This window comes from Peromyscus leucopus, chromosome 4 (genome assembly GCF_004664715.2).
Source record: "Peromyscus leucopus breed LL Stock chromosome 4, UCI_PerLeu_2.1, whole genome shotgun sequence".
Classification (NCBI taxonomy): Eukaryota; Metazoa; Chordata; class Mammalia; order Rodentia; family Cricetidae; genus Peromyscus; species Peromyscus leucopus.
In genome coordinates this window covers 109,019,729-109,130,092 of record NC_051066.1, presented here as the reverse complement: position 1 = coordinate 109,130,092, position 110,364 = coordinate 109,019,729, and the positions used below count along the sequence as shown (strand labels likewise).

Below are 110,364 nucleotides of genomic sequence, written 5' to 3'. Positions count from 1 at the left end.
ACCCTGTTTCCCAACCTCTCATCTTCCTTGGCCGATAAGGCTGGGTGTTCCTATGACCTAGTTCTGACCAGCGAGGCCTGAGTATGCTGTGGAGATCCCGGTGACCTTGATGAAAAGACTGTTTGTACTTCACCTTTCTAGTTCATCCTGTCCAGAATGTGGAAGCAACACTTGGAAGCCCTGCGGCCATCCTGCCGCCGGAGGGCAATAGCACAAAAATGAGCCGAACACACTGAGATAACACACACCTCTCACACAGAAAGCTTCTGTGGCAGCATGGAGCAGCTGAAGGGAAAATGGTAGCTTGCACCTGCTACATCTGTGACACTATTCGTTTCTGTCAGTTTTGACTGACAAGGGACAGAGGATGTTTCTAAGTGCTTCATTATACAGTGATGAATTTCCCCCATTATTAAGCAGTTTCTTGAACCTACACCTGAACACATTCCTGATCGTTCTAACACTGAACTAGTGAATCTGTACAATGAGGGGAACAGAGTCAAGCTTGAACCCACATTTCTAGCTCGGTGAGCTGAGTAGATGGAAATGCAGTGTCCAGCCGTGAAGTATACCATATACAGTCAGTGGGGCCCCAATGTGTTGCTGGTGTGGAGATAAGAGACCAGTCGTGCCAAATGTGATGCAATTCTATGAACCCTGTGAACTTTCACACTGGTCCTGCCCAAAACATTCCTGGAATTCTCCCTCGGAAATCCTCAGCAAGGTCTTATCTACATTAGAATGTCCTCACCACCAACAAAACCCCATTATTCTCATGATGACCTTGTCTTTGGAAATATCCAAGACAAAAGTGAGTAATAAGATTATGATAAAGTAATTTTAATGAGTGATTAAAAAAAAAAAACTCTGATGATTGGTGTGTGTGTGTGTGTGTGTGTGTGTGTGTGTGTAATTCCAGTTCCAAGAGATCTGACACCCACTCTGTACCTAACCTTCCGATACACAACCAAGCCACCCAAAAAATACATGTATGGCTGTGGTACGCATACCTACATACAGGCAAAATTCCCGTACATATAAAATAAATATAAACAATGTTTAATGATTTTTAATTTTTTAAAATTTTATGCATAGGTGTGTGTGTTTTTGTGTGTGTATGCCACAGGCCAGCCAGTCTGTGGTATATCATGTTCCTTTTTATTTTTTTTTTTTTTTTTTTTTTTTTTTTTTTTTTTGTGTATGCCAGCCAGCAGTCTGATGGAGTCAGTTCCTTGGGTCCCTCTTCCCAGGTGACTCTGTGTCGCGCTGACAAGCACTAACCAGCACAGCCAGCAGCTCCAGTGATATGGACTCTCTCTCACAGGTTCCGTAAAGATTTTAGAAAACTAATAATTAGCAATAAAGTTACAAGATTACTAATACGTTATTGGGGATAAGTAACCACATATTTCTAATTGATGTTATTTTCAGTAGTGACAGAATGCCAGCCCTATTAAAATCTGCAAAACAACAACAACAACAACAAAACCCACCTGCTGCCCCAGCTCTGAAGCTTCCCTGCTGTGCCGCCTTTTCCTCTCAGTTCTCATCAGTCGACCTCACCAGCGTGTTCATCCGGACACTGGTGAGCAGTGTTGTATCATCCTGGCGCTGTGTCTGCCCTCTCTGTGACTTTCTTTCTTCCTGTCTCAGTGAGAAGAGTATCCATCCCATCTCCAGCCTTTTGAGCATTCCCTTAAGGTCTGTGAAGGGTTTCACTCCTGCAATCTCCTCTCCCTTGAGTATGACTGATTTTTCCCAGCTTCCTGGCACATGTTCGGTCCAGCCTGTAAATGTACTCTGCCTTGATAGCGGTGTGAATCATCACTATAAATTATTGAACAGTGTTCTGATGACCTGAGTCTGATTCCTTAAAAGTTGTCCTCTTTTTGAAGAGGTGGGAGCTATATCGTCTCCTACTAGATCTGGGTGGGTCTGTGGTGGGACTGACCGACCATAGAACACAGCAGAAGTCACACTGTGCAACTTCCAGGCATAGGTGACCACAGACCATGTGCCGTGTCCAATTGGCTGAACGTTCTGCTAAGCAGCCCTAGCCAGGTGAACTGGCCCAATAGAACAGACCTTCTAGCCGTCCTCAGAACAGCACCAGCCATTGAGTGAAATCACATGAGTTCCGAGCCCATCCCAGTCAAAGCTGATTCTTACCTACGACTTCAGCCAACGCCACCTGAAGCAAATGGGCCACATAGCCAAGCTCTGACCAAATTCTTAACCAGAAAATTGTGGAACAGACTACAAGGACTTGTTTACAGCTACTAAGGCCTGGGGTCTTGTTAGCCAGAACTATCCATAGTAACTTCTATCTCAAATGGTTTCAAAACTGTATGTTGTCCCATCTTCTTTTGTATCTCACAGAAGAACTTGCCCCAGTGGGGTTGGGGAATTGACTCAGTGGTTAAGAGGACTGGCTGTTCTTTTAAAGGACCTGGGTTCAATTCCAAGCACCCACACTGCAGCTCACAACCATCTATAACTCGAGTCCCAGGGGATCCAACACCCTCTTCTGGCCTTCGGTTTGCTCAAAACCTGACTAGCCATGCTCTTCTAGGTAAAGCGGTTATCAGTTTCCTAAGTCAAGTTTCCCTGAGTTTTCTGCCACTTCTCTTCTGGCCTCTTCCTTGCTGCTCTGCTTGCTTACTCTATCTCACCTTTCGATGCGGGCTTGACTTTTCCTCTTCTCTTTGTACACACATTCCTTGGGTGAGCACAACCCATTAATTTTCCTTATGAGTCTTCTATCTGCTGATGCCTCCCAAATGCAACTCCCCAGCACTAGGGAGAATTCCAGAGTTACACAGCCAATTGCCTCCTCAGCATGTCCTTTGAAGGCAGATCAGCCATTTCAAATTTAACATGGCCCAGAATGGAGCCTGCCCCTAATCTGCTGTGTTTATAAATTCCTGTCTAGGTCCATCTAACTCTCAGCCAAACACCAAGGAGTCACCTTGGCATCTTCTTTTCCCTCATCACATCAATTAGTTTCCCATGGCAACTGTAACAAATTATACAAATTCGGTTGCTTAAAATAACAGTGCTATTCACTCACAAAAGGGAATGAAATTTTCATGCACACTATAATGTGGGTGGGCCTTGAAAATGTGTGTTTAATGAAATAATTCAGGAACAAAGGACAAGTGTATATGATTCCATTTACATGAGGGACTTTAAATAAGCAAATGAAGGAAAAGACAATACAGTGGATGTAACCAGGAGCTGGGGAGAAGGGGAAAGGGGACTATCATTTAATGGATACAGAGTTTGTTGGAATTGATGAAAGTGCTTTAGGTGTTGTGTGGTTAGTTTTATGTCAATTAACAAATGATTAGATGGAATCAACAAATCTTGTAAAAAAAAAAAAAAAAAAAAAGCAAAATGTATGTAGAAATAATAAATAAGACACAAATTATATCGACGTGGCTTATCGTCTTCAATGCTGCTGTCATGGTGGCTGCAGTGTATGGTCATGGCGGCTGTGCAGTCTTCTTTGTTTTTATTTTTCTGTTATTGTATTTTTGTAGGATATTTTATTTATTGACAATCAGAGCAAATACATAAGAAAACAGAAGTGAACATTTCAGAATGATAGGATGGTTAATCATTCTATGAACTGTTAACAAAAAAAAAACTAAACAACAAATACAATGGAGTCATTTGGGAAGAGGGACTCAGCTAAGAAAATGCCTCTGTAAGATTTGCCAGTAGGTAAGTCTACAGAGCACTTTCTTGATTAGTGATTGACAGGGTGGGCCCAGCTAACTGGGGGTGGTGCCATTCCTGGGCTGGTTGTGCCGTGTTCTCTTTGCTAAATAAGGTAACATTTACCCCTTCTGGAAACTAAGCAATGAACATCTCTCAGACTATTTATTATTCAGGCCACTACACTCACTACCAACCTATTAGCAAATCTTGTTAATTCTAATTGCCAAACACTTCAAGATTGTGTTTACCTTTGCTATCATCCCTCTTGGACCAGCAGCATGTTTACCTAGGACATTCACAGCATGTTTTCAACATAACTTAATTCTACTTTTGCTCTTTCCTTCAATCACCATGGCAACCCTGGCCTTTGAACACCTGATATGTGTCTTGTCCATCTTACTCACACGTTAGCATCCCTGCCTACTCCTCTCCTTGCTCATTATCTGCCGCCACAAAGACCTGCTCCTATGACTCAGACGCAGAAGGATCTTTCTTATCATCCCATAGAACACAATGCTTGTGACCCTGTACATGACGCAGCTCTGTCTTCCCAGGGCCTCGTTCCAAAGAAGCAATGCCTCCTGATGGCATCTGCACTCTCTTTCCCAATGCCTTTACATCAAATCTCCCTAGTTATTCCCTTCATAATGCTCACAGCAATCGGTAACCACCTTGTTCATTCACTTACTGTCAGTAGAGAAGGGACTGTGCTGGCTCCAGCATTCAGAACAGCTACTGAGTATAGAACAGATGTTCAATGTCTTGAATGACTGAGCCCAACACCATGCCTAAGGCCTGCAACTGTCTAAATAATCAGGTTTGTGGTAATTCACTCATTTCTCACACTACATACAGGTGTTCAGTCCATAGGGAGTTCCTAAACATCTGGACAGATGGAGCAGCCAGCATCACAGATAAGGCAGAAGATAGATAGATAGATAGATAGATAGATAGATAGATAGATAGATAGACAGACAGACAGACAGACAGATGACAGATCCACAGTTATACCAAAGGGGAGAAAAACAACCCCTTCCACCACCAAGGGTCGCACAGCAACAATTGAATATAATATCTGGAAGTGCCACGTGCCATGTTCTACAATTATTGATGAAGCAAAGTTTGGAAACATGTCCTTACCCAATTATGAGGGTTTGGAGATACCATCCTACCACACAGCCAGAAAAAGGAGAATGTGAGATGTGAAAGTGCACCAAAGACTAATACAAAGCCTTTCATAGAATGACTGCATATAGCCTTTCCAGACTCTTCTCCCTACACTCCTCCTCCAGCCTCTGCTGTCTTCCGGCCACATTGAATTCTCTTCACACACCATGCCTATCATACATTCAGTCCTCTGCACATACTGGATCCTCTACCACAGAAGCTTTTCAGAGCTAACTATCACTCTAATCATCAATAACTTTTTTTTTTTGATACAGATCCTCACTATGTAACCCTAGCTTACCTGGAGCTCACTTTATAGGCCAGGCTGGCATTGAACTTGGAGACCCACCTGTCTTTGCCTCTAAGTGCTGGGATTAAAGATGTAAACCACTACACACAGCCATCATTATTTTAAACTTCATATATATGGGAACATATGTGTACTCTGTGTGCCTAACTTCTGTCAATCAAAGCAATGCCATGGAGGTTTATCTGTGGTTTTGAGTGCAGCATTTTTTTTCTCTTTTGTGGCTCTGCACTAGCTCATTGTATATCTACACTATATTTTACTAATCCATTTTTTTTTATTTAAAAGCCTTCTGGGTTGTTTCCAGTTGTGGGCATTTATAAATGAAGTTGTTATAAACATCCTTCTCTTGAATATAAAACTAGGGGTATAATTTCTGAACGATAGGGTACATGTATGATATCATATGACATTCCCATGAGCAGTTCATAAGGATTCTTTTTGCTCTATATCCTTGTCAATACTTAGTATTAAATTTTATGGGTTTTGCTTCCTTGTTTTCATTTTTGGCCATTGTGGTGGTACATAGTTGTGTCTCATTATGGCATAAATGTGCATTTCCATGGTGAGTAATGATTTTAAGCACATATTTACCTGCTTACTAGGTAACATGCATTTCCTTATTGTTGGGGGGTAGATGAAGTCCTGAGTGAATGTATATTATTGACATGGGCACAGCCATGTCAAGGACCCCAATGCCCAAGACCCATGGTCATGGCAAAGCTTTCCCCCTTCCCAGTACAAATGTTGATGAACAATCTTTAGCCCAAACCAATGTGTGCAGAGAGTATCAACTGCAGCGTCCTCATCCTTCTGGAATGTTGACACTGTGTACAGAATCTACCAACCACAGCAGCTTCCTCCTCCCAGATGACTCCAACCTACTGCTCTCCTACAGAGACCTCCTAAGGAGGCCTTCTACCAGGATTAGTTACCCCCACACACACACACACACAACGTTGGTGCTAAACTTGCTGAGTTTCTGAACTGCTGCTGGTGCACCTCCATCAGAGCACACAACCCACCCCATCGCAGCTTTTCTGTATGTCTGTCCTTTCATTTCCTGTCACCCCGGTTAGGTCAATCCTTAAATGGTGCGTGTCACTGAACCTTATTCAACAAAACCCTGCTTAACATGTACACTGCACACGTAAGTTGCTGTTGACAATGGTGACAGACCATATCCACAATCCTTAGGATTACAAATCATCGTCTGGTTTGTGTAACTTGAGCGCTTTTATTTTGAAAGGATTTTCCTAAATATATTAGAAATCTAAATATACTCAAACCTGATTGCTCTTCTCTAAAACATTCCAAATAAAGAAATGTGACTAATAAGAAGTAGAAGAGCATGGAATAAAAAACAAACATATTCAGCAAATATCATTTAAGCAAGTGTGCTGTTGAGCTTTCTGTTATTGTAACAAAGCCTGAGATAATCAACCATCTCACAAGGAGGAAAAACTTGCTTTAGCACACAGTTTCAGAGGTTTCAGTCCATGGTAGATTGCCCATTATTTGAGGGGGGCTCTATATGAGGCAGCACATTATGAGGTAGCAGGTAGTGGGACAAACCTTCTCACTTCCAGGTGGCTAGGAAGCAAAGGAAGAGGAAAAGCAAGGTTCCAATATCTCCTTCAAGAGTACATTTATGATAAGACAACTTCCTACCAGTAATCCCTACCCATTAAAGTTTCCAAACGCCTCCCAGAAGTGCCAGAGACAAGGGACCAAGCCTTTCGGGTCTTTGGGACCTTTCATGTCCAACCCACAGCACATGTATAATGCATGAGTCCTGCCAGATACAGGGATGAGCAGTAAACAAGCTGTAAACAACGCACGGCTGTAAACAGCACACGGCTCAGCTCCTTGTGATCTGGTAGCGTGCTCACACTGTGTGCGGTGGCTTCTGTCTTCTGCTGGAGGGAAGGTCCAAGTCTTACTCACCTCTGGGACCTCGTTTTACATGTGAGCACCCAGTACAGATGTTGGCGTGTGCCTTGAGTTGCTAAGCCAGCTGATCTCTTTGACAACCCCATATGGAATAGGCAGAGTAGAATTTGCATTGTCCTTAGTGGGAGGGAGCAGCTCGAAGACGGCAACCCACATCCTCCATCCCACTTCAAGGTTCTTTGCTTTCTAGTGCATCCCTAGCTGTGGAGAACTCCAGAATCAGTTTATAAGATAGCCTATGCCTTTTTCATCTCACTTCCTACATCTACACACAAAGGAAAGTGATAAATTTGTGCCTGGCTCCTCCGTTCAGTCTGAATCTTTTCAATGATGGATTTTTTTTTTTTAAGTGGTATGTTTTTACATCCCAAGCAACCCACATATCCCTATGGTGAAGTCTTACTGACACTGAGAGGTAAAAGGCTTTACATCTCAACAGTCACCATCTTATTCCTAAAGACCACTTCCTCTTTGGCAGGTTGTCTGTGAGTCCACACAGATGCCGTGAGCTCTGGAAGCCCCTGTGGTACGTACCGTTCTGTGGGAGCAGGCCCTTTCCGGAGACTCTACAACCTGGTACCACGTCCTCCCACAGACACCCTCCCATCCCAGCAGCTCGTTTATCTCAGGTGTCAGAGAAGAATGAAGCTGTGCTCGTGCACATTCCAACTCCGGCACCTGGAGGGGAATTCTGCAACAGAGTCCGCTGGCATCTGGGAAACCAGGCTGACTCATTGGCTGGCCAGTCACCTAGCCAGGCCCTATCAACCCCCAGGCTGCTAGAGCTGTGAACACAGCCAGACGAGAGGCCCTTGGAAGATCTCTGGGGCAACCTGTATCTGAAGTATATATTTGACACTCCTGGGAATGGGACAGAACAGCACAGGTCAAAAGTCCTAGAGTTCTCCTCAACGCTTGGCATTCAGGAGGTGAGAGCAGGTCAGCCCCCACTCCTCCACCAGAGCAGGAGAGACCTAGTGAACTGTGAAGAAATGGCCTGGAAGGATTTATGAGAGTGGGGTCACCCTTTTCCTCACTAACCAGAAACCCACAACTCTGTGACCTCAGCCAAACCTTTGCCCTCTCTGGAACTCAGTTTTCTACCTTCAGAATGGACAGGGTCAGGGTAGGGCCAGACAAAATGGTCAAGACCTTTCTAAAAGCGACGATCTTTGGCCCTGATTTTTACACACAACCAGAGAAGAAGTATAATTACTGGTTGTTTGTTTCCCTGGGGCCATGTGTTTCTAACACTCCAACCATGTGATCTTTCAAGAGAAATTCCCTACCAAGCCCTAAAATATGTTGGAAACCTGGGATTGCCAAAGCCTTGATGATTTAAATTTCATTAAAAACATTAAATCGGGGGCTGGAGAGATGGCTCAGAGGTTAAGAGCACTGATTGCTCTTCCAGATGAGTTCAATTATGGTGCTCACAACCATCTGTAATGAGATCTGGCACCTCTCCTGCTATGTTGAGTGTATGTATGTGCATCCTGTGCATGTAGAAACCCAAAAAGCTCAGAAGGTGGCACTGGCTCCCTTGGAAGTGGAGTTAGAGTTTTGAATCATCATGTGGGTACTAGCAGCCAAATCCAGGTCCTCTGCAGGAGCAGTAAGTGCTCTTAACCACTGAGCAAGCTAAGCTATCCAGCCCCAATGTGACTCAGTTTCCTATTTCTGCTTCAACTCCCTCCCCAGGCTCTACCCTCTCCTTAACAACCTCAGCCCTGGGGCCCACCATGATCCTGCCATGCCTTTCCCCTTCATTTGTCAAGCATTTCCCCCGAGTGCCAGATTCTGCTCTGTGCTCTGGAGCTAGCAAGACTGTCAATGTGGCTAGTTCTCAGGACATTCAGTCTTACAGGTGGAGGGACTCTATCAGTCATCTGTGGCACACAGCCCGCACCCCCTGTGGAAGAGCACCCAGGAAGGATATCTAACACAGCTTAGAACAAGGAGCTAGGGCAGGTGCTCTCAGCACTAACCCACAGCAAGCGGGCCTCCTTGGAGAGGCTCCATCCATGCTCAGGGAAAGTCAGGTATGTCTGGGAGCTGTAGCAGCAGTGAGAAGACTCCTGGGACCAGCAGGATACAGAAGCTGGGGGTAAATGCTGCACTTCCTCAACACTTGACAGACACATCTCTCGGAGAGTCTCGCAGCTCGTTACTGTAACTCAAACTCTCTGAGCTTCCTCAGATCATCTCTCCAATAAATTCCTTGCCCCTGAGTCCTGAGTTAAAGGTCTCCTTCTTTAAGAGATAGAGGAGGTTGTTAAGAGACTGAGTTCATCAAAGGGGAGATACCCCAGGCGGGACATAGTTCAGGAGGTACCACATGGAGGGAAGGACGTGGCAGGGGTTTGAAAAACATATACTTCTTGGTTCCAGGAATTTGTCACGGGACTCTAGCATCCTTCTCCGGTAGAGGAAAACATTTATGCCATCTTTTCCTAGGCTCCCAAAAGTGCTAGAAGAGAAAGGACCGCAAAAGAGGTCTTCAGTGTCCCTGAGAGATGCCCACAGGTGCCATACAGTAGTCGTCTTTGAGCCCACTATATACCCAAGAAGTCCACTCGTTAACAAAAGGACATTTTCAACATGGTTTAGCATCTTAAGTGATATGGATTTATCTAAATATCAAAGAAAGGTTGTCTTAAAAAGGAAGATAACAACAGCATCAAATACTAAAATTGGCTGAAGGAATCTAAACACGGTGATACACAGACAGCATGCCCATAATCTGCTCCAGAGCCCAGTCAACCTTGGGAACCACAGTTTCCTTACCACGGAATAGTAGTCAGTGCCTTGGGAAGATTCAATGAGAGCATGCTTGCGGACCTGGGGTCTCGCCATAGAAAGTACTTAACTGTAAAGCAGGGGTTTGGGGGTGGGGTGAGGGTGATGATGGAAAGCAGACAGCACCATACAAGGGCAAGGCTAACCCAATCTATAAAAAATCCTAAACAAACCCATACAGGGACTGACGTCAGTTTCCCCAGCATGGGGGCCCAGTTGGATAGCACCAGGAACCTATCTGCTGAAGCAATAGAGCAACCCAGAGGACCGAGAGTAAACAGCACACCAGCCTAGGCAGGCCAGCACAGCACTGACACAGGGGCAGCAAGCAACACAGCAGGCTAGGTTAGGGTGGTTAAGAGGATCTGAGCTCCAGGAGAGTGCCAGGTGACGACTTCAGGGCCAGGGGCCCTCCCTATCCCTCCCCACTATGGCCCAGAGGAGTGTCCCCAACAGGGTTTCTTAACATAGTTTACAGCCCTTGCAGGTATACAAGGTCCTTCCTTCTTGCGGTCTGTTTGTACTCACATCTCAGTGGGCTCTGCTCCTTCCCATCTGGTGTCTCCAGCAGAACTCCCCTGCTGGCTTCAAGGGAGCTAACGACTTGACCAGGGTGGACAGAGCATGTTTAATTTTGAGAGAAATCGGAGGCTTTGATTCTTGGGTATACAGCTCTGTGCCAAGCAGGGGTTAAGGAGCTCATGGCTGGGCCGCAGGAGTCGACCTCCAGCCACTTCTCTTTCCCATCTCTCTCTGCTTCCACTTCTTCCCACGGTGCAGCGGTCCCATCACCAGACTCCTGGACAGTTCCCCAGAGGCGAGCACAGAGCAGACCTCCCCTGACCTCACTTAGGCGCAGGAGGAATGTTCTGAACAGCAAGGCCTCAGCCGGCCCCGCAACACACATCTTTGAAGACGACCTCAAAGGAAACCGCCAGGGACTAGTAATCCCATCAGACCAGTTTGCAAGGTTCCTGGGACTGCTCAGAGCTGCCCAGATAAGCAGTGACAGGAGGAAAAACAGGAAGCTCTGGTCCCAGCATCTGTATACAAAGAATTGGGGATGATGGCCCAGCCTGTTCTCAAGCTTCCCGACCCGCCTGGGAGAAGAGGGGAAGGGGTAGGAACTCTATGGGAGAACAGCACTGTCTGCTCCAAGCAGGTGCTGCAAAAAAAAAAAAAAAAAAAAAAAAAAAAAAAAAAAAAAAAAAACCTGTGTCACCGTGTCCTCTGGGGGACCTGCAGGTTTTTATAACTGGGATCCATCATGGGGCAGGAGTGTCCTTTCTGCATTTCTGGTCTCTATATTTGTTCTCACTGCTCAGAATTAAACACAGGTTGTCACTGAACCGGGTCTCAGAGCAATCACTTGTCTTGGGGGCTTTTGCACATGGCTTGAGCTAGATCCAGGGTGAAGACTCCTTTGCGCAGGTCTGCGGTCACTTCCCTGTGAATCTCTGCAAGCCACTCTGGGAAAGCACCCCTCCCTCAGGAAAAGGCAGCTTCTTTCTCTCCCGGCTCACCATTCGGTCTCCAATTATCCCAGGAGATTAGGAATCACCTAGAAGAGAGATTAAGATTCCTGGGAGGTGACAGGGCCGCCTCACTGGGCACCAGCCCTTGCTGCTGGCTCCTTTTCTCAAGCTTGGGAAAGTGAAGTAAGGAAAGACAAGGACGGGAAGGATCGGAGGAGGCCTGCGGGTGAGGGTGGGGCGCCAGGTCTGTGCAGGGAAAGGCCTGAGGGTCGGAGGAGGATTGCAGGTGGGAAAGGCCCCCGGGGGGGGGGGGAAGAAGTGAGATGAAAACAAGCAAAGTCTTGGTGGAGAAGGCGGGACTTCAGGGCCGGAGTGTCTCAGGCTCCTCCTGGACGGGGCTGGAGGAGGGGCTGCGGGGAACCAGCCGTCGGTCTCCCCTCTGACATTCAGAGTCACATTCAGAAGTCACTGGTTCCTGCAATAGTCAAAAGTTTGAGGGCCGTGAAGGGGTGCCACACACCACAGGGGCAGCTTCCAGGTAAGTATGACATACTGCAGATACCTTCACCCCTGGCCTTAAAAGTCCCAGCAACTTTCTCATCACTTTACCTTCCTACCAAGAGGGAGGCCTTTCTCTTGGAGCCTTGATGATGACTCAGAGATGGGTGTTCAGTGGGGAGCCATGGCAGGAAATCTGCAGTAACATGGGCTATCAGGCAGTGACCTTCATGCCCAGGGCCGGCTTAGAAGCCACTTTGCCATTCCCAAGTCAGCCTGCAGCCGCCAGAGCGGGTGGAAGCGCAGCTAATGAGGCTGGGCCATCCCTCCTCCAGTGCTGGCTTTTGTTAGAACCCATATGGGACCAGGGAATGCTTGATCCAAGGGTCCCGAGTCTTGGAGCTGTCTAGGGCTCCTGTCTTCTTCTGAAGGCAACCCTGAGCTCCCTTCCAAGAGAAGGACCCCAGAACTTATTTTACTCAAACTAAGAAGTGGCTGGGCACTTCCAATGAGAAAAAAAATTGGCCCAGTCTAGGTATGACTAAATTTCTCTTGACTCCCATTTAATCTCAGCTGAAGTTTAACCTGGGAGCATTCACAATCAGGACGCCGCTGCTTAAACGGGGTGGGGGGAGGGGGGGCAGGGGTGGGGAGGGTTACAGACAAAAAGAGATCAAACAGCCTTCTCTCAAAAACTCATAGAAGAGGAAGTATGGGGGACCCTGGAAGAGTCAGGTCAGGCATGGAAAGATGAGGGAAGCCTCCGGGAGGCTGGAAAAGCGAAGGCATTGCTAGGACAAGCAAGTGTGCATGGGTCCTGCACCAGAGAGGAGGGAAAAGCTGGTCTCCACCTGCTCACGGGCAAGTATGAGGTGGAGATGGGGGTGGGGTGGGCCTCTCTCTCTCTCTCTCTCTCTCTCTCTCTCTCTCTCTCTCTCTCTCTCTCTCTCACACACACACACACACACACACACACACACACACACACACACTCACACACTACAGGAACATCCAGGGGGACACACTTTTGCCTTCCGGTCAGGGGCTTCTTCTGAAGTCATGGGCGGTCTTTCCCTAGAGACTCGACATGCGTTGGACGCTGCTTCTGCCGCAGCTGCTACTGCTGATGGTGCGGAGCCAGGGTCTGGTGGGACTTTCCCAGGAGACGATCCCCTCTTCCGACTCACTCGTCAGGGACCCCGGGACATGCACGACAGCCAAGCCACCGACTCGCCCTGCCAGGGGCTCCCCGCTGCAGGAGCCACGATCCTGACCCTGGCAAACCGCAGCCTGGAGCGCTTGCCCAGCTGCCTGCCGCACACGCTGCGCAGCCTCGACGGCAGCCACAACCTGCTGCGCGCCTTCGGGGGGCCTGAGTTCGGTCGCCTGCCCGAGCTACGCGTGCTCACTCTGAACCATAACCGCATCTCCACGCTGCACTGGGGCCGCGGCACGCCGGCCGGGCTGCGCGAGCTCGATCTCAGCCACAACCTGCTGACCGCGCTGCCCGCCTACGCCGGGCCCCCGGAGCGCAACCTGCGCTCGCTGGCGCTGGCCGGGAACCCACTGCAGGCGCTGCAGCCACGGACCTTCGCACGCTTCCCGGCGCTGCAGCTTCTCAACCTCTCCTGCAGTGAGCTGGACCACATCGCCCAGGAGGCGTTCGCCGGAGAGGACGGCGGGCCCCTGGCGGCGCTGGAGGTCTTGGACCTGAGCGGCACGCGCCTGGAGCGAGGTGAGAGCGGGGTGAGGGCTACACATGCGCCTCTGGGGGGTGGAGATCAGGGCTGCGTTCTTCAAGAGGTGGCCCCAGAAACCAGACGCGTGGACCCAAGTGCCCGAAGTGCCACACAGTCGCAGAACTGCTGACAATCGCCGGATTACATAAGAGGAAACTAAGGCACAGAAGGGTGGAATGACGTTAGACCTAATCTCATAGATCTAGCGCCCAATGCCCCCAAATCACAGCCCAAGCATTCCACCGGCATGGCTCAACACTTCTGACTGGATGAAAGCTGTGGGATGGCGAGGTGAAGTTGGCATTGGAGCTCATGAACATATACATGAGCTTTGCCCAAGCGTGCCAAAGAGGAATTGATTTCCGCTGCAACACGCAATAGTTTCTACAGATGTCGGATTCTTCCAACAAGATGCAGGAGGGAGGTGCCTCTGATTCACGAGCATGGTTCTTTTGTTCTTTAAAAACACTTTATGTGTCTATGACCTCTTGTTTACCACGGTGGTGTGAGGAAGGGCGGCAAGGGGCTAGAGAGAACAAGAAATTCAGAAAGGGGAATGTTCTCCATATTTTGGGAGACGACAAAATTGAGTTCCTGGGGCCTCCTCCAGCCATGTGCCCCTCTCCTCCTCTCTTATGTTCCTCGAAAGCTCTCCACTCTTGGAAGGCATCCAAGCCAAGTCTGGCTATTTTGTGTGTGGAGTTTAACCCGAGGCTGTGACAGCAGCAGGCTTGGAGATAATAGTCCCTGGTAAGAGCTTCCAGCTCTGTGGCCTTGGGTCAGCCATGCTTCTCTATGTTTTTAGTCAACTTGTAAAAAAAAAAAAAATGATTAGCCTTTCCAGCTGCTGTAGCCGTGACCTCTCCTGTCACTCACTTCTGTATGGCTCTTCTGGGCCCCTGGGTTGTTGTGCCTTGCTGTAATGGACAATTCCCTTGGATTTCAGTTGAGTCTGGGTGGATCAGAAACCTGCCACAGCTCAAGTCCCTCTACCTGAGAAAGATGCCCGGCTGAAGACGCTGGAGGGAGACATTTTCAAGATGACTCCCAACCTGCAGCAGCTGGATTGTCAAGAATCCCCGGCACTCAGTTTTGTCCACACAGAGATCTTTCAAGACACACCTTGTCTACAAGTCCTTCTGTTCCAGAAGTAAGTGGTTCTAAGCCCAGCTCAGTCAGGACTGATTTTTACCCCTTATACTCTATTGAATTTTATACGACGTATCAGTCCTTACTGTTTCTGCCACTGCCCTTCCAAATCCTGACTGGGCCTCTGTTCTTCCCCATCTTCCCTGTGGTGTCTTCAGCAGGTCCCAGACAGTATCCCCAGCTTAATAACTAGCAATGAGGAGACAAGGACACTGGGTCTTCTCTCCACTGGAACCCTCCTTTCCCCAGTGATGCCATCCCAGGGTATGAGTGGGCTGGGGGGAAGGAGATGGGGTAGGAAGGTTTACCATGCCGTAGGATCTGGAGCTGTCCCTCTTATTCTAGTAGCAGCCATTGGCTTGACTTCTCAGAGTAGTGGAACACTTAAGATGACCCCAGGCCACCTCTTGTCAGTAGGTCCTACATCTGGGACTCGTCTTTTGACATAAAAGCATCCTCTTTTCTCCCTCGTGTTTTGGTAGGGATGGGGATTAGAGGAACTTCCAAAGCGCTGTCCAGTCTCTTCTCCCCTCTTTGATCAAGGCTACAGCTGGGTAATGAGTTAGTAAACTCCTTGTCTTCCCTGGTCTTGAACAGGGTGTGGAGCAATTCTCTTCGGGATCTGGGCCCCTTACTCAGTGCTCTCAGCCTTTATGGTTTCTGTTGAACCTAAGCCCTGTTTGAAATACCCAGTTATTTAACAGTCTATTCTGTGTCATTGGCCATTTGTGAAAGATTTAAAGTAGCAGCATTGAACCTCAGTTCTGCGGTGAGGTTCTGTGTTCCCTGACCCACTGGGGCCTAGCGCTTTTCAGAGGATGAATACCTGCCTCTCAGAGTCCAGGAAGATGGTGTCTTAGAGGGGCTACAGGGCTTACCACATCATGGATAAAGATGGTGTTGTGGAGCTGGAGAGATGGCTCAGAGGTTAAGAGCACTGACTGTTCTTCCAGAGGTCCTGAGTTCAATTCCCAGCAACCACATGGTGGCTCACTACCATCTATAATGAGATCTGGTGCCCTCTTCTGGCCTGCAGTCATACATGCTGTATACACAATAAATAAATAAATCTTAAAAAAAAAAAAAAAAAGGATGGTGTTGTGGCTTACAACTCCAGGGGAACCTAAGAGTAGATTTTCTTAGTTCTCTTTTGCCCAAAGCAGGTGCCAAAGATGGAGCTATTTTCCCTTGGGAATGAATGCTTCTCCTTCGTTTGGTAACCAGATACTAAGCACACATGGTGTGGAGGGAAAACACTTTGTGGTTCTGACTCCTTTAGGCTTGATAAAAATACAAAAATTCGCCGGGCGGTGGTGGCGCACGCCTTTAATCCCAGCACTCGGAGCAGAGGCAGGCGATCTCTTGAGTTCGAGCCAGCCTGGCTACCAAGTGAGTTCCAGGAAAGGCACAAAGCTACACAGAGAAACCCTGTCTCGAAAAACAAAAAAAAAAAAAAAAAAAAAAAAAAAAAAAAAAAAAAAAAAAAAAAAAAAATACAAAAATTCAAAGTAAAAAGAATGAAACACCGGAAAATGATACAGAGTGAAACAGGAATACAGCAAATACAGCAATGGTACTCCCTTTGGGGCTTTTCACTTGAGAAAAGCAAATGGGAGCCCTTAAGTCTGTTTCTGGAGTATAGGTGGTGTCTATAGAACTGGAGAAAGTGGGGCTAGAGGGGTGGCTCAGGGAGAAAGGTGCTTGCTATGATAGCAAGCATGAACACCTGAGTTCCAATCTCCAGCACTCCAGGCATGGTGCTGCACATCTGTAACACCCTCATAGGGATGCAGAGGCAGGTAAAGCCCTGCAGTGTGCTAGCCGGCCAGCCTCAGCTAAACGGCAAGCTTCAGGCTCAGTGCAGAGACCCTGTCTCAAAAATAATAAGGTGGAAAGCCATTGAGGAGGACATCCTGATGTCAATCTCTGACACCCACAAACACATACATGGATACACATTCCCACATGCGCATCAATACGCATATCCTCCCCCACTCACTCTCTCTCACACACAAATGATAATACTGACTGGTGTAGGTGATGATGGTGATGGTAATGATGGTGGTAGTGATGGTGACCGTATGATGACAGTGGTGGTGGTGAAGCTGCTGATGCTGAAGTTGGTAGTCATGACCGTAATGATGATGCTATGGTCCCACCTTTCAACAAGACCACAGTTTAGTTTAGGAAACAGATGACTGACGGCCAGCACAAGCCATCATGAATCACAGCTGAGGCACACACTCTATGCTGTGTGTTAAAGCAGGTCGTGATAGTGATCCATCAGGCTGGGTCAGGGAGGCTTCTGTAGGAAGGGCGTGAGTGAGCCATAGCTCTGTGCAGCTCATGTTGCCCATGATGAATCTGTTAACTGTGAGGGTCAGGGAAGTAAAACCTAAGAGTCAAGGAGCTCAGGAAGTGTGAAGAGTCCAGGTCAAACATTCTGTCAGATTCCAAGGAAGAAACAGGAGAAAGCCGAGAGTGGATCTGCCATTGTTAGGTGTGAGAAACTATAAATATGCCTAGAATAATTCTCCCCTGCCCCATTCCCGTCCCCCATCCCTGTCTATGACTGCTCATCTTCACCCATCAAAAGCTTGACGCTTGAAGCTTGGTGACTTGAAATTGGTGCTGTATTAGCAAATGTAGACAGGAAGGAGAAAGCTTCGAAAGTTGGAGTTTGTTTTCTCTTGTTCTTGGAGCCCCAACTACCATGTGATGCTCTAGGCTGGCCTCCCAGGTGGTAAAAGGTGCATGGAGAGAGGTCCACACCTACTTGAGGCTCTCTATAGATGATGTAGTCCTACATCATCTGGCCCAGGTGAGCCTGCCCAGACCAGGAAGTGCCAAGCCACCCCAAGAATCATGTGAATGAAAACAAGGCAATTGTAAGCGTCTACGTTTTGGTGCCATCCTCCACTTAACAAGGGCTAACTGGTGCACTGAGTGAGGCATTGTATAAGTACTGGCATTGTGCCAACAGCTGTGGTCCAGTTCTGGCACTCAACTGCTTTTTCATTTCTGGCTACATCCAATTTGCTAATATCCTCCTGGCCTAAGTAAGTCACCAAGTTTGAAAGTGTAGAGAAGTACAGACTAGCTTTGCATGGGGAGAGATGCAATCACATTGCAAAGGTGTGAGCCTACAGAGATGAGAAGACCTGTGGCCATTTCTACAAATACTTCATATAGCTGAAGTTTTTCTGGTCCTGCCTGGCCCACAGTCAGGACAAATCTCTCCCACTCGTATCCCCCAAGGAAACACACAGAGACTTATATTACTTACAAATTGTATGGCTGTGGCAGGCTGCTTGCTATCTGTTCTTATATCTTAAATTAACCCATTGTATAAATCTATACCTTGCCACGTGGCTTGTGGCTTACCAGTATCTTACATCATGTTTCTCCTTGTGGCAGCTGGCAGCGTCTCCTGACCCAGCCTTCTTCCACCCAGCATTCTCTTATCTCCTTGTCCCGCCTACACTATACTTTCTGCCTGGCTACTGGCCAATCAGCGTTTTATTTATCAATCAATCCTAGCAACATATATTCACAGCATACAGGACATCCCACAGCAACTCCACCATACTCGGCAATGGCAAACTCACTCCAGGCTCTCCCTCTTTCTTCCCTGGAGTTCAACATAATCTTTGTCCTAGATTCACTCCACTCTCGGGGTCTCTTGGCTTATCCAGTGGTGAGATAAGAGCTTCACTGAGAGTTTTGGATTAAGGGTAGTAAAACACTTACCTAGCATGTGTGAGGCCCTGGTTTCAATCCCCAGCACTGGTCTATAACAATAGTATTTACTATCCGTTTTTGTGTGTGTGTAGAAATTTGTATTTACTAACACGTTTCTTATCACAGACTTTTGATAAAAACATTTGGCATGGGGGTATTTTCTCTATCCAATATGAGTTAATAATGACTGAGTTTGGTTGGCAAAATAGGGGGTCTAAACTCATTTTGGTTCTACTCAAAGTTCTAACACTAGCAGAATTGTTTTCTCACAATACCACTGTGCCTCTTAGGAACATTTGTTTCTTTTTCTTTAAGGTTTAATTATTGGGGGCTGGAGAGATGGCTCAGCACTTAAAAGCACTGGCTGCTCTTCCACAAGTCTTGATCTCAGCAACCACACAGTGGCTCAGAATCATCTATAGTGGGAACTGATGCCCTCTTCCAATGTAAAGGAGAACATGCAGATAGAGCACTCATATGCATAAAATAATTATTTTATGTGTGTGTTTGCTTTGCTTGTGTGTCTGTCTGTGCACCGTGTGTGCAGTACCCATGGAAGCCAGAAGATGTGAGATCCTCTGCAACTGGAGTCACAGACTCCAGTTGTGAACCACCATGTGGGTGCTGAGAACTGAACCCAGATCCTTTAGAAGAGCAACCAGTGCTCTTAACCTCTGGGCCATCTCTCCAGCCCTTGTGGGAACATTGTGAACCTAATTGTTCAAATTGAACCTAAAATCATGAGTTAACTGGTGTGTGTGTGTGTGTGTGTGTGTGTGTGTGTCATTTCAGCTGCAACTTGAGTTCCTTTGGACCTTGGATTGTGAATTCCTCCCAGGTCTTATCTGTCAACCTCTTTGGCAACCCTCTCACTTGCAACTGTGAGCTGGCTTGGCTTCTTGTGGATGCAAATAAAACTGTCGTACACAGGTAACACATTTACTGAACAGATGGCTGTGGGGTGGGATCAACCTTCCAGAGCTGGAGGCATCCCAGCTTATGTCTTGCCCATATGACCATGTGGGCATTCACCCCAGTGTAGTCAGATGGGGGGTGGGGAGGATGAAGGCTCTACTTCTATTCTAGCCAGCCAGAAAGGGCAAAGAATATAGAAAAACTGACTTGGGAGCTTTTAAATGGATGAGGCTGCCAGATGGTGCTCACCATTTCTACTCATATTCATTGGCTAACAGTTAGTGGACAGACCACATACACCTAACTGCAAAGGAGGCTGGGAAATGTAGTCTGCATGCCCCGTAGGAAAAGCAAGATCAGCTGTGCCATTTCTCCCATTTTATAGACAAGGGAATAGAGCCCAAAGAAGTGAGATACTTGATAAATTCACGCAGCTGTTGGATGAAGGAGGCAGTATCCATCTTCATCTACATCTGTGCTCTTAACCACTAGGCCCCTTGATCCCTCAAGACAGCCTAGCTTCCTGCTCGTAGCCATTCAGCCTAAGCCCAGTATGCTTACAGAGCCTTCTCATGGGGCAGGAAACAAATTCTGATGATATCTCTTGGCAAGAAAAGCTTGGCTTAGAAGATGCACTAAATCCCTCGACAGTCAGAGTCTCACTATGCTGTTGAAAAAGATGTTGTTGAGAGCACACGCTAAAGCAGAAAGGCTGGCTTCATTCCACTTCCTACTGTAGACATGACTGCGTTACCCTCTCTAGGGCTAATAGTTCCTACCGCACAGGTTTCCCAGGTTTATGCTCCGCCATTTGCTAGCTTTGACATCTTGGGCAGTTGGCACCTCTTTCCTGTTTTCTTCTCTGCCCAGAAGGGATGACAGGGACTTCCTTCAAAGGTTTCCTGGGTCGATAAAGTGATGTCACTAGGCGATACTTGGTAGAGATGTGTTAGCAGAGCGGACCCGTACATTGAGGATTTAAAACCCTGAAACCAAGGCTCTCCTAATGATTGGTTTTCCCTCCAGGGCGGCAGATACCATGTGCGAGCCCGCTTTAGGGTCCAAGGACCCCTTCTCTGGCCCTCTCTCCCTCTTCCAGCTGTCTGACGTGTGCAGGCCAGACCAAAGCACCACCCTCCAGGCTTCAAATCCGCCTCACTTTGATCATCCGGTTTCTGCGCCATGGACACAGGGGCCTTCCATTGGCCAGAACACAGTCCTGTCTGCTCAGCCTGGAGGAGGCCAACAAAGTATCACCAAAGTCCCCTCCCATACTGTGGCTTCTCTTACACAAGGGTCATGGAGGCATGGTGATACTTCAGAGGAAACTGCCCAGTCCGCTCCTGGCTCTCTGACCGTTTACAGTCCCTCCAGGGCTCTGCCTGGTGCAGCCAGCACAGGGGCAGGGCAGATTGCCACACATACCCTCGAGCCCAGTGTCTCCCTTGCCTCTGGCACACTGCTCGGCAAACACCTTGGACCCTTGTCTACTTCGCCAACCTCCCGGAGCATATCTCGGACTAGCCAGAGGACACCAGCCACCACCCAGGCTCCCCACACCCATCCTCCACAGGATGAGATTCCAGTCCTGCTGTTGGATGACGACAGCGAGGAGGATGAGACTCAGAATCAGGCGGCAGCACCTCGCGAGGCTGTCTCTTGCGATTACCACCCCTGTCGGCATCTGCAGAGCCCGTGCGCAGAGCTGCAGAGGCGCTTCAGATGCCGCTGCCCTGGTCTTAGCGGGGACGATACCATCCCAGACGCTCCCAAGCTGCAGGGGGTTTCCGAGCTAACTGACACGTCGATGCTCATCCACTGGTGTGCCCCCAACTCAGTGGTGCGCTGGTACCAGATCAACTACTTGGCGGAAGGAGGATCCGGGAACCAGTCCGTAGCGGACATCTATGCTACAGCCCGCCAGCACCCCCTGTACAAGCTGTCTCCAAGCACCACCTACCACGTGTGTGTACTGGCAGCCAACAGGGCCGGCCTGAGCCAGCAGCAGACCTCAGGCTGGAAGAGGTCATGTGCCACCTTCACAACCAAGCCCAGCTCTGTAGTCATCTTCTGGGGACTGTGTATGTCCAGTGCCCTGTTACTGGTCAGCACCCTGGTGCTGTCTGTGTGTCTCTGGAGGCAGCGCTGGAAGCCACACAGGCAGTTCTATGACACAAACCTGGTGGCCTTCAAAAACCCGGCCAGGGCTGAGGAAGTAACTCAGTGGTAGTGACTTCCCATACGCAAGGCCTTGGGTTTATCCCAGTATCAAAATCAGACGCATTTGAGGCCTTGGATTGATCTCTAGCAACCAATTAAACAACAGACCAGTCTTTGACCATCTGCTGAGGCTCTAGACTTTCAATTATCCCAGCTTCTTTCCTCCAATCAAACTATATCTGCATGCAGAAATTATGATCTAGTGCCTATAAACAATCTCGAGTTCCACATTCCCCAAAGCCAGCGTGCCTCAGGCACACACAGCACTCTGCCGCTTCCTTCTCTGTTCCTTCTGTGACTGTTCTCAGTAGCCTGATGGTCACACCCGACAGTCCTGTGGCACCTGTCATTCTGTGTTGTCCCCTTGGGGTTTTCAGCAGTCAGTGTCTCCCTCAGTATCCACTGGGACTGCATGGGAGGAGATGGGAGAAAAGAAAACAATTGTAACAAGGAACACAACTTTTGGAAATGCCATCCTTAAGTTTCTTGTGTGCAAGTTGCCTTGTGGCCCCTGATTTTCGAGTGAGTTCTGTTAGCCAAGAGTGGGTGGCCAAGGAAGAGGTACGGGTGGTTTCCTAAGGCCTTTTGAAATTTATCAGCTGCATTTCAGGGTGTGTCAAAACATGTATTTCCAGCTTTATAGCTAAAACTGGCCTTCTGGTAACATCTGTGAAACACAGGAAAGGACTATTTCTTCCAGGGCTTCCAACATTTCACTCAACACTCAATAGACAAAAGTAATATGTACTTTAGTGCTCAGACAAGGTCTTACTGTGCAGCACTTACTGACCTCAAACTTGGGACCCTTCTGCCTCTCTCTCCAAATGTTGCGATTACAAGAGTTTGGAGAGGAGGGAACGTTGAACCCCACAAACAACGCTTATTTCTATTGTAAGAAAAGAATTGTTTGAATCCATCTCTCGTCTCCAGAACAGGCTGTAGCACAAATGCCACACTGCAGAAAGAAGGAGGATCCTAGCTGGGCCCCAATATAAATTATACTATACACTTCCGAGGGGCTAAGTATTCAAGCATGTTTTCAACATCCTAAAATATATCCCTAGTTGCATCATATATATCTTTAAAAAGTTACAAAAGCCAAAAATGTGAGTTAGTGTTGTCCTAAGACAAGTAATTAAATGGCCCCAATGTTTTTAGCCTATTCTCAAGAATGAGTCAATTTGCCAATCTGTATACACAAATGCATACTCTAATATTCTCATGCAAATACAATTCCAGTATATTTTAAAAATGAACACAATGCTGGGCAGTGGTGGCGCATGCCTTTAATCCCAGCACTCGGGAGGCAGAGGCAGGTGGATCTCCATGCCAGCCTGGTCTATTGAGTTAATTCTAGGGCAGCCAAGCCTACACAAAGAAACCATGTCTCAAAATACCGGGAAAACAAACAAACCAAGGACAGAATGTATTTTTTGACAATTCAGTATACAAAAAAAATTGTGAGGACATTTGAACTATTTTTAAGAGTAGATATGGAAAAGGTGTTGACCAGAGCTAGATCAAAACCCCTCATACTAAGGATACTATGGTCAACAATAACCACAATTAAGCAAATATAATAAAGCAGATAAATGTCTAATGTCCTCTATAAGCACTTTTCCACCTTTTTATTTGACGTTTCTGTGGGCTCACCATCCTGGGTGCTCCAGTAGTCCCTGTCTCCAGGCTCAGCAGCTCCGTTAGAAACTATGGGAGAGTTGAGGCGGGGGCAACCGCCAGCCTTGTCCCACCCTTCTCTTCCCTGTGATGCAGTGGTAGGGTTTAGTATGTGCCAAACCCACGGTGGCAACATTCGCTACTTTTCTATTACTGTGACAAAACTCTGACCAAGGCAACTTACAGAAGGAAGGATTGATTTAGCTTGTGATTCCAGAGGGGTCAAGAAGTTGATAGCAGGTAGGCATGGTGGTTGGAGCTAGAAGCTGAGAATTTCTTTTTTTTTTTTTTTTTTTTTTTTTTTTTTTTTTTTACTTTTATTGATTCTTTGCAGATTTCACATCATGCATCCTGATCCCACCCACCTCCCCGTCCCTGTGCCCACCCACCCCCACATCCACCCTTGCAACCTCCCTCCCAAAATAAAAATTTAAAAGAAAAACCAAAAACCAAAGCAAGCAAACAAACAAAAGCAAAACCAACAAAACAAGACAAAAACAAAAACAAACAACAAACCAGAAAAACAAAGCATCTGGTTGTGGAAGCTGTAGTGTGTATGGCCCACTGAGTCACACAGTCCCCTGTCCTTTCACCTTCACTTGCAAGCCTTCAATGCCACCAGCCATTGCTCTGGTTCAAGGCCTCTGGCTATCGATCATGAGCTCTCACCGGGGCTCCTCTTGTATATCCTGTTGTCCTCTGTCCTGGGGATCCGTAGGTTCGTCCCCTTCACATGCTCCAACCGTTCATAGATATGGTGGATGTTCTGGTGGGCCAGCTCATGGCCCTGGTTCTGGGCCTGGGGGTAGCTGGGCTGGTCTCTCCACTGTCACCACCCAGGTGAGCTCTCCAGCCCTGCCTTGACCAGCCCACCCAACACAGCCTTGTAGCAAGGAGAGGGGCCAGTTTTGCTCTCAAGCCCTTGGGTCCGGCTCACCCATAATCACACTACCAGGGCCAGCTCCACTGTCTTGCCCAGGCAAAAGGTGCAGGGCCCTCTCTTCTGATTGCTGTAGGGGGGGGACGGGGTAGGGGGGGGTGTCATCTCTCTTGCTCTTATGCCCTCAGGTCCGGCTCACCTGCACCACCACCACTAGGGTCAGCTCTAGTGCGCTGCCCAGGCTGGGTGCAGGGCCTGCTCTCCCGTGTGCTGCAGTCAGTGAGGGACAAGGCTAGTTCTCCATCTTTCGTGATCCAGCCCCCTCACTGAACACAGGCAGCAAGGGGTGGGAGGGGGAAGGGCATCTCTCCCTCCCCCGTGCCACCACATGGCAGATGAGGGGGTGGCAGGGCCAGCTCTGCTGTTCTCACTCTCAGGACTGGTTCACCTGCTTCCTGACAACAGGGTCAGCTCTAGTGTGCTGCCCAGGTGAGGTGCATGCACATGGTGAGGGGTGGGGCCATCTTTCCTGATTGCAGGGGCTAGATCTCCTGTGGCAGTATCCAGTGAGGGGCAGGTCCAGCTCAGCACAACCTTCAGATTTCAACACTCTTGGTTCCTACGAACCCCATGATGACACAGGCCATGGACATCAACAGACCCCAGCCACAGCAGGACCATGGACCTAGACGTGACTCTCGGCGGCAGCCCTGGCACAACAACATAGTCTCATTTGGCTGACCAGACCCCGGCATCCCTGTGGCCTTTGGTGATAACATGGGCCATGGACATTAACTCAGACCCTGGCTGCTGTAGAGCCATGGACCCAAACATGGACCTCAGCAGCAGCCTGGGCCCAATGTCACCAGGGGGCAGCACACACCACTCACATTTACATGGCCCCATGGCAGCACGGCTCTCAGACACCAGTCTGGCCCCAAATAGCGGCCTCTGCACTGCCCTCAGTGGCGACAAGAGGCACAGACATCAGCTCAGCTGCTTCTCAGGGCTTTGGACCAAGAATGGCCCTTGGCAATAGCCCATGTCCAGACATCATCACCTTGGACACAGGTGGCAACCAGGCCTTTCACATCAGCCAGTTCCTCACCTCTTCAGAACTGCCTCTCCCCAGCCCATGAATCACTCCACCCCTCTTCCAACTCCCCACACTGTATTCGTTCACCATAAAAGCATCTTACTGCCCCTGCCAGGCACATGGCATGGCTTGGATCTGTTGCTGTGGCTATGTCCCAGCCTGACGCTAGAGTCCTTGGGTGGCTCCTGGTTGAGTCCTGCCCCACCAGCCACATGGAATGACAGGAAGCTGTTGCTGTGTTGCGGGCAGGGGCGAGGGCCCTCAGGCAGCACTTGAGGGAGGCCTACCTGGCATGGCCTGGAGCTGTTGCTTTGCGGTATCTCTGCCAGGGGCTAGAATCGCCAGGTGGCTCCTGCTAGAGTGGAGCTAGCGTGCCACAGGCCTGGGGCTGAGAGTTCAAATCCTGAACCACAAGTAAAAAACAGAAAGTGAACTGGGAATAGCACATGGCTTTGAAACCCCTGTGACACACTTTTTCCAGCAAGGCCACACTCCCTAGATCTCTCCCAAATGGTAATATTCAAACATCTGAGATTTGGGGCATTCTCATTCAAACTACCACAGTGGATAAGCTGGTGCTTGAGAATGTGAGAAGTCAGGACCAGCAACAGAGGGTTGCACCAATGCAAAATGCAAGGAAGCTTGAGTTATCTTTAACTTCTATTTTTTAACACAGCTCAACAAACTGACTGGAGAGTGTTGTTTGAATCTTAGATGGTCTTAATAAAAAACCCAGAGCCAAATATCAGGGTGAAGCTGAAAGATCAGAGAAACAGAACAGGAAGCCACTAGTTCTTGCCTCTTTGAAATCCTCAGCCTAAAGAAAGTGAGTTCCTATTTCCTCACACCTTATATACCTCTCTCTGCCCTGCCATATTACTTCCTGGGATTAAAGGCACGTGTCCTTCCCAAGCAAAGATATGAGATTTCAAGTGCTGGGATTAAAGGTGTGTGCCACCACTGCCTGACCTCTACGGCTCTGATCCTCAGGCAAGTTTATTAGGGTACTCAGTATATCCCCCACAGGAGAGTCTTAATGTATGGTTCCACATTACACGTAGGTTAAAGCTAAGGAGAAAGGGCCACCAAAGGCCTCCAGTATGTGAAGGAACCCCAGCTTCCTGACCCTAGCTGCACCCTAAACACAGGGTGTGGCGGGTCTTTAAAGTCAGATGGTCCTGAACCAGTTATGTTCACCATGTGAGGGGGAAGTGCTGCATGTAAGTGTACTGCATAGATTGGGAAACTATGGAGCTGCAAAGACAAACCACGGAACAACCTAAGTGGAAAGAAGGCACGTTTTTCCAAGCTCTTTTATTTTTTTATTGAGTTAACAATAGAAGACTCCCCAAAGCTTTAAAAAAAAAAAAAAGACTCTGAAAAATATAAAGTTTTGTATTATTTACATGACATATGAGTACAGGCTGCAGTATCATACAAACATCACATTAGAAGTAGTGGGGAGGCATGACGTAATTCTTGGCCTTTTAGATGCAAAGCCTATTACGGATTCTCCTATTCTGACTCCCATGTTACCTGTTTTCCTAATACATAAACTATTTGGTACCTGAGAGGCTGGAAGACTACTGATAAACTTCAATACCGTCTATTTTATTTGATCTTTTTTATTTTCAAAACTCATAGCATTTTAAGGCTCTTTACACCTTTACCCTAGCCCGCAGCTAAGTTTATTCTCACCTTTTCAAACTGTCAGGTATTCACCACATGAAATGTTAATGTGTATATAGATTTAAAATTCAAACATAAAAACTCATAGCCACACTGTGTAGGGTATATATCTAATCTCAGGAAATCCCTCCTGCTTTCCTGTTTCAATACTATCAACTATGTTTTTTAAAAACATTGAAAAAAAAAGACAATAACTAGAATAATTCATCTCACAAATTAATCAAAAACCTAAGATTAAAAATTCTACATTATAGTTTTATTTGTATTTAAAAATACACTGGAAATTCTGCGTAGGCCCATGATAGAGCTTATCTTCGACGTCCATTCCTTCGGTTTGAGACATGGTTTGCCTGACAAGTCCTTTCACACGCTGAACACCAAGATGGGGAAAGTCCTGTAGCTTTCGCTGGCGCTGCTGCCGATGATGCAAGTCGCTTCCTTGCCGCTGGAGCTGGATGCCTCTCATTTGCCCTTTATCACCTGAACAGTTTTCCGACCATAGTGATAATAACTGTATGCTGACGCAGCTGTAGTGAAGGCTGTACAACACCTTGGAGAGAAATGGGACTCAGCTGTCAACTCTAAAAACACTAACAGCAGAAATCATAAAGCACACACGTCAAAGATGGACTAAGAAAACAGAACTGTGTGACAGAACTGTCTACAGAAATCTAAATCCATGACTTCCTCTAATAAAAACTTCATTTGAATTGGTGATGCCAAATGAAAGTCATCTAATTGCCACGGCCTACAGACTAGCAGTGCTAGCAACTGTTTTTCTGACCACAACTCTATGTTCTCATTTTTCTCCACAAAACCAAATTTGTACAGAAATGGAGACAACTATAAAAAGACCGGAGAAACATGGCACAAATCTATAGAGCTCTTACTTAGACTGCTTGGGACAGATCTAAAGTCATGCACTACCTTGAAGCAAAAACAGGAGAATGTGGTTACAAATGGATGCAATTTGAAAGAAAGAAAACTTCCATTGAAGAACCAAAACACCAAGGGGGAAGGACCTTCATTTTATGCAAGAAAATTAAGTTCAAACTGTATCATTTTTAAAAGTCTTTAGTATAATTCACTTTGATTTACCAACCACATTTGTTCAGACTGCTAAAGCATGTTTTAATTATAATTAAAAGTTTATCAAAATACAAATCAACATGGCAGCCTATTTGGAATGCTTATAAGTTTGATTTTGACACATTTTAAGACATTTACAAATGAGTAATTTGTATGAAGCTTTTTCATAGGACTTTCTTTAGACCACCAGCCCACAAATGATGACAGAGTAACTTATTAATTATGAAAGCTTGACCTTAGCTTAGGCTTGATCTCCAACTAGTTCTTATAACTTAAATTAACCCATTCCTATTAATCTAGGTTCTGCCATTCTATATGTCCAACTGTAGCGGTATTGTGTTCCCTGAAATATTGTGCACTCTAATAAACTTATTTGGGGTCAGAGAACAGAACAGCCACAATATTAAACATAGAGGTTAGGCAGTGGTAGCACACACCTTTAATCCTAGCATTCCAGAGGCAGAAATCCCTTTGGATCTCTGTGAGTTCAAGGCCACATTGGAAACAGCCAGGCATGGTGACTCATGCCTTTAATCCCAGAAAGCGAGCCTTTAATCCCAGGGAGTAATGGTAGAAGGCAGAAAGATATATAAGGTGTGAAGACCAGAAACTAGAAGCATTTGGCTGGTTAAGCTTTCAGGCTTTTGAGCAGCAGTTCAGCTGAGATTCATTCTGGATGAGGACTCAGAGGTTTCCAGTCTGAGGAAACAGGATCAGCTGAGGAATTGGCAAGGTGAGGTAGCTGTGGCTTGTTCTGCTTCTCTAGTCTTCCAGCTTCACCCCAATACCTAGCGCCAGGTTTGATTTTATTAATAAGACCTGTTAAGATTCATGCTACATCCAACTCCATGTCAGGCTGGTAAATCCCCCCTCTTTTTCCCAGAGTTCCTCTCTCCTCAGAAGTCCCACCTATCCTCTCCTAGCTATTGGCCGTTCAGCTCTTTATTAAACCAATAACAATGACACATCTTTACAGTGTGCAAAAAGATTACCCCACAACAGTAATTAGCTCAAGATTCAAAGTGCTAGCCGGGTGGTAGTGGCACACGCCTTTAATCCCAACACTCGGGAGGCAGAGGCAGGTGGATCTCTGTGAGTTCAAAGCCAGCCTGGTCTCCAAAGTAAGTTCCAGGAAAGGCACAAAAGCTACACAGAGAAACGCTGTCTCGAAAAACCAATAAAAAAAAAAAAAAGATTCAAAGTGCTTTCACTGTGTGTCCCCCCCACTAGCCTGGATCCTCAACATCACTGTTCAGAATGTCTGCTGAGGGCCCCGTTCACCTGTAGTTATAGCTCAAATGCTACTTCTTATTACTTTTTCTTCCTCTAAAACTCTTAACACATTGGCAATACTTCTCATTCTTCCAAGTTGTGACTGCTAACTTCTATGCTCCAGGCCTGAGAGTAAGGTTAAGAATGACAGCGCACACTGGCCAGTCATGTTAATCCCCCTCTACTGTAAAAAGAGGCTTCTCTGGTGAGGAGCAGGAAATGCACTAACATATGGGTATAAAAATAGGAACCTAGAGGCAACTCATTACTATCTCCATTTAGCAGAATGATAGTATTAAGTTCTCTCCTAGGATCTATGACTTAGCCAGCCACTGGTTTGGGGTCCTGTTAATGGAAGCAGGCTTTAGTTCTATCTTGTGGAGTAGGTTTTAAATCCAATCAGAAAGTGATTGGTTATTCCCATAACTATTTGTGCCACTACTGCAAACACCTGCTGTTGTAGCTTTCAGGGTTCAAGCAGGGCAAAACTTGCTTCTGAGAGACTGTTGAGTGCCCAGCTGCAAATAGAAGAACTACATCATACTCCCTAACACCATGGCTCAGGGACCATCATGCAAAAAGCAGGGGAAAATTTTAGGAGCCAGAGGTAGTGGGCATTTGCATCAAAATAGTATTTATGGTGACACTATACACACGAACTTACAGTGGCTATGACTGTATGCATGCATAAGACCAGCGCAAGCCAGCTAAAATCTCTGCATGAATACGGTTGGGACTCATGAAGTTCTACCCCTTTTTGAGAAGCTATTGGCAACTAATGGCTGTTGGGGGAAGGAGAATTGGTTTTCTTCAGAGACTTGGCTCCTTAGGGGTTACCTATACCCTAGTACATACAAGCAGCACGAAGTGGACTCATGAGTATTTACAAAGAAAAAAGACAGCAAATAAAATCAGGAGAAGTAGTAGAAGAATAGAAAGAAGGGAACAGGGGATGGTCAGAGCTTTGTCTACCTACTGTTCATTAAACACTTTAAGAACAAAGTCATTCTAGGATTGTCACAATACAAAGCCACTGTACTGGTATTCTCAAAGTAATTCTAAATATAGCTTACCACAGTATCTGAAGATAAATGCTGTCAGCATAATTGAAAACTGGAGCTGCCAAAGAAGCTGCCACCAAAATTAACTGGACTGCTGTATTTACCTTAAAAATAAAGGCATTATGAATGAACAGTGTCAAATGGGTTCTGTTTTAAGCTTTTGAGGCAAAGGTATACTCATTGTGACACACTCTAAGCATTCTGGATATGAGAATACCTAACAGGTCAGAGTCACCACCTGACCTATCTGCCTACACAGCTTTATTTACCAGGGTAGTGACAACCATCAGAAAGTACCACATCTTGAAAACCACAGCAATTCAATGATGCTATACAATTCTTACTAAATTCTTTGCCATAGTTCCTAGCTATCCATTCAAACAGCTCTGTAAACATGAAATAATGAAGTGGCTTCTCCCTGGGTGAGAGGCTCACAGTAAGCACAAGAGCCAAACCCAGAACCCAGACTTCCAAGGCCACTTTACATACTGCCTGCCACACCCTGTGAGGTCAGAAAACCAAAATGCATTCACTGCCACGATCTCATGATTCCTCTGGGAAATAAGTACTACCTATCCTCAACATCACAAAACAGACCAGAAACAGTCTAAGATGACAGTCTATGAAACAATCTGGGTATGATGCAGCTAAGGAAGGTGTACAGAGACGCACCTTGGTCCTATTATTCATTCTGCAGTCAAATGACAGCGATCACAGTGTGATTTTTAAAATAAACAACACATTCCATCTGAGAAACTTCCTATAAGAACAAGTGTTTATTGGTGTGTTTGTCCCAGCGCTCCAAGTGATTTTCTATGAAGTTCTATATTCAAATTGTTGCCCTTCACACAAATAAAGTCACATGAAGCTAAAAGCTCCCTGTATGTTGTAACAGTCTGTGCCTGTACAAAGACAATGGCCCCTCTGTCCCAAGGATATCTAATCTGTTACATCTGTCACAAGAAACAGAATGGAAGGATGACTTAAGTGAAGTTATCAATACATTAATATCTTTTTTTTCTGTACATTTATGATCCTGAAAAAGACTTAACAAAACACATTGACAATTTAGAGTAAACTGTTTAGACCCTTTTCATCTAACACTTAAAAATAAAAGGGTTGGGGCTAGAGAAATAGCTCAGCAGGGTAAAGAGACAGGAGAACCCTAGAGCTAAGGCAAGCTCCAGGTTCAGCTGAGAGCTGCCTCAATCATTAATTGTAAAGAGTGAGAGGAAGACTACCTATGCCAGCCTATACATCACACACATACACACACACACACACACACACACACACACACACACATACACACTCACTCACACACACACTCACATACTACATACATATAGGCACCTGCAATTAAAATGAATGAATGAATGAATGAATGAATGAATGAACAAATGAAAAGGTCTTAGATATGATGTTCTGACTACAGGAAGACAGGAAAAGCACGAGACTCTTCACTGAAATCTTACATCTCAAGAAGCACTTACATCTCACTTTTTACCTACCCTATGATCTCATTCAAGGTTTAATTCTTAGCACATCAACAAAAAAAAACTGCATACACTACAGATCTAAAACAATTTAGATGACAGAAGAATTAACTTGAAATTGTCTGTCTGACCCCTCTTCTAGCCCTTCTAACCAACACATTTAAATTCGTCTCATTCAAGTTGGTTAAGATGACTAGCAATCAAAAGTGCCTGTAACCAAGCCTGACAACCTGAGTTCAATTCCCAAGACCAACAAGATGGAAAGAGAGAACTGACCCCCACAAGATGCCTCTACCTTCCACACATGTGCGCGTACACACTCCCACATACATGGTTAAGAATGCTTTCATTCTAAGCTGATCCTGAGACTTTTACATTCTCTCCAGTCTAATAAAGTTCAGGAAGGACCGCCTTCTTTGAAAGGCTGCTGGGAGTCTCTTACCTTGCTGATGAATGTGGGTTTTAACCTTGCGGTAGCATAGCAAGGATTGAAGTACTTAGCTAGTGTTCGCTGCCAAAAGAAAAAAAAGTTTCAATTCATCGTCAGGTTTCAAACAAAAGTTACCAGCGCTTACCCTATGACTAGCCCCAATGTACAGGCATCTTCCTTATCATGTTAAATAAGCACTATTTACATACCTTGCTAATCATTCTAGGCTACTGAAAATAAGATTCTTCAAAATATAGATCTGTCAAGTTCTACAACATTGTATACAATTGCTCTAACAAAGTTTTCTCCATCACATATTTTCCCCAAAGAAACTTATGTTATTCTCTTTTACAGGTTAAAACACAAAATAAATAAAATATATCTCTATTTTTTCTGAGACAATGCTATACTTATATACTCAAATATTTACAGAACCAGTGAACTAATATGTAGCAAATCATTCCATTCTTCTATGACTGATTTAAAAAATAACTTCTAAATCATCCATGGTGAGGCTAAATGAAAAATACATAGCTCGAAGCTAGAAACGTCTCTGAGAGTGAGGTGCTTGGGGCCTGGTTAGCTGTCCCAGGTTTCATATACCATCAACTGAAAAGCTGAACTTAATAGAAATCACTTTTTGTTTTTGTCTGTCTGTTTGTTTGTTTGTTTTTTGAGATTAGGAATCTGATTGTAGTCTTGTAGACCCCAGACTAGTCTCAACCTCATGGAGATCTACTTGCTTCTGCCTCTGGAATGCTGAGATAAAAAGCATGTGTCACCACGTCCAGGCAGAAATCCAGCTTTTAAAACACACTACTAGTGTGTTCAAATTACTCTCAGAAAGTGAAGTTGCACTCAACAGAGAAAATATTTATAAGTAATGTGAAGGACTGTTTTCTGAAACTTACCGGTGTTGGCAGAGTTCGGTATCTGACATAAAACACTGCAGCGATCAACATTACATCTCTTGAAATTATCATGTAAGTGAGTGGGACTGAAAATCAAATATAAAAATCAGTAATGAGAAGTCTGAAAATTACAAACAGATACTATGACTGCAGAAAAGCCCATTCAGTCTCACACTAATTGATGCTTTCCATAAGTAAAAACTTTGTGATAAATACTTATTGATGATTCAGGCCCTGCAGTGAAGCCCTGGTCTTTTTATTCCTTCTTGTAAGCAGAATGACCTGCAGACTGTGGCTCTGTGACTAATCTGCCTCCAGAATTCTGATCCACTCACCACTTTTGTTCTCTCGTGTGTCTGCCTATAAACTGCAAGTCTGTACATACTAGTGTGAGCTACACCCAGCCTCTCCACACCCCACTCTTCTCAGCTTTGTCCTGGGAAAATGATATCATGCTCACTGGAATCCAGTGAAAAGTAATGATAAGGAGGTTAAACGGGGGTGTAAGAGAAGTTAAAATATCTTCAAGTCTCAGGATTCCTTGTATCTGAATTTTAGTTTATTTTCTAAAGAGCATTTACACACACAGTTTACATACAGAAATACAAAAATATTTTTACTCTTGTTGTGCTAGTTCCTACCCACATAACTATTATTCTTCTCTCTGCCCAGCCTGGCAATCAATTATCATAGGCTGAGTCTCCCTTATCCAATGCACTTGGTCAAGAGATGTTTCAGATTTCAGTTTCTTGGATTTTGGAATATCAGCACATTGCCAGCTGAGCATTACTAATCACCAAACAATCCAAAACCCCAAGCTGTTTGTCACTGGGGATACTCAACTCATATTCCTCAGGTTTTCCAGCATGGTCCCAGGGCCATAGCCAACAGGAGGACATTTTAGATGGGAGGACGGGAACTTACTTCACTTTACAACCTTCTGTACCATACAAAGTTTAAACCACAATTCTGTATCTTCTACAAAATAAACTTAATGGGAAAAATCCTGAATTCAAATCATACTTCAGATATCCTTTTTCAAACAGCTCAAAGGTAATCTGAGGCTGTGTTTAGGGCCCTCTCCAGTTCTGACATTCTATTGGCTCTGCACCTGCAACTATAAATCAAACTGAATTTGCCTTGCTCTCACCCTCCACGACAGTGCTGTTTCAAAGAGAAAATGTGTCTAGCAGAGCATGTGACTCTAGTAGCCAGTCTACTATTAATCACATGAACCATATTTTTAGATGCACTTTCTTAATGATTAAACAAATACTTCTACAGTAAGCATTAGCTGATAAATTAACAATAACCACACTAAAATACAGCTAACCTCTGCAAATCAAAATCAGTAACTGTGAAGGAACCGGAGCAGGGATGAGGTCTATGGAATGCAGACTGGGCAGTGCTCTGGAGTCATATTCCAGCACCAGGCCCTGGCAGTACTCTGGAGTCCTTTTACTGCCTGCAACCACCTGGTGGGCCACTTCCAAGTAAAATAATACTCTATTTGTCATAAATATACAATTCCAACTTATGCGCTCTTAACAGCATGATTTAAAAAAAGAAAAGCAGCAAAATTAGAAGTGGAGGGGAGATGAGTAAACAAGACACAGAAACTTGAACCTCCTCTCTCAGTCACTGACAAGAGGACCAAAGGGAGGGAGCAGGGAGTGAAGATGCGAACCTTCAACAAGACTCAAAACTGCACTTACTGAGCTTCCACAGAGACCATCACAACACAGGACTGCAGCACATCCATTCACTGAAGTACGTGTTATAAAATCTGACTGGATACAGGTTGGAGACTAAAGTCATAGAGCATAGTCTCTGAACATGCAGTAAAGCTTTCAATCATTAACAAAAGACACCTACAGAATCCAGACAAACTGACAACTAAAACACATTGCTATCTTGGTTGTAGTGGGGACTGAACACAGGGCCTTGTGCGTACTAGAGAAATGTTTTGACCCTGAGCCACACCCCAACCTAAGAAATAGTTATTAGACAGACAAGACAGACAAAAAACTATCACGAAAATATTCTGTCTCGGACAGTGACAAAACCCCTAACAAACACAGAAACTGCTGTGAAAGTGATACATTCGGAAAGTGCAGTCACATGGGAACCTCACAAGAGCTAGGAAGCAATGAGCAATGTGCCCATCTCCAGGCTGTGCTGCGCTGTCCACACACACAGCCAGGAGCACTATCAAGAACCTAAGGGTGGCTTATCAAATAGAAAGGTACAGCAAATGGAGAGAAACACTCCATTTTGAAGCTTTATACTTTGATTTGGTCGTTTCTTATTGATTATATGCTAGAATCATTCTCTGAATTACATTGAAAAGACTTATCAAGTGTGTGAGCACGTGGGTGGGGGACACACGTGCTGGCACAGGAGGTCAGAGAACTGACTTTGGGGTCCAGAGGATTGAACTCAGGTCCCTTCCTCAGCACCTTACTCACAGAGCCATCTCACTGGCCCAGCAGAACGGCATTAATCTACTGGGTTAAATAAAGGATCTCATCAAAATTTTAATCTACTTGCCGGGCGGTGGTGGCGCACGCCTTTAATCCCAGCACTCGGAGCAGAGGCAGCGATCTCTGTGAGTTCAAGACAGCTGGCTACAAGTGAGTTCAGAAAGCGCAAAGCTACACAGAGAAACCCTGTCTCAAAAAAAAAAAAAAAAAAATTTAATCTACTTATTTTTTAATAGCTACTAAAAATGTTTCATTACATATGACAACTTTTTTATTTCTACTAGAAGAACTGATAAATAAAAAGGGGTCAAGGAAAGCCCAGAGAGGCAGAGAGAGAAAAAGGGAGGAGATGACATATTTAGTGACATAAATAATCAGTGAGTCTTTTCAAACCCAGATTTGGTTCATTAGGAGTCACAGAACTGGCAACACGTGACTAATCAAGAGAAAAACAGAAGCAAGTACGACTCGAGTTGAAAATGAAGACATTACTGTGTACCACATATCTACAGTACCAACAAAAAGGTGCTATGAAGAAGTCACTTTTTGAGTTTTTTTTTTTGGGGGGGGGAGGTGGGCGGTTCAAGGCAGGGTTTCTCTGTGTAGTTTTGGTGCCTGTCCTGGATCTCGCTCTGTAGACCAGGCTGGCCTTGAACTCACAGAGATCGGCCTGCCTCTGCCTCCCGAGTGCTGGGATTAAAGGCGTGTGCCAACGCAGCCTAGTGTAACTTCTTTTTTTTTTTTATTCTCCAGAGCTGAGGACCGAACCCAAGGCAAGCGCTCTACCACTGAGCTAAATCCCCAATCCCAAACTTCTTAATAATATAAATAAAATAGATAAGTTCCTAGGTAAAAAAAAAAAAAATCACAACTTGCAAAATGCACAAAAGATAAATTATTAAACTGAATTACCCTAGAACAATTAAAGAAACAATTAAAAAATTAATCACCTTTCAAAACTCTCAACAGCTTCAACAAATTCTATCAAACACTCAAGATGAAAAACTGTAATGTCACATGAATACCACTCAAGCACTGAAGAAAAAAAAGTCAGTGACCTGTTTAATAAGGCAAGTTACAACAGGGACCCAATGAGAATGGCTGACACCAAGAAAAAAGGACAGCAAATGCTGATGAGAGTGTGGGGAAGAGGAACCCTCATTCACTGATGATGGGCATGCAACCACTACAGAGACCTGTATGGAGCTTCCTCAAGAGACAAAACAGAACTACCATATAACCCAGCTATGGCACTAGAGTACACGGCAGAAGGTCTCCAGGAACTGCCTATTTACTGCTGCACTATTCAAAAAAGTCAGGAAACTGAAACAGCCTTGATGCTCATAAATGAATGGATGAACAAAAATTTCACACAGTTAAAAGAAAAAGGAAGTCATGACATTTGCAGCAAATGGGTTGGAAATTGTTATTCGGCTAAAAAGTCAGACTCAAAAACACACATTTTCTCTCATGTAGAACTTAAATTTAGAAATGTACATGTATGAATGTACACGTGTGTGCATGTATGCGAGTACTTATGTTTTTGTAGGTCATAAAGCTGGAAAGAAGATCCTTAAGAATAAGATCTTAAGCGAGGTGGGTGCCAAGCAGGTCATGGCATACAAGTCTAACAGGAAGCAGAGGGAACTAGAGGATGAAAAGGGTCCACTGGAGGCAAAGAGGGGAATGACTGAGAACAATGTGTATGACACCTATGTATGAAGATGCCATGATGAAACCCATTACTTTATATTATAACTTGTAAAGTTAATTTAAAAACCAACAAAGATTTTTCAAGAAACAAATTCCAGGCTACAGCATGGGAATTTAGGTCAGTAGTATAATAATGCCTAGCAAGTACAAGGCCAGTGGTGGGGGCAAAAATCACAAAAAAACACCCCCCACAAAAAAAGTAGGCCAAGTTAATCTCATGAATCTGAGTGAGAAATATTCAACAAAATACTATCAAACCAAGCCCAACAACATCTCCAGAATGTATCTGGCCAAGCTGGATTTTCACCAGGACTACAGGTTGTTTTAACACTAGTAAAACAGTAATGCAACTCACCTCGGAATAGCAGCTTAAAGGGGGAAAAATGCTAGACCAGTAATATGCCAAGAAAGAGTTCTCAGTGCTCCATCAAAATAAACACTTGGAAGAAATTTCCAAGAAAAACTACTACTTAACTTGTAAAGAGGATCTACGAATCCCTACAGGAATCACCCCACAAAGTGGTTGTAAAAGCTTTGTCTGAGCTGGGGTGAGTCAGGCTTGCTCCTGCTCAGCATGAGACACACAGTATGGTGAGGAAGTCAGAGAGATAAAAGAAATAGTCATTAACCACAGACCGTGCACACTAGGCCTAGAGACGAGCCAGCAGAATTGAACAGAGTCAGAGGGAGAAAGCTTTATTAGACAGGTAGGTTAACATCGGAAAAAAACCAATTGTCGTCACATCAATAACAGCGATCATCACACAACACTTCAACCTTCCACTGGTAAGAACATTAAGAACTATCAAATACCTAAGAATAAATCTGTCAAAAATTTATCACTGTCTTGGAGAAAATTAAAAACTCTGAAAGACATCAGACAAGGCCTAAATACATAGATACATGGCATTTGTGACCAATAAAAAATGTCAAATTTTCCAAAGAGATCTATACATTCCATGTAACCAAAACAATTAAATCCCCAACAGATTTTTATTTTCCCTTTGGAAAAAGCTAATTCTAATATCATACACACTGAAAACAGCTAAGAATATCTAATAACTAACAATGTGTTATTACTTATTAATAGCAATAACTAATAACTAATGTCTTGAGCATTTAGAAAACCAGCATCAAGCTGGATGAGCATCATGATACTTCATCTACCAGACACCAACAATGGACACTAATGGAAAACAATACAAGACCAGAATGAGACACCACTACACTTCCACCAGACACCAACAATGGACCAGCTTCCGTTCTCAAATCCCACTTCTAACTCTCAGGGGGATGAGGAAGAAAAACTACTTGAGAAATACAGCCTAAGCACAAAATGAAGAACCAGAGTGGCATGACAACACATAACGAAAGAGACCATGAAGTTTCAGAGTATTCAGATAATGCATATGTGTATATGATCTGAAACTGAACAATAATGAATAATGTGGGGGCTGGAGAGATGGCTCAGTAGTTAAGATCACTGGTTGTTCTTCCAGAGGTCCTCAGTTCAATTTCCAGCAACCATATGGTGGCTCATAACCATCTATAATGGGATCTGATGCTCTCTTCTTTCATGTAGGCACACATGCAAATTGAGCACTCACATAAATAAATAAATCTTTTAAAAAATGAATGAAGCAAAATTTACAGATATCTTCATAGTATCAGAGTTCCCATTATGAATAAACTGTACTTAATAAAGATAACCCTGGGGGCTGGAGAGATGGCTCAGCGGTTAAGAGCACCGGCTACTCTTCCAGAAGACCTGAGTTTGATTCCAGGACCCACACTGATGGCTCACAACTGTCTCTATCTTCAGTCCCAGAGGATCTGACACCCTCTTCTGCCTTCCGTGGGCACCAGGCACCAAGTGGTATACAGATATACATGCAGGCAAAATATACATACCATATACATAAAATAAAAATTGAAAAAAAATCAGCGACTTATGAAGATTTTAAATTACTTCTAAATATCTGTGTGCTAAAAACACATAATGTATCACCAAAAAATTCTGGGGTATTATGAATAGGTACTGAACTATTACCTCAATTAATTTTAGACAAAGTCATAAACAAACTGTTTCTCCTAGTGTAACAAGGACACAAATTCTACAATAAACAGTGTGACAAGCAAAATAGTTTATTTGAAATTGAGGAAACAGTTTAAAGTTGAAAATATATTTTGGAAAAAAAACTATTTCTCTTAAGAGAAGGCCTGAGCTACCATTGTTCTTCCCTATTATTGAAAGTACACATGAGTGTTCTTACCTGGAATAAGATCTGCATAGGTCAAGCTAACATATAAGATGCTGATAAGAACTTTATCAGCAAGTGGATCAAGAGCACTTCCCAAAGCTGATTTTTGATTGGCCCAGTTTCGAGCAATAAATCCATCCAACTGAAAATAGAAGTGTTTTTTAAATAAACATCATAATAGGAACAGAATAGATAATTTGAAGCTTAAGAAACACCAGAAAAACAACTATGCTTTTAGATAATGCCAGCCAAATCTCATTTCTTATCCCCAAACATTCTCACTCCTTTTAGCTTTTAAAACAGTAATTACCTAAATGATAGATCTCCTTCTCCTCCAAGGGATCCTACTGACTTCTCACTATTTTCACAACATGCCCATGTGGGATGAACCCAAACATAAATGTAGAAATATAGAGCCCCACAAAACTCACAGAAGGCATGACTGACAGAGCTGGGAGTAGGAGCCTACTGTTTTGAGCCGTAACGGCTGCTATTGCATTTAAGAACTACTTTTTAATTGTGAGACACTCAGCTTTTACATCCCTATCTATTTTACTGTATTACCTGACTCTTGTGGTTTTTGTTTTTAAATTTATGTGTATGTGTAACTGTAAGCCATGTGTCTGTGTGTGTATGTGTGTGTCTGCAGAGGCCAGAGGAGACTGTCAGATCCTCTGGAACTGGAGTTACAAGCAGCTGGGAGCTGTCTGATGTGGGTACTGAGATTCAAACTCAGGTCCTATAGTAGAGCAGGAAGCACTCCATAGCTGAGCCATCTCTCTTTAACTTTAAAATGTATTTTGTTCAGAGAGCTCGAGTGTATTTAGTGAGAAGAGCACTTGACTAGCTTCTGTGAGGCCCTGGGTTTGATGACCTGCATCACACACACACACACACACACACACACACACACACACATTATTAATTCAATGTTCTATGTATTACCTATATTTGAAAGAAAAACATAATCCTCTGTACCTACCCTAACTAAAATGCTAATAATTAAACTACTTTTTTTTTTTTTTTTTTTTTTTCATTTTTCAAGACAGGGTTTCACTATGTAGCCCTGGCTGACCCGAACCCACAGAGGTCTGCCTGCCTCTGACTCATGAATGCTGGGATTAAAGGAGTGCACCAACATACCCAGCACATTACTTCTTTAATTACTTACTTTGATTAGAAACAATATTTTAACTTAGATCACACTAGATTGCCAAGTTTTTTACCATAAAAACTGAATCTCTAGCCTAACTCAAGAAGGGCCAGACTCACATCATCAGGGACACAAAAAGGGTTAAAAGAGATGCTGTGACATGACACGAGGCAGAAGTATCTGCCTTGTTCATCCTAGGCTCCAATGTATAGCACTTATTTAACTCTATACTTCAACAAATGTTTGAAATCTCCACTTTTATTTCTAAGAAAACAATAAAACTAACTTATGTGCAATGAGGCATGATGCCTTTTAAAGACACTAAGTCCTCCATGTTGCGAGTATTCCAGTAAGTTAACGGAGAAAAACATACCCAGGAGTGGCTAAGGAGTTGGTCTAGGCCTGACACACAGAAGGCCAGAGGATGAATCCAGGCACAACAAAACAAAACCCACAGCAACAACACAGACAGCAGCAGCAGAACAGACTGCAATCCCGGCTCTGCACTCCCTTCCTGCACGACTTTGAACAAGGCATTTGACCTGGCTTTCTTTCTGCTTGAAACAGGCAACACCATCTACCTCAAAGCCTTGGCTGCCTTCAGCACAGTATGATTAATACTTGTTCAGTCTCTTAGCAAGTCCTCAAAAAAGCAGTTACTAGGGGTTGGGGATTTAGCTCAGTGGTAGAGCGTTTGCCTAGCAAGCACAAGGCCCTGGGTTCAGTCCTCAGCTCTGACAAAAAAAAAAAAAAAAAAAAAAAAAGCAGTTACTAACTACTACTCCAGTCACAACTAGAACAATCAGCTGTCTTCTTCCCTGCCCCCTCCCCCTGTAATTTTTAGTTATTTATTGTTTATTTTGAGACAGGTTCTCTTAACCCTGAAGCCTGGAACCTACCATGTAGACCTGATTGGTCCAGAACCTGCAGCTTTCAGCCTGCCTTTGGTGCTGGGATTAGAGATCTGCACCACCATGCCCAGCTATTTTCTTAAGTGGTTAGAGGTAATGCTGATTAACCAAGTGTCTATAATGGGGAGTTAAGGCCTTGAAGAGCCACTTTTGCTACAGTTTCTGTTCTTCACTTCCCACTGTGGCCATTATTACTCTCCTGTCCTCACTGTTCCTCTAGCCCACCTCATTCCTTGGCAAACAAGTACAACTCCTTCCACTGCACTTCATCCCTCCCACAATACCACTACCATGCACTTCAGGCCTGCATGCAAGTGGCTAAACACCGCTCCAAAAAATACATAGATGGGCTGACGATCTCACGAATTCAGGACATAAGCCTTCTGCGGACACTCAACACCTAGCTGTATCTATTGACAGTATTATCTTCTCTTCTGCTTTTACCCATGACCTACTTCATTCCCACTAAATGCTCTCATTCTGCCCACGGCTATGTCTGCACTTTCCCAGAAGAAAACAGTAAAAAGACAACTGGTACTTCCCTATGTTGCACCTAGTACACTGCTCAGCTACACTCATCCTGTGTTCCCTACTCAAATCCCACCCTTCATTTTATTACTCAGCTAATGGAAAATATTCCTCAGCACACCTGTCTTTAAAACAACCCTCTCGCCGGGCGTTGGTGGCGTACGCCTTTAATCCCAGCACTCGGGAGGCAGAGCCAGGAGGATCTCTGTGAGTTTGAGGCCAGCCTGGGCTACCAAGTGAGCTCCAGGAAAGGCGCAAAGCTACTCCCATGGCCATCTTTCTCTATTCTCCTACAAAGCAAAATCTTCTTAAAAGCAGTGCCAGCCACTACCATCCCTCATGTGCTTATCAACTTAGGCCCATCATCCTCACACCTCTAGAAAGTTCTCATGCAGACCACCAATGTGTTCTGCATTTCCAGATCATGTGACCTACACACAAAAGCAGCACTTGTGTCACTGACTCCCTGGGACATGCACTGCCCAATCTTCCTTTCTCACTATCCCTAACACCCTCGCCAGGCTTCTGGTCCTTTACTAATTGTCCACTTCTCCCTTTCACTTACTGGACTGACCTCACTTAGATCTGATTAATCAGCTCCCAATCTGTCCTCTTCTGCTCTACACCGCCACATTCAACCTGAAGCAAGAGGTATCAGGAGCTCAGTTGTTTTCCCCTAAATCCTGTCCTGTCTCAAGAGTTCTCCACCCCCAGTGTTACCACCAAGTATCTGATTTTGAAGATGGGGGTGGTTTGTGGGAAGGGGTGCCTTGGTGGTACTATTTTACTCCCATCCAACCTGTCCAGTATATCGACTTATCAATACTTTATTCAGAACATTATCCAAACCCATCCACTTCTAACTCCAAACTCCAACTCAGTCTAAGCTACTTCCTCCTCACCAGCTGCTTGGCTTCCAACTCTTGCTGGCCTAGAGCCTACTTCCCACACCATCAGATCTTGCCATTCCCCTGCTTAAAACCAGTGAGTACGGAGGCATCCAAATCTCCATGGAAAAAGTGCACAATATGGTACCAGTTAATTCTGATTCCCATACACGTCATACTTATTAATGGGGTGTCTCACTCAGGAAAGCCATTTCATGTGACAGTTGATCCCCTACCCCACAAATTAACAAATATAAAAGGTGATTCCAATGTCTGAGGTGGGGGGAAGAAAACAAAAACAAAGCCAACTTTACTATCTAAACTATTTCATTATCAGTCTAATGTTCTAGGATAGACTTTCAGACCACACCAGTAACTAATGGAGAGACCTTAGGCTTTGGGGGATGAAGAGGCAACGCAGAAAGGGGGAGAGACGAGGAGAATGGGGACAGATGGGGACAAAGGAGAACTGCCATCTGTGAAGGAAAGGCAGGAGCTCATGGGAAAGGCTGTATCTGATGCACAGTCAGAAACCCGTAAGACAATGCAAATGCTCCCTGTCCACCTTCAAGACCAGTTGGTTCTCCATTGATCACTAGCACTACAGTTACTAGACAAGTATTGTGGCTATGAACCACAGAAGAAAAACAAGTATTTTTAAAATGCTGTACAACCTTTACTTTGGGGAAATCAGTTTTCTACTCTCATTAAATAATTATTGAGCAAAAATGTTAAAAGCAAATAGGGTTGAAGACATAAATTTATCTCCTATCCAGGTGCAAACACATCTGCCAGCTTTCCCCTGAGAAAATATTGCTACCATTTTCACATGCTCAAAAGCTCTGATCTCAGGTTTTTCCTCTGTCCTCCCCACTGTGTTTGTGGGCATGGAATTTTATAAGCCATTTCAAATCCTCTGTGAAAAGGTCATACACGATGGCAGTGGCTAGTCAGCAAACGCTGTAGTGTCTTCTATCATAAAATTGTTTCCCCAATTCTAACTTGGTGGCACACTCCCTAACCTGACAGTGTGCTGTCAAAGAGCCCTCCTTGTCCATGTGCTGAGGAAGTTGCTGAGGAAGGAGGAGAAAGGATGGATGCCCATCTCAGACCAAGGCCTAAATGCACAGCAGTCCTAGGTGGTCCTGAATGACAGACAGCTTCTAAGCAAACCCGGCCTTCGACAGCTCCCTGGCCACATCCTCTTCCACTTTTCCTGCAGACCAGACTATTTCCTTCAGAGTAGACACAAAAGAGTCCCAGACCTTCTCTTTATTCTATCACTACAGCAAGCACTCAGCTCTGGAACATTTCTATGGGTGTTTCTTTCTTGAAGAAGTTAAAAACAAAGGGTAAAGACTGCCCTCTCCTGGGGCTCTCCACGACCTTTACACTTTAGATCTTTATAATCTTTTCTAGATCTTCTGGATCTTATAAAAGCAGCTCCACATGAACGCTAAAGACAAGTCCTTACACAAAGTACTAGATCACTCATGCTGAGGACGCCCTTCCAGGAAAGCTGAGTCTGTGCTCCAGGGGAGTTATAGAAAATGTAGGATTTGGAAGGGAGCAAAAAGCAAACGAATTCATAACTTACCAAATCCGTTAGCCCAGCTAGAGCAAAAACACCTAGTGCAACATTAAAATCTTCTTCAAGGATCAGATAGCCCAACACGGGGGCCAAGCCAATTCTTGTCATTGACAGCATATTTGGGATTGTCCATGGATTTTCATACTGAAAGACAAAGACGGCACAATTGGAATAAAATGCTACAAACTCGTACTTTAACATACATGGAAATGGAGAGTTCTGTACATCTTTCCAAAGCGGCCATGGAGATGTTGAGACACTCTCTCCTCCCTCAAGTAAAGAACTGGGGGTGTTCACAGCTCCCACTTGGGAGTTTGGGTTCCTTGAAACTTCACTTGGAGCCCAGCTGTTAGAAACTGGCACTGACAAGAGGCTCCTTGGCAGCTGCCCTGAAGGACAACCCTTCTTTGCCAAACAGAAAATTCATGAGGGCACTTCAACTTTCAAACTCTTCAGCCCAGCAAAGCTGAAAACACCAAGAAGATGTCTTTCCCTGGAGCCTGAACTGCTTCTCAGTAGTCCAGACAGCTGATTCCACCCCACTGGACTTTGTCTTTAAAGAACCATTTCAACATCTTTTTAAATCAGTAACCAATTCGCCTGAACCTTAACCTTTTTAGAAAAAAAAAAAAGGAGGCAGGCTGGAGAGCTCAGCAGGTGTGGATACTTGCTGCCAACTCTGACAACCTGAGAGCAGACACTCCATGTGTCCACTTGCATGTGTTTTAGCAAGTATGCATACTCGCACCAAAGGGAAAAGGGGGCAATGTTCATTTTTCAAGATATCTTAAAATCTCATGAGCCACCTAGCTCCTAAGAAAAGGTATTTATTTTATAAATAGAACCCAACAGAAAGCATACCAGTGTAGGGGGATAATGGGGTGGTTGTTGGAGTCAGGTGAGAATACGGTCACTGAAAATTGTAGAACTTCAAATTCTACTACACCAAATCAGAAGCAATACAGCCCTCTCCTCTGGAATCTTCTATTCAAAGGAGGACCACATTATAAAGTTGTATGAAAACAGGCTCATTTACACGCAGGTTCAAAAGATTAGAACGTTTCTGAAACTTAGGAAAAGTGTCAGGCTGGTGAAACAGATCGGGGACGCCGTCCCGACCTTTGTGCATGTAAGGAGGACAAGCCTGTTGACCACACTGTGGTACAAAGTCAAACACTGATCCAATACCACAGCAACTCACAAAGGCTGGGAAGGGGGAAATGCAGCCCGTGGCTGAGGAGATGCGATACAAAGCAAAAGCCAGGAACGGAGAACTTCAAAGTCAGTCTGATGTGCCCACCGGGGCAAGACTAAGCCGAGAGCTGCAAGCACCGTCACGTGGCAAACACACAATTACAACTGGATAGTAAGTTACTGGGCCAGTGAAGGGGCCGGAGTCCTACACAAAAGTTCACTCATATCTAGTTATTACATCTGAAAAAGTCAACACTGGGAACTTAATCTCAGATTACCCAACCAGATAACCTGTGGCATACTCGGCCAACTGTGCTGGGAAGGGCTTCAGCCAGGTTGAGGGCAACTTCAAAGTATCCAGCGTTCAAGCTCCAACAGGCTTTAAAGCTATTCCTGAAGTTGAGACCCCTGCCGGGGTGTGGCCACCTCAGCCCATGCTGGGTAGCTGAGGAAAGCAGAGCAGTACCGGGGGCCTCTGAAGACCTAACAATTGAAGATGTAATAATTGCATGAGCTTTGCCAACATGACATCAAAAGCTGTGCCACCCTCATGCTCTGGCGTCTCTTGCCTGGGAAGTCATTTTAGCAGCTAAGGTGGACAAATACCTCCTTCTGTTACCTCGAGAGTAGTCTTATGTTTCTATAATACAAAGCTGAAAGATCTTTTCATTACAACCTAAGCTAAATAACTGTCCTCCGTGTTATTGTATACGATGACCAGAGGCCAAAGGATGATGAACCAAATCTGCACAAGCGAACAGACGGGCCGCTCTTCAGATGCCTCCGAACTCACCCTATACACTGAAGATTCACTTCGAAAACTTAAAAACAGATTTATAACTAGACGACGACAGCTATTTTGACCAATGCAACGTGCAGAGAGACACACCTTCCAACAACGGATGTGGACGGAAGGGAATTAGAGTGGATTCTAATTTGGCCAGAGACGGTACCCGGCTGGGGCTCCCCGAACTTCACGACGACCGAACGCCCCGCCTGCCCGTAACTTCCCAGAACACCGGCTGAGTGTCGCGACAGAGCGCCGAGCCCGTCCCCTGCCTCCCGGCGCCCCGCCGACCCTCGTACGTACCGGGCTGGCGGCGCTCGCCGGGACCCACCGGGTGCCCGGGGCCTGCGCGGTGGCGCCTCCTCCGGCCGCGGACTCCGGGGCCGCCTTCCCCGCGCCCGAGCAGTGGTTCCGCGGGCCGGCGCCGCCGGGCAGCCGCAGGGCGAACGCGGCCGGGCGCAGCCGCCAGCGCTCGGCCAGGCAGCCCAGGCAGCAGGCCGCGGGCGGCAGCAGGGCCCTGCGGGAGCCGCCCCTGCCGAGCCGCGCCCCCGGCGGCCGGCCGGCCACGCGGAGGGGCCCCCACGCGCAGCGCGCCACGCGCCACGCCAGCATGGCCTTGCGGCCGCCGCGGACTCCGAGTGTCGAGAGCTCAGCACCCGGCCGCCGGCTTCTCCGCAGATGTCCGGCAACGCCGAGGCCGCAAGATGCCTCCATACTGATTTCCACACTCCGGCACGTCCCCCTTATACGGGTGGCCCGCAACCGTCAAGGAAGGCCGCTCTCACGACACTTTCACGACACCCAGCAGCTCGGCTCTCCAGCGCCCTCGGGCGACAGCGGCAAACACGTGTGGCCAAGGCCGGCGGGCTCCTGCGCGGTGCAGCTCGTTCGCCCGCAGGCTAAGCAGAAATGACAGGCTGGGTAGACCGTGAGAGAGTGCCACGTGGCCACAGGAAGCCAGTCATCTCAGGCTCCCGCCCGAGACCGTCTGCTGCCAAGTGGCTCGCAGGTGTGCGTGTCACTCTGTGTCCACTGGAGGAGTTTTAAAGCACTACCCACCCTGGTTTTTGAGCACTAAGTGCATTATGAATAGGTCCAAAGAAGCAATGAAGAATGTCAATACCAATCACTCTTTACTTGGAAAAAGTGTTTACTGTATAAGCTATTGTGCATTTAATCCTATCAACAACTCTAACAAAGGTTTTCTTATTGCCTTTACTTTTATAGGTATGGAAATGGATGCACAGAAGGAATTTTATTCTTTTTTATAAAGTTTTTAAAAATTTATTTTTATTTTATGTACATTGGTGTTTTGCCTGCATGTATGTCTGCTCATATATGTTGGATCCCCTGGAACTGGAGTTACAGGATGTTTGAGGTGCCATGTGGGTGCTGGGAATTGAACCTGAGTCCTCTGGAAGAGCAGTCAGTGCTATTAACCACTGAACCATCTCTCCAGCCCGCAGAAACTTGTTTATTCTTAAGAAATCCAAACTAGGAACAAATCTTCTAACAATGAACCTGTTGTTTAAGTTACACATTAGTGGTACATTGGCTTTCTAACCTAACAAACATGTACCTACCTTTTGTTACAGTGTTGGGCTTGAACCCAGGGCCTTCCCAGGCAAGGTACCAGTGGAAGGGCAACCAAGTCCTGTTAAACTGGGGGACGGACTGTGTGCAGTCTTTCCTATCCTCCTTAAGTCCAGTCTGTGAAAGCATATAATCACCTGAGGTTGTTCTTAAGGCTCAAATTAAATTTGATGATTATAGACTTGAGGAGCATTTTATCAAGATCACTTTTAATTAATTTTATTTTATTTTTTATTTATTTAAACAGCATCTCTTTGTGTGATCCTGAATGGCCTGGAACTTGCTTTGTAGACCAGGTTGGGCTTGCACTCAGAGATTGCTTGGCTCTGGGATTAAAGTGCTGGGATTAACGGCCTGCATACTTACACTATCTTTAATAATTTCTTGTACACCCATTGGAACACTGCCATTAAGAGAAAAATCTAGGGACCACAAGAAATGGCTCAGTGGTTAAGAGCACTGGCTGCTCTTCAGAAGATCCAGGTTAGATTCCTAGCACTCACATGGTGGTTCTCAACCTAACTCTAGTTCCAGGGCATCTGATTCCCTCTTTGTCCTTCGTGGGAACTAGGCACACACATAGTGCAGACATATATTCAGACAAAACATTAAACATTAAGAAAATCTTTAAAAATCCATACATGTTAAGAAGAAAAAGATCCATTAAAAGAAAAATCTAGGCCGGGCGGTGGTGGCACACACCTTTAATCCTAGCACTCGGGAGGCAGAGCCAGGTGGATCTCTATGAGTTTGAGGCCAGCCTGGGCTACCAAGTGAGTTCCAGGAAAGGCACAAAGCTACATAGAGAAACCCTGTCTCAAAAAACAAAAACAAAAAAAAAAAAGAAAAAGAAAAAAGAAAAATCTGAAAGTATTATTTTAACAACGTTGACTTTATTTTTAAACCACCATTAGAACCACTCATCTGTTTGTCAGAAACTTTGGGTAACACTGGTGAGAAGTAGGCAGAAGGTAGAGAAAGCAGAGACCAGAGCCTCTGCAGCAAGGTGCTGATAGGTGGCGAGCAGATGAAACACATGGGATTTGGGCTGGGAGCGCTTGGAATTATTTCTTTGGAGTTACAAAAGCTGGCCGGCCAGAAGATGTAAACAGCTTTAGCTATTTGTTCATTTATTCAGCTTTTCGAGACAGGGTTTCTCTGTGTGGCCCAGGCTGTCCTGGAACTCACTACATAAACCAGGCTAGCTTCAAACTCTACCTCCTAAATGCTGGGATTAAAGGTGTGCACCACACTCACCTGACTTTTAGCTGTTAGTTTGGTCCTGTGACAACAGCTACCAAAACCAATACAGAATATAAGAAAACATTCAGCAGCTTCTCATAATTAGGCTTACAACCCTTATTTAATAGTCTTAGCCTTAGATATAATGGTCTGATGGCCCATCTTCTTTGATTACGCATTTCATCTTTCTTTCATGAAAAGCTACTATGCACTGACTTTTCTGAAACAGACTTTTAGCTCTAGTACAGATTATCAGCTCTTCTTGCCCTTGAACACTCTAGGCTGGGCAAGGTGTGTACAAGCCTTTAAACCCAGCACTTGGGAGGCTGAGGCAGGCAGCTCTCTGAGTTCCAGGACAGCCAGGGCTGTTACACACAGAAATCCTGTCTTGAAAGACAGACAGACACACACACAGAGCAGCAACTGATGAGATGGCTCCACGGATGAAGGTGTTTGCAGCGAAATCCCATCAACTGACTTCAATTCCCAGGACTACACAAGAACACTGTGGCCACCCACTGACGCCCTCCCCAATAAACAGAAAAATCCTTTAAAGGCAGACATCACCGTATTGAGCTGCAGATACAATTCAGTGTCCCAGGTTCAATTCACTACCTTATTATATTTATACTAACAGCTACCATTTGCTTCCTTCAAGTCAGGCTTTAATATTTTTACTATCCCACATTTCATTTCCATTTTGGATGTACTATTGGTTAAATGGCCATTGTAAAATATGAATATTTGTTCTATTTTGGCTACTCAATATACACTGCCATTTTTGTGTATGTATGTAGGTGTTCAGGGGTGGGGGGGAAGTTGATGCTGAGTGACCTCACCTTACTTTTTTGAGACTGGCTGTATTTATGAACTGGAGCTCCCTAGTTCAGGCTGGCTGGTGAGCTTCAGGGATCTGCCTCTGTCCTACCCCACCAGTGTCAGGGTTACAAATCCTCTGGCTTTACAAGAGGATCGACTCTCATGCTTGCACGTCAAGCTTCACCAACTAAGCCATTCCTCCAAGCGGATTCTTGGGTATGTTTGGTTGCTGTGGGATATTCCTTTACACTGTGTGAAGATATTAACTGTGATTGGTTTCATAAAAAGCTGAACAGGCAATAGCTAGGCAGGATGTTCAGGGCAGAGAGAACACTGGGAAGAAGGTGGGAGTCATGAGGAGATATAGAGCAAGCAGGATAGGTACTACAGAGATGAGATAATAAACCCATGAGGCAGAAAGTAAATGAATAGAAATGGGTTAATTTAAGTTATAAGAGCTAGTTAGAAGCAAGACTAAACTATGGTCAAGCTTTCATAATTAATAAGAAGTCTCCATGTCGTCTATTTGGGGACTGGCTGGCAGGACAGAAAGATCCACCTACATTTTGTTTTTCAATTTTTCATCCATCCAGTTTCCCAGAAGTTGAGTTTATTTCTAATCAGTGGCTCACAATGCCTGAGTGCTTACATGCTAAAGTGTTTGGTGGTTATAGATATAAAGGATGTTTTAGCTAGAGGTCCAGTTCCACTTGAAGCCTCTCAGACAATATGGTGAATTCTGACTTTATGGGTCCTGCCCCCTTGAAGCAGACCTCAGGAAACTCCCCAGAATGTAATCCAGCTTTTCAAACCAACCTTTCTTGTTGTGCTTTCTCTTAGGAGGCCGGAGGAAGAGCGTCCTTGCCACTGCCACGCTCTGCAGAGGCAGTTCTCAGCGCAGGAAGGGCAGCCATGAGACACAGAGGCAGGAGCGCTGTAGACACTGTGGCAGCAGGCTAGTTTTACAAACTACTCCTGGAAGATTTTCTCCTTTGTTTTAGTCATCAGCCTTCATACGATTCTGTAAATAAGTATTTTCCAGAAAGGACTTCTGCTTAAGTCAACAAATTTCTACTACTTCCAATGAGAAGTCAAGTCAGACCCACTACCCATAACCATGAAGGTTAGAAGCAAATAGTTTTTATTTGTGACTTAAAACATTTCAAAGTTTAATGTAAATAAACTTTCACCAGAACACATACTCATTTATTTATGTATTACCTGAATGTCTGATAGACACCTGATATACAAAACTATGAAATAGTAATAAAAATATAACAAGAAAAAGTATAAATAATGTTTATGTTATTTAGATAATATAACTAAATTACTTTTAGCCTTCTGGATAAATTGTGGATTATTAATGGACAACTTCACCACTTCTTAGCTGATCATAACTAACACTTTCTTCTGTTACAAGAGTTGTGTGTCATTTTTCAGAACTTTCATTTTCAGTTTTTGTAATTAAGATCATTTTGAGCTATTAATAAACCACAGGTGGCTCTGACTTGGTAAGTCTGTTACATAGTTTGAAGTTGGTAAATCTTTGGACCTTTTTTTAAGAGGTAACCCTGGTCATTCAGTGATCCAATGAAGTTTTCAAAATCGGCAACCTAGAAGCAAACATCCAGAGTCAGTCCATTCAGTAAAATGCCAAATATGACTTTTACATCAATCTCTAAACAGACATACACCCAACAAGTTTCCTAAACACTCCAAAGAGTAAAGAATCCTTTGTCTTAACCAAAACCCAACTTAGACTAGCTTTTGAAATTGCATGACCTTACATCTAAGCTTCCATTAGAACTCTGAAGTAGGAGCAGGTGGGATCACAATAATTCAACAGATGAGAAATCAGAGTCAACCCTCTGACTAGCACAGGACAGTCAGGAAAAGACAGAGCCCAAGTCTTCCTAGAAAAGTCCCTCTATCAAAAGGCCAAAAACCTTTGAGAAGTAACAACAACAAAAAAAAAATCTTAAAATTAAAAAGTGGTTTTGTTTGCTGGGTATGGTTCTGCTGACCATTAATCCCAGCACTTGGGAGGCAGAGACAGGTAGATCTCTTGAGTTCAAAGCCAGCCTGGTCTACAGAGTTCCATAGAACTCCAGTTTCCAAGAGAAACTGTCTTAATAAGGGCCCTCTGAAATTATTACAAAAAAAACTAGTAAGTATTTAGGTTATCGTACCTGAATGTTTAGTTCTTTGGAAATCTGACGAAGTTGATGAAATTGAAATATATTATTGTAAGTTCTCTCAGCAATGCTGTTGAGAGCAGAAATAAATCTTTTTGCTGTTGACCTGTTGCTCATTCCAGAGCCGTGCTGGGATCGCTCAAAATCCAGGTTCCCAAACTCATCTGAGTAAGTTCCTAGCATGCTTAAGGATGGAGAAGAAAGGATTATCTCATGTGGCATGGCTACAGACATTTTTGGAATGGGTTCCAAGTCATAATAGAAGTTTGGGAATAACTGTGAGATTTACTTAGCTACTTTGAAATTCAATATGATATATATTGACATAAATATATTTTGAACACAATTATTGCCTTTAAAAAAAAAAACAAAACTTTGAGGTAGGAGTGGTGGTACATTCCGGCAATCGCAGTGCTCGGGAGCTAAGGCACAAAACTTCTTTGAGTTTAAAAACCGCCTGAAATACATAACAAGTATCAACCCAGGTAGGGCAAAGGAAGATCATCTCTCAAAACACCAAAACAAATTTGCAAACAAGAAATGCAAAAATGTTGAGTTGAAAAACAATATTACCAATATCAAAAACATTCTTACTGATTAATAAAACTAAAATTTCTGAACAGAATATTTTTTGCTTTCCCAGGTAAACATGTATTATTAACTACCACAGCATCTACAAAGAAAAGATGTTTAAAAATACTCTAGGAGAGCTAGAGAAATGGTTAAGATCACAAGCTGCTCTTGCGAGGACCCAGGTTTAAGAGCACCCACATGGCAGTTCACAAGCACCTGTAACTCCATGGGATTCCATTCTCTCCTCTGGCCTCCGAAGGCACTGTATTCATGGTACAGAGATATGTGCAGGTAAATCTTTGTACACTGCAAATATGTATTACTCTCATTGGATAATTGTATTACTCTCTTTAGCTGACTGGCCAATAGCTGGACAGGTAGACGATAGGTGGGACTTACAGACGAAAACAGAGCATAAAGAAGAAAAAGAGAGGAGTCTCAGGAGTTGCAAGTAGACACAGAGAGAAACAAGATGAAACTGTCATGTTGAAAAAAGGTACTGTCACCGGGCGGTGGTAGCACATGCCTTTAATCCCAGCACTCGGTAGGTAAAGCCAGGTGAATCTTTGTGAGTTTGAGTCAAGCCTGGTCTACAAAGTGAGATCCAGGACAGCCTCCAAAGCTATACAAAGAAACCCTATCTCAAAAAAAAAAAAAACAACAACAAAAAAGGTACTGTCATGTGGCAGAGCATAGATAAGAAATATGGGTTAATTTAAGTTATAAGAACTAGTTGGTAACAAGCCTGAGCTATCAGCTGAGCATTTAATAATAAGTCTCTGTGTGGTTACTTGGGAACTGACTGGTGGGACAGAAAAGTCTGTCTACATATACCTATAAAAAAAATCTTAAAAATAAATACTTTAGGAATGAACTCAGCTCAGCTGACTTGCAGGGATGGCAGTCAGACACTAGTCCCACTTCTCTTCTGTTTTCTCTTATTTTTACAGTATCATCAAAAGAGGGAAATAGGCCGGGCGATGGTGGCGCACGCCTTTAATCCCAGCATTCAGGAAGCTGAGCCAGGTGGATCTCTGTGAGTTTGAGGCCAGCCTGGGCTACCAAGTGAGTTCCAGGAAAGGTGCAAAGCTACACAGAGAAACCCTGTCTCAAAAAACCAAAAAGATGGAAATAGGCATCTGACCTGAGTTTGGCTAGAGTCTGCAAACACCCATTACAAATGGAATCAACCACCCTATAATCCAGCTCTACTGCTGATTCCATCTGAACAATGGGACACATAAAATCCCATAGCCAGTTTAACAGGTGAAGTTTTTTACTCAGCAATTATCAGATAAGTATTGGTGACCTGTCAGGAAGTGGGCTCAGGGAGGTAAACAAATCTAACTAATCACTCTTCATTCTTAAGGAGTCCTTAGGAATGATCTTGAAAGGTCACAATCTGTTCCTTAAATAGGTAAGAAACTGTGCAAACAGAAATGTGCATCATTTAAGTAAGACAGGAGCACATGACAGAATAGTGCACATTATTTACTACCTTCAAGCTTAATCCACCTGAATGATATAGTAAATTAATGTTCCTTTAATGTCAGAAATGCCTTGAGTTATTGACATGGTAATTATACTTGTTTAACACAGGCATCCTCCTAGTAACCCAAGCCTTGGGAATTATCCTTATTCCATTTTACAGATGAAGACGGTTTTAGCAAGTAAGGATAAATGACTTTCTAAATGTTACACTACTAATGAATGATACCTGAATTTTAATCCATGCTTCCTTGCTTCCATTTGAAAAAGAGATAGGTAAAATATGTGACATACTCCCCTGAAATGGAAAAATCTCACAGCAACCTAGTCTCTCTACTCTTTGTAGAATATTTTTAATTGTGTAAGACTACTCACATAAATTGTTTACTAAATAAAAACATTTACTTTTCAAAAAATGTCCAACTATGTACTATGCTAACTCAGATGAATTATGTCATGGTTCAGATTTTTCTTGCTCAGGTTTCTGCTTCCCAGTTAAAAATGTAATTTCACAGGATAACACATTAATGGTGGTTTCAATGAAGCAGAACAGATAGGAACTATAAAAGGGCAAACTTTTTTAAAGAGTGTACTTTAATTAATGAATTAATGAAGTAGTTTAATATCACATGCTAGCCATGAGTGTGGGCCCTGGAAAGATGCTGGTAAACACGATAAGGTCCTTGCTCTCATACAAGAAAGCATGTTAGTCTAACAGATCTGAACTTGATGTGTCTAGCCAGCTCTCAATCTCTGATAATGCTAGGTAATCCTAACCACTTGATCAAACTATTCTCTCTCATTGTTGCTGACACACTGAATTAAAGAAAAGGTTCTCTTCCACAGACTGCCTATAAAAGCAGGTAACAAGCTGCAGGTTATTGCTCAACTTTAGGGGGCAGCAGGGTGCCCTTCTACTCATAAGCAGAGGGAAGAAACCACAGGTAGAGCAGAACCATAGTGAACATAAGCAAAACAATGTGAAGCCTCCCTACTGGGAGAGAGAGAGTAATCATTGGCACCACACTCCTGAACAATTAATTACAAGAACAGTAGACTGCTAGACCTAAAACGTCTTTGTGACTTCTGTTCTGTGTAGTAGTATTTCTCATCGGGACCACCAGCTCACAAATATCAACATGGAGACTTCTTATTAATTATGAAAGCTTAGCCATTAGCTTAGGCTTCTCCCACTAGCTCATATAACTTAAATTAAGCTACTTTTATTAATCTATGTTCTTCCCTGTGACTCGGTTACCTCTACTCTGTACCGTATGTCTGACCTCTTCAGTGTCTCCCTGGTGTCTCTCTAGCATAATCTGTATGCCTAGATTCCTCCTCCCCTTCCTCTCTCTTCCCAGAAATGCTGCCCATCCTTCCCTGCCTAGCTATTGGCCATTCAGCTCTTTATTACACCAATCACAGCAATACATCTTCACGCAGTGTACAAATATCCCACAACAGATCTGATCTCAGTTTATGGCATGAGTCAGAGAAAGAGCAGCCTTTAACATCATCAAATCTGGCAGACAGTAGTGTCCACCAACATGCACTAAATTACCACTAACAGAACACTATTATTGTGTGTACACATGCCACAGCACAAGTGTGGAAGTCAACTCTGTGGAGTTGGTTCTCCTTCCACATTTATATTGTTTCCAGGAGTCAAATCATCAGATTTGCATGCCAAGTACTTTCATTGCACTGAGCCACCTTGCGGCCTGTGGTATAACTTGTCGGGCAGCCTGAAGTTGGACTATAAAACCCTTGTTCTTCAACTGTATAGAACTGTTATTCAGGGTCAGAGAGGAACTGGCAAAGCACCCTGATTCTGACATGAAGCAAATTCAATAGCTACATAATTTACCCTGAAGAAATAGAAATTACCTATCAAAAACACCAAAAGGAAGGAAGGAAAGACAGAGAGGGGAGGAGATAGGGAGAAAGGAGGAAGGGAAGGAGGGAGTGAGGATGGGAGTAGGGAGGTGAGAAAGAAAAAGAGAAAGGGAAAAGACAGCTCCTACAAAAATTAGGGGGCCAGCAAGATGACTGAGCAGATGAAGGCGTTTGCCAGGGCTGACAAGGTCGGTTCAATCCCTGGGACACACACAGAGGAAGGAAAACACTGACTTTGGCTGTCCTCTGATGTCCACACGTGTGTGCGTGTGTGCACTGCCCCCCATATATGTAAAATCAGCGTCAATCTTACCTATGTTTCATAATTTCAATTATATCTTCAGCATCTTCTTTAGTTGCTTCCTCTCTCAACTCTAACCTTGCTCGTGCCTATGAAAGAAAACAACTATTTTACAATAAATGATAAACACTGTCACCATTATCTGTGTAAGTGTGTTGTATCTAAGCTTAATTATTCACTGCATGGGGAGGGCTGGGAGTGAATATGATCAAAATACGTTGTATGCATGTGTGCAATTCTCAAAGAATAAAAATGTCTTTAAAAATTAGAGAAGTGTACAAATAGCTTAAAATACAGCCAAAATTCATTTTTACCTATTAACATTTTTTCCTGAGTGTTCATTTCATGAGGTTTGGCTATGAAAATGTGTTTCTGTCCTTGCCTTTTATTTTCAGGAAATCAGTTTATTTGAATTAAAATACCGGAGGAGTCAATCATATTTCAGGATCAAAAGAACTTTAGCATTCGTTGCGGCTAATTTTAACTGCAGCAGTACTGGGAGCACCACACACTGTGACAAAAAGTGCTGCTCTAGAAAGGCTGCCTACGCCTCCAGACCTGTCACACAATCAAATCACCGAGTCAAAACACTCAACATATTCCATGTTCCCATATGCTCAACTTGGATGCCCAGGATTCTAGGTAATCGAACTATTTTTCAGACACTCCAGGAATCTAAGGAGTCATTAAAAAAAATTGACATTGTTTGGCATAACTGGTCCTATACTTAGAAAGAAATCTGTAGCTTTGATATGTTACAAAAGTGACTTAATCTTCCAAAAACCCTTTTATTCATCCTTTTTCAAAAAAATTTTTAATGTCTCCTAGACAAAAGAGATCACACACACACACGCACACACGCACGCACGCACGCACGCACAAAACCTCTTTTACAGTGCTGGAGACTGAACCTAGGGCTTGCACATGCTAAGCAAACACTCAAGACCACTGAACTCCTCTGATGATTTTTGAGACATGTCTCATATTAAGTAACCTAGTCTGGCCTTGGACTCACTCTGTAGTCCAGGCAGGCCTTCAATTTGCAATCCTCCTGCCTCAGCATCCTGAGTAACTGAGCTTACAGGTTTGTGTCATCAGGCTAAGCTCCTCCCCTCTTCCTCCAGCCACAAAAAGCATGAATTTTGGAAATGCAAACCTCTGTCAGACGGATCAAAGACTCCAGCTGCCTGGTGGTGATGGGTGAGCTGCTCATGCGCTGGCTCTGCTTGCGGAGCTCCAGGTAGAAGTCCTGAAGAGCCTGAGCAGCTTCTGTGGACAGTCTGGGGTGGACGTAGCGCCGTGCATAACCAACGTACTTCCTCAACAGCTGATGTGGAATCGGATCTGTCTTCTCTCCAGGAGCCACCTAGAGTAGGATTTAAAAAAAAAAAAAAAAAGCTAATAAAGTTACCTTGTTTAGGTTACTAAAAAGTTCCAAAAGTCTCCCCAAATAAACCAAACACTATGGTCACAGCTCTCAAGCCAATTGCCTTAGCACCGATTCTCCACCTTCCCGATACTGCGACCCTTCAATACAGTTCCTCATGTTGTGGAGACAACTATAAAATTATTTTATTGCTACTTCATTACTAATTTTGCAACTGTTAAGAACTGTAATGTAAATTTCTGATATGCAGGACATCTGATAGCCAATCCCCAAGGGGTCGGGACTCACAGTTTGAGAACCACTGGTTTAGATGATTCCAAAGCATCATGGAATGAACTAAATGATTAAGAAGCAGGTGTACCTTTAATCTTTCGGACAGTGGCTTCTCAGAAACCACTTCAAGTACAGAAGTGTTGGAATCCTGACTGAGCGCACGAGCCACTGTGGCACCGCTAACGGCTCTCTGCTTCCCAGCTCTTATTGCGATCACGTGTTCAGAAAGCAAGTGGTCCTGCTGCTCATTCGGCGTATCTAACAAGATAAAGACCAAATCGAATCTGGACAGTAGGGCACTACCCATCCTAGGAAGCAGGGAAGAAAGAAGCAGCAATGTTTGGAACGGAAACAGAAAAACCTAAGGAACTATTCAGAAGTAAACAACAGTCAAGCTTTAAGTTAAGGAAATAAGCTTTCAGTATAGCTACACGTTCCACCTCCCCACCACACAGCGAAGCCACTGAGATCTGCATGCGATTGGCAATGCTCAGGTACACACAGGCTATCAGTGCCTTCAGAGCTCTTTTCTACGACGGTTTTCTTTTTTGCCTGCACGTGTGTCTATGCACCAGAGGCATGCCTGGTGCCTGTGGAAGTCAGAAGAGAATGTTGGATGCCCTGGACCTGGAATTAAGGATGGTTGTGAGCTGCTATGTGAGTGCTGGGAACCAAGCCCAGGTCCTCTGCAAGAGCAACAAGTGTCCTTAATTGCTGCGCCATCACTCCAGTCCTGCTTCTATAGCTTGTCTCATCAAAACACTGTCTCTCAAGTACTCATGTCCCACTTAAACGCAAAATCTTACTTTTGTAAAAAGAGCATCTATATGCCCCTAAGAATAACAGAGTAAAGATTTAGGCATCATACTGAACCCATCAATCAGGAGGAGTTTCTATTTGTAAAAAAAAAAAAAAAAAAAAGCAATCTAAAGTGTTTAAAGATTTTGATGAAACCACCAAAGAAGGCTTGTGCTAAAAACAACCAAGTCCACTGTAGGTTTTGTTCAACAAGATTATACAGACTTTATAATATAGAATTTCATTATTTTACTAGGAAAATCCAAGAATAGAAGAGTGACTTTGTTGGAGGCAGGGATAAAGACACCCCAAATCTCCAAGCGCAACTGTGTTTTATTTTTTACTTTTAAATTTTTTCTTTGTGTGCATGTGCAAGCACACCATGAAGCACATGTGGAACTTACGGGAGTTGGTTATGAACTGAAGTTTTACCCATTGATCTTGCTGGCCTGACAATCTCTATTTTAGATGCTTAAATTTATTATTACAAATTATTTATGGTTTTCCGAGACAGGGTGTCTCTGTATAGCCCTAGCTGTCCTGGAACTAGCTCTATAGACCAGGCTGGCCTTGAACTCATAGAGATCCACCTGCCTCTGCCTCCAGAGAGCTGGGATTAAAGGTGCACCACTACCACCTGGTAACAATTTTTATTATTTTTATATATCTATTTAAATAGCATTTTTGGTTGTTTTTTTTTTTTTTTTGACAGGGTCTCACTATGCCAAGTGAGGCTGGCCTTGAACTCATGGAAAATCCACTTGTCTCTGCCGTGAAAGTGCTGGGATTAAGTGCATGTGCCACCACACTTGGCTCAAGATGTATAAATTGTTAACATTTGCTGTATCGCATGCCTGTAGCGTGTAAAGACTAGAGAAGATAGAAAAGAGAGCAAAGATAGCCCATGAATTTAGGACCAGCACTGCGCAACACAGTGAGATTCCTCATCTCAGGAACAAGGGGGATAGGGAGGGGCTAGAGAGGCGGCTCAGCATCCACAGGCAGATCACAACCAGCTGTGACTCCATCTCCATGGGGATCCAACGCTCTCTTCTGACACACAGGCAAAACACCAATACACATAAAATAAAAATAAATCTTTAAGAAAAAGTAAATTTAAAAAGAAGAGAGAAAGAAACAAGCTGTCTCCATCTACACATAAGGCCCTAGTCTTTCCTGAGGTACTCTCTTCTCACTTGTATCAGTTAAGTCTGTTTTTCTTTTATACACATTGTGTTCCCCTGCACAAAATGAATTAGAAAAGGAAGCACAAGCCAGGCATGGTGGTTCATACTTTTAATTCTAGCACTTGGGAGGCAAAGGCAGGCTGATCTCTGTGAGTTCAAGGCCAGCCTGGTCCTCAGAGCAAGTTCCAGGCCAAGGCTACACAGAGAAACCCTGTCTCAGGAGAAAAAAAAAAAAAGGAAGCACAAACTCAAAGCAAACCTTGTTCTTGAAAAGGCCTTCTTACTCAGCTAAGCAGACAGGGTCCTTTATCAGGGTCTGCAAAGTCACTTGCTTCTCACTGCTGCTCCCACTGTTCAGTCTTACTGAGGTTTAAACCATTTCTGATTTTTGATGGTGATAAAGCTGCATTACACATCCTACAAACACATCTATGGAGTTGTTAACTACGATCAGGATTTCCTAAGCATAGAGTGGCTAGAATAAACACAATGTACATAATCATACAAGGTTTCAACATGTGGAGCACGTGAGGATTCTTTCTCACTCCTTAACACTGATTACTGCATCTAAAACCTTTGCCAGTCTGGTAGGCTCTCTGTGGTACCTCAGTTTTTCAGGACTTAAGCACATTTCTGCAAATTTACTGGAAACCTGTAACTTCCATGGCTACACACTGAATATTCTCAATTATCTTTTCCTTACTGACTCACAGTACACAGAGACTTACTTTAAATTCTCAGAAACTGTTTTGGCTTTATTGTAGTGTCCTCCAACTGGATTTGCAGCAGCAATAATAGAAGTTCTTGCAGGGAGGCTGCAAACCACACCAGCTTTAGCAAGGCTAATACTCTGCTGTTCCATGGCTTCTAACAAGGCTTGATGTTGGTTCCCCATCTTATCAAATTCATCTATTCCACAAATGCCTACACACACAGGAGGAAAACAGACAAAAACATCTTTTTGTAAGGCAAAAGTTACTGCACAGGGATTATTTCCACCTGTTTCTAGTATGTAAAATTATCAAATGTTAGCCTGGCAGCCTGACAGCTAAGTGCCCTTATTTGCATTATTTCCTTCACCTGAGACCTTCGGAAAGGCTCTGCCACTTCCGATGTTCCGATCTGCTGCAGAAGATATTTGCTGACTATCAGTTGTACACGGATGCCATGTTCCAGGCATGTAGAACAGCACCAGAAAGATAAAATCCCCTTGCCTTTGGGAAGCTTACATTTTATGCGGCCAGCAAGAGGCAGCCAAGTAAAAACATGGTGATAGCTGCTGGAAGAAAGGTGGTCATGTTAATGAGAACAGATTCTGCTGCAGAAAGCGGCCAAGATGGAGTCAAATAAAGAAAACTAAGTCACAGCTCTAAATTCATGGGGCAATCCTTCTAGAGCACAAGATGGCATCCACTGTCTTTCCTGTTCAAGGTAACTAGAATGATTTTGAGCTAAGTAGCAGAAATGCTCAATAGGTGGGTACTCACTGTACACACACACACTAAGCAATGGGAACGAGGTAGCCCACAGGACAGTCCACTCCTGCTCCACAGGAACTTACCATAAAACTCCAAAACAAATGACCACAAATGTGACAGGGTCATCAAGTGGGAGGTGTAGAAACCATCCATATTTTATGATTATTTAACTTTGACATCTATTTGCTGTAAGATTGTGAAAACAAACCAGCTTCAATTGCATAACAGAAATAAAAATGATAGCACTGTGTGTTCAATTATTATTTGACACTCACTGTCAATCCACTGGCTAGGACAGTGCTGTCCAAATGGCTCTCAAACTAATTCACTGAAATGAAGAAATTAAGCTGAGGTGGGTGTCACGTGCCTCTAACTCCAGCACTTAGGTGGCAGAGGCTGGAGGATTACCTCCTGAGGGAACCTGACTTACACAGCAAGCCCACTGTTTCAACAAGAAAAGGAGGTTTGGCTTTGTTTTGTTTTGTTTTTAGGGTTTTTCGAGACGGAGTTTATCTGTGTAACAGTCCTGACTGTCCTGGAACTTGCTTTTATAGACCAGGCTGGCCTCAAACTCACAGAGATCTACCTGCCTCTGCCTCTCAAGTGCTGGGATCAAAGGCGTGCGCCACCACTGCCTGGCTGAAGTTTTTTAAGTTTTTAAGCCCCAGAATTATTAATCCCTTTTGTCTCTTACCTTGGTCACCAAGTACCAGGGCACCAGCTTCCAAAGCAAAATCTCCAGAGGAACTGTCTTTTGAAAGAGTTACAGTCAGCCCAGAGCTGGTGGTGGTATTTCCACAGACATACACACCACGAGGCGCCACATTGCATGCTGCCTATTAAAAACAAAAGGTTTAACAGGATCACTCAGGTTTGCTGCCATGAAGCATGAGAACCTAAGTTCAGATGCCCAGCTCCCTTGTAAAGCTGGACAAAGCGGTGCAACATTCATAATCCCAGAGCTTCAGGAGTGGAAACAGGCAGACTTGCTAGCCAGACAGTCTACCCAAGTCAACAAGCTCCCAAGTTCAGGGAGAGACCCCGGCTCAAAGAGGAGGATGCAGAGTAAAAAAGGAAGACACCTCACATCAACTGACTGCCTCCACACAACACACACACACACACACACACACACACACACACACACACACACACACACACACACTGGGGGTGATGCATATGTTAAGTCAGTGCTCTATCCCTGAAGTCTCTTTTGTTTTTGATGGATATTTGTGGTGTGTACCACAAATGTGTTGGTTCCCATAGAAACCAGAATCGGTACTGGATCTCCTGAAGATGGAATCACAGGTGATTCGGAGTCACCTGACAAGGGTGCTGAGAACCAAACTTGGGTCCTCTGAAAGAGCAGCAAATGTTCTCAACTGCTGAGCCACTCTCCCATACCCCCCACACCCCCAGTCAGGGTCTCATGACAGCTGAGGCTGCCATCCTCAAATTCACTATGTGGTCCAGAGGATGACCCTCAAGTGTTGGTTTTATAAGGGTACACTACCAAGGGTTCTGTGTGTGACAAGCAAGCAGTCTATCAACTGAGCTACATTCTTTGGCCTCCCTGTTAGTCTTTTCTGAGAAGTTTCACAACTCTCTAAGAGTGGGGTGGATTACTAAGTGGGAAGTAGGAATATAAATGTTAAGTGGTTCCTGACAGTGCTGGTCTAATTTTTAAAAAAAAAAAAAAAAAAAAAAACCAGCATGGACTTTAATATTACAGCTTTTTAAAAATTGTATTGTTTTGGGAGTGAGTGTGTGTGTGTGTGTGTGTGTGTGTGTGTGTGTGTGTGTGTGTGTGTGTGATGTCCTTCTCTATCACCCTCCACTTTCGTTGGTGGTGGCATATGTGTGTGTTGTGGGTATGTGCATGTGGTCACTGTCTTCCTCCATCACTCTCTACTGTTTTGAGACAGAGTTGCTCACTGAACCAGAAGTTTACCATTATCAGTGAGGCTGTGATCAGTGAGCTCTTGGGGTTGACCCCACCAGCCTTAGGGTTACAGGCATGTGCAGCCATACCCAGCTTTTTACATGGGTGCTGCTCTTAGCCACTGAGTCAACTCCCCAGCCTGACCAAGGATTTTAAAAGCATCATTCTAGGTTTAAAATAGAATTAACAATGTCATTGCTTGGTATTAAATTTTTCTCAGGACCAATAAATATATTCTGGAACTGTTTATTTACCAAGAGGAACTTGCAAGTTAAAAAAAAAAGTTCCAGAAAAAAACTGTTTAACACTGTGAACAACACATATAAATAAAATTTTCAGATATATACAACCAGACACCATGAAGGTTAAAGCAGGCTTCTACCTATTAACACCAACTCAAAAGTTACAAACACAGAATGCTACCAACTACAGAAGAAAGCTTCAACAGTTCAGATCCCTGGTTGTACCATTTCCTTTTTAAAAATATTTATTTATGCCTTTAATCCCAGCATTCAAGAGGCAGAGGCAGGTGGATCTTTGTGAGTTCGAGGCCAGCATGGTCTACAAAGAGAGTTCCAGGACAGCCAGGGCTACATACACACACACACACACACACACACACACACACACACACACATGCTGTTTCAAAAAATAATATATAATGTGTGTATGTATGTATATGTGTGTGTGTGTGTGTGTGTGTTTTACATGAATGTATTTTACTACATGTGTAGTGCTTGTGGAGGCCAGAAGAGGGCGTCATATCCACTAGAACCAGAGACATAGATAGTTGTGATCTACTATGTGGGTACTGGAAACCAAATCCAGGTCCTCTACAAGAGTACCAAGTGCTTTTAACCACTGAGCCATCTCTTCAGCCTCTGCTTTCACTTTTACTATAAACTTTGTTTCATTTATAACTAGGTAATTCTTGCCTCAGATATCAGGCTGTTGCAAGGGCTCAGAACAGATTAAAGTAGGATCTTCTGGCCATAGACCCAAACAAGGATGCAATGTTTTAAAGGAATTAAAAAGCCTGGTTTAATATTCAACCACAGGGAATAGAGATGACACATGGCAAAATCAAAGCAGTCCTGTTTCACATCAGGACCACCTCTAGGAACACTACATATATATAAGCACTAGCTTCAGGCTGCCTATACTATCTTCAAAGAGTTTCAAAGACAACTATGATATACATCCAGAGCGCTCAACTGCTAGACAAAGATTCATCAGCACGGGACTGACTGCAAGAAGGAGGGAGTTTGGGAGCATCCTTAAGAAGGACACTGCTGGGTATCACTCTGAGAAAACCACAAGCTTTCTAACAAACAGTACCTTCTAGAGCAATCATGACCCAAGAGGGACACACCATCAGGCTCTGGCTCAGAGAGACAGAATCTTCTTTGGTGGCTAGTAACTGGTCAGAAAAGTTGTTTTGCTTTGGATTCAGAGAAATGGTGGCGATATACAGAGATTCCTTACCTTTACCAGAATATTCTGAAGCCCTAACAAGATGCTTAAGTACTTGTATGGAAGGAATACACAACATAGCTTTACTTCCTTCACTATTCTGTTCATTGTTGTAGTCACATCACAACAGACTAGCAAAGCATTGCTAGGTGTAATAATGGCATAAGGAAAATAGCATTTCATCAGTTCATATCGCAACAGACCAGGATGCCTATGTGGTTCGTGTGGCAGGAAGCTAGCTTGATGTGAAAATAGGGCCAGATACACAACGTATTACTCACACAAACTCCAATTCCTCTGCAACCCAAACATGCTATGTGCTGAGACATGCCACCTGTCAATTATGCATGTATTATATAAGCAAAAGGCAAAATACTAAATAACCAATTTTCTACCTGCAGCATCTGACTCTTTCCCAAGCCTGGATCTCCAACAATCAGGATGTGTGGGTCTCCTCGAATGGGAATCCTGTTTTTGTCATCTGCGTACTTCTGGCTACCGCCAAAGAGTGCTAACATCAAACCTGCTTTAACGAGCTTGTGTGGAAGAAGGGAACAAAAAAGGAAAACATCAAGATGACTAGCAAGAAGCGTTCCTGCATGGTTAGAGCATGACTTGTCTGTCTGGAGATGAGTTCCCCTTCGCAGTGCTGATGCAGCCCAAGGCTTGGTGCCTAATTAGTCAGATGCTCTATCCCTAAGCTATACCGCCAGCTAGGATACTTTTAAACATAACTGGACTTTACTATTATTATTTTTACAATGAAGTCAAAAAACAAAGCCAGACATGTCTCAAAAAACAAAAACATGCCGGGCGTGGTGGCGCACGCCTTTAATCCAGCACTTGGAGCAGAGCAGAGATCTTTGTGAGTTCGAGGCCAGCTGGCTACAAGTAGCTCCAGGAAAGCGCAAAGCTACACAGAGAAACCCTGTCTCGAAAAAACCAAAAAAAAAAAAAAAAAATCTAGAAACAAACTTCTATAACATAAATGATTAAAAACGAAGACTAAAAGTAAATAAATCAGTGTGGTATCTTAGAAATTGCTAAGAGCAACTTTGTATGGCAACAATCCATTCCCAAGTGAGAAGCACCTATTGGAGCCTACTTTAACTTGGTGTCTGTCTAATTACTTTGTCTATTTGTCATAGGTGTCCATTCCCAGGAACTGTCAACAGGTCCAGGGGGCCATTATTTGCCTCCCACATAATCAACTTATAGAGAATGATGATTCATATTAAAATATTAATAACTGGTAAGAGACTCTCATTACTTTTTCATATTAGTATTGCCAACATGATGTGCTTGTTGAATGAAGGTCAAGTAATATACTTACTTCATGACCAAAAATGACAGGACAAAGTGAGCTGAAAAATAGAATACAATTTATAAATTCTAACTTAAATTTCATAAGTTCATTAGAAGATCTACTTTACAATTTGCTTAATTTCCTTTACTTAGTGTATAAAAGGACACCAAGTAAACCCTCAAGTTTTATTTTTTTTTTTTTTTTTTTTTTTTTGAAATTTCTCTTTATTTGCTTTTAACTCACTTGTACCAGTGCCTCAACCACAGAGACCACCTGCCCCCGAGCATAAAGCTCACCACCCCCTCAAGTTTTATTCTTACTGTAAACTTTATTAAAATCTTATTTAATCTATAAAGGGAAGAATAATTTAAAATCCATGCCTCTGAGGGGGTGCTTGCAAAACATCTTAAAGTAACTCAATATACAGCTAATCTTACAGAATTAACACTTAAAATGCACTACTTTCAGGTTTCCCACATTCCTGAACTCCTTGTTTTATTTGAACATATCTTTAGACCTGTGTAGTCAAGTCACCAAAAGGACACTCATGAGTGAGCTCAGCACAAAGGTTAGTATTTTAAGGTGGTATAAAACCTCATTTCTTTTCAGTTCAATTCAAAAGGGTCAGATGAAAATGTGAATATAAGGAAATAGCTCTACAAGGGCTGGAGAGATGACTCGGCCTATACAGCGTTGGCTGCCAAAGATTAAGGATTTCAGACTCCTGAACCATGTTAAAAAACCAAGTATAAGCTGGGTGCTGGGGGCACACGCCTTTAATCCCAGCACTCTGGAGGCAGAGGCAGGCAAATCTCTGAGTTCGAGGTCAGCCTGGTCTACAGAATGAGTTCCAGGACAGCCAGGGCTACACAGAGAAACCCTGTCTCAAAAGAAACAAACAAACAATGCCCCCCCACAAAAAAACAACAAAACAAACAAACAAACAACAACCACAACCCACCACAGGTATAGTGGAAAGCTGCAATGCTAGCACTGTGGAGGCGGAGACAGTAGGGATCCCTGGTGCTCAGTGCCCAGCCTAGCCAACCTCTAAGCTCCAGGCTCACTGAGAGACTGGCGCAAAATGTAAAATGCTTAGCAATAGAGAAACACAAGGAACATACCTGATGTCCACATAACGCATGTGCACACACACTCACACACACACACATAGTATTTGCATGTGTCCATTTTGTAAGTAAGGAACAAATCAAAATGGACAGGGTAGTAGCCAGGAGTAAAGTGTGAATCTTCCTCCTGTTTCAATAAATGTAAACAGAACCTGGAGCCCCTTGAACTAATCTTTACCATGTGCTGGTCTAACTGCCACCTGCTTCCTCCCTAGCACTTGTGCCTGCCTATCGCAGACTTTTCTATGGCCACAGAAGCATCCTCAGTAGACACAGGACAGGACAGAAGCGCTGGGCTGCTCCTCCAATCTAGGTCCCCAGGAGGCCTTCTCATCAGGGCACCACAGCCCGGCTGCCATCCCTTGTCTGTTTCTCCTGCCTTTCTGCTACTTCTGAGCTCTTCTCCCAAATAAATGGCACTTAACCAAACTGTTGCTTCCAAAGAATCTAAACCAAAACATAACTTGCTGTATATTGACAATTCTAATACTATCTTCTCTGTCTGTGCTCCTCCATTTGTTATCTAGTACAGGTCAGTAAACTAAAGGTCCAGGATGTAGACTGTACTGACTCAGTCTCTAGCACTCAACTTGTGGTGGGGAAAGCAACCACTAACAACATGCCCATCAAGCCGGTGGGTGTGTTTCACTAAAAACTTCCTAAAAACTAGCCTGCCTACTTTGCCAATCTGCTAGATTAATAAAGTGAAAGAGAATTCCTTGAAGAACTTTAGTTTGAATGATGAAATCACCAACACGAAGACAGAAGGAAAGGAAGACAAGCTGATGAGTAGTGCAGAAGGGCCACTAAGCGGCTGCCTCACTTACAGCCCTAAGAGGAATGGCAGGCGTCTGCGCCCAACCCGGCTGCTCCTGGGCACTGCCTGCTCAGACAGCTCCTGGGTGGCTCACACATGCCGACCCTATCACAGCACTAGCTTCCCGAGTAGGTCAGGGTGGCTATTGGGTGGGAAACTCCGAGAGTTTAAGGACAAGAACTCAAGTAACTCAAAACTTCCCTCAGTTGGCAAACTGACATACAAAAAGCAGAAAGAAGACTCAACTCTGGAGCCCAAAGCCTTGATCAATTTCTTCATGGAACTCATTCCAAGTCTCCTTCCTTCACCTCTCCAACGTAACCTTTTATGCAGTCTCCTGATTTTCCTCATTTCTTCAAAATTACCCCCAAATTGCCAGAATGCCAAAAGCATACTACATCAAGTATGGTGAGTATATTACAAACTAATAACAACACGGCAAACTTCTGCGTGAGAGTCATCCTTTACGCTAGGTATCATTTTTCCTAAAAAGGCCTCAGTATAAACACCCCTTGCCATGTCACATCTTTTGTTGCTACTATTCACTTCTGTCACACAGTGCAAAGGCAGCTAGGATATCATGTAAGTGACTGACTGTGGCTCTGTTCCAATAAAGCTTTATTTATGGACACTGAAACCTGAATTTCATATAATTTTGTGTAATGAAGTACTCTTCAGTCTATGGCCATACCACCCTGAACACGCCCGATCTCGTCTGAAGTACTCTTCACTTTTTTTTTTAACCATTCAAAACCACAAAAGCCCTCGCAAGTCCTGGAACAAAGACAGCGAGCTACATGCGGCCTATGGACTCAAGGTTGCTGACCGTTTTGACTATTTTGACAATAACCAAGAGCTCGCTGACATGCACATCCACACAAAGCCTCGGGCCACTGAGACGTACTTGACTAGGAGCTTCAGCAGGTTCTCTTCAGCCTGGATCTCTTGGATGGCATACAGGTCTTTAAGTGAGAACTCCATCAACGTCCCATGCTGAGAACCGTCCTCTGCAGTCTGCGCTGTCTGTCCTTTGCTATTGCTAACAGAATTTGCTTCAATGTACAAAAGGAACATGCACTTATCATTCTTATTCCGAGAACCTGAAAATCCAAAATATTAAATGTATTGTTTTCATTTTCTATACAACAACTTGACTGTTAAACAAGATTTATGACTCAGTGACTTTATTTACTCATTCACTTGAGACTTGTTAGAGACAAGGCCTCAAGACTAACTTCAAACTGTGACAATCCTTCTACCTCAGCTTCCTGAGGACTAGGACACTTCATCTTACATAGAAACACAGAATTCCTAAATTATTTGAGATGCAGAAGTATCTTATACAGAGAAAAAAAGCTAACATCTAACATACCATTGGTGAGAAACAGTCATGAAGAAAGTTACAACATACCTTCTTCGGTATTTGAGACTTTGACAATTCCAGTGATAGTCACTGTATCTCCTGGGACACAACTATCTACAAGATCATGAACAAGTTCACACTCTATTGTTCGAGGGATCCGGCCCGCTTCTCTCTGTGCGTCAGACATCAGCTCCTGTATCCTAAGGCATTCAACAGTTTTCAGTTAGGACACATCTTACGTTCAGTTGTCTCTTCAACACAGTGACTTTCCAGGATCTGCACACTGCTGTTCTATACGAAGGCAGGCTGGTTTTTAAGGAGTTCAATGGCATTTCAAAAATTACTTCAGCAGTTCATATTCAGGAGGGCAGAAGGAACATACACATTCATTTCCCTAGCATTCCTCAAGAATCCAACAAGTAAGACTCACCACAGAAGTGAAGACAAGTCTGGAGCATGTCAAAGTGGCGTCAACAAGTGAGACATTGGTGAAAGTTCTGAAGAGAGTAAACAGTACAGAAGTGATGGGTGAAGCACAGTGACGTCCAGACCACACCGACAAAGCTCACAAGGGGACAGAGAAGTGGCAACCTAGGTTCCCGGCAGAGCCCCAAGAGCTTCTCGAAGTCGGGGGTGGGCAGCAAGAGACAGTACAGAAGTAAGTGGTTAGAATTTCTTTGGAAGGAGTGGGCAATCAGGCAGGGAAAGAATGAGAATTTACCATCAGGCAGCAGAGCACTAGCCTACAGAAATGGGCAAATTCCTTCTAAGAGGGGAGCTCAGATGTCCCTGACGCTATCTCAACACCAGAATAGAGCCTCCTCAGTTCAGCATTAAGACACTCGAACCAATTCAAGAACACTCAGAATAACCAGAACTCCCATCTTACTCAGGAAGAAGGCCCAAGGTGGAAGAACTCCAACCCACAGAGAGCAGCAGAGACAATCCCACCTCTCCAAACAATTTCTCACCTGATCTCTGAAATGGCAGTAATTCAAGGAAGAGAAAATAAAAACAGGAGTCTAAGAGCATGTCATAAAATAAAAATAAAAAGCGTTCTGAGATGGGAACAGAGGGAGGACAAGCATGAGATCACAAAGTTAAAATTACCAGGATAAGTCAGGGTGGTGTGTGTCTGTAACCCCAGTACTCAAGAGGCTAAGACAGAATTGTGGGTACAAGGTTACACAAGGGTTACAAAATTGGTCTCAACACAATAACAACCACGCACATAAAAAGCAAACATTTCTAGAAATGATACAACAAAGAGCCAACTCAATTTGGAAAGCACGCAGAGAACTGGAAGGGTAAGGCAAACACAAGGCGATGGGTAATGGAAGGGACGCATCTGACTGGAAGTTCAGAAAGTAGTGGATGGTACACTGGACAGCTGAAGACAACTTGGGACAAAAAGTGTCAGGGGGCATGAAGACAACTAAATACCCCTTCACCACTTCCTAACCACACAAATGAAGAGATGACAAAAGGGGTGGGGAGTCCAGCACCCTAAGGGAATGAGAGCCGGAACGGCATCGGACCTCCCACTCACAGCAGGAAAATAACCCGAGACTTGAGAGCTGTCAGACTTTGTGTGTGTGTGGGGAGGGGGGGAGGTAGGGGGGGGTCACGGACATACAATCAAAAACCCTGGAATGACTAGATAAAAAATACATAAATGAGGAGCCTGGAGAGACGGCTCAGTGGTTAAGAGCATTTACTGCTCTACCTGGGGACCCGGGTTCAGTTCCCAACACTCATGAACCGCCTGTAACTACAGCCCCAGGGGGTTCAATCTTCTGGCTTCTAATGTCCCTCCTCTGACCTCCTCGGGCACTCACACAGTCGTGACATAGATTCATGTAGACATACTACACATAAATAAAAATAAATCTTCTTTGAAAATATAGAAATAATGTCTTACTTGCAAAACAAACAAAGCAAAATAAGCTAACAGCAAATGGTATAAAATGCTGAAAAGAAAATGAGAACATATCATAAAACAGCCCACTTTTAAGTGATTATAACTTCAATATTAATCAGTCCATCATGGAATATGAAATGAGTCACAACATTTAAACACAAAATGAACCACTTCTCAGTAGCTATGGGATGTAATAGCTGCATCCTTTCTAGAACCGAGTAACCAATCCAATCAACTTCAAAGAGATAGTTATCATTTTAAAACACAGGCTCATCAAATAAGCACTGTTTGCAGATCAGATGCCACAATACATATGATAAAACCACAGATTTTTCTCAGCAGAATAAGAACTCCTCTTTACTTCCTGTTCTGAGTGCTTACTTGATCAACTGCCAGTCCGTTGTGACTGTGAGGGGTGAGCTGCGCAAAGGAGCAAATGACTTCCCTCGACATGCGGGCACAGGACACTGCAACACAAGATTGACACCCAGCTTCTGTAAGCCATGACCACATCTTAGGCACTAAGTTACAATCTCACCCACTTCTTGTTACAATCTTCAGATGTCATTCTTGGTCCTTCTCTAGCTGACCCTTCTCGTTTTCTGTACTTACTCTTTGCTGTGAGTAGCCAAAGCTCCCCATTAGCTCCATATCATGTACCTATTCCTTCCTCTGTGCCCAGGAACTCTCCCAGTCCTGGGCTCCCTGACTGCCCCTTCTCCTTCAGTCTACATGCTTTGACCCAGTCTTCTCCTTTTGAAAAGTCTTTCGTTAAGGACCTTCATGAACCCTCGGCTCTCCTCCAGCCTCCTTTGCATTGCAGGGTTATAGTCACCTAACTAGTAATGCTCATTGTATATGCAGACTGTGTTCAAGTCTTCTGAAGTCACTTTTTGGGTGTTTGAAGCTGAAGATGCATTTAAACTTAAGGCACTGTAGCAGTTACACAACAGTATTAACTCCCTTATCGGGAGCAGGAGTCAGTTTCCTCCCCTGGAATTGGGGCAGTCTGTGACTGACTCCACTGACTGTGACAGAGTGACAGAGCATGATTTGCAAGGCTGGCTTATGAAAGGCAGTATTCTGCCTACCAACTGATCTCTTTCCACAACAGCCATCAGCAGCCATGAGCAGATGACAAGCTCTGAACTGCCCTCATATGTGTGAAAAGCCAAAACCAGCCCATAAGAAAGGTGTTCAGCCAGGATACCTCACTTTACCAGCTCTTGCCATCACGTGATGGCAACTCCACAGAGACACAGAGGCAGAATTACCCAGGTGAGGGTTCTTCCCAGCCTTCTCAACCAAGAAATCATGAGAAATAATAAAGTCCTGTGGGTTTGAGCTCTAAATGTAAGGCCATGTGCTCTGTGACAACTCTGTTCAAAGACACTGGGAAATGTTCTGTAAACGGATGTGCCTTCTTAAAGAAGATCGAAGGTAAAGCCAGTTAAAGGACGAATCACCTTTGTAGGAAGATTGTATTTCCCATCTGGAAGAGGGAAACTCTGAATCTCTCCACATGCAGCACAACGAAAAGCCATCTTGGTGCAAAGAGGCTTTATGTTCCCCACACGGACCACGGTCCCTCTTATGGAGATGTACTTTCCATAGCAGTTTGCCCGGACGTTCTTGAGGTGTGTTAAGGGCTCATAGTTGTACACTCTAAAAATAAAACAAGAATGTGCCTATCTAAACATACAATGAACAGAAAGAGTTGTTTTCACAAGTTTCTTTGGGAGCAGCCACAGAATTCGTACCAGAAATCTCACAAGTTAAATGTTATTAAAAATGAAAAATGCGCCGGGCGGTGGTGGCGCACGCCTTTAATCCCAGCACTCGGGAGGCAGAGCCAGGCGGATCTCTGTGAGTTCGAGGCCAGCCTGGGCTACCAAGTGAGTCCAGGAAAGGCGCAAAGCTACACAGAGAAACCCTGTCTCAGAAAAAAAAAAAAAAAAAAAAAAAAATGAAAAATGCAAAATCCCATATGTTGCTGTCTAGAGAAAAAGTGAGAGGGAGATAATGAAGAAAAAGGAAGCCGCTGTAGAGGCTCACGATTTTAATACCAGAATCCAGGAGTCAGTGGCAGGTGGATCTCTGAGTTCGAGGCCAGCCTGGTCTACAGAGTGAGTACCAGAACAGCCAGGGCTAACAGAGAAACTCTGTTTTGAAAAACCAAAACCAAACCAAACCAAAACACATAAACCAACAAACAAAAACAAAACAAAAACAAACAAAAAAAAAAAAAAAAAAAAAAAAGAAGGAAAAATAATTCCAAAAGGAAAACTCTATAGATAAAGTGACTTTGGGGTTTCTAACTTTTTTTTAATTTTTTTCCATTTCTCTCTCTTTTTATTTTTTTGCTTTGTTTTGTTGTGGTTTTGAGACATTTTGTACATTGTGAAGAAGTGTCACTCTGGCTGGTTTAATAAAGAGCTGAATGGCCAATAGCTAGGCAGGATTTCCAGAGACAGAGGATGCTGGGAAGAAGGGCAGAGTCGCAAGGAAGCAGCAGGAAAGCAGGATGGACAGTATGTAAATGAGGCAAATGAGCCTTGGGGCAGCACATAGATGAATACAAATGGGTTAATTTAAGTTATAAGAGCTAGTTAAAAACAAGCCTAAGCGATCAGCCAATCTTTCATGATTAATAACAAGTCTCCGTGTGGTTATCAGGGAGCCAGCTGGTGGGACATAAAACGACTCCATACAGAGACAAGCCTGCCTCGGTTTCACAGGTGGGGACTACTTAAGGGGAGGAAGGGGTCCTGGCAAAGGCTGAGAGGGGAAATAAGTGAGGCCAGTGGGGGATGGGAAGAAAGTAAAAACAAAATAATGATATATGTATGTATAAATATTTCACAATGAAACCCATTTGTTTGTAAAATAATCAAAAAAATTAAGAAAAAATAGCATCGTTTCTCACCTTGCAAAAATATGTGGCACATTTACCATTGTTTCTCCATCATTAGACAATCCCTCTTGAGCTTGTAATTCTGCGGCATGCCGTTCAAGGTCCTTGGTTAATACCTTAGTCGACAATTGAAAAGTAAATATTCTTTAAGCAGAATTCTCATAGATAGCCCAAAGTTCATGAACAGCTCAGAAAAAAATAAACAGTATGTGATGGTAGGTTAAAAGACCGATAATTTGTTATTCTGCAGCAGATTGTTTTATTTGGGATCTTCTTGTACCTGTACCAGAAAACTTCAGCATCCCTACCTTCTGTCCCAAATAAACTTAACATTAAAGTCCTTACAGCAGGGGCTGGAGAGATGGCTTAGCAGTTAAAAACAGTTGCTGTTCTTGCAAAGGACTGAGGTTCAGTTCCCAGCACCCACATGGTGGCTCGGAACCATCCATAAGTCCAGTTCTAGAGGAACCAATGCCCTTTTCTGACCTCTTTGGGCACTAGTCACGCACAATATACACATATATGTGGAGGAAAACACTCATACACATAAGATAAAATAACAGCCCTCAAAGCCATTACCCACTGGGTTCCACTAAAAAAGTTTCTGTAGGCCATGCCTCAGCCCAAGCCAGAGCAGGAAGGATGGAAAGAAATTGTGATTAAGAGCATGTTAGAGATAAAGAGGTGCCGTGGTTGCCTGGCTAGAGAAATAACGGACTGGATGAGTCTGAGGTAAGAGGCAAGGTTACCGTGCAGGGCTCCCAGCAGTGCGCACAACTGTGATGATGTGTCCACTGCAGCTGCACATCCTGACCTCCCCCGCTGTGTCCAGGTTCTACATACCCCTCTAAGAGCCCTCATAAGCCCACACCCTCCCCTGAGCTTGCCCATGCTGCCCCGCCTCTGAAGGCACCCGGCACTTATCTGTGCCTGTCCCGGGTCTGCTCCCTGACCCTGAAGCACTTCTGTGGGTGCTTTCAGGTGCTGTGTCCTGTCCCTGAGAAAAACTGATCCAAGCACAGAACAACCATTACTTCTGGTTTACCCATGGGACCCGCAAGGAAATAAGTGATTTCCCTGATGCCAAAGAAACTCCACCTGAGGGCAGTCCTTTCGCTCCAAGTTCCGGACACCATGCTTGTTTGGTATTTCATATTAAATCAGAGGCCTCCTCACAAAGGAAGTATGACTTCTGTATCTTTAGTAAGATTAAGTGATTCAAGTAAACTGTATGTAGGCTGACCTTGTTATCTCTTGGGGAAGTCTGCAATCATTAAGTTCTACCCTGTTCTTCTGTTAGTAAAACCTAAGAACCTTTTAAAAAGGACTGGCACTATGGTATCTCCATTTAAAACGTTGGCCAAACTTACCTGATGTATTGCCAGGCCCATACACGCCAAGGTTTTCTCAGGGGTATCTCTTAGTGCATTTTCTATATCTGGTATCAAGTTAGTTAGTTCATCATCTTTTGTCAGTTCTTTAAAATCTACTAAAATGCTCCCCTTCCTTTCTATTTCATCCTATAAAAGATTAAAATTTAAATATAACAATTGCTTTTCTGAGTCAATGACCATAGCTGACCATTAGTATGCAGAAAGCATAAAATAATCAAACAGTAATAATTCTAAGTTTTATTACATAGCTGTAATACTGTAAATATTTTTACATACATACTTAACAAACTTTTGAAATTGGTATTTATAGTAGTATCTCCAAGGATGAGAAAGCTAAAATGGAGAGAATATGATTCACTTGGGTCCACACTGCTGGTAAGTGGTAGAGCCAGGCTCTAAGCGACACCCATCCAACTCCCGTGCTCATGCTCACTAGCACCTCAAACATCCTGTCCAGTTAGCTGTCACATAGAGACAGACTGTCCGTGTTGTTGTAGACAGCACTCACCTTATCATAAAAGTCGATATGCCTTGTGAAAAATTTCTCAAATGCTTGAATCTTCTCAATACAAGGAGAGCTATTACTGTAAACTAAGCCAACAAACACAGCATCAGCACCAATAATCACACATGGAAGCATTTTTATTTCCTGAGACAGACCCCTAGAAATACCATACACTTTCTCCCCTTACTTAGATTGCACTGTGATTTGGATAAATACTGGTATGAATGAATACTTGAGATTCTTAAAACAAACAAACAAACAAACAAACAAAACCCCCTGATGTCTGAATAACCTAAAATATCCATAAAAGTCCAAATATCTGAGAAACTTTCTACTGAGTCTTAGACTCCTCAAAGGGTATTAACAATTCAAATATCTTATACAATACACTTAAATTAAACATTATAATAAATGCAAAGCCATACACATGAATGGAGTTAAACTAATCACTATCTTTGCAAAGTAAATTCTACTTGTTCATACTGTCACTTGTCAAATTATTTCCGAAGATCTGGAGACAGACCAATGCTTAATTGTAATCTCAAAATTGTAATGCTACTTCAGTCTAGTGAAATGTAGCTGTTCAGTTTTAAGGAAGGTATCCCTTAAATTCCATCTTTAGTAATCTAAAGGTCACTTAGTGCTCTGGGCTAATTGCTAGGACAATAATGAAAATGTTGGTGGTCAATGTATCCTAAAGGAATAAAGGATCTCCTGTGAAACACATCTATCAAGTTAATAGGGAGGGGAAGAAAGAATTCATTCACAGAATGAATACTGAAAGTTGACAGCAAGCAATATAGTATACTAGAGGGGAAAAACACAGCCATAAAAAAAAACAAGAACAAAAACCACACTTCATAAGAGATATAATGAACATGTAGATACCATAAGAGCAATACCTCAATAGTTCACAAACATGTCTGATAGTAGATGGTATTCTTTTCTACACAAACCTCAAGTGACATCTAACTCTTGGTTGGAGCCTATTACTCTGTTTCCTGCTGTGACACTGCCGACATTTGTGCCGAAGTTCCCAGACAACCTTTAGGTTCAGCCAACTGGACACACTGTAAGGACTGGAAGGTGGCAAGAAGTTTGAAAGAAGCTATTCTTATTTTTATTCATTTTTTAAAAGACTGACTTTTATGTGTATGTCTGTGTTAAGTGTATGTCTGTGTATGTCACATGTACAGGTGTCTCAGAGGCCAACAGAGGGTTTCAGAGCAAGCTTCCTTCTGAGAACCAAGCTCAGGCCCTCTAGAAGAACAGCAAGCATACTTAACTTTTGAGCCACCTCTCCAGCCTTGTTCCAGTTCTTTTCAGCATCTCTGCTGCTGCACAGGACAGTTATAGCTCCAAGCAACGTCTGATGAGTCCTCAGTTACTAGGAACAACCAGCTTCGCGCATCTGTGTTCTGAGCACAAAGTAGGATGCCTTCCAAAGTCCTAACGCACAGCATGGGAGGGTGCCCTGAGATTAAAGCGGCACCTCTGCCATGTCTCCACCTTTGAAAGCCCAACTCCTGACAACCTTGGAATGTCTTTGATTTTTGCTCTCCCCTAGCCATGGGGATCAGACTGCTGTGTCTGGAACTCACCACTTTCTGGGAGGTCACCTCAGTGTTCCCTTTCTGCTTTGAGTCTTCCATATACATAGCTAATTCTTTGTACTAAATCCTTTTTTGAAACACTCACAAGTTTCTGTTTTCCTGATACATGTATAAAAATAATGCTCCAAACAAATGTTTGGGAGAGCAAAAGGCACATATCAGATATTCAACCAAATCATGGTAACATGAATTGTAGTATCCAGAGATGAATATATAATTCATGGTACTTTTCAACTCTTTAACTCTACCTTCAGAGAAGTAAAGCTTCCAGCCCTTATACGGTATAAACTGGTCCAACGTTGACTGTAGAAGTAAAGGTTGTGAAGTTTGTTCTGAAAAAGTAGAATATTATGTTAGTAAAAAGCAAAGCACTGTTTTCCCCCCTTCTACAGTGTCTCCTTCTACAAGTCTATTAATAGATTCTAAATTGGATATTTCAATAAGAACTATATCCTGCTGTCTATGAGGCATGAATTGCTTTTTTTTTTTTTAACATTTGTTATGTGTGTGTAGTCTGTGTCCATGTGTGGGCTCACACATGCCATTGTGTACATGTGGAGGTCATATGACAGCTTGAAGGGGTCAGTTCTCTCCTTCCATCATGTGGGTTCCTTGGGATCTAACTGAGGGTCATCAGGCTTGGTGGCAGGCACCCTTATCTACTCAGCCATCTACTGGCCCTTGAGCTGTTTCTTTCATGAGAGACAACAAACTGATCATTCAATGCACTCACCAGAAGTGTGCTTCCCTGCAGCTTTACTGGGGTCAGCTCTGTGTTCTCTTTCTCTCCAGCTTCCTGAGAAGTTTCCACCACCTCTTCCTCTTTTCCAGTTTTGGAATCTTCCCCGTCCAAAACCTCTCCCTCTGTATGCACCACTCATGTCTTCTAAAAGTAAATAGCACCCCTAAAATGGATTAACGTAGTAAAAAGGGGGAAATTAATATACTGTGTTTGAGACTAGCACATAAGCTTACAAAGTTCCATGCTACAGTATAAACCTTATGTATTGTGTATTCTTTTAATCCCCATCACGATTTAAGGTACACTACAGGCGTTATTCAGCATCAGTTTTCAAAGAACCCAAGAAATAAATAAAGACAGTAACTTGAACCTGTTTGCAATGTCGGAGACTATTATTAGGCCATACTAGCTGAACATAATCCTCATCTGTATGATACTAGGGAAATATCATAACTCGATCTTCATTGTATTATTTTCTGTGGCAAACTGTCCTAAAACCGTTCTAAAAGAAAACAATTCCACCTAAAAATTCCTATCCCATAGATACAAACTACTAATGACATATTCATACACTGCAGTGAAATTCATTAGGAGAGCCTACGATTAATCTTAAGAAGATTTAGTTAATAAATCGTTCGCAAATAAGCAAACTCATAAAATTAAACTTGTTTGTAATAGCACTGAGATTAAAAACTCAAGTCTTCAAGACCCTCAAGATGAGACATTCCATCGCAACACTACGTTCCACATCGACCCAACAGGACAACATACTGAGAAAGGTGGCGATTCCGACAAGTATTTAGGGACGTGAGCCTGAGGAAGCAGCACCCACAATCCCTGACTTCATTCACGTCCCGTCGTCCTAACTGCTGGAGTCCTCGAGTCCTCCCAGATCGCGCCCGGGGCGCCGCGGCGCCGCGGAACGCGAGAAGGAGGGCGGGGAAAACCGAGCGCAACTCCGCAAGCTAAAGTCCGATTTCCTCCGGAGTTCTTTTTTGGCGCGTCTATGACGCTCCAGGAAGCCACGCAACGGGCGGGCGGGACGAAGTGTAGCCAATCAAAGAGTTCAGATCGACGGAAGTTGCGAGGCTCCCGGAAGCCGCCCTGAGGCCGGGACCGGAAAGCGGAAGCGGCGCGCAGCACGTGGGGGCGGTGCCGGCGCAGGGGCCGGTTCTTGGTTGTGTGTGGTGCTGCTGGCGGCCGGAGCGGGGCCGGAGCTTGGATACGGCCTGGCGTCCATGGAGGCATCAGCGGAGCAGCCGGCCCCACAGCCCCTGCATCCGCATCCCGGGGACCACTGCATCCATGACGGCGACTTCGTGGTGCTGAAGCGGGAAGATGTGTTCAAAGCCGTACAAGTCCAGCGGAGAAAGTGAGTCAAGTTACTGGCCTCGGGTGGCGCGCACCACCACCTAGATAATCATCCCTTCCAGAGTCCATTCTTGGTTCTGTGAATCCGGCTCCCCCTCCTCCCAACCCCCCAGCCGTTGTTGCCACCACTCAGGTCTTCCTGTCACAGAGGTCTTTTCCCGCTGGGACCCTTTCCCATCCTTGGCCTATAGGATCTCCTTTGCCCCTTTCTCATCCTACAGCACTCGCCTCTGCATTTCTATCCCCCAATCTTCTACCTTCAGCGCCGGATTCCTTCCCAGGAATTCCATTCATGGTATTCCCGCCTCCTGAGGTTCTTGGGGTCTTTTCTATTACAGAACTTCTCCAACCTTTCACATTGAGATCTCTTCATTATGTCTCACTCTCATCCCCACCTTCCCCATAAATTCGACTTCCTCCATAACAGAGAGGAGGGAGGGAAAAAAGAAAAAAGATCCCCTACACCTAGTCTGGCTTTCGGGTAGGCAGGCCTCTTCTCTTGACCTCAGTGGGAAAATCTGTCTACTAGGAGTAAGAAAAGGCAAATTCCTACAGCGTGCAATCACTGTGAGCCTTTCATTTTACATCAAGGTATTAAGAGTCCAGGAAAATCGAATTGTTCCCAAGCAGTTCACTCAAGAGCTCAGAGCTCATAATTGGGCTAGTTACCTTTCTGACAGCTGGTTAGCTTACTGAATCCTAATAGCTTATTGATGGTTAGAATTTATTGGGCTGTCTAGATTACTTTGGTACAATGAAGTTTTCTTTTGAACTTATAATACTGCTTTGTTATTTGCTGGATTGTTGCAGTGCTGAGGCTCTGGGCATACTAGACAAGGGCTCTGCCACTGAGTCACACTGCCATTCCTGTAAAACTCCTTGAAAAGAAGTAAATCATGCAAGGTCAGGAGAACAACTTTCTGTGGCTCAGAAAACTGGGTTTCGTGAGGTTTGGAACCCCTTCTAATGCTCACTTCACGTGGGTTATTTTTGCCACTGTTGGATTCAAACCATTGACTGGTGTTTGAAATGAAGCCAGAAACAGTAACGATGCTAAGGGCTGAGGATGTAGCTCTGTTGTTAGAGTGCTTGTCTGTCATGCTCCAAGCCCTAGGTATGGTTCCCAGTACTACATAAATGGACCATGTTGGTGCAGGCCTGTAATCCCAGTAGTTGGGAGGTGGAGGAAAGGAGAATCAGAAGTTCAGGGTCATGTTTGGAGAGTCTGAGGCTAGCCTGGCCAACATGAGACCCTGTCTCAAGAAAATAAAACCAGTTAGACAGGCAGCAGTGTCCAATGCATCAAGCCAGTTGGTAGCCAACCTTTCTTGGCACAAGCACACTTTGATAAAGAACAAAAAATCAGAGGGATGGGGTGTTCATTCTAGTCCAGAATCAATATCTGCACCCTTTTTTGAGCATTTTAAAATTCTCCACTGATGAGATTTTGTCTTGGTGATTGAAATTAGAGAAATCTCACAACCGTCCTCATTGCTGCTGTATGTTTGTGTTCTTGAAGGCAGTGTTTCATTTTTTTTTCGGAATTTTTTTTTTTTTTTTTTTCGGCTTTTCTGTGTATTTGCTTTCTGCTCACTTGTAGCCCAGCCCGCTCACACCGCCTGTTGTCGAGTGCTGATTAAGCGTCGCACCTTTTCAGAATTTTAAATTAGAAATTCTTCGCCTGCTTCCAAGTACATAGGTTTTAGAAACTGGCAATTTAGAATTCAAACTTTTTAGCTGCAGTATAACTTAGTGCAGCAAAGCTCTTAGGTTGCAGGCACATATTTTGATGAGCACGCCCCCTGTGCACATCTGTGCTGATAGCCGCCAGCTGAGCCATATTTTTCTTTCAACACTTTTCTGCCTCCCACGGGGTGGGATTACAGGTCTGCTACACTATGCTCAGTTTGCTTCATGTTCAGATACAGCTATTTGAATGTCCCTTTACAGTTCTTTCCATTACCAGTGAGACAGACAGTATCTTTGTGTGTGTGTGTGTGTGTGTGTGAACATAAAAACAGGTTATAATTCAAAAGTCCAGGGTTATTTTAAACAGTAAAATATTTTCTCTTTAGAAAATAGTAAAAATGATAACATTTCCCAAAAGGCCCTTTTAAGCCAAATGATAGCTGAATTATACATGTAAATATTGATTAGATTCTGAAGACAGACAGTATCTTTAGGGTGTTTGTTTGTTTGTTTGTTTGTTTGTTTGTTTGAGACAGGGTTTCTCTGTGAAACAGTCCTGGCTGTCCTGGAACTCACTCTGTAGACCAGGGTGGGCTTGAACTCACAGAGATCCACCTGCCTCTTCAGGCAAGCTCCATTATCACCTGGCATTTAGTTCTTAAAAAGTACTCTTTAGCACTATTTTTTTGGCCAGTGGTGGCGCACATCTTTAATCCCACACTCAGGAGGCAGAGGCAGCAGATCTCTGTGAGTTCGAGGCTAGTGTGATCTACAGAGCAAGTTCTGGGATAGCCAGGGTTACACAGAGAAATTTCTCTCTCTCTCTCTCTCTCTCTCTCTCTCTCTCTCTCTCTCTCTCTCTCTGTGTGTGTGTGTGTGTGTGTGTGTGTGTGTGTGTGTGACATCAGGTGCCCTCAGAGGCCAGAAACTTTGGATTTCCTGCAATTGGCATTATAGCTGATTGTGGAAACCTTGTCTCGTGTGTGTGTGTGTGTGTGTGTGTGTGTGTGTGTGTGTGTGTGTGTGTGTGAGAGAGAGAGAGAGAGAGAGAGAGAGAGAGAGAGAATGAATGAATGAAATGAATGAATGAATGAATTCGGGTGCCCTCAGAGGCCAGAAACTTCGGATTTTCTGGAATTGGAGTTATAGCTGATTGTGGTTTACCCAGCGTGGGTGCTGGGAACCAAAGTCAGGTCCTCTGGAAGAGCAGTAACTGCTCTCAACTGCTTACTGATTTCTCCAGTCCCCTAAAAAGTACTCTTCAGAAGTTATTCGTAAGCTCTTTTGATCTACCCCTCTTCTTGACAGAGTCGTGGTGGTCATTTGTGTTTGGTTTAGGAAATGAGCTGCTGAATTCAGCTGCGTTCCAACCAGACTCCCTGTCACTACAGCATTCCCAGCTTTCTTCACATCTCAGTCCTTCCCAGGAAACACAGCTCACTTATGTACCACATTGCCTCCCACAGTTTCCCCACTCAGCTTCCAGGCCAGGAAGTTTGAGTACATACCTTCCTGCCTTTGCACAGAAGATAGGCTAGCAGAGGCATAAATCAGCCCAGCGACAATGTCTCATTAGCACCACGGTGCTTAAGAGGGTACTCGGCTCTGGCCTGAGCTGAGCAAATGTTTTGAGTGTTACACATTGGTTATTGGAAATCCAGCAAAAAGAATAAGAATTGTCTCTGTCGAAGCACTTCGAGAGTCATATGGTTCAAGTGACATTTGATGAATGAGGCTGGGAGATGGCCCAGTGGGCAAAGCTGTCACCACATAAGCATGAGAGATGGCGGTACATATCTGTAATTCCAGCTACAGCAAGATGGAGGTAGAGACAGGAGAAGTCCTAGAGGTCTGAGGGCCAGCTGGCGTGACCTGTGCAACAGTGAACAAAAAGAGAACTTGCCTCAAAAAAAGATAGAGGGCGAGAACTAGCACCTGAGTTCATCTTCTGACTTCCACATGCACGCTATGGTCCCCAAACACACATACGTGTACACACACCCCCGCCCCCACCCCACCCCACACACACACACGCAATAAAAGTAGATACAGTTTTTTAAAAGGATGTGATACACAAAGATGTGGCAGGATAGAGAGCCCAAAAGAAGACACATGTAGGAACTATCAGTAGTGGGAAGTGCATTCTGTGAGCCTCTAGGAACAAAGAGAAAATGAGAGAGGTGTGAGCTGGGGCACAAACAGAATTCACCAGGACAGGACAAGTCCTGGAACTCAGAATTCTGTGTGTGCACCTGGACTGTGAGGCTTCCTTAGGTACAAAGCTTTTGTTAGGGTCAACAGTGCTGGGTGATATAGAAAAAAACTGCAGACCTGTACGGATCCCCCAGCTTTAGCTCCTCGCACAAGCACACACAACAGGTGTAGCATGAATCTTAACAGGTCTTATTAGTGAAACAAACCAGGTATTGGGGTGAATGCTGGAAGATCAGAGAAGCAGAACAAGCCACAGCTACCTCACCTCAACAGTTCCTCAGTTCATCCTGTTTCCTCAGACTGGATGCCTCTCAGCTGAACTGTGCTGCTCAAAAACCTAAAAGCTTAACCAGCCCTAGTTCCTGGTTTTCACACCTTATATACCTTTCTGGTTTCTACCATCACTTCCTGGGATCAAAGGCTCTTGTACCATGCCTGCCTGTTTCCAGTGTGTCCTTGAACTTACAGAAATCCAGACAGATCTCTACCTTTGGAATGCTAGGATTAACGGCGTGTGTGTCACCATTTTCTGGCCTCTATATATAGTGGCTGTTCTGTTTTCTGACCCCAGATAAGTTTATTAGGGTGCACAATATTTTGTGGGAACACAAACAGGTGTCATTGTGTGTTATGTGACATACTTCTGAGGAATCACTGCACACACACATTAGTTCATCCCAGAAAGGGAACCCACAACAGACCAAATTAATGACTGCATCAGTGTCCAGTTTGGTGAGCCAGTGAGTTTTTTATTGGAGTTACTAACAGGAGTATGGGTAGGGAGTTATTTACAAGGACACAGAGATAGTTCAAAAGCAGCTGCATCACCAGAAAGGCCACTCAACACTGATTGGTGACTACTTCCAGAACCCTGCAACCCTAAAGCTGTAGAACAGCTCCAAAGTTGAACTTCTCTCAGCAACCTGACTGGTGAGCATTGTCGTCCCCCACACACCCTACCCAGCAACTGTGTACTCCTTTGTATGTTGTTGGACAGCAGACCCTCAAGAATCTTCTAAGATTTTGTTCTCAAGATATGTGACCTTTTGCTTGCCCCCTGAGGCTGGTGTCTCCTTCCCTCCTAGAGGGAATATTTGAATTTGGAGGGAATGTAGCAATTCAGAGAAGCATGCTCCAGCACTAGCTAAGGCCACTGTGGCCTGAAATTTAGAGCGTCTTTCTACCTCTGTCTCCTACATGTTGGAAAACTGTATACGATTATACCAGGTAACTGAATCTTGAACAGTCTAGTTTCCTAGGGCCTCTGATTTCTGGAAGGTCTGGAAAAAGGCATCCCAGGTTACTGTGAGATGAAAAGGGTACACATACTACTCAACATCTAGTGATTACTCACCAGGTGTTCATTTTCTTTCTTTGAAGGGAAGGGGATTTTGTTGTGTGCTCTCGTTTGAAGTTCAGTAAGTACAGATCTGAGTGGTAGGAAAGCCTAATGCCCAGCCCTCAGCAGTACATCATCAGTGTTCAGTCCATTCAAATGTGGAGATTGTCAATAATAGTTATTTCTAATACAGTTTTTTTTTTTTTTTCTAATACAGCAAATTTGGATTTGCCACTTTTCTAGTACAATAGCCAGTTAGACAGAGGCAAAGGAGTTTTAAAAATTGTTGTCATCTCAGTGATTATTTTGTTGGGGATTTTCTAGTGTAAGTGGTGTGAGGTGTCACAATGCATCCTCATGGCCTGGGAATCTTGGCAGTCATACCCATGTTGAGATCTGCAGAATCTGTGAAGTAAAGCAAAACGCAGTCAGATCTGTGCCCCGTAAAAGAGATCTCTTTTTTCTTCTGAAAGCCAGTGTTCTCCTAACTTCTTTATGCATGTTTGTGTCTCTGCCCATCCTGGTTCTCTGTAGTTCATTTGTCAGTTTGTACACAGAATTAGTGCCGTTCACTCTTTATCATGAGAACTTTCTACAGTAAACTAGAATGAGTACACCTGGTTTAGCATGGATGCAAAAAAAGCCAATTGATTGGTTGCTTTTTCTTCCTCAGAAAAGTAACTTTTGAAAAACAGTGGTTCTACCTGGATAATGCCATTGGCCATAGTTATGGGTCAACATTTGAAGTGAGCAATGGAGGAAGTCTTCAGCTCAAGAAGAAGAAGGAAGAGCCTGCTTCAGGTACCCCACTTTGGATGTATGAGATGGACGGTCTACAGTTAGCTAGGCAGACTTCCGTTCAGTTCAGATGCTCTCCAGGAAACTTAGCAAAAACAAGAGGTGATCCTAAAAAACTAAGGCCAGACTTGAGGAGCTGATGGGCTGGGTGTGGATAGGAACTTAGGAAAAGAAAAATAGGTGCAGGCATGTAGCACAGTTGGTAGTACATTTACCTAGTGTACACAAGGCCCAGGCTCATCTGCAGCACTCCATGAGCAAGCAGTTGAAGTACCCGAGAGATGGAGGTCGGAGGACCAGAGTTCAAGTTCATATTTAGCTATATAGTTAGTTTGAGGCCAGCCTATGCTACACGAGAACTTACCTCAAAAAGAAACTTTGAGGAGCTAGCGAGATGGCTCAGCAGGTATAAGCACTTGCTCTTTTAGAGGACCCAACACTATACACATAAAACATTTTCTTTTCTTTTTTTTTTTTTTTTTTTTTTTTTTTTTTTTTTTTTTTTTTTTTTTTAGTTTTTGAGACAGGTCTCTCTACATAGCCCTGGCTGTCCCTGAGATGTAGACCAGGCTGGCCTTGAACTCACAGAGATCCTCCTACCTCTGCTTCCCTAGTATTGGGAATAAAGGTCTGTGCTACCATGCCCAGCTCTTTAAAAAATTATTTTATTTTATTTTTTTAGAAAGCACTACAAAATAGTTTTAAATCAGGGCAAGCAAGATGGCCTAGTAGGTAAAGTACCTGTTACCACGTCTGACACCCTGAGTTCAGTTTGATTCCTGAGACCTACATGGTGGAAGGGGAGAACCATGTCCTCAGCGAATATGCACCATGCCATGTGTGAGCCCACACACACATACACAAATAGACATAAAATTAAGAGATTAAAATGTCATTTTTATAATAGTTTTATATCAAAATTATCATAGAGCAATTTCTTTCCTTAGAGACTAAAGAAGCGGGCACTGATAATCGAAATATAGTTGATGATGGAAAGTCACAGAAACTTACTCAAGATGATATAAAAGCTCTGAAAGACAAGGGCATTAAAGGAGAGGTAAAAAGGATTCCTTCCCTTTGTGTGTGTGTCACAGATTTGTTTTTAATGAGGGAAACTGGAGTGTCGGTTAAAGTGTGTGCAGTCTAGCACGTGAGGGTTTCGTTTCTTGTGCACGGGATAGTAGACTGAGTGGCGGCAGCACAGGAGTTAGGGGGAGAGAAGTTAGCAGCTCGTGTGTTTCAGTTTTGGCTCATCTTCATCTCTCGTCCCCCTTTCTTGGATCTCTCTCTTCCTTTGGCTTGGTTTAAAGGAGTTGTGGGAACGAGGCCCTGGGTTCCATCCCCAACACCAGAAAAAAACTAATCTAAATGGAGTTTGTAATGTGTTTATTGCAATCCTAAATAGAGTGTAGAAATGCAGTTGACCCGCTCAGACTTCGTGGAGGAGGGACTGGAGATGAGACCTTTGAGTGCTTGGTAAGATGGGGAATCTTCAGGAAATCTGCTTGCTCCTTTTCTTACAGGAAATAGTTCAGCAGCTAATTGAAAATAGTACAACATTCCGAGACAAAACAGAATTTGCCCAAGATAAATATATTAAAAAGAAGAAGAAAAAGTAAGTTGTCTTGTTTGAAATGGTTAAAAATAGTACATCTTTTCTATTTCATATGTAAATATTACTAAAAATAAGATGTTTTAAATTGCTATTCTGCTTTTAATTCCCCTAGATATGAAGCCATTGTTACTATTCTGAAGCCATCTACCCGTATTCTTTCAATTATGTATTATGCAAGAGAACCTGGAAAAATTAAGTACGCTTTGTTTCCTTTCAAAAGTATAATTGGGGGAAATATGTCTTTAAGAGAGTCATGATTTTAAGTAAAATGAAAAGCTTGCTCACCTGCATAAAGTGTCCTCCTTCCTCATAAATTGTAAGTCCTTTTACTGTCGCCTCAAGCAAACAATAATCTTATCAACATAATTTTTATTAAACACCTAGAAAAACTGTTATTAAATGTCAGGCTTTACTTAACTGAAAGTAAGTGGCTCATCCCTTTTTTCCTTAGCCACATGAGATATGATACACTAGCCCAGATGTTGACATTGGGAAATATCCGTGCTGGCAATAAGATGATTGTCATGGAAACTTGTTCAGGCTTGGTGCTAGGTGCCATGATGGAGCGAATGGGAGGTAAGTCTTGGTGTTTTCAAACTCAGTAAACTACCCTGATGTGAGGAAAAGTCCAAAAATTGAAAGTTAGAAAACCAGATTGAGTTTCTTTAAGAATAGTGAAGTGACCTCAGTAGACCTCTGTGGCTCCTGTCCCAGAACCTTCCTGTGTGGTCCATTTCTCTCCACTAAGGTTGTGTTGGTGTCCTGTGATGACGACCTTTTCCGCTTTGGTGTCTATGGGGATGATTCTGGAACTGCATGTAGCTAATGATTTACTGTGTTGTCAGGCACTGAGGGGCTGTAGGGAAGCTTCTCAGAAGGTATTCTGTCTTGGAATACACAAGCTGACTTGTGGTTTCCCTGACTCTGTGGAAGATAAGCTTGCATCCACCCTCTCTGAATGGTGAACAAGGAGAAAGCAAATAGTCCCAAATGATGTCACCTCTGAACAAGATCACTGGGACTCCCATAGTGTCCTGAGGAGATAGGCTTCTTCACGACTCCCTGTGTGCTCTGGAATTATATTCTCTCTGTGGGGAATGGAATATTCATAGTGTTCAGGGAACCTTCACATGGGCTGTAGTATTCTTCACCCTCTAGACGGGAAAAGACTCAGGAGTTAATGATATCTCAGGAGTTAATTATGTAAGGACTTGGGCTTTGCACAGTCTAGATTCCCTCCATTTTTTTGTCTGTTCAGGTTTTGGCTCCATTATTCAGCTGTACCCTGGAGATGGACCTGTACGGGCAGCAACAGCTTGTTTTGGATTTCCCAAGTCTTTCCTCCATGGTCTTTATGAATTCCCCCTCAACAAAGTAAACAGTCTTCTAAATGGAACATTTTCTGCTGAGATGCTGTCCTCAGAGCCTAAGGCCAGCACTCCGGTCGAAGAAAGTAATGGTGAACATGGGGAAAAACAGATATCTGAACAAGCCGATGAGGACTGCATGGCAGAAGGCCCAGAAAATAACCCAGAGGAACAGAGAGCAACGGAAATTGTTCCCCAGGACCCAGAGAATAAGGAGCCTAAAGAAAAGGAAGCAAAAGAGATTATGTAAGAATGGCAACAGTCATTATCCTTGTGATAGCCTCAGAGCCTCAGTGAGTCGTTTAGGTTGTGAGGTTTGGGTTAGCCTGGGAACATTAGGTCCCCAGATGATAGCTGTGAAAAACAACTGGGGGAATGGGTGTTTGTACACATCTGGCTGACTTCAGCAGCAGCTTCAGCAGTGCTCAGGTAACTTGAGGATTGACATTTGAGTATAGGCTTCCTTGGGTACCCTCACCTTCCTTATAAACCACCCCATCTCTGTTTTCTGCTAAATACCACTGCTCTGCTCTGATAGGACAGCATTTTTGTAAGCCTGGCTGAGTGACCTCAGTGCGTTGGTTTCTTGCTGTTCAGATTCAGGAAAAGCAAAGACGACAAGAGGAGCAGAGGAAAAGACATTTAGAGGCGGCTGCTCTGCTGGGAGAAAGAAATGCAGATGGGTATGTTGATGAAGGCTGTGGAGCACTTCTTGGTGCTGCTGCATTCTGCTTAGAATGCATCAGCAGTTTCTTTCCACTGCCTGCCCTGATTCTAGTGGGAAATGAGGTAGAGATTTTCTTTAGGTTGTTTTGTCTTTTGTTGTTGTTGTTGTTGTTGTTGTTGTTGTTTATGAGAAAGACTGGGTCTCAGCTGGAGAGATGGTTCAAGGCTTAAGAGCACACACTGCTCTTACAAAGAACCAGAGTGAGGCTCCCAGCACCTGCCCAGCACCTGCCCAGTGACTCCTAGCTGCCTGTAATTCCAGTTTGGGGGAGATCCAACACCGATGGCCTCCTTGGACACCTGCACACTCATATACATACCTACATGTAGGCAAACACATTCATAATTTTAAAAACAATTCGGTAACTTATCAAAACTTCTATTTTAAGGCTGATAAAAATAAGTAGTTGGTTGTTTTTAGAGAAAGGCCAAGTCTAGCAGAGGGTGAGTTGGTGGTACTAATGTGATAGTATCAAAGAAATCTGGACATTGAGCAATGACTGTCAGGACTGAATGGTCCTGTTAGGTGCAGGGTGGGACATTAAGATGACTATAACACTGGCTACAAACAAGCTAATGAAATAAAAAAAGAGTGCCTGTGCTCTTACAGAGAACTGGTGTTCAGTAACCAGCACCCATGTGGCAGCTCACAGTGTATATCACTCTAGTTCCAGGGATCTGACACTGCTCTGCAGACACACACACACACACACACACACACACACACACACACACACACACTAAAAAATACGTCTTTAAAGAAAAAGAATACCTCTGTCGGTGGGAGGTGGATTCAGAAGTGTAGTGTTGGATTTGCTTCCAGATAATATAAAAGCAAAAGCACAAGAGTCTCCTACATAGAGCTGCTAGGCAGCCCAAACACTAATAACTCGGTTTCCTAGGAATCAGTAGCTCAGGATCTCATTCTGCTCTGAGTTTCTAGAGTGTTGCACTTGTATAGTCATGCTGGCCTACTTCCTGTGTAGTTCAATCCCACCTGGGCCTGAGTGTTAGGATTTTAGCCATGCACCACCGTGCCTAGTAGTATGGGATCATTTTAAATACACTTAAAACTCATGCTCCACTTGGAGAGTGCAGAGGACCATTCTCTCTGTTTTCCTTGCAGTTTGATCGTGGCCAGTCGTTTCCACCCCACTCCACTGCTGCTGTCTTTGCTAGACTTTGTGGCCCCATCAAGGCCGTTTGTGGTCTACTGTCAGTATAAAGAGGTAATGCTGAGACAAAATAGACAGAATTCCTACATCTGAATTTTGATCCCCCATTGTAGCTAAGGAAATGTCTAACAGGATTCTGTTTTTGCCCTAGCCTTTGTTGGAATGCTACACAAAACTTCGGGAGAGGGGAGGGGTCATCAACCTGAGACTGTCTGAAACCTGGCTCAGGAATTACCAGGTAAGCATCCTCACTCACCCCAGGTTCCAGAGTTGCTGCTTCCCTGCACAGTACTACAGGATGTTCAAAAGAGCCACTGTTCACAGTGGCAATGATGGAAATGTCTGCCTGTCACTCAGAGAAAGTACCCTGGTTTCCTGGCCTTCTTTTCCTGTCCAGGTGCACTATTCTGTAGCCCTAGTCCAGAGGGAGGTGGGGGGTTGGATTTGTTGTTGTTGTTTGGGTTTTGTTTTTTCGAGACAGGGTTTCTCTGTGTAGCCCTGGATGTCCTGGAACTCCCGTTGTAGACCAGACTGGCCTGGAACTTACAGAGATCCACCTGTCTCTGCCTCCCAAAAAGCATTCTCCACCATGCCCAGCTAGTCCAGAAGTATTTAAAATGCAAATAACTAGTTATACTACCCTCAAGACCTTGCTATCTATAGAGGTGGGTAACTAAAATTAGAGATAAGTAACCTTGTCCTCTGCTGCAACATCTTCCTAGCCAGTTCGTGATTTACTGGTGGGGGCTATGTTATTCCAGACACATCCTCTGAGATATATTTATGTTCATTCCCTCCCTCAGCTACCCCCTCTCTGGCAGCATTAGATATCAGAACCAGGATCTTGGGCATGCTGGGCAAGTACTCTGCCACTGAGCCACATCCTCAAGCAGATATATGCCAAGGTAGAAGTTCCATTGTAGCTAGAGTTTTCCTGCCTTGCCCACAGTCAGGACAAATCTCTATCACCCACCGGTCCCACAGCCACTCAGACCTGACCAAGTAAACACAGAGACTTATATTGCTTACAAACTGTATGGCTGTGGCAGGCTTCTTGCTAACTGTTATTATTATCTTAAATTAATCCATTCCCATAAATCTATACCTTGCCATGTGGCTCGTGGCTTACCAGTGTCTTCACATGCTTCTTGTCATGGTGGCGGCTGGCAGTGTCTCCCTCTGTCTTCCTGTTCCCTCCTTTCTCCTCTCTGTTAGTCCCGCCTATACTTCCTGCCTGGCCACTGGCCAATCAGTGTTTTGTTTATTGACCAATCAGAGCATTTGACATACAGACCATCCCACAGCATTCCATAACAGATTTATTAGGGCAAAGGGGCCTTTAAAAACATAGAGAAAGAGAGGAAATGGAATTATGTAGGTTATAACTTACAAAAGAGGAAGGGAACAGCCTGCATAAATACTCTGAGAAAGTCTCAGTGGGGAGCTGGGAGTAAAGACTACCCATGCAAGGGCCTGCTGGACTGAGCAGAGTGGTCTGCTCTTGTGCCTGGGCTCAGTTTGGTCTCAGTATGGTCCCTGCAGCAGATCCCAAAGTCACAGCAACTGGAGAGCTTTTGCTGCCTGAATGCCTCATAGCCAGTTCCTTCAGGAAGGGAGGTTGGAGGGGACACTTCTGTGTTACTGTGTGCCCATCCTGCTGGTTGGCATTCATTCCTACCACAGTAAGGATGCTGCTCAGTCCAAAGGAACATTGCCTTTTCATGTTGCAAAGGTAACAAGTGAGAAGAGCCCTTGTTGGGTTAACAGCAGGGAAGTGTCCATCCAGTGTTGCTTCTCCACATAGCCCACACCCTGTTGTTGGCCATGAGCTTCCTGGAGCCAGAGTTACTACAGAAACCATTTGTCTTTCCCTCCCAAACTAGCATTCAGTTTGAGAGAAGCAGGCCTTCAGTTATGTTCTGTTTAAAATAATTGGATTGCTTTGTTTTTATACTTTTTTTCTGCATTATGCTATGAAGAAGTGGTCTTCTTAAAAGTTAGTTTTAAATTGAGAATTTGTCATTTAAATTCTGATTTTTGTTATATTGTTGATATAGTTTGTAAGAATGCAGAAAGGCAAGATTGTCCATTTTTTTTTTTTCTGTTTTGGTTAGGTTTTGCCAGATCGGAGTCATCCCAAATTGCTGATGAGTGGAGGTGGAGGATACCTTCTCTCAGGCTTCACTGTTGTCTCGGACAGCCTGCGAGCAGACCCCAGCCTCAAGTCTTGTGCAAGCACTTTCGACTCAAACGAGGTTGAGGAGCCAGCAGCTAAAAAACAGAAATGCGTGGGATCTGGTTCTTAAGAGAATACTGTTTGTTCCAAGGCGTTCTGCAGCTGTTAATTACACTTGAAATGACATCACTAAACTGTTTTTCCTATCCTAAGAATGTGTGGACACCCATGCCTGGGAAGAAATAAGCCTCTCCTTTGCTTCTGATGCAGATGGGGTTCGTCAGCAGTGCAGCTCCGACGTGTGGTAATGGTGATGCAGCAGTCCTGTTTCTATAACAGACTCCGAGTACTTCAGAGTACTCTGCAGATACCTTGGGAAGGTCAACGTCTTGAGAGTGTTGATATGTAAGACTTTGTTTCTATTTCAAGCAAAGATGAATAATACAAGCTAGCTAAAACAAGATGAGCAGTGAAAAGAAATCCCCTCTCATCCGTTCTCTTCAACCTAAGCAATATGGATGTGTGAGCCTATGAGATTTATAGTACCAAAAATGTCTACCCTGTGCCCTGCAGTGGAATAAGCCTTTTGACATACTGGATTTTATTATTTTAGTAGTTGACAGCCTGAGGAAGATCCAGGTACTTCTTTTGCTGCCTCTCCCTTTTTTGGTGCATAGAAAGGTGTAGTAAGTGCTTTTTTGCGGTGGTTCACCCATCTTCTTTGTTCTAAATAAAGTGATTAGAACTTTTGTGTACTATTAAACAGTTTTTCCCTCTCTAGAAATGTGTATCGCCGTAGGTATCTATACATACACATAGATGTGTCTGTTTATGTCAACACAGACAGAATGTACTACCTATAGAGGGGGAGAGAGCAAGAGAATACACTGTCGATTCGAACTGTGGTAAAGACCTGTGCAAGACAGACCAGCTCTCAGTGCGTTGGTATCACTCCTTGTCAATTGTCTCAAGTGCCTTTTTCTGGGATTACTCACACTGGTCTCTGGGGGTCTGCTGGAGTGAGGTGGGTGGCCTTTATCAGCTCAGAAAAAGTATAATCAAATTACTTTACCATCTCCATTGTAAGAAATAAAAATGTCTAACTCAAGACTCTTGTCTGCTTGAGAATCTTGAACTGCTCGCTAGAATGTGCCTGTGGTGTTCATGTCACCATAGAAGCCTATCCAGCCAGGAGCATCTCGGATGAAAAAAAGTGTTTTCCTAATAGCATGTGCTATGGTTTTTATCCTTTTTCCTCTAATAATTTCTTTTAAAGAATAAAAGTTTCCTACTCTGAGCCATGTGTCATTAATGATAATGATACCACACATATCACATTGAGCTAACACTGACATGGTAGAGAACACACCGGAATGTACCGCATGCAAGTCACATTTAAGGAGAGTGTAAGATTGCACAGAGGAGACTCGGTAGGTGCTGGTCACTGATAAAATGACCTCAGTTGGTGTCCAGGTTCTGTTCCATTCTCTGAATTGTTGAGTCTGCCCTCTGAGGTAAGGTCTAAGGTCTGAGCTACCAGAGCCCTGCATGCCTCAGAGAGCACTAGCAAATACTTTAAAGGGGATGTGTTGGGGGTAGTACCTCTAGGGTTTGAACCTGGGTGATGTGCCTTTAGCTGCCAGCCATCTCACTAGCCCTGACACAGTTTTGATACATATGAAAATATGAGAGTATTTGCATGTTATTTGAAAGTTGGTTGTAAAAACTGCAACAATATAAATACTAGAGATCAGCAGCATTCAGATACTTTATCCTGTGATTCGTGGTGTGCAGTGCCAGTGAGGAGAGTGGACCTAACCACCTGACTTGAAGTAGCTCTAGAATAATACTTAAAGTATCACATGCAGTGGTTGTGCACACCTTTAATCCTAGCACAGAGGCAGGGGATTCTCTGAGTTCAAGGCCAGCCTAGTCTACAGTGAGTTCCAGGACAGCCAGGGCTACAGAGAACCCCCCCCCCAAAAAAAAAAAAGCAGAAAAAATTGCATGGGCCGGCAGTGTGGCTTAGTGGATAAAGGTGCTTGCTACGTAAACCTGGCAATCTCCAGAACCCACATAAAGTGGAAGGACAGAACCAACCCATCATACACAAATTAGTTCTTCTTAGATTATGTATTTTATTTGGACTTAACTGTGAGCACAGGTCGGATTCTAAGACTGAACAGCTACTTAAAGAACAGGGAATAAACAGTTATCCTGCTGACATAAGTTACAGCTTTTTGAGTCTTTATCCTTTATTCATTGGAATAAAGATTTTAATCATGGGTTTTTTTAATGAGAGTTTTAAAAAGCTATATTAACTCCAGAGGTCAAAATCTAGTGTTCTCATACCATATACTTAAAGCAATTTCTAAACATATTGTATGTGTATTCTGTATCTGATTTATGTCAATAATGGCATATGCATGCCGTGGTGTACATGTAGAGATTGGAGGACAGCTTCTGAGAGTCAGTTCTCTTCCTTCCTCCATGTGGATAGTCAGTCTTGGACAGCAAGTGCTTTTATCCCGAGCCATCTTGCCGGCCCTGAAGTACCTTAAAGAAAAAGCAGAAACAAAAACACAGTAAGTACTGTGTTGGTGGGCTCAGTGGATAAAGTGATTGTCACCCATATATGATGCTTGAAGTTCCAGAACCAATGTAAAGCTGGATGCAGTAATCAGTGTTCCTATAGTAAAGTGGGAGGCAGAGACAGGGGTGTTGGGATAATCTTTTTGTACACCATGATAATGTGTCTCTGCCAAGGCACCTTCTGATTGGCTTAATAAAGAGCTGAACAGCCAATAGCTAGACAAGAGAGGATAGGTGGGTATGGTGGTATTTTATTTGTACTGAAATGTGATTTTAATTGTATGTTAATAAATAAAGTTGCCCAGGGGTCAGAGCTATTAGAGCCATAGCAAGAGTGTGGCAGTGGTGGCGCCACATGCCTTTAATCCCAGCACTTGGTAGAAGAGCTAGGCAGATCTCTGTGTGTTCAGGGATACAGCCAGCATTGGAGACACATGCCTTTAAGACCTGGAGGGCGGTACATACAGGCAGTGACGAGGCAGTCACGTGTTTGGGTTTACAACCAATGAGAAGGCAGAACAGAAAGACTATGTAAAGACATACACACAGGAAGTAGGTCTCTTTCGGAGAGGTAGGAGCACCACAGGAGGAAGGGTAAGGTTTTAGCTCTGAGTTCTGACCTCTTGGCTTTCTCTTTTACATTGGTTCTGTGTTTCTTATTTAATAAGACAGTTGGTTACATCTACAGGTGGAAGTGATAGGAACTCTGGGAAGAAGAGGTGAGATTTGCCAACCAGACATGGAGGAAGTGGGAAGTACAGTATGGAGGAGAGGTAGTGAGCCACAAGGCAGAATGTAGATAAATATAAACAGGTTAAGTTTTAAGAACTAGTTGGGAATAAGCCTAAGCTAAGGCCAAGCTTTCATGCTTAATAATAAGGCTCCATGTCATTATTTGGGAGCTGGTGGTCCAAAGAAAGCCCGGCTACACAGGAATCCTTCAGAAGCTCAAGGGCCAACTATCCTAGAGTACACAGTGGCAAACAACAAAGTCCCTGCCTCAAAATGGAAGTCAAGGAACAGCAACATCTGAGGTTGTCCTCTGACAACCACATGTTGGCCATAGCACATACACACCCACACTCACGTGATGTACACAAAATCTATCTTTAAAAATCACAGTTACGTTCTGTCTTAGGGCTTCTAAGACACCTAATAAAACACCATGACAAAAGCATCCTGGGGAGGAAAGGGTTTATTTGGCTTACATTTCTACATCACCACTCATCATCAAAGGAAGTCAGGGCAGGAACTCTTAAACAGGGCAGGAACCTAGGAACAGGAGCTGATGCAGAGGCTGTTTCTCCAACACCGACAGGGAATGACTGAATCAAAATTGATATGGGCCTGTGGGAGGCCCCTCAGGGTGTTTCCTGGTGGCAAAAGTTTGCCTTGACTGTCCCTTGCTGATATGCATTCATTAGTCCAATGCCAGCCTTTGCCACACCTTCTGCATATTCCAGAAGGCTGAGGCCTTCTTTTTGGTTTATCTCTAGAAAAAACATTGTTTCTAAGAATGCTTTGCCCACAATCCCTTTCAGATGACCTTGCTTACCACAATTAAAACATCTGACATTTTGATTTTTTTCCTAAAGCTTTTAGAAATTACTTCTCCTATCTTAGTGTCATCATAAACATGAGATCCAATATCAGCTGAATTTCTAATCCTTTCATCTATTGGTACTGATGTTGCCTTTAAAGACCTAATTACCCTTTTGCATTCTGAATTAACAATTTCAAAAGCCAAAGTTTCAATCAATATTATTTGACTTCTGATACTATTCTATTTATGACTAAAGTCAATCTTTGCCAAAAAAAAATCAGTGAAGGCTTCTTTTGAGCCTTGTATAATTTTAGTAAATGACTCAGACCTCTTTCCTGATCTTCAACCTTGTCCCAAGCATTTAAAGCTACTAAACAACATAGCACCAAGGTGTGATCATCAAATTCAAGCTGCCTTTGTAACTCAGCATATTGACCTTCACCTAGAAACTGATCTTGGGAAATATTAATAACCTTTAGCCCTATTTTGTTTTTCTATGTCCTTAGCTTCCTCTTTCCATCATGTTCACCATTGTAACTGAGGACCAGCTTCCAATATTGCTAATGCCAAATCTTTCCCTGTATAATGATATTTCCCATCCTTAACACAGGGAAAAAAATTTCTTTTTAGTATTAGTTAACTCTCTCCTTGAGGACTTTCTAGGTATCTTTTCAAATCTGATGGCTTCTGAGTTTGTCCACAGCTGGTGTGATTTCTGTGTGGTTGTACCCCATATTGGGTGCCAAATGTTGTTTTTTAACAAAATCTAAATCATTAGACTTTACCAATAAACACTTGGGAGCCAGATGCTGTGGTGAAAGTCTGCTTGCTCAGAGAGGCAGAGAAAGCACCGAGCTGACCTTTCTCCTCTGTCAATGTCCCAGAGAGTTTTCTTCTGCACTGTCTCAAACTGAATGTCTATCCCTTCTTCTTCCTGTGCATCTCTCTATCTGTCTTCTTGACTCCCTCTTACTCTCTATGGCTTTTTCCTATCAACTGGTTGCTTGCTCTGCTTTTTAACATGTGGTTGACTTTATTTAATTCTGTTTACAATAGTCAAGCAGAAAGCTTTTGGACTAAAAGTGTGGTGTGTGCTTGGGCTGAGCCACACTATAACTAGAAACAGGTTTTTCCAGTAAATAATGCAATATTGGGGTTCACAGTGTGATCAAATATCCTGCAACATTACTAGGACAATTGATGCTGGTTGGCTGGAGCTGAGAAATTAGCACTGATTAAGAAGAGATTGGCATAATTGGGGGTCATATATCTGGGAGTATTTCCTCGGGTCAGCACACAGAGGCTATGGTTCAGAGAGGGTCAAGTCTGCATCTTATGCTGGCAGCCAAACTTGGTAAATGTAGGAGTCAGCTAGATGGTATTGGTTTTGAAGGCTTGAAGGGGTTGTAGAGACTGAGGCTTGGCACTTGGTGGGACTGGAGTGCCTGAACAGATCCCAGGGGAGGCCATTGGTGAAAGTGTAGTCAAAGTCCTAGGACTGAAGTGATCATGAAAGAATCTGAGGCTTGGTACCATGTGATAGTGTTAGAGTCCTTGAAGAGAGCCCAGAACAGGATATTGGTAAAGGTGTAGCCCAGTTGCAAAGACCTCAGCATTTTGGAGATGCCAGTACCATGGGACAACCACCAAGGATAATAGCAGCTGTGGAGTTGAGCCAGCCTGAGCCTAGGAGACAAGCTGCGTTTGCTAACAAAGGCAGAACTGGATAAATGGAGCCCTTTGGAGCATAGAAGATTGTAAGTGAATCCCAGATGTCTGATACTGAGCTTTTTACACTGGTGGAGTTTGGTTTGCTTTGATTTGATTGTGACTGTGCCCTGGTTATCTCCTTTTGAAAAATGACAATATTTAACTTATTTTATTTTACAGGAGCCCACAGTTAAAGACTTTGGAATTTTAGAGAGACTTCAGAATTTTTAAGAGTCTTTGGATATTTTAAGAGACTGACGTTTTAACGCGTTTGAATTTTAAATTCTGTGGGGTTTTTAAAAGTTGGAATGTTTTGCCGGGCGGTGGTGGCGCACGCCTTTAATCCCAGCACTCGGGAGGCAGAGGCAGGCGGATCTCTGTGAGTTCGAGGCCAGCCTGGGCTACCAAGTGAGTTCCAGGAAAGGCGCAAAGCTACACAGAGAAACCCTGTCTCGAAAAACTAAAAAAAAAAAATTAAAAAAAAAGCTGGAATGTTTTATATCATGATGTTGATATTCATAGGTGAATCTTGGAGATTCCATGGTTGATGGGCTAGAAGCTGTATGCTGAAATAAACCCTTTCCTCCTCAAGTTGCTTTTGGTCATGGTGTTTTATCACAACAATAGAAATCCTACCTAAGGCAGTGGGTAAAATGGCTTCACATAGTCCTTTTCTATCCCCTTTGAGTGACACAAAGTAAGACATACTTATATATAACATGAAAAGAATATGATGGATATGAATCAATTGTCAGCAAACTAAAGCCCACAAGCCAAATGTGGAACACTGCTAGTTTTTCATATGGTGATTTGAATTAGATGGCCCATATTCTCATATATTTCAATGCTTGGTCCTCAGTTAGTGATGCTATTTGGGGAAGCTTAGCATTGCTGGAGGAAGTGTGTCAATGGGGTGGGCTTTTAAACTTCAGCTTGTTCAATCCTGTCATCCCCAGCCTGCCCTCACAATTTCCTGATTGTGGTTCGAGATGTGAACTCTCAGCTCTCAGCTCTGCTCACCGTGCCTGCCTGCTGCCATGCTCCCCCACCGTGATGGTGATGGAACCACAAACTCAGGTAACCCTTTCCTTCTGTAAGTTGCCTTGGTCGTGGTGTTTTTCACAGCAATAGAGAAGTTGTAACTAATGCAGCCTGTAAGCTAAAAATGGCTTTTACATTTGTAAGTGTTTAGAGGAAGAAAGTAAAACCACACACACACACACATACATATCTGGCGAAGTAATTTCTGTTGTTTAAGTCTGCTCGGCTTGTAGTGTTTTGTTAAGGAAGCCCTGGAAATCTAATACAACAAGAAAGAAACGGTTTCAGCACCACCTCCTTTCTCCCAAATACTTCTGCAGCTATAGCTTCCTGCAGCTATTGCTTTACATTTGTATGTATTTGTATTAAGCATTGTATGTGCGTGTGTGTAGGTGGGTCTACTTGTCTATTGTTATGTGAAAGACTTTTCTTGGAGAGACACAGCACACACACACACACACACACACACACACACACACACACACGTCTACTCACCCCAGAAAGAGAACCCATGATAGACAAAGGTAACAATAGCATAAATGTTATTATCAACAGTATTTCCCCCCCCCCCCCGCTTCATCAAAACCTGTAGGACCACTGTCATATACATAGTCTACTGTTGATAGCAATGTTTAAAGCACCCAAGGGTTGTATTTGTTCGTGATAGAAACAAACAATCTTGAAAGAGCCTGTGGATGGGACCTGCTTGGAAATGCAACTAAGTTTAAGTGAGTTACTGGGGCAGGCTCACACCCACAGTTGGATACAGGTATTGGATAGTGCGGCCATCATCCAGGATATCACAGAATGCCTGTCCTTTTAAGTAGGGAGGAGTTTGAGCCAGGCCTTGTGGTACATGTCTGTGATCCCAGTATTCTGGAGGCTGAGGCAGGGGAATAGTAAGTTCAAGACCAGTCTGGGTTACATAGTAAGACTGTTTCAAAAAGAGGGTCAGAAAGTGTTTGGAGTGATGTCTCAGTGGTTCTTCCAGCAGACCCAAATTCAGTTCCCAGCACCCATATTGTGCTGCTCATGACCACCTGTAACTCCAGCTCCAGGGGATCTGACTTTCTCTTCTGGCCTCCTCAGCCACCTATATACATATATGCATACATGCCCAGACACAAATATGCATACCCATAGTTAAAAACAAAATAAATATTCCTGTAAAGGAGAGAGATAGAGAGATAGAGATAGATAGATAGATAGATAGAGAGAGAGAGAGAGAGAGAGAGAGAGAGAGAGAGAGAGAGAGAACAGTCACATCACAGTAGTCCCGAAAGAAGAAAGGAGCACTGAGCCAGCTCCTCCTTTTTGTCACAGTTCATTTCATCTAAGCCCCTCCTTGCAGCCTGTCAAGGACCAGGTCACCCACATTTAGGGTAGGTCTTCCCCTCTCAGCTAATCCTTTGGAAACACTAACAGACTGCCCAGAGGTGTGCCTGAAACATCTAGTCTTACCAACTCCGGTCAAGTAGACAGCAAGGACGATGCAGCACAGTCTGTGTGCTCAGTCTTTCCTAGGCTATTACACTGGGCTGCATGACACATATCTGATCTATTACAGCTTATTTTTTTATGATATGATCCCTGACTGTGGATTGTTTCTTAGGTCATAGATCACCAGAGGCAAATTCTAACATCAGAATGTGAGGATAGACAGTTAATATGGAAAATGACTCCAGGAAATACCTCCAAGTTTACCAGTAGGCGCTGGACCGGAGTGGGAAAGGCAGCCAACAAAGGATGCATTGCCAAGCAGGTTGCTGCTGAGACATTCTAGAAGGCAGAATAGAAAGTGCCATAGAGTGAACTACTCCAGGAAGGTGAGAACTGACCGGTCTTGTTTTGTTTTTCTGACGTGTCTTATCATGGTTTGAATTGTGTGCTCAGAAAGAGATATGCTGGTGCCCCAACCCCCAGGACCTCAAAATGGGATGTTATTTGGCCAGAAGGTTCTTATGGTTAAGATGAGGTCATTTTCAGGTCAAACAGGCCTTCGATACACAGTGACCAGTGTCCTTTTTGTCAATTGTGCCATGTGAAGAGATGGAAAGTTGGAAGGAGAAGGTGGCATGTAAGAGGAGGCAGAATTCGTGTGATACTGTCAACAGCCAAGAAACATTGGGGGCCACCGGAGCTAAAGGCAAGAAGGAGTTATCTCTGGAGACTTAGGAAGCAGAACCTGCCAACCCCTTGATTTAGGACTTCTGGCTTGAAGGAGAGTGAGGGAATAAGGATGGCCTTCAGTATTCATGATCTCTGCACATGTTCTATTTGTCCTTGCATGCAGCTAGTCATGATTGCACAGCCAGGAAGGAAGACCCCAGAAAAGAGACGGTAAGAGACCTTCCTGAAATGTGAGCCTGTGTTTGGAACTATTTGACCAGCACCAGATAGCTTGGTCCTGGTGTAATAAAGTCTCAATTCACTCAGTGTTTATCTGGAAAGAATCTGGCTTAATTAGGACAGGCCTTCCTGCATTCATAAAAATCACCCACAACCCTCAGACATTTTTACCACCTTCCAGAAAACAGATCTTTACCTGAACAGAAAGCAATAAAAATAACCTAGTCAAAGCTACTGTTGGTAAGAAATGAGATAATTGGTCAAAGAGGTGAAAGTGATTGTCTGGTTATCTTGGAACAAGAAGCTACAAGGATAACAACAGCAGCAACCAACATTAACTGCTGTGGATATCACTCTATATAAATAAAACACTGATTGGCCAATAGCCAGACAGGAAGTATAGGTGAGACTAACGGAGAGGAGAATGGAGGAAACAGGAAGGGAGAGATTGCCTGGAGTGGCCGCCAGAACAAGGAAGATGTAAGGTACCAACAAGCCATGAGCCACGTGGAAAAATATAGATTAATAGAAATGGGCTAAATATAAGAGTAAGAGCTAGACAATAATAAGCCTGAGCTAATGGCCAAGCAGTTTAAATAATGTAAGAGTCTGTGTGTTTATTTTATAAGTGGGCTCCAGGACTGGCGGGATTGGCACGACTTGGCGGGAGCTGGAGAGAAATTCTTCAGCTACAATTAACTATGCCATTGATCCATGGCAGGCACCATGCTGTTTTGCAGAAACTCTTGTTAGAAATAACATATGAAAAGATACTTTTATTGTATCAAACCTGAGAACTACAGGTGGAAAACAACTCGCCAGAAACCACACAGCTGCTCAGATCCAATAACAGAGTCAGGGCTCTGCATATGTGGCAGAAATCAGGCAAGTCCTGAGGGAGGAGCTTACACCAGTGTTCATATTCCCAGCCCAGAGTTCTGTTCATTATCAAGGCTTTCTTTTCAGTCCAATCCTTGACTATCTCCCCCTAAACCTCTCCAGTTGGTTGGAGTCTAATTATTTGTAATTCTCTTGAGATGGGCTTTCAATATATTGCTTAGGCTGGCCTTGAGCTCTGGGATTATTCTCTTCCCTCAGCCTCACAAGTAGCTTTCTGTAGACACAGGCTGCACAGAGAGCTAATAAGGGGATTCGGCGGCATTTCTCTTTTGCACTGCCTTGCTTCATGCTCTTTGCCAGTCTTTTTCAGTCCTGATTATGGAACCCAGAGCCTCAGATGTGCTAGACAAGCCCTCTACACTGAACTGTCTCCTCTTTTCTGCTTTGCAGAATTTTAAAAGTGATGTTTCGGGTGGGTGAGATGGCTCTGTGGGTAAGGTGCTTACTACCAAGCTGGTCGACCTGGTTTTGATCTCAGAGAACCAACTCATGGAGGTTGTCTTCTGACCACAGCCCCCCCTACACACAATGAATAAATCAAATGCAATTTTAAAAATTAAATATGTTCTTTTAAAATGGGTCCTTCAAGCCTGCCTGATCTCTACCAGGATAGAAATCAGATGTTTTATTTTCAATATTTTTCTTTATATCTTGCTATATTTTACTTCAAAAATTTTGCTTTTTTTTCCTGTTGTACATTTAAAGGCCTACAAATCCTAATGTTATCTTTGAGAATATACTTAGAAGAATGGATTTCAAAATCGCACTCTTCCTAACTAACCCAAAGAGAGCTAAAAAAAAAAAAAAAAAAAAAAAGGATTTAGTTTCAGGTAAATCTTTTATTGTTTATGTTTCAAAGACAGTAACACGGTCATTGTCACAGGCATGTGAACGTCTATTTTGCAGGAAGAATATGCTACAAGTCACTCTAGTCACATAGCATTAGCATTCTGGCAAAGATAAATGGTATTTCCAACTGCATCAAACATTTAATAAATAGGAAGTTCTGCTTTCTGCCTTTGGATGAGTCAATGGTGTTGTTCAGGGAACGGCCTGCCTCCCCGACTGTCAGCCCCGCTGGCTGAACTTTTCCGCTATCTTCTGCAGCTCCAGATCCATGGCAGCCAAGTTCTCCAGTTCCTTTTTCTGAGAAACAGAAAAGTGGAGTGCTGAAGTCAATTCATATGCTCCAGTTCAGGGAGCTCTAAGGAGAAAGGGGAATTTTAGGTATAGTAGAGGCTGCCTGAGCCAGCCAACATCAGGGGTCTTCAAAGTGTGTTTCTCCTCATCAGTAGATTGGCCACCCGAAGCAATTGCCCAGGAATGAAGATTCCTGGGTCCCATCCAAAACTACTGAATGAGAAACTCTGGGGAGTCAGGAATCCCTGTGACTCTGATATACTTTTAAGCTTGGGAAACACCATCTGACAAGATCAAATTAGGTAAAGGCGCTGCTTGGGTGGTCAGCATGAGCATGGGAATCACCTGGTCAGCACCAGGTGCATAAGCACTAAGGTATACTGCACACCCAGGCAGCACCTGGTACTCATCAGACAGAATCTCCAGGGATAGATCCCAGACAGTCGTTTTCCAAGTTCTCCAAGCAAGACATGAAACACTGGGTGGTGGCTGGAAATCAACCCTGCTGTGGCCAGGGGACTCACATCCCCACAGTGAAATTTCCCACCCGTCTCTCCCATTATCAGGCATGTCGATGCTAACATCAACCTTGATCACCAGCATCTAATTTTAAGCAAAAGCCTCATACTGTACCTCTTCCTCGGTCAGAACTCTCTGATCAGCCCTGCCCTTTTCAGCTTCTGCCTCCTGGTGAGGCCCCGTCTGCTCCTCTGAGTCATAGAAGTCAGGAAATTCAGCCGACTTCTTCCGGTAGTGAAGGAGCTGGTCCAGCTCGGCCACTCCATCATACTGCCTTTTCAAGTCCAGCTGAGGGGCCCTGGCAAAGCTTCTCTTCTCGTATCCCCAATTCACATCCTCGGAGAAGGGCCTTTTCTCCCACCAGTCGTAGTTGTACTCGGGGAAGAAATTCTTCTCAGTCAAGGTCAACTCATTTCCATCTTCACCTTCTCCCTCGAGAAAATTGCCTTCTGGGTTGTCTCTTTTCTCAAAATCGCTGTTCTTCCACTGGAGAGGGTCAAAGTAGGGGTTGAAGAGCACCCCTAACCTCTTCCTCTTCTCGGTGGTGGGGTAGGGTGCGTACTGTCTGTCGGGAAACCTCACTTCCTCCCTGCCTTCTTCTGGATCTAGCAGCTCTTCCTGTTGCCACCATTTGCCTTGGTCCCCTTCCTCGTCATAGGTGAGGTAGTTTTTCTCCTGTTCTTGCCATTTGCTTTGTGGATACCTTTTTGCCGTATCCATCGGGCCTTCTTGAACAGGGTAATGCCCTTTACCCAGGAGCCTTTTCTCTTCTCTGGTGTCAAGAGCAGGATAGGCCCCTGGCTCACCTCCCCTGCCTCTGTGTTGCTGTCCCTTTGCCCCCTCATAGACCCTCTCTTCCTCTGTTTCTTCACTGTGTCCGTTGGCCATGCTTTCAAGTTCAGAGTTGGGGTGGCTTCTCTTGTACTCCTTCTCCTGGCTCTCCTCACTCTCAGGCCTTGGAGCTCTGTCCTCTTCGCTTCCCCTGCCCCCATACTGTGGTCCCTGAAGGCGCTCGGGTGCCTGGAACCCTGGATAGCTTCTCATTTCTTCCCCATATTCGGGTTCTTCCTCTGAAGCCCTGTAGTGGGTTGGATGGTGGCCCCTCTTTTCCCCTAAACTGGCTGTGGCCACATCTGCCTCCTCCTCCGACTCCTCCTCAGGGGCACGTCTCCTCCCCTCCGATACAGGATGCCCTTCTTGAGGGGACTTGTTGGGGCGGCTTCTTCCGTGGTGGTGCCTGGGCCGTCGTTTGGCCACTTCAGAGGCCGTGTCCTCCTCCTCTTCCTCGGATTCTTCTTCGCTCCGGTCGTGGTTGCTAAGCTCCTGGGGTTGTTTCTCCTGCCTCCCTGCCTCCTCTCCACTCTCCTGGCTGCCTTGCTCCCTGCTGTGGGTCTTCTCATAGAGCCCCATTGAGTGTGCATCTGCTCTGGCCCCGGCTCCTCTTTTTTCTGAGCCACAGTGTCGCTTCTTTTGTTGGAGAAGGTGCTCTGTGTCTCCCCCAGAGCGTCAAGGTGTTTCTCTTCGCCAGCATCTTCCCTGCGCTCCCCTTCTGGGTAATTCTTGCTGCCTTCTTCCTCCCTTTCCTCTCCCTCACTCTCTTCCGAATGGCGTCTCTTTGCTTCTTTGGACGATTGTTGGTTGGAGGGATGGACGCTCTCCTGGGGTTTGTCCACTCCCTCTCGGCTGTGTTCTCCTCCTTCTGTCCACTTCTCATTGTCTACCTTTGTCCGGCCTTGAGAGTCTTCTACTGGAGCTCCTGTTTCCTCCCTGCTGGGAGACCAGTGGGCTACGGAGGCATCAGCTGGGTCTCTTAGCAACCGTACTTCAAACTTTGTGTTCTCATTTTCACCTTTTTCTTCACCTTTGACCTCTTTCCCACCTATAATGAAAATATAGGAGTAAGCACAACTGTAGAAATGCTTGAGGTTCAAGTACCAGCCTCAGTGATCACTAAAAATCCCATGGACACTGGGAAATCGTTACATGACAGAGGATATATTCAATTCTTTGAGAAGCTGATGCTATGGAAGCTCTTTGGCTGTGTTTAAATCTAAGAGCTCTGCACGTTTAACTTTTCACTGACCCAGCATCTCTATTTGTGACTGTCAATGGTCAAATTGAAATCGAGATGTAACTTTATGAAAGACTGGAATTTAGAATCAGAAAAACTCTTACAATTCGTCTGGTTCAGCCTCCTTGTTTTGCAGGTATAGAAGCTATGGAGACTCGGGATGGTAAGATTCAGGACCATTCTTTCAAATTTGAGTAAGGAGGAGAAGTTAGCATTGTGTAAATAAATGGCCCTAACTATAATCCAATTAAATAACATCAAGTTGCCAAAATAGGGAATGCTAAGATTCAAAGGAGGATTCAAAATTTATTTCTCAGACTTTGTTACTGAGTCAATTGTGTGCACCCTACCCAGCAGGAAATGACAGCTTCACCCAGTTCAGTCATGTGTTGTGTATTTCAACCCACAATGGACTGTGAATTTCTCAGTGGTCCCACACCATCATATCATATGATATCATCATATCATGTGAGTCATAGCCCTCTTGGTTTCTATAAATGCAATCAATGATGTTTATACAGCAACAAAATGGCCTAGTGATGCCCTTCTCAGCATCATTAAATAATTCATGGTTGTAACTGGTAATAAGAATGGAAAGGGCCTCTCTCTTTCTTCACTCAAGTCCCGCCCGGTCCACATGTTCTGTGACGTTGAGGAGAAGTTACAGTACACTGGGCTGTCTTCACGTTTCATGAGTCAGCAGCAGAAGACATAACTGACATTTTGCTGCTCTCTCCCATCTTTTCCACATGTCAGGAAGTCTTTACTACGTTCTCCCCAAGGATACCCTATGCAAAGAGGTGTGGAGATCACACTGTCTTTGTTGTTAGTTGGGAGGGCTTAGGTTTCAACCTGTCTCACCAAGTTCAGATAGAAGACCCAAAGCCAAGGCCACTGGCAGCTAAGGGTCAACACCACACCGCCGGTCATGGGACCCACTAGCTCTCTGTGGCTGCGGAACACTTGAGGTGTGGCTGGAGCAAACTGAGACCTGAGACCTCAGACTTCATACAAAATCAGCGAATGTGTTAAAATAACAGTTTTGATAGATAAGGCACTATTAAATATTATTTGGGTAATATTAAATGAATAAAATACATTAGATAAAATTAGATATACTGTTGGCATTGATTTCACTTGTGTTTTTTAAATTTTTTAATGTGTCCACTAGAAAATTTGAAATTATATTTGTAGTTCATACTATATTTGTTTTGAACCGCACTGATGGGCCCTTCTGCTTGTTTTTAGACAGGAGCTTACTGGGTTAATTGGGTTAATAGGTAGGAGCTTAAGAGACAGCAAACAAGCACAGCAGGAGCAGACCTTGGGGGTCATTTTGAACTGATAAGTACAAAGGACAAAATGTATCTATTTTACAAATCCAAGAAACTCTAGCTCGTTCGTACCTCTCTATTACAGCACAGCCTGGCATGATAATAATGTTCTCATGTTTACAAAGCTGCAGGCATGTCTCTGGCCTTCTGTAGAGAGACATTTGAGTTCCAGTTCATTTGTCACAGTCCTGCACCGTGTAAAAGCCCATGATGACGCCAGAAGGATTGTGAGTTCTAGGCCAGCTTGGGCTACAAACTGAATTTAAGACAGCCTAAATAACAAATCAAAGAGTCCTGTATTATATACAGTGCCGGGGCTAATGAGGCAGGCACAAGTAAGCAGGGAGGCTTTGAGTGGTAGCCTTGACTTCCTGTGCCCCCTTTCCAAACTCCTGTGTTGAAATCCTAATCAATGCTATGATAGTTTGGGGAGATAAGGCCTTGGAAGGTTCTTAGGTCCTGAGGGTGGAGCCCTCATGATGGGAGCAGGGCCCTAATAAAAGGACACATGAGAAACATAACCTCCCTTCACACAGTAGGCCATACAACCAAGAAGTGGGACCTTATCAGGCACCCTGATCTTGTGCACTAGCTGCTACAACTATGAGGAGTTAATGTGTATTGTTTAAGCTGATGGGTCTGTGATATTGTCTGCAGCACTAACAGCTGACTCAGACAGATGCTGATGTTATTCTCGGAGTCTGCTGGAGGACAACAGAAGCCACCCACTCCTCTTCCTACCTGATTTAGGGGGTGGGGTGCCTTAGGTGCCAAGAACAGAAGTATTTTTACCTTTTTTGAGTTAAATGCGTACTGCCTATAGCAGCTTGTGCCTGGAGCTGAGCACTTCGCCCTAAATTTAGCCCTAAAGCCAGCAGGTGAGATTGGAGAAGGGCTGATTAGCTGATGAAGTCTTCCTCACTCTGTAACACCGAAGGGTGACGCTCACCCTTGCTTCTAGGTTAAAAAGGGAGCATGTCTCATCCATCCTGTTGCAAAGTTGACCAGATCAACCTTGGTCAACCCTGGCCAGAGAAATCTTGTACTTGGTAAGAAACTGGACTTCTCTAAAGTCTCTTTAAGCCAAAAACAAACAAACAACAGCAACAAAAAACCCAACCCACAATTCTTCCTTTCTCCCCAAATACTTATTCATTCATTGAGTGCAGGAGAGGGGGGGGGGGTGGGGTGGTGGGGGGGGGTGGGCTTGGGGTGGAACACAGGCCAACAGGGCATTTCCTGCACTCAGCTGCACATGTGAGTCTGCCCGTTGGCTTAGGAGAAAGAAGAGCAGGGCGGAAAAGAGAAAAGTGACAATAGCACAGGATGGGATGACTCAGAGCTGCGTTCCCTTTGACCTACACTCCAGAGGCAGTATTTAAATACCAGATGTCGCCCCGGCGGTGGTGGCACACACCTTTAATCCCAGGACTTGGGAGACAGAGGCAGGTGGATCTCTGTGAGTTCGAAGCCAACCTCCTGTTTACATAGTGACTTCCAGGCTGGCAAGAGCTACAGAGTAAGACATAGTGAGATTCTGTCTCAAATTT

The 110,364-nt window shown here is 44.0% G+C and overlaps 5 protein-coding genes and 1 non-coding gene across 9 annotated transcripts in view; 3 read left to right on the top strand and 3 right to left on the bottom strand.

Annotated features, from left to right (window-relative positions):
* The first annotated feature begins 11,875 nt into the window (after positions 1–11,875).
* Lrrn4 (leucine rich repeat neuronal 4) lies at positions 11,876–23,290 on the top strand. The gene is given in 7 exon segments (XM_028878639.2): positions 11,876–11,962; positions 13,001–13,088; positions 13,091–13,657; positions 14,608–14,667; positions 14,670–14,811; positions 19,344–19,481; positions 20,493–23,290. Coding segments are annotated over 6 exon segments (2,190 nt in total). The 5' UTR covers positions 11,876–11,962; positions 13,001–13,009; the 3' UTR covers positions 21,697–23,290.
* A 3,345-nt stretch (positions 23,291–26,635) lies between these two features.
* On the bottom strand, positions 26,636–47,685 carry Crls1 (cardiolipin synthase 1). Of its 3 annotated transcripts, none has more exons than XM_028878637.2 (7): positions 47,099–47,685; positions 44,821–44,958; positions 39,757–39,886; positions 33,288–33,373; positions 32,389–32,457; positions 30,463–30,554; positions 26,636–27,578 (listed from the first exon to the last, which is right to left on the bottom strand). In XM_028878637.2, exons 1-7 carry the CDS (start codon positions 47,507–47,509, stop codon positions 27,491–27,493), a joined length of 1,014 nt encoding a protein of 337 aa, XP_028734470.1. In that variant the 5' UTR covers positions 47,510–47,685; the 3' UTR covers positions 26,636–27,490. The 3 variants fall into 3 exon arrangements, with proteins under 3 accessions (XP_028734470.1, XP_037061131.1, XP_028734471.1); XM_037205236.1 differs by lacking the exon at positions 47,099–47,685 and adding an exon at positions 46,311–46,484; XM_028878638.2 differs by lacking the exon at positions 47,099–47,685 and adding an exon at positions 45,040–46,248.
* Trnaa-agc lies at positions 41,563–41,637 on the top strand. Its single transcript has one exon. It is a non-coding gene; the product is annotated as a tRNA-Ala (tRNA).
* Positions 47,686–51,013: 3,328 nt separating the features above from the next.
* Mcm8 (minichromosome maintenance 8 homologous recombination repair factor) lies at positions 51,014–80,142 on the bottom strand. 2 transcript variants are annotated; one of them, XM_028878636.2, is made up of 19 exons: positions 79,917–80,142; positions 79,137–79,308; positions 78,652–78,735; positions 76,794–76,876; positions 76,262–76,411; positions 74,904–75,007; positions 73,444–73,642; positions 72,359–72,444; positions 70,105–70,256; positions 69,598–69,793; positions 66,774–66,804; positions 65,836–65,976; positions 62,720–62,861; positions 61,276–61,471; positions 58,651–58,870; positions 58,059–58,268; positions 56,915–56,991; positions 52,639–52,828; positions 51,014–52,062 (listed from the first exon to the last, which is right to left on the bottom strand). In XM_028878636.2, exons 2-19 carry the CDS (start codon positions 79,282–79,284, stop codon positions 51,970–51,972), a joined length of 2,502 nt encoding a protein of 833 aa, XP_028734469.1. In that variant the 5' UTR covers positions 79,285–79,308; positions 79,917–80,142; the 3' UTR covers positions 51,014–51,969. The 2 variants fall into 2 exon arrangements, with proteins under 2 accessions (XP_028734469.1, XP_037061130.1); XM_037205235.1 differs by having other exon boundaries at positions 69,598–69,745.
* A 125-nt stretch (positions 80,143–80,267) lies between these two features.
* On the top strand, positions 80,268–94,912 carry Trmt6 (tRNA methyltransferase 6). The gene is given in 12 exon segments (XM_028878634.2): positions 80,268–80,517; positions 86,432–86,559; positions 87,504–87,613; positions 88,080–88,171; positions 88,284–88,367; positions 88,623–88,747; positions 89,430–89,762; positions 89,765–89,784; positions 90,136–90,221; positions 91,391–91,493; positions 91,591–91,677; positions 93,554–94,912. Coding segments are annotated over 12 exon segments (1,494 nt in total). The 5' UTR covers positions 80,268–80,383; the 3' UTR covers positions 93,746–94,912.
* A 9,657-nt stretch (positions 94,913–104,569) lies between these two features.
* Positions 104,570–110,364, bottom strand: part of Chgb (chromogranin B) — an 11,925-nt gene continuing 6,130 nt past the window's right edge. Inside the window, 3 exon segments of the mRNA XM_028878633.2 lie at positions 104,570–104,896; positions 105,524–106,845; positions 106,848–107,288. Coding sequence (XP_028734466.1) covers positions 104,819–104,896; positions 105,524–106,845; positions 106,848–107,288 — 1,841 coding nt within the window. The 3' untranslated portion in view covers positions 104,570–104,818.

Bases quoted from the DNA above. Each gene is read 5' to 3' on its own strand.
- Crls1 (XM_028878637.2), bottom strand. From the start codon at position 47,509: ATGGAGGCATCTTGCGGCCTCGGCGTTGCCGGACATCTGCGGAGAAGC. The intron at 44,959-47,098 runs GTACGTACGAGG...TTTGTCTTTCAG, and splicing joins CGGCGAGCGCCGCCAGCCCG to TATGAAAATCCATGGACAAT. The intron at 33,374-39,756 runs GTAAGAACACTC...TTTGATTTTCAG, and splicing joins CTATGCAGATCTTATTCCAG to TCCCACTCACTTACATGATA.
- Mcm8 (XM_028878636.2), bottom strand. From the start codon at position 79,284: ATGAGTGGTGCATACAGAGGGAGAGGTTTTGGACGGGGAAGATTCCAA. The intron at 76,412-76,793 runs GTGAGTGCTGTC...AATCTTTTATAG, and splicing joins ATATCGACTTTTATGATAAG to GATGAAATAGAAAGGAAGGG. The intron at 58,269-58,650 runs GTACACCTGCTT...ATCCTACTCTAG, and splicing joins CACTGTCCGAAAGATTAAAG to GTGGCTCCTGGAGAGAAGAC.